Source organism: Mirounga leonina, unplaced genomic scaffold (assembly GCF_011800145.1).
Source record: "Mirounga leonina isolate KUSES-001 unplaced genomic scaffold, KU_Mleo_1.0 Mir_114, whole genome shotgun sequence".
Classification (NCBI taxonomy): domain Eukaryota; kingdom Metazoa; phylum Chordata; class Mammalia; order Carnivora; family Phocidae; genus Mirounga; species Mirounga leonina.
In genome coordinates, this window is record NW_023270265.1 from 28,541,147 (window position 1) to 28,671,784 (window position 130,638).

Sequence of the window (130,638 nt, forward strand, 5' to 3'; positions counted from 1 at the left end):
CCCCCCCCCCCCCCCCCCCCCCCGCCATCTCCATCTCCATCCTGACCTTCCTCCTAACCCTCATTCTTCCGCTTCAGCCTTTCTTGATGGACCGTTTCTTGATGGACTCTTCTGGAAGGGAGAGTGTCCTGTCCCCTCCTGTCCCCAGCACTGATGCAGCAGAGCCTTTCCAGTGTTTCTATCCGTGCTCATGGTGCCCGTCTTCTGGTCAATTGGAGCAAACTTCTGCCATGATTTGTGACTGCCCCTCTCCCCCTTACACTTCCTTCTCCCTTTTGCTTTCACCAAACTGGGTGGATCCCTTATCCACAGCTTCTCCCCTAGCCCCCTTCTTCCAGCCCTGTGGTTCCTCATCTTCCAGGAGCCGAGCCGCTGTGTGCGAGCACGGGCCCCACTGGTCCGTCCCCCCAGGAGCCCCGCAGTCTCCCCAGCTCTCCAGATGCTCTTCCAGCCGCTTCTCCCCCGCCTTCCCGCGCAAACCCAGAGAGCCTGGCTGTCTGCTGTCTCCCACCTCTGACCTGCCCTCCCTTCTCTTGGCTCAAATCCTCCTCCTTAGATTTTCCTTCCTGTACAAAATGTGTAGAAGAACAGGAAGTAATTTTTTTCTCTGACTCCCTTAGATTCTGGCCGTTTTTCCTCAGGGAGACTTTTTGTTGACCGCCCCGTCCCATAGGTCTTGCGCCTGCTCCCGTCTGTCGCGCCCGGTGGAAACTCACGGGTGGCAAGGGCGCCCTTCACCCGGACCCCACGGCCTCTCTGGGGCGCTGCGTGCTGTGCGCTCAGGGCTCCCGACCCCCGCTTGTTGGCAGGGCGGTTTTACGGGGGGGGGGGGTCAGCTCCTTTCTTAGAGCAAGAGAGTTGGTTGGGAAGTGATCATACTGCTATTTTGAGTGAAGGGAAACCTAAAAGAGAGACAGTAGATGATTTTCTGAGGAAATGATTGGAGGAAAGTCTTCCCTAACTGGGAATGTAGTATATGACAATAGGGAATGATGAAAATAATTGTTGTGTTAGTGGGCGGCGTAGCGAGCTTGTTGGCCAAGAGCTTGTTCTTCGCTTATTTAATCCTTCTGAGCCCCTATCCTGACTTGTAAGGGGGGGGAGTATTGTGTCTACTTCATGGAGTTATGAGCACTTAAGTGAATTAAGAAAGCACTGACTTGTTCGCACAGTTCCCCTTCAATGAGTGGTACTGTCATTTTTCTTTTCCTGTCGTAAAGGATGTACCACAAAGGTACCTTTCACTGGAGAGGCAGCTCTAGTATGGTGACCAGGAGCTGTCTGGCGCTCGGCTGGGGAATCCAGAAGTGGAGCTCACTGACTAGGATATTCCAGTTGCCTGGAAAACGCATGCTGGGCACCTCCCGTACGGGGATCGCGGTGGACCCTCAGGCTAGCAGGGTGAACGAGGCGTCTGCAGTCCCGCAGGAACTGATGTGTGAAGCTGTGGACAAGTTAGAGGAAGAGAAGGGGAGGGAGGACTTCAGGGAGAGGTTTTGTCCTGATGTAAGGAGACTTGCTAAGGTGCTTTTGCAAGATTGAGGAGGAAGTTCGGAGGTGTTGCGGTGCCCGTGGGGGGTCTGGGTGACAAGGGGCCCCGCCTGCAGACACAGGATGCTGTGTTAGCGAGACCAGAGTGAGTTCGGTCCCTGGAGCCCGTGTAGTCCATGGCCATGAACCGTGTTAACCCTTAACCCTGGTGCTGCTCCAGCTTGGCCTCCTGCAAGACCATGTCTTCCCGTGTTTGCCCCACTGATGGGGCGAGAGCACCATCTTTTTATCACTGGAGGGTTACCGAAGAATCCATGCACAAACTAGGGATGCTGGGAAAATACTAAGTGGACTCACAGAAATTAAACCTCACACGTTCACGGTCATCTCTGCATCTCCAGCCCAAATCCAGTTTCCATGTTTAAGATGAATTAACCCTCTCTGCTAAGTGGGAAAGAGCATGCGAGGCTTTCCTGCCCGGGGATGATTGGGAGAGGAATTTAGACAAAAATCTCAGGGAGGACAAATCTTGCACAGAGCTTGCTGAGGGATTGGTGTAACTAGACTGAAAATGCTCCCCTTTTCTTCTCACAGGGGAAAGTGGAAGTAGAAGCTGGGAAGGAAGGTATGAAATTCGAAGCCAGTGCTTTCTCCTACTACGGTGTGATGGCTCTCACAGCCTCTCCAGGTGAGCGTCCGTCCTCTGCCCGTCGGGGCAGGGCCGGGTTTTAGGACAGAGCGCCCTTCCACGGTCACCTTTCTGTACCGGCCAGCTAGCCCTGTTTATCTAGGTCTTGACCTTTTTATTGAAGCATATCATGTATACCAGAACCCCCCCACCCGCCCAAATCATAAGCCTGTGCCCCCATGAACTTTCACACAGCCAAGGCTCCCGTGTGAGGTGGCACCCAGTTCAAGAGACAGATGTCACCGACCCCACTGCCACCACACTCTGTCACTGTCCCCCAGACTGCTGCCTTGACTTCTAAGCGTAGACTAGTTTTGCCTGTTTTTGAACTTGGTATAAATGGGCTGACATGGGATGTATTCTCTCGAGTCTGGCTCCTCCCACCCAGTGTTGTCCTTGTCACATTCGTCACTATTGCTGTGTGTGCTCGGACCTTCTCGTTGCTGTGCAGTGTTGCATTGTGTGAATACACAGCAGTGTACTTTGTTCGCTGCTGGTGGACACGGGGGTCGTGTCCTGCTGGGGGCTGCCATGCGTTGTGTGGCTGCGCACGTCTTCGGCGAGCGTCTCTGCTGGGCGTGTGTGTGGAAGTGGTGCCCGGGGCTCCCGGCCCTGCCGCCTGCCTCGGTGGCCGGGGCGGTGCACCCTCCTGCCTCTGCTGACGGGCGTTACAGTGGCTCGACCCCCACCGCTAGATGTTGTCGAGTCTTTTAAGTGTCCACTGTCCTGGAGGTTTTTAAATTTGCATTGTCCTGAGGATGAACGAGGTTGCTAATAGATCTTTATTGCCGATAGCCAGCTCTTCCCGTCTAGGCAGCTGGTCAGGTGAGTCTGCCAGCTAAGGACGGCTGTGCCCTAGGTGTCCGCTCGCTGTTCTGAGCCCCAGATGCCGGCAGGTGGTATCTGGTAGGAACACGGAGCACAGATAGCTTGCTTTGCAGTGTGTTTGTGACCAGGGCCGACAGGTAAACAGAGGTGCTGCAGTGCCACCTTGTGGCCGCAGAGCCAAATGACATGCTGTGCTAGGAAACTTACAAACCCCAAACTTCAAAGTAGCCCATCCTAAAACAACCTAGGCCGCTTCTGGAAACCAGTCTCAAAAGGGGAGGGGATACCTCCAGACCCATCTGTTTTTGTGACCTTAGTCTTCATCTGCCGCGCCACACACTGTCCCGGGCACCCAAAGATGTTACTACAGTTAGGAAGCCAAGGAAATGTTCAGGATTCTCTTCACGCACCTCAGCCTCCCCTGCCCCAGACGCATCTTCTCAGTATCCTGCTGTGGGGTTTTCAGCCACGTCGGCCAGCCTCCCCATTGCCAATGCGGACTAACACCAGTGTGAACATGGGCCTGTCTAACCCCACTTAATTGTGACTGCTATAAACTTGAAGGTGGTCCGCTCTCAATCCTCCCGAGGAGGCAGGGAGGTTCCTAACTAGTCTGGGAGGCCCTGGGCCACAGCTGCAGTTTCACTGCATATGGTGGGCTGCCTTTGAGAAAGGTCTTGGTTTCCTCCTTATTAAAAGGACACAATAAGGTTACCTCGTGTGATTGTTAGAAGAATAGAATGTGATGATACTTATCCACGCGAGTGCTTTGTAAGCTTGAGAGCACAGAGGAAATGTCGGTGTGAGAGCTGGGTGTTGACCTTGTGACTGCTGTTGGGCAGCCAGCCTCGAATTAGCCCCAGGTTAGCAGAGTCAGATTCAGAAGGTGGCTTTGAAAAGAAAGTTACAAGAGTAAGGATACAATCGTACCAATCACTGATTCTTGAAACCTAAACATTAGCCCGATTTATATGAACTGTGGGTTCATGTAAAGGCAAATCCTATTCAGAAAAGGAGTTGAGGAGCAGGCCTCCCATAGAGCAATCCTGTGGGACTGCAGCGGCCTGGCCTCATTGGGAAATGCCAGGAAGGAAGGAAGGAAGATCTCATTAATAGCATCTTTTTTTTTTTTTTTTTTAAAGATTTTATTTATTTGACAAAGAGAGACACACTGAGAGAGGGAACACCAGCAGGGGGAGTGGGAGAGGGAGCTGAGCAGGGAGCCCGATGTGGGGCTCGATCCCAGGACCCTGAGATCATAACATGAGCCGAAGGCAGACGCTCAACGACTGAGCCACCCAGGCACCCGTCATTAATAGCATCTTACTTATTACAAAGCCCAGTACTTTACTTGACAAATAGGATTTGGGATTTTGTATATTCATTGAGAGATACAGTTAGTGTCCTAATCTCAAGATAATATTTCTATTTCTTAATATTGATTGCCTAGAAAAATCCTACAGTAATCAGTTTCAAGGCCTGCCCAATTACGTGTCAATTATACTGCAATTTAAAAACAAAAAACAGAGGGGCTCCTGGGTGGCTCAGTCAGTTAAGCATCTGCTTTCAGCTTGGGTCATGATCTCAGGGTCCTGGGATCGAGCCCAGAGTCGAGCCCAGAGTTGGGCTCCCTGCTCAGCGGGGAGCCTGCTTCTCCCTTTCCCTCTGCCCCCCAGCTCGTGCTTTCTCTCTTTCTCTCTCTCTCTCAAATCTTGTTTAAAAAAATAAGAAAAAATAAAAAATAACCAAAAAAAACCAAAAACAAAACCCTGCCCAAGAAATAGGACTCCTGCCAGGGAGAGCAGTGTTGATTGGACTTTTCAATCAGACGGACCTGTAGCTCTCTGGGTAGCAGTGATGAGGATGACTTTGGTCCGACATTCCCAGGAGACCTGTGCCTAATGTTCTTTATTTACTGTCCTTTAATACTTTGAACTTTCAGAGTATTCCAAAACAATTCAAAATATCAGGTCAAAATTACGAGACTAAGGATGTCTGTGAAGTGAATAACTAACTGCTTTGCCACAGGGAGGGACGCTATCGGCCCTGTTGGCGTGGGCAGCTTGGGTCATGCTCTTGGGTCAGTTGATTAATTGAGTCCCCCTTTTGTGTGGCTTGTTGTGATTTAAATCCTTAAGAAGAGCACGTTTTGAGCTATAAGCCCCAATAGAGTATTAATGGCTTAAGAGATTTCTAGGTTAGTAGAGAAGCATTTGAAGAGGATTTTTTTCTGATTTCAACCTCCCTGTATTACTCTTCCTGGAAAGCAGTGTGTGTTCCTTTTTAAATTTCCATAATATCATATAGGCTTTTGCGTTTCTGGAATTGAATGCTCATATTAGTAGAACCGGTATCCACTCCTGTCCCCTGAGTGCAGAGATCTCCTTTCTTGCCTTTTGATATGGTCTCACCCTGTTTTTCTCCATTTTTCAGTTCCTTTGTCCCTGTCTCGTACCTTTGTTGTCAGCAGAACAGAGTTGTTAGCAGCAGGTTCTCCAGGTAACTCTGCATGTTTCCTTTTCGTAATTCTTCCGGTTGCTTCCCTTGACACCCCGCCAAAGCCTGGCTGGCCAGATCGGTTCCCATTATGTGGTCGAAGCTGTTGGCAGTTTTTCTTGGAGGTCTCGAACTCTCCACGTGTCCAGACACGGTAGTGAGCTGTCCAGGAGCGGAGAAGCCCACAGCAGCCGTGGGAAGGGTTCGGGAGCCTGGCGGGCGGTGTGTGGGCGGGAGCACTGCTGACCGGCAGAAAGCGAGCGCGGTGCCGGCCTGGGTCATCACTGCTCCCTGCCTGGCCCACCCACACCACTGACCTTGGGCTTTCAGGGCAGCACAGGGGGGCTGCTCTTGGTTCTTTGACCTCAGCAAAGTCAGGGCGTGTGGAGTTTGCAGAGGCCCCAGCGTTCTCGGTTCTGTTGCTTTGGTCCTTGTCCCAGCAGCCACACGAACGGGGCACGTGCGTCCCCGCCTCCAACAGGCAGGTGGCCCTGCTTGTCCTGTCTCCTTCTCTGTTCTGAACGAGTGCTGTGCACATTTCTCCCCGGCTGCCTGCCCTGCAGGAGAGTTCGGTCATGCCTGCCTAATACGTCCAGCAGCTAAAAAGAAAGGCAGAGGTTTAATCTTTCTTTAATTAAAATTGCTGAGCTTTTGGGAGTATAGTTTTTCTGAATTTATTTCATTCCACACAGCTTATATCTTAAAATCCGATGAAATTGGCGTTTCCTAATCGAAGTTCAGCAAAACTCTCAAATGCTGATATTTAGTAAAGGAGGCAATACTTGTCCTAGAAAGAAGCTAATGTTCCCTCAGGTCTTTGCTCTGAAAAAGCTTGGGGTGTGTGGGGATAAGATCTTATTTATAGGACTGTTTGACTCAAACACCCGGCGGAATAAACATACCTGTGCACACAACATACATACATATGCACAGAAATATGTATTTGTGTGTCAGTATATATGTTTGTGTGTTTTCTCCCCATTTTGTTTGCCAGCATCTGCTACCTATTTAAAATACCACAAGTGCTGAACAAGAGTGACTTTAAAAAAAAAAAAAATGACTTTTGGATGAAGCTCACAAAATGTCATTTGTATTTTACTTTTCCCATGGAACTTAGAGATTTCTGAGCCGTGTTCACTCAGTCTGTTCCTGTAATAATTAAAAAACAAAACAAAACACCATTTTGTGGGTGCAGGCCTTCAGGATGCTGGCATTATAGTAATTTGATACCAAATAAGTGGAGGTTGAACTAAACCAGTGATTTCCAACCTATTCCAAAAGGTGCTTTGTGGCTCTGATGGAGGAGGCTGGGAGTGTTTCTTTATAGTACCTTTCTGGCTCACTCCTAAAAAGAAAGAATTCCTAGGTGAGATGACTGAAGAGCGGAAAAAAACAATGCTGAGAAGGCATAAGAGGAATTAATTAATTATCATAATTATTATAAAAATTTGGCACATAAATTTGGCCACAAAATGTGACCTGAACTGGGGGCTGGCCACTTAAAGTCTTTATTCTCCTTGGTGTGAATACTCCTGTCTCACTGCACGTCCACGAAAGGCTGGTCGTGCTGGGTCCCTGTCACACTCGCTGCTGCAGAAGGGGTTCCGGAAAACAGGGTCTGCTTTCCCACATGGCAGCCGGGACGCCAGGCAGTGGGTTCCTGGCAAAGGCAAGGGCTCATCTCACAAAAAGAGATGAGAGGAAATGGACTAGGGGTTTAGATACCTTGGGGAAACCAGAGAAATTGCCCTGTAATCCTCTTGAGGAGGAAAGGAGACTCAGAAGTAGGGCCTCTGACGTCTGCCTGCCGACGCACAGTCTGATCAGGAAGCAGAGTGAACGTTTTGGTTTTTTAACTTTTAAATTATAACACCGTCCAAAAAAAAAAAATTATAACACCGTCTATAGAAATGGTGATGTGATTTGGGGCTAAAGCTCAGGGATACAGTGGGATCCCTCGTTTCCAAAAGAACAATTCCATCTGTCAGCCCGGGTGATCCTCTCACAAGTACAGAAAGGCTCGGACCTGAGGTTGGGCACCTGGCGGACAGGTGGGGGACGAGGCAAACAGGAAATAGAATAATGTTAACTGGGCTTATTGCTGGGGTATTTATTAGGTGTCAGGTGCTATGCCAAGCACTTTGTACATTACCTCCTTTGGAATCCTCATCAGACTTTACGGGGCCGGGAACTATTACCCACCTTCTACAGGTAGACAGGGAATCTGAGACTTAGCAGAGTTGGGTCATCGGACCAAAGTTCCCTTCTGCTGAAGAGAAAAGGTGATAGATTACTCATTTGCCTTGTTCTGTCAGAAGAAAAGTAGAAGCAACCAGAGGAACGGCTACTCTGAGTTTAATTCTGAACAACAGAAAATCTGACAGAATTATAGGGGAAGTTGTGCTTGACAGTTTCAGGAGAAAGGGAACTGGCCATTTGAGGTTCACTGAGAACTTACCACGGTTTGTTCTGGTTGTCATATTTTAAGAGGGACATTTACTGAGTTGAAGGAATCTCAGAGGGTGGTCAGGACGGGGTAAGGGGTGACAAAACGTGATGCGAAGGATGTCGAAGCTGGACGAGAAGAGGCTGAAGGAGAACACAACTATCTTCAGACTTTTCAGGGCTCTTTCAAGTAGCAGAGGAGTGGCGGTCCCTCAGTGGAGCTCTACAGAGTGGAGGGAGAGACTGCCACGTCAGTCTGAGGGGGTGGATTTTGATGGGCGCGATGGCAGATGTGGATGAGTCGAAGGGCAGGACCAGCCGAGGGCCAGCCCCTCCGTGGAAGTATCTGTCCGGGGCATGCTGCAAAGACGGACCAGCCTGATCTCCATCAGAATTGGTCCCCTCCAGTCCCGTGACATTAACGCAGGTCAGGGCCTGTCCGGTGTGAACACCCACTTTAATATTTGTGGAGTAGATTTGATTGGAAAAGCAAAAATGGAGGAAGCTTTGGTGAGAGTGAGGGTGGGTTTTATTTTCAACAAAATGTACGTTAGAAGCTACAGTCACCTTGCTTTTGAGAGAAACAACACTAAACTCGCTGAATTTCCTTTCACTTTGTTTTAACGAACGAATACTGTCCGTCTCCTCAAAGACTCCCGCGGCACCTACGGTCCCTTAAGCCTTTTAAGAGTTTGGTGTCGTCTAGTGTTCCTGAAACACTGAGACACACTTTGGCTCCCTGATGGGGATTTTACTGGGGTCAGAGACAAAGATAATAGGTTCAGTTGGGGGATATGGTATGGTATGAGCAGACAGAACTCTTTGGATCCCTTTAAAACACATATTGAGAAAAAATAAAAAAGAGAAACAAACTGAAAAAAACACATATTGATTTACAAACATTCTCAAGAGTACTTTGCTTTTGCTTCTGGCAAAATAACAAAGTGCTGCCCTCCCACGCCCCATGTTTTCTCTCTGGGAGCTTCTGTGCATTTCACGGCACTCGGGGATGCTCCTGGCCCAGGTGCGGTCAGAACCCGGGGAAGGACTGTGTGCGCATGAACAGGGCCGAGCAGGGGAACTGAACGGACCCTTTGCTGACGCCGGGTTGGGGGGGGGGGGGGTCCTCTAGTTGGTGAGCTGTACGACGCTCAGGTATCCGAACTGGTCTATTACTACTTTTTATTATTTAGAAAATAAAGAGCTGACTCTGTTGGTTCTATGTACCTCACTTAAAAGGTTCTGGGGTTTGCTTTTCCTTTTCTAGGTGAAAACAAGTCGCCTCCTCGCCCCTGTGGCTTGAACCACTCAGACTCTCTGAGCCGAAGTGACCGGATTGACGCCGTGACGCCGACACTGGGGAGCAGCAATAATCAGCTCAACTCTTCGTTCCTTCAAGTCTACATCCCTGACTACTCAGTGCGAGCCCTTTCTGACCTTCAGTTTGTGAAGGTAAGAGAAGAGCGCGTGGTTTGGCTGGGCCCGGCCACTGGAGGTGACCTGCCATGGCAAGCTGTCCTGTGCCCCAGCCCTGGCCCTGGGCTTTCCCCTTGTCGTTTGGGTGCCCCACCTCCAGGTCCTGTGCCCGGCCGGGACACCGGCTCGGGGAGACCATCTCTCCCTGGCTCGGGCAAAAGAGCTGCTGAGCCAGAGGTGGCTCGCTCAAGGAGTGAGAGCTGGAGACAGAAAAAGAATAAACCTTTTCCAGCAAGTCCTCATGAGCTCGTGGCTCTAGTGAGTCTGGGTGGTCCCCGAAGGGCTGAGATTGGAGACCCTGAAGACTTGCTGAGATGGGGTGGGAAGAACTCTCTGCTTCTCCTTTGCCCTGAGACAGGGTTCTTTTCTTAGTCTGGAATAAAGACGTCTTTTGAACCGAAGAATGAGCCAGCTTCAGCTGATGGAAGCCTATCTCCATTTTCCAGTCTCTGTGAAATTTTGAGACGAAAACTTGGAAATGGCTTATATCAGTAAAAACTGACTTGTTTGCCAGAATCCACTTGAACTTGAAAAGTGGCTCAGTTTATATTCGAGGATGATATTTTCCTAGAAAAACCTATGCGGGCCTTTCGGGGGACTCTAACATGTAATGCAGTGTCGGGACAAGAACACCTAAAAATAAGCGTTCTCTTGGTTTGTCTTCTGTACCATCTTCTGGCCCCAGATCTCAAGACAGCAATACCAAAATGCCTTGATGGCATCCCGGATGGACAAAACTCCTCAGTCTTCAGACAGTGAAAACACTAAAATTGAATTGACTCTTACGGAGCTGCACGACGGGTTGCCAGACGAGACCGCCAACCTGCTCAATGAACAGAACTGTGTGACGCACAACAAGGCCAACCACAGCCTGCACAGTGAAGGGGCCATCTAGTGCGCCCCCCGCCGACCCTCACCCCCCACTCCCAAGGCCCCAGGCCAGCTGACCGTGAATCCCATTAGTGTGAGCTTGTGTGCCATGCTGCATCCTGCAACATCCCGAGACCAAAGACTTTGTCCCCTTCCCGGAAGCAGCGGCGGAGGATGGCGAGGGCAGGAGCAGAAACTAGAGGTGTGACATCAGCAGCTAGGGCATGGCATTCAAGATTTTGGAGATGAACTTCTTCCACCCAAATAGAATCATGTTTATTTTTTCAGTTGTACCTTTTATCTTTATTCACTCTCCTCCTCCCTCAATCTGCATGAAGTTGGAAATTGTTGCGGTTTTATTTTTTCCCCCAAGAGATCATGTTTTTAAATAGTGTCTTTTGCAGAGTTTCACGTTGTTCTGTGTGAACTCTGCCGTGACTCCCTGATGTGACCCGAACCGAATGGACTCGCTCCTCCTCCCTCGGCCTTCGCGGCCCTCCTCGGGCGGGGCGCGCCCCCTCCGTGCCCAGCCCAGCGGGTGTCGCTGTGGAACTTGAAGGATGAATGAAGAAAACTGCGTTGCGGACCTGCCAGGTCTGTCCCGCTGTGGGGCGGGGCCTGCGCGGGCCTGCAGTCGCCTCCGTGAGCTCAGTGTTGTTTTAAGTTAATGTTTAACCGTGTCCCTTTCCCTCAGAAAGGTTTAACATTTGCTTGGAATGTGATTTTTTGCTCCTACTCTAAGGAATTTTTATCACCAAAATGAATGTTAATGAATTTGAAGCCCATGGTTTATCATTGGCAAGAGGCAAGGTGACTTCATGGCGCCCTCCTCCAGCCCGGATTCTCCGGCCCAGCCCGGCCGCCTCCCCAGCCCAGCGCCCCGGCCTCCAGAGCGCCGCCACCCGCCACCCGCCACCCGCCTCCCGCCTCCCCGTCCTTGCCCTCTTAACCCAGGATGCTGCTACACAGATGCCAGACGGAAATCTTCCAGAGGGCCTTTGAGTAACCGCGTGGTGTGCAGTCGAAGCTCCTCCCTTCCCACCGGGAGGACGTGATTGTCCGGAGAGGCGCCGGGCGCCGGGCGCGCTGGGCGCTGTGCCCAGACCCAGGCGTTCAAAGGCGGGAGCTCTGGGCGCGGCCGGCCCCCGCCCCTCCTCCTCCCGGGGAGCTCCCTGCCCCGCTTCCCCTCTGTCCCTGGGCTCCTGGGGCCCGGCAGTGGCTGTGGTCCTCGCTCGGGGCCCTCGGCGCCCCCGCCTCGGATGCGGCCCACGCCGAGAGGCTGCCTGTCAGCCCCGGGCCGGTTTGGCCCCAAACAGGGAGTCAGAAGCCAAATGTGGGTCGTGGCCACTTCGCGTGTGTCTCCGCCTTGCTTTAATACCAAACTCGCCACGTGCAGTGAAAATGTCAGGAGGCACGTCTTGAGGGATCGAGTTCTCACCGATCTTCTCTGTTCTAAGTGTTAGCCAAGGGATAGCGCGTTCTGTCGGCGACGTCCGTTCGTCCGCGAGGACTGGGCCGCGCGCTGACCGCGGTGCGCGGGGAGGATCGCTACTCGGCGCTGCCGCTGGTCGCTGGGTCGCGCTGGTCGAAGGGCAGCCCCGGGCCAAGCGGCAGTTTCCTTCTCCCTCCTCAAGGTAGGAACGTGTCCCGCCTGGGCTCTGGCCGAGGGGAGCTGCGGTCGGGAGTCCCCGGCAACATGGAAAGCGGTTTGGTGGCTCCAGTGTCCCAGACACGTTTGCCACAGCATTTCCCCCGGGGTGTCCGTCCTGGAGGGTCTTCCTCGTCAGGTGCCATGCCCCTTAGTGAGGGTCACAGGGGCGCCCCCTACGCTGCTGCTGGCACCCAACCTGCCGCGAGCCCCGCGGCTCTGTAGCTTAATGTTAGTGGGACCCCGGCCCACGAGTATCCCCTTTTATAAACAGATCCGTCCAAGTTAAAAGGTCCCGGTTTCTAAGACGCATCGAGCTGAGCACAGCCCCCTTGTGGTGTGGGAACTGGGACTGTCCCCAGGGTGCGCAGAGACGAGTTCCCCCTAAGGAAACGAACCCCGGGTCTCGCGAGGGGCGTGCCCCCCCCCCCCCCCAAGCACACTCCTACTCCGGGCCCAGACAGCGCTGGCCTTCCTGGTGGTTTGGTGGAGCCCGGCCTGCCCCGCCGTGCTTCCTCGGACTTGCAGGATCTCTGCCGCCTCAGCCTCTCCCTGCCGATCCGCTTGTCCACACGTAGCCTGTCTCAGGGTGCCTTGCTTCTGGAAGGAGCGTCTAGAATCAGCGTTAATGTGTTGGGTCTTTGTCAGAGCCCCGCCGTTCCTTTATGAAATCCTAAAGCTCTGTGCGAGGCAGCTGCTGGCTCCTTGACTTCTCACCACGATCATACCCGCTCAGCGTGGCAGCTTTTGGGGACGTCCGCGGAGCATTGCTGGCCGGGGCGGCTTTGCCGTGCGGGCTCCTACTCCGAGAGGGTGAAATTTTAGCCTCCCGAGATTGTATTTGTTTTCTCCACATCAGTCTTTACCTTGGATTATTCATATTTTATAACAACAGGGAATCAAAAATAATTCCCGGCTGTAGTTACATCTGCTTTGGGGAAAGCTCGAGACCCTTCGGATCACACGCACTGTCTTGAGTGATCAGGTTCTTCTCCCAGGCCCTACTTTCCCTCTGGAAACTACCTGCAGGCTGTTGAAGGAGAAACGCTGGCTCGTGGCTTCACTGGGCAGCACAATGATTTTGGCTCAGAAGTTCTATGAAGTTAGATGTCTATAAAGGGAGTCCGCGGAGAAAGACCGTCAAACGTTTGAGATCTCCATGTGCAGCGGCCGGGTCCTAGACTTGCACGGCGGCTAGATCATCCTCCCCTGGAGCTGCTGGCTTCGTGAGTGTGGCAGGGAGTGGGCTGTGGCGCAGACCAGGTGCTGGGGTCTTGAATGCTGCGGGAGCCCTCGTTGTCAGACCCAGCGCCTGTCTGCGGTGGCTTCCAGCCCTGGCTCTGTGGAACTAGACAGGGCCGCCTCCTGCTTCTGGCCACTGTAGCATCCCAGAGGTTCCACCAGAAACTGGATCCCTAGTAGACAGATGTTCCCAGGACAGTCCGCTTTTGTCTTTATAAATGAGAGGGTTTTGTTTTTTGGGTTTTTTTTTTCCTACTGCCCTACAGGTTCTTTCCCTTTATTTCTCTCTGTTCCATAGTCATCAGGCAAGCCCAAAATCATATATTTAAACTTCTAGGAAAACAGACCATTAAGATGTGTATGTATGGTGGACACTGGGGTGCTAGTCCACTAGTTTAAGTCTTGGTTCTTACATGATTTGCATTTCAAAGGGCACACCACTGAACTCTGTTCTACCCTCCCTCCTCACCTCACTTAGGGAAGAGCTCAGTGCCCATGCTGACATGATTGGCTTCCCCATGTGGGAGGAAGGGGGGGGGCACCTTGCCATTTTCTAATGTTATTTTAAGGAACTTCTGTGCAAAGGTTGAATGCAGAACTCCACATGAATATGGAACATTAACTGTGAATAGATTTACCTGTGCTCTCCCAAGTACCATTTGACTAAAGGACCAGCTTTTCCAAGTCTACGAAAATAGTGGTAGACACAAGTAGAACTGCATTTTCACTAGGAATGGAAGTAATAGGAATTTGGGCTAAGCAGGGACCATGAACTTCTGCCCTGACATTCTCTCAGGTTGAGGAGAAGACCCTGGCCGATTGAGCCTTTGTCCTAGCTGGTCAGAAATAAGAAGAAACCCCAACCCTCTCATCTTCTGAAAACCAGCCAGCGATCTGTAGCTCTCTTCGCCTGTCCTGGGCCAGGATCCCAAGACTCCTCCAGGGTTCGCCAGGGGTGATCCCCAGCGAAAGAGTCACCCAGGCTGGGGCGGGAAGGGTGCTTAACAAAGTAGCAGCTGCCAGGGAGGGTTGGCTTGGCACCCACCACATGACCCAAGTTCTCTGATGGCCTGAGCAGCAGGAACAACTCCCTGTCGCTTTTGACCCCAGAGACAGGTTTTTCTTACAGGGGGGTGATTGAGCTGGCAATTCAGGGTGTGGAGGCTTCTGGGGCACCAGTGCCGTGTCTGAGGACACAGTTTCTGGGTTGGGTTTGGCTCCACTCTAAGCTCTGGGCTAGTACTGCTTCTGTCCAGCAAGGAAGGACTTTTGCGTGAGTTGTGGATTGATCCACAGTGAGGAGGGATTTAGAGAATTAAGTATGAAAGTGGTTTGGGGTGATTCAGAAACTTTCCGATGTAAATTTATCAATGAGCAACCTACTCAGTGGATTTTTATATCTCAGGGCCATTTACAGATCTTTATCTTTTCATATTTCTTTTGTATTCAAGTGGGCTGATAAGAGAGATGAGTTCAAAGAACTCTAAGATGAGGTTCATTTCCCTCCGTTTGAGGGTGAGTGGTGCACCCTTGCCAAGCTTGCTGAAGTCACTGTCCCTCAAGGCTGTGGCAGTGGGCCTTTTTCCTCTAACACTTGCAGGCATTCTTCCTGCAGTGAATGCCTACTTGCTGGTTTTCCTTCTGCCCTGTGCGAAGGGTCCCGAGTCCCTGGTCAGCCCGAGGGACAGGAGGTGGTGATGGCAGTTCACAGCAACTGCAGAGCTTGGAGCAGCTTCCCTCCTGCCATCTTGGCCTGGGGACTGTCTTGGCTTCTTAGCCCTTTGCGGTTGGCTCAGCGCAAGTAAGCTTTCTGTGTGTGCCAGAGCCACTGACCTCCTTTCACTAGAATTGTCGTAAATATCTTTTGATGGGAAATACCAGGCTGTACTTGAAGCAACATAGAAACAAAGGTTCTGGTAGCAACAGAGTCAAGTTCTAGGACTTTGTATGCCAAGGTTTTTATGTACACAGCTCCAACACGTACTAGGAGAAGGACTTTAGTACATGTGTCTTTGAGTTTGAATACCCACTTTATGTTGAGTTTAAACATGAACTGGAAGAATGGCTTGTCTCTCCTGGCAGGGTATCTTCTGGCATCTGCCCACATCTGACCAACACGGATTCACCTGGGAAGGGATTCCTTTGGGACCAGATTCTTGTTCAGGTTCACCTTGGAGAGAATTACTACATAGACCTGGTGGGACTTGGGTGCCTTCCCTTTTTCTGGGAGCCCAGGCCCCTTGGTATACAGAGCTGGTCTCAGGCTCCCAGAGCAGGAGGGAAGGAATAAGGCCTCAGGACTTTTATTCCCCAGAGAGCCCCAGCCTAGCTTCTGATTTGTTAGCCACCATGTCTGAAGTCTACTGTGAAGGTGGAGTGTATCAGTCCATTAACTTCTCTTATTTCTAGAGTCTTTTAAATCTACAAATGTATATGCTTTATTTTATATTATTATTTATTATGTACATAAGCCTCTACTGTTAGTACATTGTGACTGAGATATTTTCTAGAGCCCCTCGTCCATGGAGCCTAGGGTTCTCTTGTCCCTTAAAGTGGCTGAGAAGGCAGTGGTTTTCTTTGTTTTTTGTCATAAAGAGGTTGCTGCTCTTACATTGACCCTAGCATCCCTGCCCCTTCTTTTTGGGGCCCGCCACTATTCCTGATGGACTAGTGTTTGGGTTGAGGAGGGAGCCAGGTCTCCTATGTTAAGGCAGGGCTCTCAAGTACCTCTGCGAAATACTTTAGAGGTTGTTTCCTGGTGATGGGGTCTGTCCGCTGTGATGAGACCAGAGCCTTCTTCCCCAGGCCAGGTTGGCAAACTGGCCCCACAACAGTGATGGCCTCTAAATTCCCACCTTGGATTGCAGAATCCATCTCTCTGGACCATGGAAGCTGCCTCCCATCTGGGCTTCTAATAGGCCTTCTCATGGTTTTGAGGCCCAATGCCAGCATTGCGTTGGCCCTGAAATAAGACCCTGCTTTGTGTCTGATTTTCATCCTCCTCGGCCTTGACTGTGTCATAGTGTACATTTCATGCTTCTCAGCAGTGAAGTTTTCTGAACACAGTATTCAGAGCTGTGTACATAAACCTAAAGAAGCACAAATGACATGTATAGGTTTCCTGAGCTGATTGTCATAATGAATGCATTTTATAATTCAAACGATGTTGTAGATTTACAATCTCTCCTATTTATTTTGTACCAATTTATTTGTAAATTTTGTGATTGTTTTAAAAGGTTTTTGTTCATTTCTATTATTCTATTTAGATAAAGGATGATTTTCTGTTCACCCTTCCAGTGGATGTTGTGTTCCCTTCCTCCTCCATCTATACGCCACCGCCCTCGGTCCCCTTGCCTAATAGCACGGCTGTCCCGGTGAGAACGCTGGGGTCGTTTGTCAGCATGGCAACACAGCAGGGCATTTCTCTGGCCACACACAAGGTCTTCTGTGACCAGAGAGGGATGCTAGCACCGGGCCTCCACCTCTGCCATGGAGTCTGGTACCACCGGTTCCAGGGGGGTGTTCTCCTGGGCAAGGAGGATGGTCCCGTCGGAGCATTTTAGTTAAGGACCCTGAGGGCATCCACTCAAATTGTCCCACACTTGCCACTCAGTCCCTAACAGCACAGTTGAGCTGGGCAAACGTCCAAGCTGTTTTTTCCTAGGCAAGACCAGAGGCCTCGTTCAAGGCTCTCCGCTGGCTCTTGAAGAGATCGGCTCCGGAGGTCCTCTGCTCTGTGAAGCTTAGGAGCAACGTGTGATGGCGGCACAGGTGGTTCACTCTCAAGTCAAAAACGTCGGGCCTGAGCGTGGTGAGTCGTGTCCAGATGCTCTTGAGGATGCAGTGGGCATCCCCCTTCCCTGATAACCCAGTGTTGGGGCCCCCATCCTCTTCCATCACCACTGCCTTTTAGAGTCTTCTGGTTCCTTCTTACCTGCATCACTCAGGTGCTACCAGACCCTGCAGATCTTCTGGTGTAGCTTCCCAGCCCCTGGGTGATTTATCCCCAGATCACGTCTTTCTGGAATCCTTTTTCCCTCCACTCTGTCTCTATTTTAAATTCACAGAGGATCGTGCTCTTAGGGACTGGTCCCTTATTTTCCCCACAGTTAAACCATGGTTTAACCATGATACACTTGCCCTGTGGATGGAGACAGCTCAGTGAAGAACTGCTGGTGAGACTGGCTTGGAGACACGCCACCCTCCCCAGTCGTTACCCCCAATTTCTTCAAAGTAGAATGGGGGTAGATCTATATTCCAGTGAAGTGTTACCTTCTTGGGAGCCTGTCTGCTTTCCTTAGAAGCAGAGAAGAAAGCAACAAGCAGGGCCAGGGAAAGAATTCTCTGTCCAACACATCAAGTCCCAGCTAGCTATTTTGTTGTTTTTCCTGCCTTAGTCACTTTGTCTAGATGAGTCCTGAGTTCAAATTAGGGAATTCCCCAAGAAAAGTAGAGGTGATTTTTCCTGCTGTTTGAGATTTTCCTAAGCTTTGTCTCTGTATCCATGGGGTGCCCGTGTGTCCATTTGTCACGAAGCTTTATCATGAAAAAAAGCTCTGGGGTTCCTATTTCATACAAATTGTGCTCCCAGCACTTTTTGTCAACTCAGCACTTCTGAGGACACAGAGTGTGACCAGCCAGAGGGTCTTGTAGAAAAAAAATGACTGGTACGAACTGAATGACCTTTTCATAACCTGCAGTTGAATCCTGAAAACTTTATACTTTAGGAAAGTAATGCAAATTAATAGCAATAATTCTTTAGTAGAGCCAAAAACTTGAATTAGATTAGATGGCTAATAAACTCCTGGTTTTTCTGGGGTTTTTTTGTAAGGCTGTTTCATCATTTTCCCTTCAAGATCCTCACATCTGTGCTCATACTGTCACATCCCAAAACAAAGGAATGCTTTATGGGGCCCTTTCTCTGACATTCTAGTGGCATGCCGTCTCCCCCGGTGGAGGACTCTAAGGCCTAAGGATACAAGGAGGAAGTTGTGGGAGTTCGTCGTCAGAGTGCTTTTCCTGCTGGGAGATTCGGGATTGTGAAGTGCTCAAACAGTAGGCCAACGCAGGACGGGAATGTTTAGACTGAGCCGGCTTCCTTACTACAATTCTGCTACATCATTGACTTGAGGGCAGTGGGTCCAAAAATGAAGTTACTTGCTTCAAAATACCAATACCCACAAGTCAAAGATGAGAACCCTCAGAAAAGGACTGGATATTTAATAAACTTTTTTTTTTTTTACTTAAGTGTTGGAAAGGTTTTGCTTGGCATATACTTCCAAGTATCTCAGGAACTTGTGAGACTCAGAAGGCCTGTTGCTGTTCTCCATGGGAAGGATGTGCACTCGTCGCCTGGGCCAGTGCCTATGGTGAGGTTTATCTTGGCCCAGACTCTGCAGGCCTTCTCTGTAGCCCCGGCCAGACATGGCTTTGGGAAGAGCTTAGTGGGAGAGCAGACCATCTGGGGACCTATTTGTGCTTAATATGATTCATGAAATAATATCTAATCCACCTTTTTTCTAGTAATAAAATGAAACAAAGCAATCTTAGTTTGTAGGAAGGAACACAGACCAGACCAAAAACTGGTTTAAATTAGAAAATATAAAGTACTTAGACTTACAGTAACAGAGTCAGCAAGCTTGAGAAAAAATGCTGTGTTCCACTGGGAAGACTTTTTTGTGCTAGAGGTCTTCAGAGGAACTTTAAAATACTGCATGTATTTTATTTTTGAAATTGCCTATCTTTGTTGCAACAAGTCCGACTGCTGTGGCTTTGGGATGGAGCTATTGTCTGACAACAGGGAAATGGGTGAGTTGCCAGGTTACAGAAAAAAGATGCGTTGTTGATTCTGTGAACGAATGCATTCTTTTCCTAGAGGACTTGCTTTCTCTTTCTACCTACTCAGCAGTGAGAGAACAGTGTGAAATGCTTGGTCACGTTAGTGGAGGTGGAGGATGGGATGCTGTGGGTTTTACTGGAAGTCACCTGGCTCTGCTTCCTGGCTGCTGGGTATGGCCTCCCTGCTGTTTGCTGGTAGTGTGTGTGTCATTTTTCTTCTGTTTTTAAGGCTGCTTGGGTAGCTCCACGGTAGAGATTTCATTCTAAGGGCCTCCCAAAGTTGTGTATCATTTGAAATTGTTCCATTTAAGAAAAAAAATGTTGAGACGAGCCCTATTCTCTAGTCACCAAGATAAAAATGTCATGAGAAACCTAAGTATTGAGATATAAACTTCTAAACCAAGTGAGGAATTGAGCCATTGATGGTATGGCAATAGCTGGCCCATAGTTACCATTTTTCCCACCATCAAAGAAAGGTTAAATAGTTTCCATAACAGGGAATGTGTACAAGGCTCCCACCCTTAATGCAGACTTAGATACGCACTTACTTGTCTTGAGCTATTTGTGGTGAATAAGTATTTTTAAATGCTCTGGCAGCCTTGGAAAAACTGCAGGGCTTTAAAGTTGTTGACAAAATATTTCTTGAATAAATAAATCTGATTTAGAAATATCTAAACATGAACAAAGTACTTTTAAGTCTGACATGTCACTGCAAGTGGCTTTTTAAAGTAGCTGCTTAAAACCAGTAACATGACTAAAGGATTTGTAGCTCCAAGTTATTCTAGTTCTATTAAGAGCCACTTCTAAAAGCACCTTAGAAAGGGTAGCTCGAAGGGCTGCTTTCTTATTTTAGGTCTCAGCAGAGCTATGCTTATGGTAGGAGAAAATTGAAGGTCTAACAGAACACTAAACTTTCTTGGCTTTAATTTTTCGAAATATACTGACCATCTTTGTAGAGATGAATGGGGCAAGTCCTCTTACGAAGGGAACCCAGCAGCGCTGGGGTCTGCTGCACCTGTGACCAGCTGCTGGGTGTGGCAGGGTCCCTGTCAACCCTGTACATGCCCTAAGATTGGGAGTTCAGTCTAGCACCCCAGAAGGGGTGTCTGGTGCTTTTCAAATGCCCAGGGAAGAGATTTTAAAGAGTTGGGAAATCTGTGTTCTCATAGTCTAACATGCCTCAGTTGAAAACAAAAACATTAAGTTCAGCTTCCTTAACTGTTGGCAACAGAAAAACTCACTTTCATGTTTTAGCAAGCTCAACTACATCTGCCCCTGGACTGCCTAATTCCCTAGCACACTCTTCTAACAGTAATAATATGCAGAGAAGCAACACTCTGCTCTGGGTCGTAGATGCTTATGGAATCCTAGCTCTTTAAAATAATTTTGATGGTCCTGAAGAAAGCTCTGACCAGCAGTGGAATTCTTCTTCCAATTGTGTGCTTTTTACTCCTCGATCTTTGGATCCACTGTCAGACATCTGGAGAAAAAGAAACTCTTAAAAAGATAAGATCTTATGCAGATAACACAATACAAAAAAAAGTGTGGTAAATTAAAAGCGAAGTGTTCATGATGATCCTTGCTCTGAAAGGGAAAATATGTAAATGTACTATTAGAAGTTAGGCTCTATAGTTGTAATAAGTCCCTTCAAAATTATTTGGCTTTGAGCAAATTTAAGACTGTGTCAAACTGGGCAACATCTCCCATCTTGAGTGAGAGCTGGGGTGACCACAAACATACTCTCTAAAATGGGGACAGTATTTAAGTGCTATTTGCAATATTTGTAACCTGATTATTTTTATTTTTAGGATTTGAGGGAGCACATGCAAGTGGGGAGGAGGGGCAGAGGGAAAGACTCTCAAGTGGACTCCCCGCTGAGCATGCAGCTGGATATCATGATCTCAGCCGGAAAGAGGTAGCCACTCAACTGACTGAGCCACCCAGGTGCCCCAGTAACCTGATTACTTTTAAAGTAGCATATATTCCTAAGGGATACCAGTCTTAATGTAAAGCTCATATACTGAAAGTGATGAGGTAATATGGTCTTGGCTATGTTACTGAACTGTGTTCCCTTCCTATAAAATCATTTTTAAAAAGCCTTACCTCATAGTCCTGTACCAAAAAACGTCCCATGGAAAAGTTGTGAGACCTCTTTAAGTACTGGAACCATGAGTCATGCCAGACTGTATTTCCTTTAAGAGAATGTCAAACTGATGTCACTAGCCAAACTTAAACCCACCTGAAGACCAACAGTTAATTACAGTTAGGCTACAGGAAGGGGTCAGAGTCAGGATTAGAAATATTACACTTTATTGAATTCTAGAGCAGCTAATCTACCCTCCATGTTCACCAGTAGGCAGAACGGAAGGAAGGTACGGAGGGAGGGTCAAGTACCAGTCTCCACTACCACTGGAACTACCGCAGGCCATTCTGCACTGAGGCCGTCTAATAGCCTCAAGTACGCAGTAATGATCCATTCTTGTTCAAAACAACAAGAAGTGATTTCTCTTGGGATTCAGAATTTACTCCCATTGATTGTACCTAGAGTTCTAATAAGGTTCTGACTTACAGGGCCCTCTTCCCATCCTCTAAAGTTTGACTTTGAACTACAGCCGTCCACCCTAGAGGTTAGAGAAGGCTGGAACTCTGGATAGCATGAGCCACACTGGCCCACACTAAGGAATTCACTCAGTTATGCTCTAATGGAAGAAGGAGATTCCTCCTTTTCACGGGGCTTGCTCCTTTGCCCTCTTTCTATAGATTGATCCCAGATGAGAAAAAAAATTGTTTCTGATAAGAAACATTTCTGCTATCAAAAAAATGTAAGAAGAGATGAAGACTTGTACCTCAGAACAGAATCACTGCAGTGCATTCCAGACCAGCCCTATAGCAAACCAAATACTTGTGCAAGGCCGCTGAAGCCCCCAGTCTGCCCACAGGACACTTCAGAGCTTATAAAAGGAACCTTGACCTTAACAGAAGACTACATTTGATAATGGAAGCAATATATTTCTCCACTGATATACAATAATGTGTAATGCACTGAAAATTTCAGGATGGATTTTGGAGTAAGAGCACAATTTGTAACGTAACATTTTTGGATCACCTCTTCCCATCACCCTTGCTCCACTCTGGGACTCTGCCCCACCCGGGGTGTATCCAATACATACTGAGAATGAAACAAGACAAGGAAACAGTGTCACAAGCCACGACGGAGCCATCTGCATGCCGTTCAGCCCAGCTTTACCCTTACTTTCTTTCAGTACAGACTCTACTACAATTTGAACCATCTGCAAAGAGTGCAAACAAAACTTACAATATTTTAAAGTCTTCAGAAACTTTCCAGATGTACCTTTGCTGGAGCTCCCCCACCCACCGCTAGAACCCATCCTTTGCTCCTCTGAGTCCTGCCAGGCTTGTTTAATGGGTGCTCAGTTTTGGTTTTCCTCCTTATTCTTCTTCCTCTTCCTCCTCTTCATCATCATCTTCATCATGGCAGTGTGTAATTTCCTGGGGGGCCAGTGGGAAGAGGTTGGGGGGTTTAATCTCACTAATCGACCGGGTCAACTGGTGCCGCTTGTAGTCGGTATCTTTGAAATCAACTGAGGTGCGGTTCCGGGTGGCAAGAGGGGACTCCATCTCGTTGATATCTACATGTGTATGTTCCACTGTTGATTCATGAGGCATCTAGAACAAAGAGGTTCAGAAAAACAGTTTCCTAAATCCTAACCCCTTCTCCCGCTTGTTAGGTGGCTGTGCAGAGGCCCACCCAATTCAGATACTAAAGTGTCTTCCTAGAACTACCTAAAGCTGCCTATCTTTTTCCTCTCTTCTTCAACCCTTAAAACTGTCCAGATCATTACAGCTGGAAACTAGAAAAGATGAGGGAGAAAGATGCTTCACACCAAAAAAAAAAGTCCTGAACTATAGATCAGTATATACATCAGCACTACTAAGTAAGAAAAATACGGTTTTTATATAAACGCTAACAAAAGAGGAAAGTCTTCACTATTCAAACTTTTAATACGATACATTTCAGAGTAAAATTATACCCTGTAACATTCAATCTTGATCCTACTTTCTGAGAGATCCCTTTTGTGCAACCATGTAACCAGCTCATGGGCTTTTGCACAGTAGAAATGACAAACCCAGGAACGCCTGGGTGGCCCAGTCGGTGAAGCATCTGCCTTCGGCTCAGGTCATGATCCCGGGGTCCTGCTGCTCCCCCTGCTTGTGCTCTCCCTGACAAAATCTGAAAACATCCCCTGTGCCACCCACAAACCTGGTTGCAGATTTGAGCACTAAGAGTATATCTTAATTGTAACTACTAGCCTAAGACTATTAACTCACCAAGACGTGGGCAGCTCTAAAGAGGTAGCTGAAGGGATAGTAGAGCAGGTTGATGAAAGATGCTGCATAGAGATCGGCATACCGCATCACCTGACTGGCAAACAGGGTCTGCCGGGAGCCGCTGCGAAACAAGCTTCCCATCATCCCGTAGCACATGTCCATGTCATGAGTCACTTTCTAAAACAGACGAGAGACTGAATTCTAACACTGAGTGCTGGCTATGTGCCAAGCCCTATGTACTAGAAGAAATATAAAAAGCAAAACTTGATCTTCCAAGTTTCCTCCCCAATCCCACTTGGGTACCTTGATGCGTCTCTGGATGGAGCTAATGTCTGGGCGCTCATTGCTGCTGCTGTCAAGATGCCTGAAGACAAAGAAAACTCCACTGAAAATCTCCAGAAAAGACGTCTCCCCAACATAGGTGATTCCCGAAGAGGCAGAGGGTTGTTAGGGAAAACTTTTTTTTTTTGGAGGATGCAGAAACTTACTTGTAGAGTTCAGCCAAGAAAATATCCAAGCTCTGAAGCTCTTCAAAAAGTGCTAAAGTTTGAAGGGAAAAGAAAAGTGTTTTAAATGAAAAGCATTCAGCTTTTAATTGCTTGCCCGAACTCAATTAAGAGGCTGCTGATAGGACCAAAAAGTAAAGCTACAGGTGAGTGTACAAAATGACTTCCTTCTGCTTCAGGAAAACCCACTCCTGCCCTGGTTTCTTCTTTAACTGCCTGTCCTGCTAGTTCAACACCGCTGGCTACAACTCTCCTTTCCAAAAGGATGCTGACTCTGAGCTTACAAAGCGCTAATTCGCATCCCGTGTCAGGTGTGTCAGCAAACAACTGTTACCAGTTCCATTTTCAGATCCAAGAAGGAGGAGGAGGTGAGGTGTCCAGGGTCACAAGTCCAGGCAATAGAGCCAAATCAACTACATCTACAGAATTTCCTAGGTGGAAAGTTGAAAATGGGGATGAAAAGCTAGCCAGAAAGTCCCACTAAGGACAAGCAACAGCCAGTATCTGTTGCATGCTTTCGAGGTGTTCCAGTCCTTCTCAATCTGCCTTCCCCAAAGAGAATGAAGCCCTAATGGATCTACTGTATATGACAAATTTTCTTTATCTTTTTTGGGAGAACTGAAAATCATGCAAATCAATTTCTCTGTTCTGTGGCTCAGATGAGAAAGGCTGTTACTTGTATCTTCTTTATACACACATTACACCCCAGTTAAGTCTCAGTGAAGTAGGTATTATCCTCATTTTCACATTTGAGGAAACTAAAGCACAGGGTGTCCCAGTAACTTCGAAGGGCATGAAGATATTAAGTAGTAGAGCTGGGGTAAGCAGCTGAGGCAATACCTTTCCCCAAGCTGTGGGTGATGCTAGCAAGGCCTAGCTGGAGAACTACATGTCAAACATCTTTACATAACTAGATCTACAGGTCAATTCAGCATACAGTTCAGAGAATACAATTTGGCCTCATTCTCAGAAGAGCAGGAAAAGAAAAAAAAAAAAAAAAAAGACATTACCACTCAGAGCCATCAATGCCCCCAAATCACAGATACAGGCTCATGGCGGAGAGACTGGAACTAGTAGGTGTGGTTGGAAAATATGGGACTACAGAGGAAAGTGGAATTCACAGGTTAGTTGCTACAGTAATATAACTCAGGATAGCAACATTCTGTGCTTAACTGGGAAGGAATTCAAGAAGCCTGAACAAGATAACCTCCCCTATTTCCTCAAATTCTGGAGTTCTGTACCGTATACCTGGCTAGAGGGAAGTATCCAAATATCTCGGGACTACCTCTGTCCCTTTCTCCCCACACACAAAGTAATGAGTTCACAGCTGGCCCGTAGGATATAAAGTAAGAGTAATGGCTCCTTACCACTCTTATCAGTCCAGACATGCAGCTCCTGTGCAAGCTCAGGAATCACCAGGAAAGTTCGCCACCCTTGCCGTTTCTTTGATTTTAAAATGTCTCCAAAAATGTGATCTCCAATATACAAAATGTCCTTGCCCTTGGCTCCCAACAGATCACAGATTGTATCTGATGAACCTGAAATGATGGAATGAACAATGGGAAAACAAAAATGTCTCCACGTTAAAAACCAGCATTCTAGGTACCATAACCATTAAATACCGTTCTAATTTTATTCTTATGCAAGGAACAGACTAGGAAAAGGTCTCACCTTTCTTAAAGACCCACCACTGTTTTTCTTTCATCATTCCTTTCATTGCCTCTAAGGCAAGGCCTTCAGTTCCACTGTGCAAACCAGGGTTCTTGATTACCAACAAAAACCACATGTCTCAGCTTTAGTGAATATAACCCTCCAAAAGTACCACCGCCATGTCTCATCAGAGATCTGACAATGTGGCTTTGTTCAATTGTTTCTCACTGCAACAAAATCTGCATATCTTGTCCATAAGGGCTCCCTGAGGATCCCTTTGAGAACCTCCTCAAAAAGGTAAAAGGATGAGGAAAAACAGATCCTTTTAGGAAAATCAAAGATTCATTAAGTCGGGGCGCCTGGGTGGCTCAGCCGGTTAAGCATCTGCCTTTGGCTCAGGTCATGATCTCAGGGTCCTGGGATCGAGCCCCGCGTCAGGCTCCCTGCTGAGGGGGGAATCTGCTGCTCCCTCTGCCCCAGCCCCTGCACGCACATGCTCGCTCTCTCAAATAAATCTTTAAAAAAAAAAACAACCCACAAAATTAGGTCATACTAACAACTTCTCAAACCCATTCTCCTGACTCCTATTGCATTAGTAGGTGACTGAAGCATTTACCTCCAGTGGACAATATCTTCAGAATACTAAAGAGTTTGGGTGGCACTATGCCAGGAGGACACCAAAGCTTTCACAAGTCTGAACAAAGACTTAAACTAAATGGAAATCTGCGACTCACCTCCTGAGTAGACGATGCCATGCTGTAAGGGGCCTGTGTAGGTACCAATTTTCAGCTTGCCAGTCTTCTGTGAGGAGAGAAGATGGACTTTGTAATAATTTATTGTTCAATCACAATTGCCACCCAAGATGCGATTTGGATAGGCAGCTAAATGAACAGCACTTTTGAATTATATTCTTTTGGATTTATTTGGCTATCTCAACAAATAGGTTTAAAACTTAGATTAAATTCAAAAGAAAGGTATGGCTAATAAGTTAAAAATACCTGTTTCCTTAGGAAGAATAAGAGTAGGGAAAGGAGAAATACGAAGGACATGGGCTAGCAGACAGCTCATCCTCTCGACTTACAGTATCCACCTGACGTAGTACTGTGCCTTCTCCAAAGAAGAGTGGCTTCCGTGCATCCACCAAGATCAGGTCAAAGTAGGATTGCCATGGTCGATGGGAACTCCCAGGCTGATGAAGATGAGAAAGAGCAAAAGCCAAAACATCACTCCTAACCTTGAGGCACTAATATTTAATCTCACTCAGATACAAGGAATGTAGACATATTAAGTATATCCAGAAGATCCCACTATTTTGTTAAAAACGTGTTTTATTATAAGCCACATTCTTTTGGAAGCAGCCAAGGTAAAAACATAAATTAACACATTTTAAATCATTTTATCAATTATTTCACAGCAACTTAACAATATGAAGGAAGGTGTGCTCACACTCTGAAACGGGTTAACAGAGGCACAAAGGGGCCCGGAGAGATGCAAATCAATACTCAAGAGACAGATTAAGAAAGAGGCAGATCAGCATTAGAACTGAAGTATACAAACTTAGCATGGAACTATTACTAGCAAATTTTACTGGTTATGTTCTCAGAATAATGGCTCTAGGTTCACATTAGCCTTTGGCTCATATTGCAGGCTTATCACAGCACTAACCTAGAAGCTATGCCCATTAACATTATTTCCATCCTGAAATGGAACCATGCTATTAAACTTTTAAGATAAGCTGAAGGGCAATGCATACTGTGCTTCTGAGCGATCTCAAAACAGATTTACTGATATTTACTCAAGCCTAGTACTAAAATCCCACAAGTATGTGACTAAGTTGCAATGAGTATTCCTTAAATCTAAGTGTAGTCCTATTGCAGGAATGAAGACTTCTCTAAATATCAAAGCTAACTGTTCTCTTGGCACAGAACTCAGCAATAACTAAGAGCAATATCCAGATGTTGTCAAGAATATATATATATATACATATATACAGGGCGCCTGGGTGGCTCAGGTGGTTAAGCGACTGCCTTCGGCTCAGGTCATGATCCTGGAGTCCCTGGATCAAGTCCCGCATCGGGCTCTCTGCTCGGCAGCGAGTCAGCTTCTCCCTCTGACCCTCCCCCCGGTCATGTGCGCTCTCTCTCTCAAAAGAAAAAAAAAAAAGAATATATATACATTTTCTGTTTCTTTTAATCAGATATCTTCCTCAACCTGAAAATTCCTATCTTTGCCACACAAACTTAACAATTCTATGTAATATTATTCTGATCCCACCCCACTAAATAGCATGAATATCTCCCTTTTATTTCTACTTAGTTTTCAAAACTCTGACAATGTTATACTATACTAGCTCCTGCATTACTTCTAATGTTAATGAAGATTTCTAGATGAGTTCTGACAATTCCCTTAACTTTCAATATTCCAGAATGAGTAAATGCATTCATTATTACTAAAAGCAGTGGTCTATTAAGTTATATATAGTACCTTGGGGCCATGCGGGAAATCAAACAGGTAAGTCATAATTTTCTGGAAAAAAAAAAAATCCAACATAAGGTCCATATACTACTTTTGCAAAAGATATATAGCACCTAAAAACAAAACAAAACAAAAAAACCGAAGTTTTTCGTAACACACGTCTTTTTCAACATAGGATTCATCACATTCATGTTTCCTCTAAGTTTATGAAATAACAGCTGAAGCCAGAAATTAATGCTTCATCAAACAAACAAAAGCTGACATTCTCAGTAGGACACAGGCTTCTTCTGGGACATATTTTTGTACACGTCATCCATATACCCTTACCCAACTCTCCTAGAGGACTGGAACATATACATTTGGAATGGTATCTGAGGTAAGGGCATCGAGAAAACTAATGACTCACATGGGAATAATATACCTTGGCCTCCTAACTATTGTTCCTACATTAACCAAGCCAATGAACCATTAGATTTGTTGGCTTTGTAAGACTGCTTACTCCAGATCACATTTCTAAATCAAGATTTTACATAAAGAGAACTGGGCAGCACTGAGCTGCTTGCTAGTACTATAAATCTGTAACTGTCTTAGCAAAAGTAAGAGGAGGCCAAGGAGTTAAATCGGCTTTTCTACATGCTTTAACCATGGCAAAAAAAAAAATTTTTAAGTTATAAGGTAGGAAATTTTGATGGCTAAGAGTCAAAACATCCTTGCACCATCTATTGCTGTCTGGCTCCCAACAGCAGGGAGGGCATTTATAATAAATAAATGTGTGACTTCTCAAGTTTATATAAATGATGCACCAGAGAGATGCAGAAGCCATTTTAATCAGCACAAATGTTTTAAATAACCTCCAAATTAAAACCTTCAAGTAGCCAACTGTAATCAGGGAAAATAGTCAAATGAAATATTGAGAAAAATTTGAGAACCACTCTGAGGTAGCCCTTATGCTATATTTTTTCACTCTGCTCTCAAAATGAAATAGCAAAAAACTACCCTCACTTAACAAACTACTGTCCTCAATATGTTCACAGTTCTTTAGGCCAAAATTACTCCTCTGTATAGACAAATAGGAATATTAAGCACTTACATCTGTATATTTATAGTCACTGTTGGTGGCAAGGAACACTTTCCCTACTTCCTTCATTCGGCTCAGAAGCAAAGGCAGTTTTCCCTGCAATATAATATGATGATGAGTGAAACACTAAAACACAAATACATACTCACTTACACTTGGACTTTTGTCCACTGGAATAAGAATAGGGGATGCCCTTTAAGGGTTGGTTGGTTTCAGAATTTTACATTTAAAAGGCTACATTATCACTATACATGAATTAAGTATTAATATATGTAGTGTACATGGTATATATAATGTATAGGTTTATTTATAAAATTATACACATATGCTTATTAAATATGCTTATTAAAAACACCTCGGGGCACCTGGCTGGCTCAGTCAGTGGAGCATGCGACTCTTGATCTCAGGGTTGTGAGTCCGAGTCCCACATTGTGTGTAGAGATTACCAAATAAATAAATAACATCTCTACCTTCCTCATGTCTGCCTCAGGAAAGTGTTTAAATTACTTTGTAATCTCAAAGTATATGAATGAGGTATGTAAAGGGTCAGGAAAAGCTGATTTTAAATATTTTATTTATGTTAGAACACATGCACAATCGCATGCACGAGCAGGAGCAGAGGGAGAGGGACAAGTAGACTCCTCCGAGCTCCATCCCACAACCCTGAGATCATGACCTGAGCCAAAATCAAGAGTCAGCCACTTAACTGACTGAGCCACCCAGGCGCCCCAGGAGGAGCTGATTTTACTTTTTTTAAAAGATTTTATTTATTTATTTCACAGAGAGAGATGGCGAGAGCAGGAACACAAGCAGGGGCAGTGGAAGAAGGAGAAGCAGGCTTCCCGTGGAGCAGGGAGCCCGACATGGGGCTTGACCCCAGGACTCCGGGATCATGACCTGAGCCGAAGGCAGACACTTAAGCACTGAGCCACCCATGTGCCCCAAGGAGCTGATTTTAAACATCACCAGCAAAATACTCTACATGGAGAGTATAAGATATGGCTTCACCAAGTATACTTTTATAAAACACCTTGCAGAATGAAATGCCACGTGCAGGATGCAACCTAGAAATGCCCAGACCCATCTGCAGATACCTGAGGAAATTCTAACTCCTGACGTGACCAGAAAGAAAAGCAGCTTTTCCTTCTCTCACAGTAAATAGGTTCCTTCACTCAAATTCTCCTGGACCTCTCCTGAACCCCTCAGTGTTCTCTCTTGAAACAACAAGAGTGGAAGTGGGAGTAGAGGGGAAACAGGAGGTACAAAGACTGAAAACTAAGAAATCTGTACCAAAATACTTCGAAGAAATATTGCATTCTGTTCTTACTCTGTGAGAAAAGGAAGAAGTATCTAATCTTGGAGCTGTGTATGTTTCCTTTTTAATTTTAAAATAATTCCAGGGACGCTTGGGTGGCTCAGTCGCTTAAGCATCTCTGCCTTTGGCTCAGGTCATGATCCCAGGGGCCTGGGATGGAGCCCTGCATCGGGCTCCCTGCTCAACGGGGAGCCTGTTTCTCCCCCTGCCTGCCACTCCCCCTGCTTGTGCTCTCTCTGACAAATAAATAAGTAAAATATTTTAAAAACTATAAAATAAAATAATTCCAGACATGAGGCGCCTGGGTGGCTGAGTTGGTTAAGCGGCTGACTCTTGGTTTCAGCTCAGGTTGTGATCTCAGGGTTGTAGGATCGAGCCCCACATAGGGCTCCGTGCTCAGCACAGAGTCTGCTCGAGACTCTCTCACCCTCTCTCACCTCCTCTGCTCCTCCCCCAGCTTGTGGGCACACTCACTCACTCCCACATAGAAATAAACAAATAAATAAAATCTTCAGAAATAAAATAATTCCAGACTTACAGAAAAGTCGGGGAAATAGTACGTTCAATATATTCATCTAGCTTCCCTTAATCAGATCTTACATAACCATAGTACAATGATCAAAACTAAGAAATTAACATTGGTACAATTCTATTAACTAAACTATTAAATTCTATTAATTCTATTCTAAATTAAATTCTATTAACTAAACTACAGATTTTAAAAATCCTTCAAGGAATTTTAAAGCTTTCCTCATTATTCCCTGTTGATTTAATTTAAATAATCGTCACATATATGTACATTTTTTAGATTATCTAGTGCTCTGGTTATGATTTGGATCACATTCAGGTGTGACCTATGGCCTTACCCCTTACTAACTGTATAAACTTGGGCAAGTTATGTAACCTCTGTTCCTCAGTTTCTTTACCTATAAAACAGAGGTAACAATACCTACCCTCAGGGTTCTATGGAGATAAAATGGCATATAATCACTTAGTGATGTGCACACAGTAACTACTCTAGCTGCTATTATCATTAGAGCTAAAAGGACAAATGAAATACTGGATATTCTTGCCTATGAACAAACAGGAAAAACTGTACCAAGACCTAAGTTCTGGCTGAAAATTCCTGGTGATTATATTTGACATATACCAACACAAAGTCCATTGTCCTTGTCCATTTCATTATAAATAGGCTTGTTATTCATTTCCATGATTTGCAAACCTATTTTCCCCTTTCTTACTTACATCTTTGACTACATATTTCTCAAGATTTTCAACTGTCTTTTCCTTAAGGGAGCCCTAGAGGAAGAAAAAAAAAAAGAACAAAATCAGTTTTTTAACAGTTTATAAGAAAAATTATGTCTACTATCAACCCAAATGCATTTAAGTATTTACCAAAATGGAAAAGTAGATAAACTAGAGAGGGCCATGATAAAGCAGCAGATGAGATTTGCTGCGACTCTGCCTCCAAAATGTATTTAAAATATAAAACTATTTTTATTTTAAACTAGAAACCAAAAGGAATTTCATATTTTATTCAGTAAGTTTATAGTAAATGTAATATTAACTAGTTAGTGTTATTAGTCAAGCAGAAGGTATTTGGAAAAAAACAGACAGCCCATAATCATCCTCAAAGAGTAGGGTTAAGTATAATCTTAACACTAAAATCTCTTCTAAGTTTGGGAAATATAAACTGAAATAAAAGCTAGAAGCCAAGCACTATCACTAAGGAAAGATCAGCACTACTTCTGAAAGCAGGACAGCCAAAGACAGGAACACAAATATTTTAGAGAGCTGTCACTAGGGGGCAAATCCATTTTTTATTTTATTTTTTTAAATAGAGGAAAAGTTCTGCTCTATTTGCACTTGAAAAGTAAACGTCAGACCATAAAACACATGCCACAGAGTGAATAGGTGAAGCAGAGGCTCCTAGGTACCTTGTAATGAACCCAGTCGACAGCATCTCTTACATCCTGGAACATACTTCGGTAAGACATGAAGAGGTCCCCATCTTTAAATCCTGTTTCACAGCTATACAAAGATGAAAAGAACATGACAGGGAATCCAAAAGAGGGTAAATAAAATGAACATCAAACACTGCCCCGAGGACCCAAAGATTCCATTATCACATGGATAAACACTGTGGCTAATTAGGAAAATAATTACTCCCTAGTGAAAATCCATTTTGACCACCGGACAATTATAGTGTTCAATGGAATATAGTAATTGTGAACAAATATAAAGTGATAGAATAATATACTGAAGTGGAAGCTAAAAGGTCAGTTCCAAAAATATCATGTTCTTTTATTTATCACTTTTAAGAAACAGGTTCCCATCAAAGAAACATTTAAAACTTAAAATTGGTAATTTAGGTTCTCTTCATCCTGACTTTTCTGACGTTGTCTCTAGGTACAAAGGTTTGGCCTGTTTTCTATTTAGCTTAGTGACTTGGTGCTCCACCAGATTTAGTGCCTTGAAGTAGATAAGGCCTAGAGAGGATAAGAAATTAGCAAACTCTGACACACATGGCTGAACTTCCAGCAGTGGTTATGCAATTCCCCCTAAAAAAGGAGAGGATAACTTGTTCAAGACTTAAACACAATTTTACTTCAGGGAGGATAAACCATATTTACTCCTCAATCAAATCTCGCTGGGCCTGGGAGTAAAACTAAACTTCCACACCTGAATGGCTCCTGGGCAGCTGCTGTGAAATGAGTTGGGGGTTTCAGTGTAATTCTGCTTGGACAGATAATCATCACACAAACCTCCCACTCAGTTGTCACAATCAGCACCTCTGCTGGCCGTCTTCATTCCCAGGAGAAGCCAATCAGAAGTGGTCCCTTCCAAACATGGCTGCAGCACACTGGCAAGGAGAGTGGGAGGTGAGAGCCTGCATGGAGCTGCTGGTGCTGTCCCATCTCTCGGGCTGGCAATGTGGCATCTCTCACTAGCACTAAATTCACTTCAGAAAAGCAGAAAAGACCTACAATGGCCAGTTCTCTAAAACCCTGTACATTAATTTTAAAAAATCAATCGGAAAAAGAAAATTGTACCATATACATACCTGGTATATCTAGGACAATTAGTAAAAAAATCTACAAGGCAGGCCAACAGGTAGGTCTCTGAAAAATGAAGAATAGATATTCATAAGCTGTAAGTGAGATAATTAAACTTATTTCATTATCTCCCTTGAGCCAAAGATAAATGATCATGAAAAGAAGGGAAAGCATCCGTAATAAATAAGCACAGAATGAGTCTACCTGGTAGATTGAATAGTGTGTTCAGAATGTAAAATCTTTCAGTGTCATCTCGTTGAATAAATTTATTTGGATACTGCTCTCTAGTTTCTGGTCTGAAAGAAAAAACTTTAAATTAACTGATATTCAAGAAATGAACATTGTAATAGCTATCAGAAATTTCATCATTTAAAAATTCATTCAAATATGTTGGTGGCTACATTCAAGGAAGGGTTCTAAATATTACACATGAGTAGCTACGAAGATAAACAAGCTCAGGTTCCAGCCCTTAAAAAGTTCTCAGTCTGGTAAGGGAGGTAAGTCACATACACAAACAATTATCACCAGGTTAAAAAAAAATCACAACTGCCTAAAGAGAGGTGCAGAGAGCTATGAGAAAATGGAGGAAGAGGGGACCATTTCAACTAAAGGGGTAGAAAAAAAATGAATGTGGGAGTGAGGAAAGGGAAATCTAGCAAGGATTCATGAAAAAGGGGGCATAGGAGCTGGTCCTTAAAGGCTCGGTAGACCAATTCAAATACTAGTCCAACTGGAGAAGAGTGAGGGGAGCAGACGAAAATAAAGCTAGAAAGATGAATTGAGGCAGATCGTGCTATTGTTATTTTTCATTCAGGGGCAACGGGGTTTTTTTGGATTTTTTTGTTTGTGTTTGGTTGGTTTTTGCCACTGACGGTTTTTAAGCAAAGGGATAAAACCATCAGAGCTGAATTATAAAAATATGCAACTAGTAACAGTTTTAGGATAAAAAGAAGAAAGAAATGTGATTATGTTGCAAAAATGGCTACAAATTCTCCCTATGCATTGTAATGTGTGACTTTGTATTTCCTCTGATTAAGAGGCTCAGTCTATTTCTCCATCCTCAAATACAGGCTTGAGTAGCAGCAACTAGGTATCCAAGCAGAGGCTTGGAAAACACTTGCATATTGGGGCTTGCCTACTCTTGCTGCACTGCACCTCTGAGACTACTGAGTGAATGAGTGACATAACCTGCTGGAAGATAAAAGACTACATACAGAAATGAGGCCAGCCACAGGCTGCCAAATGCCAAACATGTGAGTGAGGCCATGCCAGACCAGCAGAACAACCCCAGAACTGCCCAGATGACTCTCAGAATTTGGAGCTAAATAAAATGGTCACTGTTTTAAGCCACTAAGTTTTGAAGTAATTTATTATGCAGTAAAAGCTAACTGACACAAAGGACTGGGAAATCAGTTAAGTGGTTACTGTAGTCTTCCAGATGAGAGCAGGTAGGGTCTGTCCTAGAGTGGTGGCACAGGAAATTAAAGGGAAGCGTTAATCATGAGAGACTGCCAAGGCCAAGACCAGGCAACTGACTGGCTGTGGCAGATGAGGGACATGAGAGTCAAAGATGATGATGCTCACATGAAGGTGTCCCTGAGAGGGTGGTGGTACCCTTAATAGCAATATGAAAACTGGATAAGACGTAGATCTAAGAGGAATTCTATTTTGGATACATTAAGTTCAAAGTAAACAGATTTTTATAGGCAATTAGTAATAAAGGTCAAGAACTTAAAACAGAGATTCAGACTTCAGAGAGAACTGGGGTCATCTACACACAGGTAACAGATGAAGTCATGAAGACTGTTACAGTAGATGAGGCCACTTGCAGTTCAGAGGAAAAAAAAGAAGACAGAACAGACCCATGGAGGACATTTAGGGTTAAAAGGAAAACCAGCAAAACAGATAAAAGTTGTTAGAGATGCCCAAGAACCCTGGAGAGTGAAATGAAACACTCCAAGAAGAGGAAGGGGATAGAATTAATAAAAATAGTACAGAGAAACCCAAAAGAAGAAAAACTAAAATATAAAAAGGCACAATTCTCAGGGCGCCTGGCTGGTTTAATAGGTGGAGCGTGTGACTCTGGATCTTGGGGTTGTGAGTTTGAGCCCCACACTGGGTGTAGAGCGTGCTTAAAAATAAAATATTTTAAAAATGCACAGTTCTCACAATGAATATACAGAGATTAAGTACTCTAAAGGACATCAAATTTAAAATTCATATCAGAGTAATCTGGGTAAATTCCTACTTGGGTCTGTTAACTACCAATGGCATAGACTCTAGTTAGGAATAGAAAATCATATTAGCTCCTGGTCTTAGTCACCTTCTGAAATAAGAGTTCCCAATAAGGAATAACTACGTAGAATATCTCATTTTCTAGCCTTCTAAGGTTTTCTGTAATGAAGATTAAGGTGGAAGGGAATAGTAATGATGTGCTTTCCTCAGTCAGGTTTAGTAAGATGACACTGTCTCCTTAGATAGACTTTCCTATTCCCTCATTGTTAAAGAGTAATTCTTTTACATAAGGATAGTTAACAGTTATTAGGCAATTAGAACCAAACTGACTTACAAATTTAGTTAGCAATGACATTTTGTTTAAATTAAGAGCCAAATAAGGCTAGGGGCGCCTGGGTAGCTCAGTCGTTGGGCGTCTGCCTTCAGCTCAGGTCATGATCTTGGGGTCCTGGGACTGAGCTCTGCATCGGGCTCCTTGCTCAGCAGGAGTCTGCTTCTCCCTCTCCTACTCCCCCTGCTTGTGTTCCCTCTCTCACTGTGTCTCTCTGTCAAATAAATAAATAAAATCTGAAAAAAAAGGTCAAATCAGGCTAGCATTTATTTAAAATAAAAATTAAGAAGGAAGGAATGCTAGACTTGGAAGTTGGGAGGAAAACAGTAACAGTACAGAATACTGCTAACTTTCTGTGACTTGCAGAATAAAGATTTGATCTCAATATTATCCTACTCTAAAACTTTAAAGGTCTTTGCCATTGTCCAAAAAAGAGGCCCCAACTCACTGGCAAGGCACGTAAGGTTATGCCTGATGTGGCCCTAACCTCCCTTCCAGCCTTGTCCACCAGTACTGCTTCAATAGCTCACTTTCCCTCTCCCTCCATCCTCAATCTCTCGTTTTCCACAGGCTTTTCCTTTTGACTCTTAACCAACTGAGCCACCCAGGCACCCTAAATAAATAAAATCTTAAAAAAAAAAAAGTGTGTTGTCTGAATGATTCTGCATTACCCGTAAATGGCTTATTTTTTAAACACTACTAAATGTACTTCCAAAGGAGCTATTTGGAAACTTTATTGGTTTATTTGAGGAAAGAAAGAAGGTCTGTGGATCCTGAGTTAGTAAATCTAATTGCAGTACTAATTTATAGAACTTCCCTTCCTTTTCTTCTAGAACTACCCCTTCCCCATAACACAAAAACCCCTTTTCAGACATTAATAAATAGAACCTCGGTTTATCTTCATTGGAATTTTGAGTTATGGTACAATATCCACATATAAAATAGCTTAGGTTGCTAGCATTATTTGCAATAGCTTTACATTCTAATCCTGTCTCCTGATATTCATGAATCTTGAACAAACCCCTCCCTCATGAGAGGAACAGTGAAAGAAAGGCAGATATAATCACAGGCCTGCCCAGATGTGTCAAGATGTGTCAAGATGGGGTATTTACTTCACACTGTTCTATGTATACTTGGAAATCTTCAAGCTGGAAAGTCTTATATCAGATGCTTCACTTCCAAATAGGGCATTGCTGTGACCTCAGATTTAAAGGATACTCTGGTACAGTTAGTTTGTGCTTATCACAAAAAGTATTTACCAAAAAGATACTGTCTCTTTAAAAGTTTCAATGTGGACCATGTGGTTTTCACTACTTTGCCTTTGAGAATAACATATAGAAGAGTTATGAGAGACTGACACATAATCTATTTTGGTTTTAAGAGTTGCTCCGTCCCTGGGGCTCCTGGGTGGCTCAGTCGTTAAGCATCTGCCTTCGGCTCAGGTCATGAACCCAGGGTCCTGGGATCGAGTCCCGCATCCTGCTCCGCGGGAAGCCTGCTGCTCCCTCTCCCAGTCCCCCTGCTTGTGTTCCCTCTCTCGCTGTGTCTCTCTCTCTGTCAAATAAATAAATAAAATCTTTAAGAAAAAAAAAAAAAAGAGTTGCTCCATCCCTAATGCAGTGTCAGTAGTAAATTAGGTAGTGACTAGTGGAGAAAATGTACAACTGTAAAGCCACGACGACAAAGTATCAAATTGTGGTATTGTGATTTTTAAAGAAAAAATTGGGATGTTTCACCAAAGCAGTAGACACTAAATTTTATCTGCTGTTTACTAGGGTGGAAAGTCCAAATTAGTGAGAATAGTGGAAATATTCTGATTATTAAAATAAAGCTTACTCTTACTTGTTTTAAATATTATCTCCCTTATTCATTTTTTAACCCATGTTTTTAAAAATTTTAATCACATGACCAAATATCTGAAGCTATTCATTAGATTAAAAAATAATATGTTAGCTATTAAAAATCTTAGCATTTACACTGTTGTAGTTTCAAATTTTTCAAAGCACTTTTATATACATACCTCTTCTGAGCAGCTACCTGAGAACTGTATTAAAAAGGAGAAAATAAAAATCTTAGAATTTCAAATAAGTCAAAGCTACTACAGTTCTTTTTGGGCAAGTTTCAAGATTAGCTTTGTTGGATGCTGTATAATTAGAAACCACTTAATTTACACAAAATACAAATGCTAACTATATTTATAAGTCAGTTTGGGTCCTAACTGCCTGATAAATAATTATTAAGTATCCTTATGCAAAGAATTGCTCTTTAATGATGAGGGAACAGGAAAGTATATTACATCTGGGGAGACAGGTGATCTTCATATTGTTTCACTATAGAAACACTAGAAAGAGGCTAAAGGTTCTATGTACTCACCCTCTTATGAAGTTAAATCCATGTGCACAGACCAAAAGGTTTCCATAGGCATCAACTTTCAAAAGATTTCCATATAGTGTATCAAAAACAAGTCCCCTATGTGAAAATGAAGACATCAACAGTAATATAAAAATAATACAGGCAACAATCTTATGTAGTATTATTACTTAGTCATGATAAACCAGTGCCATCTTATTCAAGCTTTATGACAACTCAAGCATATCCCCAAACAATATAATCCTGGAGGCTGGAGTGAATAAAATCTTAAAAACTAAACCCAGAGCAAATAAAAAGTATTTACTCTGTCTAAATAATCACAACTATTTTCTGTAAGGAGTAAGAGCTTAAACAAGGTATGAACTATAATTCCTCTTAATACAGTGGTTCCATTCTAAAAGAGTCTTTTAATTTCCTTGGACAAATGAGCTGGCTTATATTTTCCTCTAATAGATGCTATATATGGGACATATAATGATGGCATCTCAAATACCATTTTCTTACTCTTAAATCTTCCCTATCAAATCCAAAAATGCAAACTGCCAAGAGGGCTCCTGATGACCAAGTGAAGTGTATTAGTAAAGCAGGTAACTGCTCTCCAAGAGCAAAAGGTAGGAGTATCTGTGATTACTGCCCATCAGTTTTAATCATCTTTCTTCTTTCCCATAAATAGATCTTCAGTAACAATAACTAAGCTCAATTCAAGAAGAGAAAAGATACGGTATACGTGAAAAGTCCATGGTAATTTTACAATCAACATCAACCAAAAAAACAACCAGAAACAAACCAAAGAATCTTTTTTGGTTCTTTTCTTTGAGGGTGGGCATGGTCAGAGATACATTTGGAATTATTAATTTGGGGGATAGAGGGAAGGATTTTAATCCAAAAAAATCTTGAAAAATTACCTGGTAGGGAATGCAGAATCATAAGCAAAGCTGAGCAGTTCCTGAGGGTAGCCAATAGAAACTAATCTCTCCACAGTTAGCTCAAAGCCAAGGGACTCATACTCCGGGGACTTGTACACTGTACAAAGAAGAGGTTCTCATTATAATAACAGTCACTGAAAATAAGGACAAATGAGTGAATTTCTACTCTTTCCCAACTCTTCCCTCTTCCTAAATATGCCATTTTCTTCTCGTCCCTCAAACTCCATGTTTTGTAGTGCCCCAAATAGCCACAGAACTCAACTGTTAGTCTGTGGAAACAGGAGCAAGAGCAACAAGAATTATCAGACATTTCAGAATAATTCTTTCATTTCTAGGAAAACTTAACATTTTTCCCTTTATCTGTTCTTTCATGCCCACAATCTCAAGGCAGAAAAAGGAACTATGCACAGCTGTGATATTAACCAGGTAGAGAGGTCTATATATGTTGAAGGCTTCACTGATGTGTACAATTGGTGTAGGAATCCTTCAAAATGAGCTTTTAAAAAAAAACCAATTTTTACAATCCCTATTTGGCTTGGTAGTTGGTTTATACTCCTTCTCCAATCAGCATATAATTCTATTTATCAGGATTAACTTGTTTTCTTATCAGCACTAACAATAATATAAAGCCATCAAATTTGCATTTTAAGTTATTGCTGCAATATCAACCATAAAAAAACATGTCTGGGACAATTAGGAAAATCTGGATGTGTACCGGGAATTAGATATTAAAGAATTATGACTGGGGGTAGGGAGAGGGAGAATTGGAGGAAGGTGATCAAAAGGTACAAACTTCAGTTATAAGATAAATAAGTACTAGGGATGTAATGGACAATATGAGGACTTTAGCTAACACCACTCAGGAATGTTAAGAGAGTAAATCCTAAGAGTTCTCATCACAAGGAGAAAAAAAATTTTTTTCCCTTTATTCTTTCTTTTCTTTTTATTTTACGTATATCAAAAGATGGATGTTAGCCGAAGCTATTATGGTAATCATTTTCCAATATATGTAAATCAAACCACCATGCTGTATGCCTTATTTTTTTGTATGCCTTAAACTTATACAGTGATATATGTCAATTATTTCTGAATAAAACTGGAAATACACATTTAAAAAAGAATTAGGACTCATTTTATGAGATGTGATTATAGAAGGATGGGTATATGCAAGTGTATGTATAAAATATATATATCCTTACCTACCAAAAAAGCCTACTGAGTTTGTTACAGGTGAAATAAAATGGATTTTTTAATATGGGGGTTTCTTTCTACTATTATGTATCTTTGAAATATTCTGTAATAAAAAAACTTTTTAGAATCATCACTGCAGTTCAGCATAAAGAAAATGTTGCTCCTTTAAATAGGTTTCCTCCAAATGCAATATTTAGGTAAGCATCTTTCATTCAGTCTCTAGGAGTGGGTGAGCTGTATTAAAAAGACAAATAAAAAATAAAAAGACCTTCAATCTTGCTAAATGCCAAATGAGGCAAAAAAAATCTATTCATTTTTATCTCACAATAATGCAGTTGTTGTTGTTGTTATTATATTACTGTTCTTCTATCCACAATTAATAGTCTATGGCTCAAACTGATTTTTCACTGCAATTAGTCTGCCAACCCAAATTAGTGCTAATATGTTAATGAGTACTATTCAACTTTTCCTTGCCAAAAGCCATCTTTTAGAATATTTCTGGAACTACATAAAAGAAACCAATAATACTGGTCACCTCCACAGAAGGGACCTGAGTAGCTAAGAGATGGGGAAGGAAGTATACTTTCGTGTATCTTCTGTACTTTTACAACTTGTAACATATTAATGTATATATCTGTTATTTTTAAATTAAGTTGTAATGTTAAAAAAGCAGGGTGAGCTTTCAGAATCTTTTAATAAATATTTGTCGTATTTAAAAAGCCTAAAATTTTTAAGGCCCTTTAGGAGAATGAGGCGCTTGAGTCTCATCTCCTCAGAACAACGCCAAAAGTAGCTGTCATTTCTTTGTCATCTCAGGGGTAAAAATAATCTAATGCTAATGCTACACTAATATTCTCAAAACCAGCTATATATTTTCTCTGTTCAATTCCATACCCATCATCACCCTCTCCCACCAAAAAAAAAAACCCCAAACAAACAAACAAAAAAACCCCTTTTGGAATCCAAGAGTGTGGAATTCTTAAATCTAAATGATGTACACTGTGGTAAAGGAAGTGCTTGTATGTTCATACATACTAAAAGAATAAGAGCTGGTGTATTATAATAAAACCAGGAAAGTAGTATTGACTGGTGTTGATCTGAATTATTCTGAGAATATAAAATAATCTCTCTCACCCAACACTGTGCTTCCACTTCAACTGAGAGTAAATCTCTTTTAACAAAATTTCCATAAAACAAAAACTTTCTCAATCCTAACAAAGACCCACTTATTTCAAACAATATTTAATGAAATAAAATTCCAGTATAGTTAAACAGTTTGGATAATCCACTGACATTCATTCTTACAGGATTTGGCCCATACAAAATATTCTCAATTATTAATTTTTTTCAGAAGAATAATTTGCTGGATACACCTTAAGAATGGGAGTAAAAAAACCCAAACAAACCTTAATCAGCCCCACCCAAGCTCACCCCTAAATGAGCCATTTTCCCTAGTTAGAGATCAGGTAATTACAGTGATGGAGTAATGGTGATTAAAACCTGTGTTTTTGAGAAATTTTGGATTGAACCCCAAATCTAATCCCCATTTTGCCAGCACAAACCCTAAAACAGCAGAAAATAAAACACTATACACTTGCCACATTTATCTTTATTCCAGGACAGAACTTCCCAAGTGTTCAACTGAAGTGACTTTCTAAATTCCACCTACAGAAATAAATACTTTAAATTTCTTTTTACCCAAAGAGTTTAGGGTACTTTCTAAAAATACAATGTATTTTCCCCATTTGCTGACCTGAAGTTACATAGCAAGTACAAATGTAAACTTAAACCAGAATTTAGGGCTCCCTGAGTCTCATCCAAAGCTCTTTGTGGAGGGATATACTACCACTGTTAAAAATGAATGTCTAGATTACATAGGCCACCAAAACTTAAGCCTAGGTGTGGAAACACACTACCCTCCCTCCAGTTTCTTTCACCTAGTCCAAAATAAACTGCTCTAGTCACAGGTGGGAATGGATTTAGCAAAGAGAGCTCAAGTTCCACTTTGACAACACGATCTATTTCACTAAGCTCTATATTAATCAGTTAGACCTACAAGCTATTGACATTTTCTCATAAGCTTCCCGGATAATCATTTCAGTAACACGCATTCCCAGGTCATTAAGTCATCCGCTAGAGCACTATACAGTACAAGCAGGGCTGGAGAAGCAGAACCGTAGCTGCACAGATCACAAGTTTAGATGTTTTGTTCTAAGTGTCTCTTGGGAATAAACTGAATAGTCACACTTTGTTCTGACCTGGTAGCAAAAATGACTAGTCCCAAAGCCTACAAAGATCACCATTCCTTGAAAAATAAATAAATAAAAGCAAAATTCCTTTTTTTAATTACCAGGCCCTTCAAAGTCAGCCTTGATACCTGTGGGGAACCATATGCATCACCTCCGACTGTATGGCTCTAGGCCTCTCCACAGCTGCAAAGGCTCTAATTTCAATTTCTCTTGCAAAACTGGCAAGTAAATGATAACTTCAAGCTCAATTCTTACAACTGACTTTCCAAAACACAGCCAAAATAGGTTCAGAGTAAGCATAACCTCACACATTCACTGCTTATTTCTTCTTCAAAAAAGTCCTCAGGCCTAACCTAATTTACCCAATGTTCAAAGACAAAGGAAGAAGTTATTTCAGGGGCCAGAGTCCAAAAAAGAGGAGTGCTTCAGCCACCAGAGCAGTACACGGTGTTCTCGGGTTACGTAACTAGACTATAAAGAGAACCACCAAAGCTTTGAAAGCTGAAGCTACTGAGAGCACTTAAAGATATTCTTTACTCCATAATCTGTAAGGAAAACAGTTCTCCAAAAAATATCAACTATGTGTTGTGGGGATGAAAGTTACAGGCTCTGTTTTGAGAAATGTTGTGCATACAAGATAGAACCTATGTTAGAGGAGACCGTCTCTGAAATGAGCCAGAATCTTTCTGCAGGGAAGTCTAAAATTCTCATGCACTTGTTACCTTTGCCACCAAGACACACTGTGTATAGTAGTTTATAGATTTTAGAAAAAGGAAGGGCAAACCTCTACAGAGGTTCCAGCCTAGCAGAGTGTTGCTGCCAAAATGAGAACTCACATGAGGCAGATGCAGATGCAGAGTGTCACTCCAGTCTTGAAGGAGTTACACTGGCTCTCCTGTTAAAAAACAAAACAAAGCAACAAAACAAAACAAAAACAAAAACAAAAACTGGTTTTAAAACTGTTGCGATGGGCTGGAACAGAGAGACACCATTTGGATATTGGTATTTACAGGAGTTACTGCCCTCCTATTTAGAAGCCTCTGACCATCACTAAAATTCGTCTAAATGGCCATAACAAAACAAGGGTATTGAAGATAAGCCTAAGTGTTGTGCATTATTTAAATATTCTGACACCCTGAGCCTGGAATACAAGCCAAGTCTGATCCTGAAATATTAAGTTAAAAGATAAACAGAAAAATAAATTTATTTTGTCTTAGTTTATTTTCTCTAGCACATTTCAGGTTTATATGACAGAAACTGAATGTAGCTGGTAAACAATATTTAAAATTGAACTACAGTAAGTGAAACAGGCTAAATAAGGATACGAGAATAAACCAGAGCAGTCTCATCTTGCTGTTAAGCACCCATGTTCCTAACTACCTAATTTTCTACCCTTCCAACACCTAAATTTGTCATCTTGTTACAGACAAGAACCAACTTCACGCTGCTAAAAATCTAACCAGATGTCTAAATGTGGAATAGAAGCAAAACTTTATTTTGATTCTATCAGTGGTATTTGCCCTCAGTAAGCAGGGTCTTACTATTATAGTCAGAGAAACTACCTAGTCTAGTAAAATAACTGACTTGAAGATACATATAAGGTATTGACACTTTTAAGATATGCACTATGTTTAACTTTATAGGGAGTCATTTTCCCTAGAGACATTTAGGTTTTTAAAAACATATGGTTTGACTCCTCAAACTTTTTTGTGAAAGATGGCATTAAATAAAAGAGCAAAAATGATCAAATATAATATCTAAAAGTCCTAAAACATTACAACTAGGAAAAACCACCACCACCAATCATTATGAAAAACAAATATCCAACCCAACCACCCAAGAATAGCTTGTTTTTATGCTGTGAATGTGATTAACATCAACCTTCTCTATTTAGGTTATGCAATGTTGGTTCTCTGAGACTAGAACCAGAAAAGGCAAACTGATTCACATTTTCATTAAGGAGATTTTATTTATTTATTTATTTATTTATTTAAAGATTTTATTTATTTATTTGACAGAGAGAGACACAGCGAGAGAGGGAACACAAGCAGGGGGAGTGGGAGAGGGAGAAGCAGGCTCCCCGCAGAGCAGGGAGCCCGATGCGGGACTCGATCCCAGGACCCTGGGATCATGACCTGAGCCGAAGGCAGACACTTAACGACTGAGCCACCCAGGCGCCCTTCATTAAGGAGATTTTAAATAAAACTTTACAATTCTCATATAAGCAGCAGAGGACTTTTCCCACTTTTCAAAACTATTTGAAAACCCTAACACAATAACACATAGTAAAAACTTCTATCTCTAATCCAAGAGATCACAAATGATCCTAAAAAGATATTGAGGATTTCTAAAAATGATCTTAATTTTAATTTACTTAAAATACAAAAGCTAGATGCCATGCAACACTTTTAGTAATATAAAATAAAACCAACTCCCAAATAGTTTAAGAATGTAAATAAATAAATAAGGGGAATTTGGAAGACTGCCAATTTCAGTTCACTGCAAAAGCAAAATTAAATGGTAAGCAAGAGATTTGTTTAAAAAATTATTACTATTTTAAAATAAAATGAAAAAACATACAATGTTATATTAGTGTCAGGTGCACAACAGATATATTACGCAGTGCTCACCATGATACATGTAGTTTCCATTCAGAAAGTACGGTTTTCGATTCAAAACAGAAAAACTGAAAATTTGAGACAACTTTAAAAATCCTCCTTAACCAAAGGAGCTGCCTGTAATTTTAAAATTCAAACAGCTATTATGTAATTTTTTTCACCAAAATAAGAACAGATCATCACACTCAAATGCTTTTACTAAAACAAAAGCGCCTGTACTAAAGTTACAGTAAAGTAACAAACACTTGGATGCCTACTGTGTACCAGCTACTAGATGCTAAGAACAAAAAACAACCATGGTCAGTGGCTTGAAGGAGCTCAAAGGGTACTACAGGGATATACAATTAGATATTTATAATAAATTTTAGAGGATCAATTCCATAATGTGACTAGAGAGGTACAGAGGAACAGAAAAAGGGCCAATTAACCCAGCCCAGGAAATCTTCTTAAAAACTATGTATGATTTATTCAACCTTAAACAGATAGTTCATTTTTATAGCCAATATCTCAAGGTACTTTAAAGTTCACCAGACAGACTTTCTGAGATTCAGATTCAGGTAATATGTTCCAAACATCTCTATCAGTGTCCAATTATTATGCAAAATGGGCTAAGCATTGGTGCATGTCTTACCTAAAGGGGGAAGTAGCTACTTAGCTACTCATACTCAGCTACCCTATGGGAACTAGAGCCAAATGTTGCCAATTGTGTGGTAACAGCCAGCCTAAATTTTTACTTCTAGCTCTCAATTTTTTTTAATTAATTAATTTATTTTTTATTCTTATGTTAATCCCCATACATTACATCATTAGTTTTAGATGAAGTGTTCCATGATTCATTGTTTGTGCATAACACCCAGTGCTCCATGCACAATGTGCCCTCAATACCCACCACCAGGCCAACCCATCCTCCCACCCCCCTCCCCTCTAGAACCCTGTTTGTTTTTCAGAGTCCATCGTCTCTCACGGTTCGTCTACCCCTCCGATTTCCCCCCGCTTCATTCTTCCCCTCCCGCTACCTTCTTCTTCTTCTTTTTTTTTCTTAACATATATTGCATTATTTGTTTCAGAGGTACAGATCTGAGATTCAACAGTCTTGCACAATTCACAGCACTTACCAGAGCACATACCCTCCCCAGTGTCTATCACCCAGTCACCCCATCCCTCCCACCCCACCCCCCACTCCAGCAACCCTCAGTTTGTTTCCTGCGATTAAGAATTCCTCATATCAGTGAGATCATATGATACATGTCTTTCTCTGTTTGACTTATTTCACTCAACATAATACCCTCCAGTTCCATCCACGTCGTTGCAAATGGCAAGATCTCATTCCTTTTGATGGCTGCATAATATTCCATTGTATACATATACCACATCTTCTTTATCCATTCATCTGTCGATGGACATCTTGGCTCTTTCCACAGTTTGGCTATTGTGGACATTGCTGCTATAAACATCGGGGTGCACGTACCCCTTCGGATCCCTACTTTTGTATCTTTGGGGTAAATACCCAGTAGTCTAGCTCTCAATTTTTAACTCAATTTTAAAAACCAACAAACTCTATTTGAGCCAACTATCGTCTGTGGTCTGAACTGGGTCCGTGGGCCACCAGTGTGCAAAGTCTAGCGTAGACTTTAGGTCATATACTTCCACATAAGTTTTCCCACCTAATTAAAATGTTTTGACTATCCTCCTCAGAGTCTCAAAGTAAACAGAATTTACGTACTTACTGAATTGTTAATCCAGATGGAAGTAAATTAATTCTTCAATAACCACAGAGTATCCTAGATAATCCTGTTATTCTATTCATCTCAAAGAAAAATTGAGAAGGTGGATAAAAAAAAACTTAGGAAATAAAGGAATCTTTATGCACTTAATGTGGTCCCCTACCACAGTGCCATAACAATTAGGACAGAACAACTGTAATTACCTGAATTTGATTCCTTTGTATGACTGTCAAACCAAACAAATGTTCCCAAAGATTGAAAGAATAAGAATCACCTCATGATCTGCCTAGGTAACCCCCACTATTAGAGTTCCCTGACCTAGCAGGATTTTATACACAGGGTTTAACCTTAAATCTTCATTATACAGCTTGACTCCAGGATAAAGCAAACATTCAGAGAATGTATATGCAGAAAAAAGATGATGGATCAAAAGTAATTATTATGTTACTCTTTTTAAATTAAAAAAAATTTTTTAAAGATTTATTATTTGAGAGAGAGAAAGGGTGCCCGTGCACAAACAGGGGGAGGGGCAGAGGGAGAGAGAATCTCCAGCAGACTCCATGCTGAGCCCATTGTGGGGCTCAATCTCACCACCCTGAGATCAAGACCTGAGCCATAATCAAGAGTTGGATCTTAACCGACTGAGTCACCCAGGCGCCCCTTAAATTTTTAAAAAATTTTAATTCCAATGTAGTTGATGTTAAGACTTTTTTTTTTTTTAAGATTTTTATTTATTTATTTGACAGAGAGAGACACAGGTAGAGAGGGAACACAAGCAGGGGGAGTGGGAGAGGGAGAAGCAGGCTTCCCACAGAGCAGGGAGCCCGATGCGGGGCTCGATCCCAGGACCCTGGGATGATGACCTGAGCCAAAGGCAAATGCTTAACGACTGAGCCACCCAGGTACCCCTGATGTTAAGACTTTTTTTTTTTTTTTAAAGATTTATTTATTTATTTGAGAGAGCGAGAATGAGAGAGAGTACATGAGAGGGGGGAGGGTCAGAGGGAGAAGCAGGCTCCTCGCTGAGCAGGGAGCCCGATGCGGGACTCGATCCCGGGATTCCAGGATCATGACCTGAGCCGAAGGCAGTCGCTTAACCAACTGAGCCACCCAGGTGTCCCTGGGTGATCTTTTAACTACTGCTTAAATATCCTTCCCACTTAGAGGGCAATGCCATACTAGAACTGTCTTTTATCAGCAGTTATAATAAGAGCCTTCCAAATTAAGTATTGCTCAGAAATTTTTTAACTATATTAATGCTGTCAATTTTACAGTCTTTTTTTTTTTAAGATTTTATTTATTTGAGAGAGAGTTAGGGAGAGACAGCACAACCAGGGGGGTAGAAAGAGCACAAGCGGGGGGTGGAGAGAGGGAGAAGCAGGCTCCTCACTGAGCAGGGAGCCCAATGTGGGGCTCCATCCTAAGACCCCGGGATCATGACCTAAGCCGAAGGCAGACACTTAACCGACTGAGTCACCCAGGTGCCCCAATCTTACAGTCTTGATGAGAAAATCGTTCTGCCAAAAGCACTGCTCTTTTGGTATGAAAGTACTGATTAGTATTATCATATATTAATACTCGTAGGAAATCAAAGTTAACACGTAAGGTGATATGTTGGGCCAAAGAAAACAAGAGTGTAAACATGGGAGAAGAATTTTAAACTGGGCATGCCATCAACAATAGCTTTAAAAAAAATAGCTTAGTTCAGTTAAACAAAACAAACTAATAAAGAAGGCAAAGTATTTTTACCTAAGGCTCAGTAAATTTATTCCAAAATAACTTCTAAGTTCTCTCTCTCTAAAAGACAACTACACCAAAACAGAACAAACAAAAAAACAATTGTGAAATGAAAATAATCAAGCTACATTATGAGATGTGACATAAAATAATGCCTTTTATTTTCCCCACCCCCTCCCCAAATAATGTCTTTTAAAAGCAAACATAACAGAACTTACTCATCCAACTGAGCTTTCTCCCATTCAAAATAATCACTCCCCAAGTCAATATATATTTATTCCAATAATGCAAACATTACTCAGAACAAGTTTAAAATTCTTTCAAAATTACTTTCAGAGTCTATAGCACATTTTTCTAGATATCCTCCCTGGTAGCACATTTTTCGTGAACAGATGATGAATTTAATTTAAAGGGAAGAAAAACAAGGCACCTGGCTCACTCAGTCCGTAGAGCATGCAATTCTTAATCTTAGGGTTGTGAGTTCGAATCCCACACTGAGCATGGAGCCTACTTAAAAAAACAAACAAACAAAAATCATTCCAAAATAAAGGGGGGGAAAAGTTATTCAGAACAACGAGTTAATAAAAGGGCAAATCAAAGTGGATTAAAAAACAGGTGACTACTTAATGAAGCAGGTTTTCTTGTCTTTATAAACTGGTTATGAAAACAATTCCAAAAGAATTCCTAAAATGTCCAAGAAATGACAGCAAAAGGGCACCTGGCTAGCTCAGTCGGTACAGCATGAGAACTCTTGATCTCAGGGTTGTGAGTTCAAGTCCCACGCTAGGTGTAAAGATTACTTAAAAATAAAATCTTAAAAAAGAAAGAAAGAAGAGAAAGAGAAATGACAGCAATACTGGAGTAAGTTTTCCCTAATAAGGTGACTTTATGAAGGATATCTATTTGGAAGCATATTTTATTACAGGCTTTCTTTTATAAATAGTCTCTTGACCCATGTTATATGTGTTTAATTTTGCAAGGCACCTCAAATCCCTTTTGGAGATTTACATAAAAGTATATTTTATTGCTTTACAGTCAATACTATAAATAAAGAACCCTCCAGTTACGCAAACCCATTCAATCATAGGCTCTATAGAGTTCAGCTTATTCTGAATGGATCCTTGATACTAATCACTGATTGTACTCTAGTACTAAATTATCAATTTTCATCTTCACAATTCTTCTTTCTGAGTTGAGGACAAACATAGTGGAACTTACTCATCGAAATGAGCCTTCTCCCATTCAAAATAATCACTCCCTGAGGCATTATGCCTTGCACAATACATACTGGTTAGATTTTTATTTTGTTTGTGGGTGTTTTGTCATTTATTTTTATTAATAATTTTATCAACCACAATCCTAGTTTTTTCTTTTTGGAAAGGGATCATTTGTTTTGGGAGGTGTTTCTTCTTTTTATCGATTACCCTAGTTTCTCTGTTCAAACACTCAACTTATCCCCTTACTCTATTGTTTCAGAAAAACAAACAAAAACCCAGTTTAAAAGTCCCTTTAGAAAAAAAAAAGATCACTAAGAGGGATAATGAACACATTTACTTATCAAATGACAATTATTTTTATATTCTTTTAATCTTCTACTTCATACATTTGATCCATTCACAAAGTGATAAATCCCCCAAGAATAAGTCAGAGGATATAAACAGGTTAATAATTTTCAATGACTTAGAGGTGCTCATTCCCTAACACAAAAATCTCTTGTATAGAGACAATCTGGGAGAATGTAGAGTAAGGTAATGTACAAGTTCTACTACATTTTTCTAGAAGGATGCCCTGAGTACTCTCTCATAATGTGGGACAATGAGAATTTCTCTGGCTTTTCTGAGATAGGTTATCTTCCTTAGTTTATACCAAAAACTTTTCAGGAAACTTTAACAGACACTGTTGTCACACTAAGAACTTCAACAGATATATCCAGTTTATACACTAGCCACAGTTAAGTTCCATTCAGCTAATGTTCCATATTAAATTAATTCATTACTGTTACAAGGAGCCTCAACTTTCTTTAAAAAGAAATGCTGAAGCACAACACAAACGTTTACATTGTCATATATTTTATTTTTAAGAAGTGCCATCTGGTGCATATATGGTCAAATGATTTTTTACAAGGATGCCAAGACCATTCAGGGAGACCATTCTCAACACCACTGGCAAGACTGGATATCCACATGCAAGAGAATGAAGCTGGATCCTTACCTTACCCCACATATAAAAATTAACTCAAAATGGACCAAAGATCTAAACATAAGGGCTAAAACTATAAAACTCTTAGAAGAAAACGTAGGAGAAAATCTTTGTTATATTGGTTTTGATAATGATTTCTTGCAACAGCAAAATCACAGCCAACGAGAAAAAATAGATGGATTGGACTTCATAAAAATTAAAAACTTTTCTGCATCGGGGCGCCTGAGTGGCTCAGTCATTAAGCGTCTGCCTTCGGCTCAGGTCATGATCCCAGGGTTCTGGGATCGAGCCCCGCATCGGGCTCCCTGCTCTACAGGAAGCCTGCTTCTCCCTCTCCCATTCCCCCTGCTTGTGTTCCCTCTCTCGCTGTGTCTCTCCCTGTCAAATAAATAAATAAAATCTTTAAAAAAAAAAAAATTTTCTGCATCAAAAGACACTATCAAGAATGAAAAGGCAACCCACAGAATGATAAACAATATCTGCAAGTTATATATTTGATAAGAGATTAATATCCAAAATATTTAAAGAGCTCCTATAATTCAACAAACCAAACAATCCAATTAAGAAATGGACAAAGGACTAAGATAGACATTTCTCCAAATAAGATATACCACACAAATGGCTACTAAGCATATGAAGGTGCTCAACATCACCAGCCACGAGGGAAATGTAAATCAAAAGCACAATGAGATACAACCTCACACCGATTAAAATGACTATTATCAAAACAACAACAAAAATCTGAAAATAACAAGTGTTGTCAAGGATGTGGACAAATTGGAACCCTCATGCACTGCTAGTGGAAATGTAAAATGGTACAGCCACGATGGAAAACAGTTCAGGTTTTCTAAAAAAGTTAAACATATAATTACTATATGATTCACCAGTTCCATTCCAGGGTAAATACCCAGAAGAAATGAAAACAAAGACTCAAACAGATACTTGAATACCAATGTTCCCAGCAGCATTATTCAAAATAGCCAAAAGGTGGAAGCAACCCAAATATCCACAGATGGATGACATATACAAAATGTCATATGTACATATAACAGAATATTATTCAGCCTTAGTAAGGATTAAAATTCTGATACATGCTAGAACATGGACGAAACTTCAAACATTATACTAAGAGATATAAGCCAGAACCAAAAGGACAAATATTATGATTCCACTCATATGAAATATCTAGAATAGGTAAATTCACAGAAAAAAGTAAATTAGAAGTTATAGGGGCTGAGGTGAAGAGGTGATGGGAAGTTATTGCTGAATGGGTACAGTTTCTGTTTGGGATGATGAAAAAGTTGTGGAAATGGATAGTGGTGAGGGTTGCACAACATTGTCGATGTACTTAATGCCACTAATTATACATTTAAAATAAATAAAACAGTAAATTTTATGTATATTTACCACAATTTTAAAAAGGGAGGGGAAAAGATACTCTACCTGGTTTGAGAGGTCTTCGGTGACAGCATAATAATAATATACAATATATAATACTTCTTACTTTAGATTGTGTTTTCTCCTTTAAATGCTGTTAATGCCAGTAAGTTTCGTGAACATATACAATAGCTGACAGAAACATGATCCGAGTGCCCTGGACTTTCGTCCAAGTAAATACACCATGCAAAAAAGCATTCATTTAAATCTCGAGTTGACTCAATTCCAAAAACAGTAAAACAAGACCATCCAATGCATCTACTATGCATGACAGGATAAGATGACAGATCAAAGGTCCCGAGATACTCCTGCTAGTAGCAAGATAATCCTCTGATTTAGCAAGAACTAGTTTCTCTTAATTTCTTCCCTGGTACTATTTTAATAACTTTATTCTGTCTTCTCTCTCCACTTTAAGTTTATTAATGCAAAATGCTTAGGTTTGAGATAACTGGATTTCATCCCTGGTGGCTAGTGATATGGCCTGGAAGGAGAGGAGGGCAGAAAAATTCAAAAGGGGAGTCTAACATATATTTTCAATTCCTCCCAAGATTTAAAAAAAAACGTACAACTTTATAATTCTAACAACATCTGGAATAGAGTATTTACACAGTACTCTTGAGGCTTTATTCCCCTATGATTACGTCTAAAAAATAAACAAAAGAAAAACTGTGTTAAACTTTCTGTATTCTAAGGATAAGGATTATATTCAAATGCAAGACAAAGATGCATTTGCCCTAGAGAGGATTTCAATTTTTGAAAAAAACAAACAAAAAAACAACAAAGGATAATTTTGCTTATTTATGAGCTTTTTCTCTTGATTTCTCATTGAGAGGTTAACAAATAATTTCTGATCCTGTAACAGCTAGGAGAAGCGTAAGATTGGTCTGCATTCCAGCTATGATTCTTCAGTCAGTTGCTAGCTATGTACAAGTTTTTTTACCTCTTGACTTGGTGAACTATTTGTAAAATGGAGGTAGTAATCTCCACCTCAGTGGGCTACTGTGAGGATTAAATGGTACACTGTACATAAATACATTTTCTAGCACATATAGTACATGCTTAATAAATGTTCTTTTCCTCCTGACAATTTCTCAGAAAAATGAGAAGGACTGGACACTGACCATGACACCCACTGGTATTACTTGGTAACAGAAATAAGGAACTGATTGTTGGACTTACCAAAATGGCTCAGAACCTTAAAGGTGTTAAAGCCAGAAAAAAATTGGAATGTGTCTCTTTCTGGATCTTTGAGCTCAAGAGGGGGCAATAAAAAGAAAGAAAAAGGCAGGCATGATTGAAAAAAGAAAAGTCAAGGTGATTTAAATGAACCAAGTCATAGGGGCACCTGGCTGGCTCAGTCGTTAGAGCATGTGATCTCAGGATTGTGAGTCTGAGCCCCACATTGGGTGTAGAGCTTACAAAACAAAACAATAAATGAACCAATTTAGAAATAATACATTTTCGGGCGCCTGGGTGGCTCAGTTGGTTAAGCGACTGCCTTCGGCTCAGGTCATGATCCTGGAGTCCCGGGATCGAGTCCCGCATCGGGCTCCCTGCTCGGCCGGGGGGTCTGCTTCTCCCTCTGACCCTCTTCCCTCTTGTGCTGTCTCTCATTCTCTCTCTCAAATAAATAAATAGAATCTTTAAAAAAAAAAAAAAGAAAGAAAGAAAGAAATAATACATTTTCATAATCCTAAACCAAGAGTCACTCTATATCTGTGAAGGGCATTAAGTAAATATTAACAAACCCTCTCCCCACCCTACTCTCCCTTGGGGTAAAGACTTCTGAAAATTTAACAATTATACATATATAATTTTGATGTTAATTCCATGGAACTTACTGCATGTTTAAGTCTTTCATGCAACCGCAAAGGTCAACTACTTTTCACTTAAAAGAGTTCTTTATGGTTTCAAAAAAATAGTTCCCCTTGCACTTATTAGAAGCTTATCAGTGATACCATTGTCATAAAGAAAAAATTTTAAATTTATATAAGGACCATTTCTCAGAAATCCATTCCGTCACCATGATCCTGTTGAGAAATAACCCTTCACTAAAAACAGTAATTTCTATGGAAACATAATCTGATGCCAAATACCTTGACATTAAAAATCTATTCAGAAAAGAAGTTCAACTTTCTATTAAGTTCATGATCATCTGCAATACTTAAAAAAGAAAATTCAAAAACAAAAGAGTGATGAAAGATTCCACTGCCATCTGTCCAGCATTCCAGGTTTTTCTACAATATACAGGAACATAAATGAGTTTAAGGTTGACATTTTTTTCCTTATTCCTTGGATTTTCCCTTAACAACTCCAGTCCAGTATATCACTACTTGGTATCACCAGTTACAGCAAGAGAACTACTTTCATTGCATTCATCATTTTATATACATTATTTCATTTAAACCTTATACCAGTAGTTTATTGCCCACCCCACCACCCCCTGACATACATACCCTTTTTTTTATTATTATTAAATGAAGAAACTGAGACTCAGAGAGGTTAAGCAACATGCTGGTAGCCAAGAGCTAGTACCAGGTAGAGCTGGGATCCAAACCAAGGTCAATCACACTCAGAGGGTTCTGCTTTTTCTACAGCCTCACAGCCTCTAAGGTAAAGATAAAAATAAGACTGGGCCTAAAAAACTCAGAGTGTATGGGACTTAACCTTCAAAACAGAAATAGATTATTCTGGCTTTTTTCCTCTTAACTCACGTTTTACATCCAGATTACTCTTAGCAGCTATTGGCTAACATTTGCTTGTTAAAGAAACCACATTTTGAAGATTAGCAGTCTGTCAGATCCTGAACTACAATCATGAGGAGGTGATTTAAGTACTTTATATCACTCACTGAATCAGAAAAGAATTTCTCATTTGAAACCTCAGCAACAAATTTCTCGATATAATATTATAAAACTAACAATACGGAGAGCAATGGAAACCACAGGTCTGTTTACGCCTATTTGCCACTTGAAGAATGAACAAGCACTAAACCACCTAAAACATCAATTCTCCCTGTTTTTCATTTTCACTCTACTGTCCACTGTAACAATAAATTCAGCAATATAACATTTTTAGCAGTCCTCTATACAAACAAAACCGAAGAAACAAAATTAACAATTAGTACAGATTATTCCCTTCGTTTTTCAGAGAGGAAGTAGCTGGGTTAAAAACAACTTTCTTGCTCTTTCACAAGTCCAAAGACCTAATCTTAGGTGGACTTTCAAGATTTTTTTGGATTGATTTGTCCTGGGAAATACACTTATCAGTCTGATCCGTCTGCCCATGTAAGCAGAAAAAGGCTAAAGAGTGCTCTCAAGAATAAAGACCCACAAATTCAAAATTTGTTGTTTAGAAAGCACCTACATTCGGGCAACTTAATAAAACAGAAAACCAGAGCACCCAACAGGTCTAATTAAGGATAAAGAAGCCTCAGGAGAAGGGAAAAGAAAAACACGTATCTGCAGAGGAAGACAAAAATGCAAAGGACTCTGATATATATCATGTGCATGTTTTTTTTCACATGCGTTTTTTTACATACAACAGTCCACTGCTGGTCAGTGGCTCAGTATTACCTAGAATCTAAACACTGACTTTCATGCATATAACTCATCTATACTTGGTAGACAAACTGGTTAAAGCATAATTAATGTATATACTCCCATTAGAGAAATAAAACATTAATCTACAGCATTACAGAGATAAGGGGCTAAATACCAAAACTGACATTAATTTTATAGGCAGATTTGAGGATTAAAACTGATTTAGGTCCAAGACAATCAGGAAAAATTAGTTTATTTCAACAGGCAAGTTCTTTATTTTGGAATTTTAAGAATTTTATATAAAAACGTCAATCTTACACAGAAATCCTGCAAATAAACTAATAAAAACATAAAAAATACATAGTTCGCTTTAATTATAGGGATAGCTAATGATAAAGAGGATCTTCTCTGAAAAACTGTTAGAGGTATGCGGCTGGCATTCAGATGAGATGAAGATAATGAGGTTCCCATCAAAATGGATTATGTTACTGAACACTGCGACACACTTCATTCAGAGGAATGAATGTACCAAGCTGTAAGCAAAATCATAAAATTCTTTATAAAAGTAATACAAGTCATGCCAGGGGCGCCTGGGTGGCTCAGTTGGTTAAGCGACTGCCTTCGGCTCAGGTCATGATCCTGGAGTCCCTGGATCAAGTCCCGCATCGGGCTCCCTGCTCAGCGAGGAGCCTGCTTCTCTCTCTAACCCTCCCCCCGTCATGTGCTCTCTCGCTCTCTCTCTTATTCTCGCTCTCTCAAATAAATAAATAAATCTTTAAAAAAAAAAAATACAAGTCATGCCAGTAATTTCTCTTTTAACAAGCAAACAAACAAAAAACCCCAACAATCCCTCAACTTAACTTCATTCTACCAAAGATCTATATAGTTTAGTTTTGGAAAATTACAAGTTTAGAACTGTTATAAATACAGCCTAATATTCTTAGGGTCCATGTATGTATTCTTGCCTTAATTATCCTCTTCCTTATTTATTAGTGACAAATCAAAGTTTTAAATTATTTACCACTAAAGTCTATCAATCCCAACATTTGACATGAAGAACAGCTTTTTTTAACATCAGATTTGAAACAAATGTTATCAAAATGAATTATAAAAAAAAGATGAATAATCAAAACTAAACCATGACACCCTTCCCACCAAAGAAGGTCTGCTACAGCCATTTTCTAGAAAACCAAAGACAGAATTAAATCCCATCCCCCACACTTTCCATGAAAAAGTCATATACATTTCCCACATTTGAAAACAAGGGGGAAAAAAAAAACTTTACCTAGGTAGCTATTTTCTCAGAACAAATTTAGGCAAAGTTTACAGTATGATAAGGCAGGCCCTAAGCCAATAACCACCTTCTCTCAACAAATGTACAACTCCAAAACATGACTACCACTTGAAATGTGATGTCCTATCCAGACACTTCAGAAGCATCAATCCTAGCTTCGCTATCAATTTCACTATATTTGATGAAAACTAGTAATCGATCTATGATGTAAATGGTAACTCCGTATCACTCAAAATATTGTTTGCCAGATTAGCCAATTCACAGATTATGCTAGATATGCAGTTTTATAGCACATCTAATAATTTCACTTCAGATAAAATCAACATTTATTGGGTTATTCCTTCCCTCAATAAAAAAATCAAATGCTGATTAAATGTTTCCTCTACATTGAAAACAGTAGTATACAAAGAAGTTTAAACAACTACTACTTATTAAGCACCTAACATTTAACAAGCTAATTCTGAAAAAAATTAAGAAACCAATTCTCTGTATCCTCCAAATTCTGAAGTCAATATATACAGGGAGGAAAAAAATGAAAGAAAGTACACAGTGCCACATTTCATTCTGCACAGAAATTTGGCATTTTCCATAAACACTTGATGTTATGGAATGAAACAGATTGTGTTCCATAAACACAATAATGTTAATGATGCTAAGAGTTAGAACACAGAAGGAAAACAAACTTAAAAATTATAATCAGAGGGCACCTGGGTGGCTCAGTTCGTTAAGCAACTGCCTTCAGCTCAGGTCATGATCCTGGAATCCCTGGATCGAGTCCCGCATCGGGCTCTCTGCTCAGCAGGGAGCCTGCTTCTCCCTCTGACCCTCTCCACTCTCATGTGCTCTCTCTCTCTCTCTCATTCTCTCTGTCTCAAATAAATAAATAAATAAATCTTTAAAAAAAATTATAATCAGAAATAAAAGTGGTTACTGCCACTGCCTATATTAAAAAATATAAAGCAAATAAAGATAATGGTGCCTGGTGTATTTCGATAGTACTTTATTATATTAATTTTGTAAGAAGTTACTTTTTTTTGGTTGCAATTATCTTAAAAGCAGGTTGTAACTTCATACTTACATATATAATTACTTTAAAATCACCTTTAAATTTAAATCCCCCTTATTCTCATGCATTCACTGAAACCAAAAGCTGGCTCTTAGCAGGGGGGAAAAATGAAGAAAACTGATAAACCGCTTGCTAGACTGATAAGGGGAAAAAAAGACACAAATTACCAATTTCAGGAATGAAAAAGAGAACAGTACTACAGATCCTACAGACATCAAAAGAATAATAAAAATATCATGAAAATTATGCCAATAAATTTAAAACTCAGTGAAATGGACACAAATTATCAAAACTGATACAAGAAGAAACAGAAACTCTGACTAGCCCTATATTTAACAGTTGAATGCATAATTTAAAACCTTTCCACAAAAATAACTCCTGGCCCAGATAGCTTCACTAGTTAATTCTATCAAATACTTAAGGAAAAAATAATACCAATTCTACCCAAACTTTCAGAAAGTTCTCAACTCATTGTATGAGGTCAGCATTACCCTAAAACCGAAATTCAACAGACATTATAAAACAACTACAAACCTGATGAACATAATGCAAAAATCCTCAACAAAATATTGGCAAGTCAAATTTGTCAATATATACAAAGAATACTAACCAAGTGGGATTTACTCTAGGAATGCAAAGTTGGTTTAACATTCCGAAATCAATGTAATTCATCCTTTTAACAAACTAAAAAAGAAAAACCATATGGATCATCTCAATACAGGCAGGAAAACATTTGATGAAATCTAGCACTCCTTCATGTTAAAAAGAAAACTCCCAGAAAACTAAGAATAAAAGAGAACTTTCCAACCTGATAAAAAGCATTTATAAAAAACCTACAACTAACATCATACTCAACAGTGAAAAACTGAACATTCTCTCCCTAAGATCAAGAACACAGTACCTCTGAAACAAATAATACAATATATGTTTAGAAAAAAAAAAAAAAAAAGAAGAAGATAGCAGGAGGGAAAGAATGAAGGGGGGAAATCAGAGGGGGAGAAGAACCATGAGAGACAATGAACTCTGAAAAACAAACTGAGGGTTCTAGAGGGGAGGGGGATGGGAGGATGGGTTAGCCTGGTGATGGGTATTAAAGAGGGCACACTCTGCATGGAGCACTGGGTGTTATACACAAACAAAGACTCTTGGAACACTACATCAAAAACTAATGATGTAATGTATGGTGATTAACATAACAATAAAAAATTTTTTAAAAAACACAGCAAAGAGGTCCATTCTCAACACCTCTATTCAACAAAGTACTAAGGTTTTACTGTAATAAGGCAAAAAGAAAAAGTTTTTTCTAACAAGATATAAAGATAAACAGATTGGAAAAAAAAGAATACAGAGATTGGAAAGAAAAAAGTGATTTGCAGATGATCTGATCATATACGTACAAAATTCTAATAAGTCTACAAAAGAGCTAGTAGAATGAGTAAGTGAATTTAGAAAGTCACAGGATTCAAGAATATATAAAAATGAGCTATTTCTAAATGTCAGCGTTAAATAGAAAATGAAATTTCAAACAGCATTTACAACTACATAAAAAAATAGGAAATACTTAACAGATAAATGTAACAAAATATATGTAAAACTTTTACACCAAAAATGACAAAACACTGCTAAGAAATTCTAAAGAAGATTAGGTAAATGGTCCAATGTATCATATTCTGGGACTGGAAGATTCAGTGTAGTTAAGACGTCAATTCTCTACAAATTGATCTAGAAATCAAGGCAATCCTAATAAAAATCCCAGCAGGCATTTTTGAAAATTTGATAAGCTAATTTTAAAATTTATATAGAAATGTAAAGGATACAGAATATTAAAACAATTACAAAAAAGAAAGGACTTACACTACCTGACTTAAAGACTAACAAAAAACCTACAATAATCAATCAAGACCATGTGATATTTACTTCAATGAAACAGAATGTCAACATACAGACCAACACATATTGATCAATATATTCACAAGACATATATCTGACAAAGGACCAGTACTCAGAATACATAAAGTTAACTTCTACAACTCAAAAATAAAAAGACAACCCAATAAACATGGGCATTTGAACAGGCACATCACAAAAGAAATATAAATAGCCAATAACCACATAAAGATCTTCAACATCACTAGTTATGAGGGAAATACAAGATAAAATCACAATAACACTACACATTTACTAAAATGGCTAAAATTCAAAGGATTGATAATATCAAGCATAGGTGAGGACTGGATCAAGTAGAATTTTTATGTTTGCTGAGTGGGACTTTAAAATGGTATCACTACTTTGAAAAACCATTTGTCTATTTCCTATAAGGTAAACATATAATCTGGCAATTGTACTCCTATTTACCTAAGAGAAATAAAAATATACATCCACAGAAAGACTTGTAGTAGGTAGAACCAATGTTCATAGCAGTTTTACTCATAATAGCCCCAAAGGGAAACAACTCAAACATCCATCAACAGATAAACAGATAAACAAATTGTGATATATAGGTATCCCCCACTTTCTGAAAGTTCAAGTCATGCCACTTAACTTTGAATGAAAGACCTACATTAGTACTTGTTTTTGCTAACTGAAATAAATCTGAAGAGGATTTTTGCTTTTATGAAAAAAGTTGAAAAGCAAAAATGGCATTCAGCATTTGTTTTGCAAGCAGCCCTTATAAAGGTGGTATGCATCACAAGCAGCAAGAGTGGCTCTGCCACACTCCTTCCCTGGGACTTACACTCAACATGTCAGCATCAAGCCACCATAGCTCTGAATTACGTCTGTAACCAACTGTGCTTTACCTCAACTTATTTTGTGTATCCATTAGCAAGATGTGTTTTAAGGTATCAGAAAAGCCTAAGAAAAGTTATCTTGGGGGGTCTAGAAATCCTCAAAAATGTTTCCATATAAATTAATGGTAACTATTTCTTTGCTTTATGACATTTCAGCTTACAAACAGTTTCATAGGAACGCTCTACTTTCAGATAGCAGGAAAAACCTGTACCCATACAATGGACTACTACTTGACTCCCCCCTCCAAAAAGAATATAGTTTAAAGAAAAACATGATAATTGTATAATGCTTACTGGTTAACATCACTAGTAATAAGACTTACCAACATTATGTACCCCTGGTATTATACTGTGAGAAGGGTACACCATCTATGTAGTGTTCTTCACAAATATGCATAATACTTCAATTATGTGAAAAAACATCAGGCAGACCCAAACTGTGGAAGATTCTAAAAAAATATCTAACCAGCACTCTTCAAAAGTGTCAAAGCAATGAAAGACAGGACTGTCACAGAAGACACTAAGGAAATATGACAACTAAATGCAATGTGGGATCCTAGATTGGAATAAAGAACCTCAGTGGGAAAATTTGTAAAAACTGAGTAACGTCTGTAGTTCAGTTAGTAGTACTACACTAAGGTTAATTTCTTAGCTCTAAAATTGTACTGTGGTCAACTGTAGTCAAGTAAGAGGTCACCACTGGAAGAGAATAGAGGCCAACTATTATTTTTGCAGCTCTTCCACAGGTCTAAAATTATTTCAAACTTTTTATAGTTTAAAAATGTGAGGGGTAATAAAAAAATGAACTATTTACTGACAGACACAACATCAATAAATCACAAAAACATTATGCTGAGCAAAAGAGGCCAGACACAAGAGTACATACTGCATGATTCTATTTATATGAAATTCTGAAAAGGACAAAATTAATCTATAGTGACAAAAAGCCCTGAGGCAAAGAGCGGGAGGGCGAACTGACTTCAAAGAGGCAATGAGGGCACTTTTTGGAGTGATGGAAATATTCTTTATCTTAAGTGGTAGTTAAACACGTGTATACATTTTGTTGAACTAAATTTATATACTTAAAATGCATGTTTTATTATATGTAACTTACTCCTCAATAAAGTTTATTAAAATTTAAAAAATAAGTTCATATTTAAAAGTATTTCACTTGAATATTGCATATTTTATGCTGGGTAAACTCAAATACAGTGACTGATTCTTTTTTTTATATAGTTTTTAATTAATTTTTAAGTTTTTAATCACCTGATGCTCATCACAACAAGTACAATCCTTAGTCCCCCCCCCTCTATTTTACATTCCTTCACCCACCTCCCCTCTGGTAACCAGCAGTTTGTTCTCTATAGTTGAGTCTGTTTCTTGGTTTCTCTCTCTTTTCCCCTTTGCTCGTTTGTTTCTTAAATTCCACATATGAGTGAAATAATATGGCATTTGTCTTTTTCTGACTGACTTATTTCACTTAGCATTATACTCTCAAACTCCATCCTTCCATTGCAAATGCCAAGATTTCATTCTTTTTATGACTGAATAATATTCCATTGTGTGTATGTGTGTGTGTGTGTGTTTATCACATCTTCTTTGGGTAAATACCCAGTAGTGCAATTCCTGGATCATAGGGTAGTTCTATTTTTATTTTTTTAATTTTTTAATTTTTATTTATTTTTTATTTTTTTAAGATTTTATTTATTTGCGAGAGAGAGAATGAGAGACAGAGAGCATGAGAGGGAGGAGGGTCAGAGGGAGAAGCAGACTCCCTGCTGAGCAGGGAGCCCGATGCGGGACTCGATCCAGGGACTCCAGGATCATGACCTGAGCCGAAGGCAGTCGCTTAACCAACTGAGCCACCCAGGCGCCCAGGGTAGTTCTATTTTTAATTTTTTGAGGAAGCTCCATACTGTTTTCTACACTATCTGTACCAGTTTGCATTGCCACCAACAGTGCACAAGGGATCCTTTTTCTCCACATCCTCACCAACACCTGTTGCGTCTGTGTTTTTGATTTTAGCCATTCTGACAGGTGTGAGGTGATACCTCATTGTAATTTCGATTTGCATTTCCCTGATGATGAGTGATGTTGAGCATCTTTTCATGTGTCTGTTGGCCATCTTTTGTCTTCTTGGGAGAAATGGCTGTTCTTCTCCCCCATTTTTAATAAGATTATTGAGTTTTAGAAGTTCTTTATATATTTTGGATACTAACCCTTTCTTGGATGTCATTTGCAAAAACCTTCTCCTGTTCAGTAGGTTGTCTTTTAGTTTTGTTGACTGTTTTCTTCGCTGTGCATAAGCTTTTTATTTTGATGTAGTTTCCATAGTTTATTTGCTTTTGTTTCCCTTGCCTCAGGGGACCTATCTAGAAAAAAGTTGCTATGGCCGATGTAAGAGAAACCCCTGCCTCTACTCTCTTCTAAGATTTTTATGGTTTCAGGTCTCACATTAAAGTCTTCATTTTTCTTACAGTTTTTAATTAAGTTTTTATCTTAATAAAGTATAGTGATTAACTCTTAAACTGATTTATTAAAACTTATGTACCCAAACTGTTCATTCTATATTTACTGAGCACCTGCTACATGACAGGCTTTAGGAAACACATAGGATATAAAAGTGAAAAAGAAAGCCCTTGCCCTTGAAGAACTCACAGGCCAGTGGGGAAACAGGCAAGCAAACAAAAGCTGCAAATGATATATAAACTGCTCTTAGGAAATGATGTACCAAGGTGTCAGGACTGCAGAGAAGACAATGTCTCAGACAAGGCTTCAGAACAAATATAGACCCTTTCCAAGAACTTATCCCGTGAGGCTATTACACTTATTCCAGGGATGTTTATTCCAAATACTCAAAGCTTTCAAAAAAATCTTCTTTTAATCTTGTCTCTATACTTTATGGCACATTTTTCTGACGAAAAGTCCTTAGCACTTCATGGGTGTGGTTTTTTTGTTTTTTAAATAATAAAAGTTATTCTCAGATAAATTTAATGAATACTATTCTGGAAAACAGGAGAAGAGTACAAGCCAATAAACTTGTTTTCCTATGTGCTTTATGAAGTGAAGGTAGTACCATAAGAAGACTAGCAATGTTTTTCATCCAACACTGAGTTGTTGAAATAATGTACAGTTTCTCAAGGGGGACTCCTTTATTATTTATTTATTTATTTATTTTTAAAGATTTTATTTATTTGACAGAGAGAGCAAGACAGCACAAGCAGGGAGAGCAGCAGAGGGAGAGGGAGAAGCAGGCTCTCTGCCGAGCAGGGAGCCCAATGTGGGACTTGATCCCATGACCCTGGGATCATAACCTGAGCCAAAGGCAGACGCTTAACCATCTGAGCCACCCAGGTGCCCCAAGGGGGACTCCTTTAAAGGGCATTACCCGTTTGAGTGCTTAAGTCCTGGTTTGTTTGTTTAAGGGAGGGAGCCTAGTACTTTGAAATTATACCTCACTATAAATTGTCATTGTTCAAAATGATAATTTAAACTTACCATAATACATATATACATGTGTGTGTATACTCACACACACATTTAAATGTATACTTAGGTTTGAATCTCAGTTCAGCTATATCATAGCTAAACACCCTTGGACAAAGTCCTAGCATCATCTGTAAAATGAAGACAACAGTAATATCTGCCTCATAGAGTTTTTGTAAATATTAAATAAGTGACGTGAATGAGATAATCCATGTATTAAATGAGATAATCTATTATTAGAACAGGGCTTACTTAGCACATAATAAGCACTTAATAAGTGTTAATAATTAACTATTATATTTATATATAAGCAAAGTATATTAGTATCTTCACTAAGAATAAGCATTAAAATATGAAGTGGGATTAAAAAAACAAAAAAGCAAAAAGAAGAAATCATAAGGTATCTTTAATTTAAAGTTTAGAGACTTTTTTCAGTGACTTTTTCATTAAACAAGAGAATTCATTTTTTCATTATTCTGTGGGAACATGTAGTTATCGCAATGCTCAGTAACAAAATGTGCCTGAACAGTACAGGTTTTCAATAAACACTAACAACTATTTCAATACAATGAGATTGTCTTAATAACCAAGGGAAAAAAAATCTGTCACTTTTTGTTCCCATTAACTTCTACTTCTGCTTTAGATAGTATCTCTTTCAGCTGAATTATCTTACCATTCCTTTCCCTGGAGAGGTAAAATTCTAGAAAGGAGAGAGACTGTAGGATTTTCTCCCAATTTGGAAGATCTACCCTGAGAAAGTACAGTACTTCCAACTTGCTTTCTGAGAAGCGGTCCTAAAAGTGTCTGTGTCCAATCAGAAAAATATGTAAGGATAAAAATGCAGCAAAAACAACTTTAAGGCAATAGAAAATGAAATAAACAACAAAGAGTATGGAGGGAAGAAAGGGAAATTCAAACCAAGTCAGTGTATATTTTTAATATATAACTTGTTTGGTATATAGCATAGCTACATCTATGTGGCAACTACCTATAAACTGCATATGTTCATTTTTGCATTATTATATTACAATACATATTTACATATATTTATAATACATTTATGTGTTATAATGAATATTATTATATTAGCCTAAATTGAACATCAAATTGAGATCTAATTTGAGATGGAACTCAGTTTTCTAATACTGTTATAAGACGCTTCTGAAGAAAGTGAATTTATACATTTTAAGATTTTTGTGTAAAGACAGTATTTTTTAGAGAAAATTTCTGAAAGATTCTTTTTCAAGTGTCATGGCAATGCACACATGCATGCATATACATATATACACATGTACTCAACTCAGTCCTTCATCTCTACTACTTAAATGACATTTTCACATCAAAATCAAATGAATTTTTAATAAAAACTTCATAAGTTCTGAAGAGATCTTGCAACTATTAACTAATCCACTGATTATTTCAAATATATCTCAGAGATAGGAAGGGAAAAACAGTACAGCGCTGTGTTTAAAGTCTATTTGATAATGAGCAAACAGCTCTAATTTTTTAAAAGTCTTTACATAGTGCATTTGCAATCGTTTCAAAGGAAATAAACACATTTTCCATTTGTCTTAAGAATAACATTAAAATTTTTAACTGTTAAGTTTTCCTTGGGTAGAACAAGAGATACAAAATTCCGTCATTGAAGAATAGTTTTACAAAGTAAAAGCCAAGTGCCCTGATATACAAATTAATGTATAATTTCACCATACTATTTCTTACCAAGGACTCTAAAATAATTTAGCACTTGTTCTACATATCTATACCATGTAAATTTCAAGGATATCTGGTAATTTCAATATTCATAAATATCAATGGAAGGAGCTTTGATAACAAGAGCTTCTAGTAGCTAAATATATGATTAAATCAAGTGTTTACTGAATTGCCTCCTGTAGACCCACTCTGTTATATATAAAGCAGTTTTTAAGCAATCAAAAAGTGCTACTCACCAGCAAGTGTATAATCCATATCAAAACCAAAACACTTTATTTTTTCCATGGCTAAACTTCGGTTCACAAACACCCTAAAAAAAGAAGCAAAAAATGATCTCTCAATTAACACTGAAGCAAATCCGCCCCCCCAAAATTCCTAAATTTAATGTAATTATTTGGTTATCTTTCTAGATTTTTTTCATTTAAATACCAGTATTAAGATTCATAACAGGGGCACCTGGGTGGCTCAGTTGGTTAAGTGTCTGCCTTCGGCCCAGGTCATGATCTCAGGATTCTGGGATGGAGCTCCACTTCCGCATCAGGGCTCTGGCTGGCTCCCTGCTCAGTGGGGAGTCTGCCTCTCCCTCTCCCTTTGCCCCTCCCCCTGAAGCATCTGCCTTCAGCTCAGGTCATGATCCCAGGGTCCTGGGATAGGAGTCCTGCATCGGGATCTTACTCAGTGGGAAGCCTGCTTCTCTCTCTGCCTGCTGTTCCCCCTGCTTGTGCTCGCTCACTCTTCTCTCTGACAAATAAATAAAATCTTTAAAAAAAAAAAGATTCATAACAAAATTATTCAAGTCCTTCTTATACCATAAATGAAATCAGATAAATGAAAATATACGTATTTTCTTAACTGTGTCTTAGTATTAACAATGCCATGTGCTAAAGACTTCAGAGAATCAGCTCTCTTTTTCTAAGTTTGACTCCCTAAGATAAACTTATTTTTGAGATTTTATAATACATTCACTCATTCATTTATAATTTATTTAATAAACAGAGTTCATTTAAAGCCTACAACATGCCAGATACTAAAGACATAAACATAAATATATTTGTTCAAACGCTGAGTGCTTACTATATCCCAAACAAGGTACATGATACAGCAGTGAATGAACAAGAGTACCTGCCCTTATGGAACTTCTATTTTAATTTATAATCTCTATCCTTGAGGAATTCAGCCTAGCAGGAGAGACACTTATACACAAATAATTTCAGCAATTCGATAAATGCTATAAAGTAAGACAGAGGCAAGGATACCACTTCTTTAGAGACCAGAAGAGATGTCTGAGATGAATCTTAAGCAATCAGTAGAAGTTTTTCAATTGGACAAAGCAACAAAGGCAATCCAGGCAGAATAACTAAGCAAGGACAAGGTTTATAGTGAACTATAAAATATTTACTATGGCTGGAGCAGAGGAGTTTTGTTTGGTTTTGCTTTCCTATTTGTTTTTGCAAAAGGTTTTCCAGAAGGGTAGGGGTAGGAAGAAGGGGCAATAAAAGCTATGAAGCTAAAAAGGTTAGTAGTAGTCAAAATCATGAAGACTCTGTATGCCACATTAGAGTTTGGACTTGATTGTGCAAGCAAGGACAAATTACCAGATTTTGAAGAAATGAAATAATCAGAGTCAAATTTCAGAAAGATCACTTTTGAAGACATGGGGAAAACTAAACATATAATAGCATGGCAAATCATCACCATGATGATGTTTTGGGGTAAGTTTTAATCATCTCTGAAAACAAAAATATCCTTTCGGGGCACCCAGGTGTCTCAGTCAGTTAAGTGTCCGACTCTTGATTTTGTCTCAGGTCATGATCTCAGGGTTGTGAGATCAAGTCCCATGTCAGGGTCTGCGCTGGGCATGGAGCATGCTTGGGATTCTCTCTCTCCCTCCTCCTGCTCCCTCTGCCCCTCCCCACCGCTATCTTAAAACACACACACACACACACACACACACCCTTTCCATCTCATCCCGAGCCTGACAGCCAAAATTATTGAATGGTTTATCCTCTTATTACCAAACCTTTTCTTTGCCTTCATTTTAGAAGTAACTATGAGAAATGAGAATGCTACAAATAAAATAAAGATGCGTGGGCTGGGCTCCTATTCACGATGTAGGTCAATAATCTCCAAAAAGGAATGACTATACCAGGGGATGCAGAAGACTCCACTGGGTACAAAAAGAAGGTATCATAGGGCGCCTGGGTGGCTCAGATGGTTAAGCGTCTGCCTTCGGCTCAGGTCATGATCCCAGGGTCCTGGGATCGAGTCCTGCATCGGGCTCTCTGCTCCTTGGGAGCCTGCTTCTCCCTCTGCCTCTCTCTCTCTGTCTCTCATGAATAAATAAATAAAATCTTTAAAAAAAAAAAAAAAGAAGGTATCAGATCTTCTACTGATACTTATTTCATCATTTAAATATGCTTAATTTGTGTATGTTTTCTACTATATACAAATAAGGACAATAGTCCATGAAGGGATGAATGTTCTACATTTTAACTGATGGAATACTGGGGAGTTTGGGAACCACTAATCTAGGTAATGACTCTTCACCAACTCATATATTACTATTTCAAGTTTTAACAGAAAACTTCCTCTCATCTCAGAATGTATGCACCAATTTTAAATGCAGACCAAAAAAATCAAGTATTTGCTTAGAAATATTTTAATCAAGGACTTAAAATCAATAGGCCCTTGAATTAAGAACTATTAATCTTCTGAAAAATACGAAAATCATTACTTATCTTAGTGTGTTATGCACACTGGATTAGCTCTATAAAACCCTTAGTTCCTGAGAACTAAATCCTGAGAATTAATGCCAGTATTGGTATTTACCTCCTTATCTCTGTAATACTGTAGATTAACACTTTATTTTTCTAATGGGATTATGTACATCAATTATGCTTTACCCAGTTTATCTACTAAGTACAGATGAGTTATATATGAAAGTCAATGTTTAGAATCTAGGTAATACTGAGTCTTGTATATTAGTTTTGCCACTGACCAATGGTGGACTATATTTTATATACAAAGTACCTAAAAGGCCTATTTATAATTCTTCTTACCCCAAATTACTGTAGCAATATTCCTTTGGATTTTGGGCTTCCTCTGCAGATAGGTGTTTTTCTTTTCCCTTTTCTTGGGGCTTCTTTTCCCCTTAATTAGACCTGTTGGGCGCTTTGGTCTCCTATTTTAAGATGCCCTAATACAAGTCCTTTCTAATAGATGGGAGGGAGATAGAAGCCTAATGGATAGCCGAAAGATCCAAGGAACTACAAGATAAAAGACACCCACTCAAATCTTTTTTTAAACACCCACAAACCCAAATATATCACCATGATCTTTTTACCACTTCATCAAATTTCACCCTGCTTTTACTGATAAAAGTATCTACTTTATTATCACCTTTTCTCAGTTACATAAATCCTTTTGAAGGCACAAGAGGGGTAAGACACAAAGCAATGGTTCTAACTCTGGAAACCAAATGTTGCCACTGAAGATTAGGCTTTTCAAACACACTCTCAATTCAGGCTAGAGGCCAACTGGATCAAATCCTTGATCAGAGCCCAAACAGCTGACATGCCTAAAATATTCTATGGGAATTCAGGCAGGAACGACTGCAAAGATTCTTATGATACAACCCAGGAGGGATACATGTTGGGACCACATGATAAAAGAAACAGCTTGGTTTCTGATAGAATGATGTGAGCTGGTTTCAGCACAGCTCAAATCACAGGGTAAAAAACAGACTTTGCTACTATCAATCAATCAGTGCTAAAGGTAGAAAGAAACTATCAACAGACCCAGCAAGATAGCTTACCAGTTTATTTCTTGGTCAGAAGAAAGATTAAGCCTGTACTCCTTTATAACATTATTTTAAGGATATGAAGATTATAATGCACCTTAGGTATATTATCCATACAAACTCTTGGAATCACATATGTTGGGAATATGAAAATCTATTGTTTTTACCAAAATTATGACTGCTAAATATCCATCAAATCGCACTCTTTCCCCTTCGATTAACTTGTTACCTTATTCAATTAGCACATTTGTTGAAAGCCTACTACAAAGCCAGAACCACTTTGTTTCAGGGAGTAGACTGAGTGAGGAAAGACTTTTTAGATGCGTAACTTTAGGAAGTAAGATGTTGTCTTATGAAGACCTTCCACTAAATATCCTTCATCTTTTCACTTTCATTCAAAATAAGTAACCTCATCCACAGAAGAAATTCCTGAATTTAAGAAACAATCACTCCTGTCTCCCCTTCTCAATCCTATTATGAAACAAAAAGAAAAATCTCACATATGTTTTCATCTCTTCTTTCCCTATAAAACATGGAAGGAAAGGGCAATAAGGGAATTAAATCTAATTTGGGTGCGAATATCTAAAGTGTATTAAGTAAAGCTATAATGACAAAAGGGGACAGCTGGGTTATAGAGAATTGCAATAATACATACTCTTAAGATTTACAGAGATAATAAATACCCAAATGCTGAAAGTATGCACTGACTTCAGAAGACAGGCAGCCTGGGGCCAGAAATATCATGTCTCCAGGATACAGTCTTCAAGAGAAACAATCTCTTGGCCCCAAACTAATCACTATTCTTTACTGTTACAACAAAAGAGAATATTAGGCACTGTATCAGTTAAAAGACTGGCTCACTGTCCCACCATACATTTAAAACAAAAGACTGTATCTGCTTGGAGAATTCAAAAATTTCTATTGGTCCCAGGGCCTTGACTCTGGGCCAATGCCAATTTACTCGTGTCACTTTTCTAAATTATTAACCAGTGGAACACACTCTACTATAGACCTCCACTTCCGGAATGTGAATACATTTGTGAAATGAACTTTCCAAAGCTTATTTTAAATAAAGCACAAAGTCTCCACAAAGCATGACTGACCTAAGCATCCAACCTTAAAATGCAATTATCAGTCAGAAATTCCTACATACTAAGGCATATTTGCAAGATACAGATTTGAGCATTAACAAGAGAAACCATCTTTAGGAAACAACACATATAAAACCTGGCACTATAAAACCAGGCACAGATTTAGACAGAGATAAATTTAACAGCTTTTACTATCACATCCCTCCACAGTAAGGAATGAAATTTAAAGAAATTCTATCCAAGGAAATATAGATATTAACCATAAGAAATAAGACTATGTGCTTTAAGAGTAAGGATCTAGTATCTTCATACTTAAGGAACACGAACATGCAATTTACTAAATTTAGAATTTTGTCAATAGCAAACTCGTAGCAGTTTTGAGATTTAACTCATAATTCAAAGCAGCATTACCTCATCTGTCACTGGTTGCCGTTCTGCAATGCGTGAAACTGAGTCAGTAAGTTCTTGAAGTCACATAACAAAATTCTTCTTCAAGTCCCTAGTATAATTTATTTCTGTGTAAATTTAACCTAACTTCAAAAAGACTGTTTTAGTCTGAACCAAGCCCCTCAACAGCATGTATCTTCTGAGACTGTTGGAGAAAACACCTCTGTGTCTAATTTAACTTGTCATTGGATATCACTGTTGCTCCACACAAATCCATTTGGAAGAGTTTCTTTGGCGATGATGCACTTTATCCCTAGCTCCTCCCCCTGTCTAGAGTCACAATTTCCTGGCCAAGGGCCCAACAACAGTTACTGCAACAACAAATGAGACTAAAGATACAAGTATAAAATCTTCTTGGGCATGTTTTGGTTATGAGTTTGTGTAATAATATACTCAAAGCTTGTTGCAATCAAAGAAAAGTTACAAGTGCTTTTTCAAGATCAGATCGAGAGTATAAATTTAGATTATGAACCAAACAATGTCTCTTTGTGAGTATATATGTGTGTTTACTTAAAATATGCTATAATGTGGATTTCTGTTGAAAATCTAATTTAGTGGGCACCTGGGTGGCTCAGTTGGTTAAGCGACTGCCTTCGGCTCAGGTCATGATCCTGGAGTCCCAGGATCGAGTCCCGCATCGGGCTCCCTGCTCAGCGGGGGGTCTGCTTCTCCCTCTGACCCTCCCCCCTCTCATGCTCTCTCTATCTCATTCTCTCTCAAATAAATAAATAAAATATTAAAAAAAAAAAAAAAGAAAATCTAATTTAGTATCTTTCTCCCCAAACTAGTTTCTATTTCTGCTTTTGGCACTCTCCTTTTACCACTCAACCCTAAAATCTACTTAATATTGTTTCCTCTCCCTCAAATCCACATCATCTCATCTGCCTTCATTTAAATTTCCAAATGTCAGGGGGCGCCAGGGTGGCTCAGTCAGCTAAGCGTCTGCCTTTGGCTCAAGTCATGCATAATCCAAGGGTCCTGGGATCCTTGGGCTCCGTGCTCAGCAAGGAGCCTGCTTCTCCCTCTGCCCCTCCCCCTGCTCATGCTTTCTCTCACTCTCTCACAAATAAATAAAATCTTTAAAAAATAAATAAATAAAAATAAATACATTTCCAAATGTCTATGGAAACCAAATCTTCCATTCAATTCATACTGCTACCAACTTGTCCAGGTCCTTGTTAACTCATTAACTCTCCAGCAATCACCTTCCAATTGTTCTGCCTGCACACTAATAGCCAAATTGATTGTTTTGAAGTACTGCTACTCAAAGTGTGGTGTGTGGTCCACATACCAATGCTGGTCTGTGAATAGTCCTCACTAATCCATGACAAGATACATACAGAAATTGCAAGTATTTAGAAACTTTTATAGCAATTGTGAAATTTTATGTTTGTTGAATGTAATAATAAAAAATGCAGGGGTGCCTGGCTGGCTCAGTCCAAAGAGCATGCAACTCTTGATCTCGGGGTTTTGAGTTTGAGACCTATGTTGGGTGTAGAGATTACTTAAACTTAAAAAAATATACAGACTTACATGTCTTAATTTTCCTAGTAATTCATTTTTACTATACTTTATAAATGCATTGATTTGAAAAGATTGGGATGAAAACAAAGAAACAAAAAATGATCCCCCATCACTGATGGTTTGAGAAACATTGTCCTAAAGCCCAACTCTAACCATGTCACTCTCCTACTTAACCTTCAGACATTCCTCACTACCTACCCAAACTATGTAAGTTTTTATATCTTCAAGGAGTTCAAAGCTTTTCACCATCTTTCCAAAATCAGTTTTATCTCATATTGCTCCACATCATGCACCTTCTGCTCTAATAATCAAAATGAACTACTTGCTATTTCCTAAAGGTGCCCTGAAGCTTTGTTTATGCTGTTCCCCATACCTGAAAAATGTTCTCCTCAGTTATCTCTAATTTTTCAAGACACAGCAATCTCAGGTGATTTCTTCAAGAAACTATTCTGGCTGTGCCACAGAACTACTTGCAGTGACGCCTCTGGGTCTCAGATTACTTTTCTACTTAATGAAAGAGATTATAGAGTTGTGATCCATGTGAAAGATTTGAATATTCAAAATCCTTTATTTTAGCCTGTGGTATATTTTGTCACATACATAAAATATACAGGTAGTTCTCTTACTCTTTACTGGATTATAAACTTTGAGGCCAGGATTTACTGCCTTCCCAAAACCTAGCATAGGGCCTTTGTAAAGAGCAGACACAATATTTAACTGAGTACTGGGTTTCTTTTGGGGGTAGTAAAAATGTTCTAAAATTAGACAGTGGTACTGGTTATACAACTCTAATATACTAAAACCACTGAATTATACACTTTAAAAGAGTGAATTGGATGGTATGTGAACTATATTTCTGTAAAGTTGTTATTTAAAAAACATAACTGCAAGGCCTCATTCCGCCTTTATGTCCCTATCCTTCAGGAAAAAGTATGCTTGGCGATGTAAAAACATATAGGTAAGAACTTTCTAATTTATGAAATGGACTCCTAAAAATTGAAGTTCAAATATCATGGATCTACAGACACAACAAAAACATTCTGGACTAGATTTTATAAAAGAAAAAAATGATTGGGATGCCTGGGTGGCTCAGTCAGTTAAGCGTCTGCCTTCAGCTCGGGTCATGATCCCAGGGTCCTGGGATCGAGTCCCGCGTCTGGCTCCCTGCTCCGCGGGGAGCCTGCTTCTCCCTCTGCCTCTGCCTCTCTCTCTATCTCTCATGAATAAATAAATAAAATCTTAAAAAAAAAAAAAAGAAAAAAATGATTTAAATAACATTAGTTTTTGTTTTCATAAACTTCAGCCAATAATTTACTAATATGTCTGAGTATTTTCTCTGAGGAACACCCTCAGAAGGGATATATTTTGTCACATTGTGCCAAGAGAACAGCAGCCTGTGCTTTAAAAGCCTGAACAACAGGGGCACCTGAGTGGCTCAGTCGGTTAAGCGTCCGCCTTTGGCTCAGGTCATGATCTTGGGGTTCTGGGATCCAGCCCTGCATGGAGCCTGGCGTCAGGCTCCATGCTCCGCGGGGAGTTTGCTTCTCCCTCTCCCCCTGACCCTTCCCCCGCTCATGATTTCTCTCAAATAAATATTTTTAATAAATAATTAAAAGTCTGAATAAGCATATTATCATTTCTAAAGTAAAACATGAATTAATTATAATATTCACTTTTCTCACTCAATTATTCAATATAAAAATGTTATGGTGAAAAGAAGTGACTATGGTGGCATACACAGAACAAAATAAAAGATGATTAAAATTTAAGATGCCATTACTTGTAAAACTCACCGATTTTATATGCCACTAAAAGGGGGGGGATGACTAAGAAAATTTAGGGCCTCATAAAGCTAGGGTATCACAGGGCTACCCATAACATGATGAAAAAGAAGAAAGAAATCTGCAACATAGAAGAAACACACAACTTTGTACATCTCAGCCCTGACATAGTCTAGGGCAGGGGGAAAACCTCCCCTTGAGAATCTGAAGAGTCATGTAGTAGGTTTATGGTCTGAATTTACACTACTAGTATGGTTAATATTGCCAGTAGGTGACTAAAAGAAACACAGTTATCTGGAAGAACTCGACTTAATTCTAGGTGGTATACTGCTAAATGCAGCCCAATTTCAGAGATGTTTAAATGTTAAAAATGTGTATAAAATACTAAGAGTCCTGTTCATACTATCTTTCCACTGAAACTTTCAAAAAATACTTTAAGGAAGAGACATTAAAATTCCTTTCACCTCCTTTCCCAAATGAAGGAACTGCAGTAATGAGAGCAGGATGGCGGGGAATAAAAGAAAAAGCTAGCAAATGAAGAATACACAAATTAAGGGAGAAACTGAAGACAGTATCAGTATTCTGAATATAAATTTACTGTTCTAAAACCTTGGTCTAATTAAATACAGGTTTTTCAAATCCCTTTTTCCCTATTTTCCTCTAAGTTCTTTTTCATTTTTTTGTCCACAATTGTTTTAAAGATTTCATTTATTTATTCAGGGAGGAGGGGAACAGGACGGGAATGGAACGGACAGGGAAGGACAACAAGCAGACTCCCTGCTGAGCACAAGCCCTTGCAATGCAGGGCTAGATCTCAGGATCCTGAGACCATGACCTGAGCCAAAACCAAGAGTTGGAGGCTTAACCAACTGAGCCACCCAGGCACCCCTTCTCCTCAAATTTTTAAAGACCAATATACCAGTGTATAGAGGATAATTTATAAAATGCAGCAAAATACAAAAGTTGAATTTTGTGGAATAAAAATGAAAAGAAAGTATGATTATCCAATGTTATCATTAGGCCAACTTAAAAATTGTACTGATGGGGCGCCTTTGGCTCAGGTCATGATCCTGGAGTCCTGGGATCAAGTCCCGCCATCGGGCTCCCTGCTCGGCAGGGAGTCTGCTTCTCCGTCTGACCCTCCTCCCTCTCATGCTCTCTGTCTCTCATTCTCTCTCTCTCAAATAAATAAATAAAATCTTAAAAAAAAAAAAATTGTACTGATGGTGCCTATAATGGAAAAGAGAGGTCAATATCTAGAATTTAGGGGAGCCTGGGTGGCTCAGTTGGTTAAGCCTCCAACTCTTGGTTTTAGCTCAGCTCATGATCACAGGGATCCTAGGATCCAGCCCCGAGACAGACAGGCTCTGCACTCAGCAGGGAGTCAGCTTCTATGCCTCTCTCCTTCTCCCTCTGCTCCTCCCCTGGCTCGCGCATACTCTCTAGATATATAAAATAAAGAAAAATTTTTAAAAGATTTTATTTATTTGACAGAGAGAGAGCAAGTGAGCGTGCACAAGCAGGGGGAGCAGTAAAGGGAGAGGGAGAAGCAGGCTCCCCACTGAGCAGGGAGCCCGACGTGGGATCATGACCTAAGCTGAAGGCAAATGCTTAACGAACTGAGCCACCAAGGTGCCCCTAAAATAGAAATCTTAAAAAAAAAAAAATCTAGAATTTAAAATAAAAGCCAATGATAAAACTCATATCCTAAAGCATCTGTATTTCCCCAAGTACATTCCCTTGAATAAGGATAAACAGTAACATGGGCACCTGAGTGGCACAGTCAGTTAAGTCTCAGATTCTTGATTTCGGCTCAGGTCAGGATCTCAGGATCCTGAGATTGAGCCCTGTCTGGGGCTCCACACTGGGCATGGAACCTGCTTAAGATTCTTTCTCTCCCGCTGCTCCTCCACACAACCCCCAACCCCCCCGCCTCCGGTTCACACTCTCTCTCAAATAAATAAAATCTTAAAAAAAAAAAGCATACCCAAACTCTTTTCTCTTTTGCATTCTCATCAGCAATACATTGGAGTCTGTGTTTTTAATTTTAGTCATTCTAGTGGGTCTGCAATGGTATCTTATTGTGGTTTTAATTCATATTTCCCTAATGACTAAAGATGTAGAGCATCTTTTCAAGTACTTATTGGCCATATCTTTTTCTGTGTGAAACAGCCATTCAAATCTTTTGCCCACTTTTTTCTTAAAGATTTTATTTATTTGTGAGAGAGAGAAAGAGAAAGCACAAGCAGAGGGAGTGGTAGGCAGAGGAAGAAGCAGGCAGAGGGAGAAGCAGGCTCCCGGCTGAGCAAGGAGCCGGATGCGGGACGTGATCCCAGGACCCTGGGATTATGACCTGAGCTGAAGGCAGATGCTTACCCAAATGAGCCACGCAGGCGTCCCTTTTCGCCCGTTTTTAAACTGGGTTTGTTTGTCTTATTATTATGCTGTGAGAATTCTTCATACATTTTGGATGTAAGTCCTTTATTAGATATATATGTATTGAAAATATCTTCTCCAGTCTGTGGCTTGCCTTTTCATTTTCTTAATGGTGTCTTTCAAATAGCAGAGCAGTTTTGCTTTTATTGTAGTTGTTTTGATGAAACACAAGTGATCAATTTTGACTTTCATGTTATGTATTTTACCTAAGAAATTTTTAGCTAATTCAAGTTCACAAAGATTTTCACCTACACTTTACTTTTTACTTTTATATTTAGGTCTAAGATCCATTTGTGTTATTTTTTATATATGGTTTGAGGTAAAGGTCGAGGTTCACTTTTTTTCTATATGAATGTTCAGTTGTTCCATCCATTGAATCACCTTGGCCTCACTGCTGAAAATCAATTGACTATATATGCCTGGGTCTATGAATTTGCTATTAGGTTTCACGATCTGTATACGTCTATCCTTACACTAATACCATACTGTCTCCATTACCATAAGTTTACGTAAGACTCAAGTATAATTTCTGGTGATTTAACTGTAGTAACAATCTTTTCCTATTACTATTAGAAAAATATTTCATAGATATCAAATGAAAGACTATACTACATGTCCAAATATCACACATACATAAATTGTGAATATTAGAATTCTTTTCATACAAAGTACAAAATTTATCCATTTATTTCTAAAGATAGCAAAGGAAAATAAAATCTAACTGATTTCATTTATATGATCCATGCATCTCAACTGAACTTGCTCAGGGGTGCCTGGCTGGCTCAGTCAGTAGAGCGTGGAACTCTTGATCTCAGGGTTGTGAGTTCAAGCCCCACATTGGGGGTAGAGCTTACTTTTAAAAAATAAATACATGGGCAATTATAAAAGCAAATCTTAAAAAAAATGAACTTGTTCATGTATCTATTCAGACAGTATGGGAATTGCCCCAGTGGCTCCTAGAAATAAAGCTAAAAGAGTATCTTAGCCCTTACGGTATCCTTTGGTTTATACAGATCTCTTTCTAACTAACCAATTCTAACACATACTTTACCATAGGGGAAAAATTAGCACTAATTACTTTCTAAGAATTTTGACTACACCTAGAAATATAGTTCTTAAATCTACAAACCAGCTTTATAAACAATCATGTGGGGGTGCCTGGGTGGCTCAGTGGGTTAAGCAGCTGCCTTTGGCTCAGGTCATGGTCCCAGGGTCCTGGGATCAAGCCCCGCATCAGGCTCCCTGCTCAGCACCTGCTTCTCCCTCTCACTCTGCCACTCCCCCTGCTTGTGCTCCCTCGCTCTCTGTCAAATAAAATCTTTAAAAAAGAAATAAAGAAATAAAAATTAAAAAAACAATTATGTGTACAAGACTGACAAATATTACCAACGTGTGTGATCATCTTAATCATAAAAATTGTTTAACAACTACAGGTTTATAGCCAGTGCTTAAAGGAACGAAAAAATACAAACCCTAAAGAGGCAGTCCTTTCATAATTTTTACATTTAAGAAAGTTCAAAATTCTAGTGATAACATGAGAGGTCTAAAAATAATACAGAATTATTACGTCCATGGTTGTTCTCTTTATTCACTAATGAGGTTTAAAATAGCAGGAAAATGGGCCAATTTTGTCTTGCTCACAATCAATACATTATTAGATTAAAAGAAATTATAAAAATGGGGCTCTGAAACTACTTCAAAATTTCTAATAGAACCAAGAATTAGAAAAAGAATTAAGAGCTTCCAGAAAATCAAAATTAAAATTTTACTGATTTTTGAAAAATTTTTTTTAGATCTATGTCCTACTTAATCAAAGGGAATGTCTCTCTGAAATTAACCAGGTCTAGTTATGCTTGAACGTTAGGAATGAAATAGTATGCAATCATTAAACTTCATGTCACCTATTAGAGTGGTAACAAAAAGAATTTCCGTAACAATCCAGACTCAGGTATAAGGGACAATCATTAAAAAAAAAAAAAGGACAATAAAAACCTTAACACAAAACTATTTTATATTGCCAAGTAAAAAGAATAGTGGATTCTACTCAAAATTACTTTTTGCTTACACTTCCCAGAAAGAAACAAAATCACAAGCTGCTTTTCACTCAGTCTTTCACACCATTTTCCAAAGGTACAAATTATTTGAAAATGCCTTTGAGTTTTTAATTTCACTCATTTCTATGTAAAATTCTTTGGTAAGACACCACTGTTCCAATCTTCATAAATACTTTCTACAGAAAAACAAAATGAGTTTACCACAGAGTAAACAGGGTGCTTAAAGCTCACTAAATTTCTACTAGGAGCATCCATCCTCAATGCGGTCTTTCAAAACAGCAATAGTAACTTTACAGTAGATTACATATAAAACATTAACAATGTAAGCTTTCAGCTAAATTTCTTTTAATCTCTCCTTCTACCTTCCCTGTTGGACTGGTAAAACTGCTTATTAATCTTCCAATTCACAGATGACTAGAACATCTCTTTGCTGAGAAAAACGAAGGAAAAAGAATAATAAACTCACCCTTCCTTAGACATTCTCAAAGATCTACTTCCTCTGGATGAGAATACAGGATCAACAAACAAGCTTCACTGATCTCTTGAGAACTGTAGCTCATTTGTTAAAGCACAGAGAACTCAGGCCCTGAGAGGCCCAACAAATTCGGGCACAATGCCGAACCCTAACCAGGCAATATCTCAGTGACTAATAACCTCAGCTTTAAATACTTAAAAACCTAAGAATAATAGAAAAAAACTAGAGGGTAGAAAAAATAACTAATGGTCTGAAATGTTTAAGACTGCCCAGTTTAGAAAGGCGACAATCCAAATGGCAAGTTCCCCTAAGAGACAGGAATCGTTACTGGCAAACACACAGAAAAAGCAAATTTACCCCCTAATGAGGCCTGCCAACAGTACGCAAACAATGTGAGTTTCACAGAATGGAGCGGCCCTAGTCAGTCCAAATCATTTTTAGTTTACTCTGGGAGAGGGGGAAAAAAAAAATCAACAGGATAAATAATACTATGTTTTAATTCTCAATTAAGTTATTTCCTCCCTTAGAAAATGAACAATGTGAACTACAGAAGAAGGAAGTATTTATATACCGATCATATTACAGGAGGAACATAAAGTATTTCCACACTGAGGTCTTTTTTTCTGATCATTAACTGCTTTTAAAGAAAACATCTGTGTTCACAAATATTTTACTCAATTGCCTGAAAATTTCAGCTCATGTGGAAAGAAATTTACAGATCTCTGGCATATGCGGGATAAATCCAGAACATTCTAAAGGTTAATTCCAAATCTCAAAGCAAGTTGGAAGTTTGAAAGAAAAACATCTGCAACATTCTTACCTCCTGATCAATATAATGTATAGGGATTATGCAACAAGGGGAAAAATAAACAAGTGTGCTAAAGTCTAAGAACACTGAAATGACAAGTATATCCTGCTAATGGTGATTCAAATTAAAAATATACATACCTTAAAGAAATACTACACGAATTAAAACTTTGAATTAAAAAAATTCTTTAAATATCACCTAAATATTTTACTAATAAGGTTTCTATTAGCTATTAAAATGTGTAGTTACCATAACTAAAAGCAGTATATCTGAAACAAAAATAACACTGTACGTTAAGTATACTTGAATAAAAAATTTTTTTTAAATAAAGCACTATCTAAATACTATAAATTTCAAGCTAGAATTATTTTCAGTTTATTTAGAAAAGCAGTACTGTATAATGGAAGGAGAATGAGCCCTGGAGCAACTAGGTTTAAATTCTAGCTTCTCCACTTTCTGGCTCTGGAACCTTGAATAAGTTACTTACCCTAAACCTCATATTTTTTATCTACAGAAGACAGGTAACATCTGGTAGGGTTGTTGTCTGTCATTTTTGAGTACTCAAAGAACTATTATAACTTCAGATGTGGGGGTACAGGAAAGCAACTGGGTTGCTTGTCAAGCATTATCTCACCAAAACATCTCTTGGGAAATACTTTTTTAAAAATCCCGTTCTCGGGGTGCCTGGGTGGCTCAGTCATTAAGAGTCTGCCTTCGGCTCAGGTCATGATCCCAGGGTCCTGGGATCGAGCCCCGCATCGGGCTCCCTGCTCCGCGGGAAGCCTGCTTCTCCCTCTCCCAGTCCCCCTGCTTGTGTTCCCTCTCTCGCTGTGTCTCTCTCTGTCAAATAAATAAATAAAAATCTTTAAAAATAGAAAAAAAATAAATAAAAATCCCGTTTTCAAATTGTATATGAAGATGAAGGACTTTCACAGACTCTCCTTAACCCAAATTCCATAAATACAGAATACAAACAATATGGAAGAATAATGCTTAAAACTGCCAATTTCCCATGGCTTCCCGGGATTTTCAGTATGTGGCTCAGTGTGGTGGAAATAAATGTAATTACTAGTTTAAGGCTTTACTACTACTTGCAAAGAGAAAGGAAAACAACAAGTCTCACTTGAACAAATGGTATACACATTTACATGAGCTTCCTATGCAAACGATAAAGCACTGAGATGATTAGATCTTTCAAACTCCATTCATATAGTCAAGAAATATTCACTGAATCTCTATGTGCCTGGTACCTATAATACAAAGATGAACATGGCAGTCCTTGATTTTAAGGTATTCGAAGTCTAATGGAGGAGACCCACTCACAAAGCTTAAAAACAGTGTGTAATTATAGTATTAGAGATATGTACAACAGAGAGATGCATCTATATTCTCTTGGCTGAGTCTTACTGAAGAGCAAAATGCCCAAGTTGTTTTTTTAAACTGACAATGTGCGGGGCACCTGGGTGGCTCAGTCAGTTAAGCCTCTGCCTTCAGCTCAGGTCATGATCCCAGGGTCCTGGGATGGAGCCTCAGGACCATCTCCCTGCTCAACAGGGAGTCTGCTTCTCCCTCTCTCTTTGCCCCTCCCCCTGCTCTCTCTCTCTCCTGCTCTCTCTCAGATAAATAAATCTTAAAAAAAAAAAAAGAAAAAGAAGAAAACGAAATTAAATGGAATAATGCAAAATGTTAACCTAAGGCCCAGGCTCTTAACCACCATGCTAAAGGATTAGCAGGTATTAATCAGGCTAAAAGGAAAAGAGTGAGTGGATAACATTTCAACAGAAGAGTAACTATGAATGAAGAGCAGCATAGCAGACATTATGATGTATGAAAAAACCTAGACTCAGTTCAGAGTTAATGAAATACAGAGTTGAGGAAGTATCTAAATAAATAAATAATAAATAAATAAAATGTATTGAGAAGGGACTATAAAGATGATCTCCAAACTACTAATCACCTAAGAGAGAGGAGTGAGGGTGAAAAGGTAAATGAAGAGGAACTGAACAGACATTTCAGTCTGTATTTCTGTACTCCTGAATATTATACAGTAAGAATTTACTTGGATGTCACCTAAATATTTTTAAACACTGTTAAAAAATAATTAAGAGATTAAAATTTGGGATTATCATATTGAACTGAAATGGTTTAACTTCTGAATAGATGCATTAACAATTAAAATTCTCTTTTAAAAAGCCTTGAAAGGAGGGAGTTGGAAATAGAGCCAGGATGTACTTCAGGTCTTGACTCTCAAACCAAAGTTCTTTAAGATTTAAATGTTTCCTATAAAAACTGGAAACTATAAAAAGTAACACAGCATATTTAATAAAAGATTCCAAAATGAAACTCTGACCCAACTAAAAAGAGAATTAGTAAACTAAAAGGTAGGTCTGAAATACCTTCGAGAATGTAACACGGAGAGAAAAAAGGACGGAAAATACAAGAGAAAGAATGAGAGAAGAGAGGACATAGTGCTAACGTCTAACGTATGTTTATCAGAATTCAGAAGGAGAGGATAAAGACAATAGAGTAGGGACAATATATGAAAAGATAATGACTGAGAATTTAGGAAACCAATTAAAGACAAGCATAGTATCAAGAACTCAAATGAATCCCAAGCAAGATAAATAAAACAAATCCAAAGTTTATTAGTCTCCAACTCGAGAAGGAGTATGTATGAGAGTGACACTTTTGATATGCCTTTTGCATAATTTTTTGTTTAAGATTTTATTTATTTATTTGACAGAGAGAGACAGCAAGAGAGGGAACACAAGCAGGGGGAGTGGGAAAGGGAGAAGCAGGATCCCCGCGGAGCAGGGAGCCCGATGCGGGGCGATCCCAGCACTCTGGGACCATGACCTGAGCCAAAGGCAGACGCTTAACAACTGAGCCACCCAGGCGCCCCACCTTTTGCATAATTTTAACTTTAATAACAGATATAATGTGATGAAACAGGATGTATTATTAGGTAGTAATATATATTATATTAAATGATAATACAATTAAATCAGTAAGAATGGAAAGAAAAAAACAAAAACAAAAACAACAGGGGTGTCTGGGTGGTTCAGTTATTAAGCGTCTGCCTTAGGCTTGGGTCATGATCCCAGGGTCCTGGGATTGAGCCCTGCTTTGGGCTCCCTGCTCAGCGGGAAGCCTGCTTCTCCCTCTCCCACTCCCCCTGCTTGTGTTCCCTCTCTCGCGATGTCTCTGTCAAATAAATAAATAAAATCTTAAAAAAAAAAAAAACACAACTAAAAAACAAACTAACAAATGAACCTAATTATACTGCATACAACTACCCTAACCACACTGTATAGAAGAACAGCAGGAAATAACTAATCCAAATAACTTAAAACAAAAAAACAAAAAACAGCATTTGATTATATACCATTAGTCACTGGTAGGGTAAGTAAGAAAGTAGAAGTACCGCAAACAAATCCTAAACTATTTAAAAGTTTGTTATGGTATGAGCAAAGCAATTAAGAAACTACTGTAGATGTATTATTAGATTGAGCAAATGAGTAAATATGTTGATGTTGTGAAGAACCAGGGTTCTTGCTACAGAACAACAGATAATTTCATGGAATGAAAGTAAACAAGAAGGAACCTTCTTTGGAGAAACTGGAATTAGAAGCAATTAGAACTCATGATTTCAAAAATATGTGTAAGAATGTGTACTCAGTGAAAATAACAAATAAAGGTAAAGACATCTCTGTGGAGACAAATGCGTGGCTCAGTCAGTTAAGTGTCTGCCTTCAGCTCAGGTCATGATCCCAGTGTCCTGGGGTCGAGCCGCGCATTGGTTTCCTTGTCCAGCAGGGAGCCTGCTTCTCCCTCTGCCTGCCACTCCCCCTGCTTGTGCTCTCACTCTCACACTCTCTCTCTGGAAATAAATAAATAAAATCTTTAAAAAAAAAAAAAAAGACATCTCTATGATACTCCACCCAAAATAAGCAGAACATACTTTCTTGTCAAGTACATATAGAAGATTATACAAGATAGGCTACATGTTAGCCCATAAACCAAACCTCAATAAATTTAAGAGGACTGAATCATACAAAATATGTTCTCCAAATATGATGGAATTAGGCACAAATCAGCAGCAAAAAGCATCTGGGACATTCACAAATAGGTGAAAATTCAACAACACATTTCTAAATAACCAATGGGTCAAAAAGAAATCACAAGAGGAAACAGAAAATTCTTAGAGATCACTCAAAACAAAAACAAAACGTATCAAAATTTAGGGGATGCAGCAAAAGCTTATTGATAGGTAAATTTATAGCATTAAAATGCATTTATTAAAAAAGAAGAGGGGCACCTGGGTGGCTCAGTCAGTTAAGCAGCCAGCTCTTGATTTCAGTTCAGGTCATGATCACAGGGTCCTGGGATTGAGCCCCACATCAGGCTCTGTGCTCAAAGGGGAGTCTGCTTGAGGATTCTCTCTCTCCCTCTGCCTGTTCACACATGGCTCTCTCTCTAAAATAAGTAAATAAATCTAAAAAAAAAAAAAAAAGAAGAAGAAGAAGAAGAAGAAACATCTCAAAGCAATGACCCAACCTTAAACCTTAAGAAATTAGAAAGGAGCACATTAAACTCAAAACAAGCAGAAGGAAGGAAACAACAAAGATCAGAGCAAAGATAAACAAAAGAAAACAGAAAAACACTGGTGGAAAAAAATCAGTGAAACAAAGGTTGGTTTCAACAATATAACAACATTTGGCTATTACAATGAAGAAAAAAAAGACTCAAATTACTAAAATCAGAAATGAAAGCAGAGAATTACCAGTGACCTTAAAGAAATAAAAACAAATATAAGGGAATACTATAAACAATTGTATGCCCACATAATAGATAACAGAAATGAAATGGACAATTACCTAGAAACACACAAACTACCAACACTGACTCAAAAAAAAATAGAAAATCTGAATAGATCAATAATAAGTAAAGCGATTAAGTCAGTAATAAAAAAAATCTCCCAACAAATATGAAAACTGAGGGGCGCCTCGGTGGCTCAGTCGTTGGGCGTCTGCCTTCGGCTCGGGTCATGATCCCAGGGTCCTGGGATCGAGCCCTGCATTGGGCTTCCTGCTCTGCGGGAGGCCTGCTTCTCCCTCTCCTACTCCCCCTGCTTGTGTTCCCTCTCTTGCTGTGTCTCTGTCAAATAAATAAATAAAATCTTAAAAAAAAAAAAAAAAGAAAACTGACAGCTTCACTGGTGAATTCTATCAAATGTTTAAAGAATTAACAACAATCCTTATCAACCTCTTCCCAAAAATGGAAGAAGAGGGAGCACTTCCCAGATCATTCTATGAAGCCAGTATTACATCTTTTTTTTTTTTGAAGTAGGCTCCATGCCCAGCGTGGAGCCCAACATGGGGCTCAAACTCATGACCCTGAGATCAAGACCTAAGCTGAGACCAAGAGTCGTATACTGAACCAACTGAGCCACCCAGGCGCTCCAAGCCAGTATTGTATCTTCATACCAAAGCCAGATAGGACATTACAAGAAAAGAAAAATACAGAACAATATCCCTTATGTAGATACAAAAAATCCTCAACAAAATACTAGCAAACCAAATCCAACAAAGTACAAAATTACATGATCATTTCGATAGACACAAAAAGGCATGGGACAAAATCCAACACCCTTTCATGATAAAGACATTCGACAAACTAGGAATAGAAAGAAATCTCAAACAATAAAAAGGAACTTCCACAACCTAATGAAGGACAGCTATGAAAAACCTGCAGCTAACATCATACTTAATGATAAAAGACTGTAAGATTTCTTCCTAAGGTGAGGCAAAAGAAAAGGAGGTCTGTGACCGAGCAATTGCACTACTGGCTATTTACCCCAAAGATACAAATGTAGGGATCTGAAGGGGCACCTGCACCCCAATGTTTATAGCAGCAATGTCCACAATAGTCAAACTATGGAAAGAGCCCAGATGTCCACAGATGAATGGATAAAGAAGATGTGGTATATATATATACAATGAAATATTATTATGCAGTCATCAAAAAAATGAAATCTTGCTATTTGCAATGACGTGGATGGAACTAGAGGGTATTATGCTAAGCGAAATATGTCGATCAGAGAAAGACAATTATCATATTATTTCACTCATATGTGGAATTTAAGAAACAAACAAAGGATCATAGGGGAAGAGAGGAAAAAATGAAAAGACAAAACCAGAGGGGCTCCTGGGTGGCTCAGTTGTTGAGCGGCTGCCTTCGGTTCAGCTCATGATCCCAGGGGCCTGGGATCGAGCCCTGCATTGGGCTCCCAGCTCAGCAGGGAGTCTGCTTCTCCCTCTGCCCCTCCCCCTACTTGTGTTCCCTCTCCCACTATGTCTCTCTCTGTCAAATAAATAAATTAAAAAAAAAAAAAAAAAGATGAAACCAGAGAGGGAGACACACCATAAGAGACTCTTAATCTTAGGAAACAAACAGGGTTGCTGGAGGGGAGGTGGGTGGGGGATGGGTAACTGGGTGATGGACATTGGGGAGGGTATGTGTTGTAATGAGCACTGGGTATTACTTAAGACTGATGAATCACAGACCTGTACCCCTGAAACAAATAATACATTATATGTTAAATAATTGAACTTATATTTTTAAAAAATAAAATAAAATATGCAAAATCCTTAAAAAAAAAAAAAAAGAAAGAAAGAAAAGGATGTCTACTCTCACCAGTTCTATTCAGCACTGTACTGGACATTCTAGCCAGAATCAGGCAAGAAAAAAGGCCTCCAAACTGGTAAAGAAGTAAAACTATTCTTATTTGCAGATGACATGATCTTATATAGAGAATCACTAAAGAATTCATAAAACTATTAGAGGCAATAAACCAAGTTGAAGAATACAAAATCCGTATATAAAAACCAGTCATATTTCCATAAACTAGCAAAGAATAATCCAAAAACAAAATTAAGAAAACAATTCCATTTACTATAGCACCTGAAATCATAAAACACTTAGGAATAAATGTAACAAAAGAAATAGATTTATGCACTGAAAACTACAAATTACTGTTGAAAGTGTTTAAAGAAGATCTAAATAAATGGAAAGATATCCCATATGCATCAATCAGAAGACTTAATATTGCTGAGATGGCAATACTCCTCAAATTAATATACAGATTCAATATAATCCCTATCAAAATCCCAGTTGGCTTTTTTATAGAAATTAACAAGATAATCCTAAAATTCTTATGTACATAGGTGGACCACAGAAGAGCCAAAACAATCTTGAAAAGGAAGAACAAACCCAAAGGACTCACATCATCATTTCAAAACTCAACACAAAGTCATAACAATACTGTGTAGTACTGACCTGAGGAAAGACAAACAGATCAATAGGATAAAACTGGGAGTCCAGAAATAAACATACACATCTACGACCAACTGATTTTTGACAAGGGTATCAAGATCATTTAATGTGGAAAGAACAGTCTTTTCAATAAATAGTGCCAGAATAACTGGATATTCACATGCAAAAGAATGATTTTGGACCCCCATCTTGTACCATATAAAAAAATTGGATCGGGGCGCCTGGGTGGCTCAGTTGGTTAAGCGACTGCCTTCGGCTCAGATCATGATCCTGGAGTCCTGGGATCGAGTCCCACATTGGGCTCCCTGCTCAGCAGGGAGTCTGCTTCTCCCTCTGACCCTCCCCCATCTCATGCTCTTTCTATCTTATTCTCTCAATAAATAAATATCTTTAAAAAAAAAATTGGATCAAAATGGATCAAAAACCTAAATATAAAACATAAAACTATAAAACTTTTCAGGCACCTGGGTGGCTCAGTCAGTTAGGTGGTTGCCTTTGGCTTAGGTCATGATCTCAGGGTCATGGGATCAAGCCCCACGTCAGGCTCCTTGCTCAGCGGGGAGTCTGCTTCTCCCCTGCCTGCCGCTCTCCCTGCTTGTGCTTGCTCTCTCCCTCTCTCTCTCTGTCATATAAATAACATCTTAAAAAATGGTAAATTTTAAAAAACTATAAAACTCTCAAAAAAAAAACATTAAGTGTAAATCTCTGTGACTTAAGATTAAGCAATGGTTCTTAAATATAACACTAAAAGCACAAGCAACAAAAAATATAGATAAACTGGACTTCATCAATTTTTTTTAAAGATTTTATTTATTTATTTGACAGAGAGAGACACAGCAAGAGAGGGACCCCAAGCAGGGGGAGTGGGAGAGGGAGAAGCAGGCCTCCCGCAGAGCAGGGAGCCCGATGTGGGGCTCGATCCCAGGACCCTGGGATCATGACCTGAGCTGAAGGCAGACGCTTAATGACTGAGCCACCCAGGCGCCCCTGGACTTCATCAATATTAAAAAAAAAAATTGTGCTTCAAATGACACTACCAGGGAAGTGAAAAGACAATCCACAGAATGGGAGAAAATATTTGAAAATCGTGTAGCAGGCATAGGTTTGGTATCTAGAATATATAAAGAGCTTATACAACTCAACAATTAAAAAAAAAAAAACCTAAGAAATGGCCAAAAGATCTGAATAGACATTTCTCAAAAGAAGATAAGCAAATGACAAAAACATTAAAAATTGCTCAATATCATTGGGACGCCTGGGTGGCTCAGTTGGTTAAGCGACTGCCTTCGGCTCAGGTCATGATCCTGGAGTCCTGGGATCGAGTCCCGCATCGGGCTCCCTGCTGAGCAGGGAGTCTGCTTCTCCCTCTGACCCTCCCCTCTCTCATGTGTGCACTCTCTCTCACTCATTCTCTCTCTCTCAAATAAATAAAATCTTAAAAAAAAAAAAATTGCTCAACATCATTAATCATAAGGAAAATGGAAATCAAAATCACAATGAGATACCACTACTTGCATATGCTAAGACAGCTCTTAAAAATAACAAATAAGTGTTACTGTGAGGATGTGGAGAAATTAGAACCCTCATCAACTGCTGGCAGGAATGTAAAATGATGCACCTACATGGGAAAATAGTTTGACAATTCTTCAAAATAAGTTAAACATAAAGTTACTACATGATCCAGCAAATCCCACTGCTAGATATATAGCCTAAAAAACTGAAAACAGGTCCATGCAAAACTTGTACAACACCATGGTCATAGTAGCATTATTCATAACAACCAAAAGATGGAAACAATCCAAATACTAAGCAACAGATGAATAAACAAAATGTGCTTTATATCCATATAATGGAATATTACTCAGCCATTAAAGGAATTAAGTATCAAGTCCTGCAGCACATGGATGAATCTTGAAGACATTATATTAAGTAAAAAAGCCAGATACAAAAAATACCATATATGATTCCATTTATATGAAATGTACAGAACAGTCAATTCCATACAGACAGAAAGTAGATTAGTGGTTACCAAGGGCTGAAGGAGGAAGGAATGAAGAGTTATTTTTAGTGGGTAAGGGATTCCTTTTTGGATTGATGAAAATGTTCTGGAATTAGTGGTGATGACTGCACAATCTTGTGGATATACCAAAACCAATGAGTTGTATACAAGTGTAAATTTTATGGTATGTGAATTTTATCTCAATAAAAAATTACATTTTTATAGTTAAGAACATCTGTTATCAAAAGATTATTGAGAATAAAAGGCCAGACAAAAACTGGAAAAATCATAAATATCTCATGTCTACAAAGTATGTACAAATACATATACAAATGTTCACAGCAGTATTATTCATAAAAGCCAAAAAACAGAAACAACCCAAATGTCCACTAAGGAAACAAAATGTGATATATCCATACAATGGAATATTATTTAGCAATAAAAAGGAATGAAGTACTGATACATGCTACAACAAGGATGAACCTTGAAAATGTTATACTAAGTAAAAGAAGCTAGACACAAGAGGACCACACACTGTATGATTCCATTTACATAAATGTCCAGAATAGGCAATTCCATAGAGACAGGGTTGCCAGGGGTTGGAGAGAGAAGAGAATGGGGAGTGAGTAATAATGAGTACAGGGTTTCTTTCTGGGGTGATGAAAATGTTCTGGAATTAGACAGTGGTGATGGTTATTATACCACTCTATCAATATACTAAAACCCAGTGAATTGTAGGGGCGCCTGGGTGGCTCAGTTAGGCATCTGCCTTCGGCTCAGGTCATGATCCCAGGGTCTTGGGATTGAGCCCCATGTCGGGCTCCCTGCTCAGTGGGGAGCCTGCTTCTCTCTCTCCCTCTGCTGTTCCCCCAGCTTGTGCTCTCTCACTCTCTCTCTGTTAAATAAATAAATAAATAAAATCTTAAAAACAAAAAAACCACTGAATTGTATACTACCACTTTATGTTATATGAATTATAACATAAACTTTAAAAAGCTGGGTTTTTAAAAAAGAATATATATGGGGGGCACCTGGGTGGCTCAGTCGTTAAGCGTCTGCCTTCGGCTCGGGTCATGATCCCAGGGTCCTGGGATCGAGCCCCGCATCGGGCTCCCTGCTCAGCTGGAAGCCTGCTTCTCCCTTTCCCCCTGCTTGTGTTCCCTCTCTCGCTGTGTTTCTCTCTGTTAAATAAATAAATAAAAATCTTAAAAAAAAAAAAAAAAAAAGAATATATATGGGCGCCTGGGTGGCTCAGTCAGTTAAGCGACTGCCTTCGGCTCAGGTCATGATCCTGGAGTCCCGGGATCGAGTCCCGCATCGGGCTCCCTGCTCAGCGGGGAGTCTGCTTCTCCCTCTGACCCTCCCCCCTCTCATGTGCTCTCTCTCTCATTCTCTCTCTCTCAAATAAATAAAAAATCTTAAAAAAATATATATATATAAAGACAAATAAGAAGACAATCAAATTAGCAAATGACTTAAATAAGCACGTCACAAAAGACGATATCCAAATGGCTAGTTAATATATGAAGAGGTATTAACCTAATTATTCTTCAGAAAAATACACATTAAAATCAAAGTGAGATGCATTACATATCCACCAGAGTAACTTGTAAATTAAACATACAATCCAAAACATTAATATTACAGCATTGGTGACACTGCTCTCATGCATTATAGGTAGAACTGTAAATCAGAACAATCACTTGGGAAAATTATTTTTCAGTATCTACTAAAACTAAACAATAAACCTATGGCCTAGCAATTCCATTCTTGGTAGAAACCAAGAGCAAAGAGTGCATATATCCACCAAAGACATGTTCAAGAATGTATATAGCAGCATTATTCTTTTTCCCCAGATTAAAATACAATAAAATTGAACTTTTGGGGTGTATGTGTCTATGAAGTTTAATACATTTACAGATTCATGTAAGAACCACCACAATCTGAAATCAAAACAGTTCCATCAGCCCAAAAAACACACTTCCCCTCCTCTGGCAACTCCTAGAACCTACTGATCAGTTCTCCATCACTATATAGTTTTGTCTTTGAGAATGTAATATACTCCAACAGTATGCAACCTTTTGAGACTGCCTTCTTTTTTTGTCTTTTTTTTTTTTTTTAAGATATTATTTATTTGTCAGAGAGAGAACACAAGCAGAGGAAGGGACAGAGGGAGAGAGAGAAGCAGATTCCCCGCTGAGCAAGGAGCCCAATGCGGGACTGAATCCCAGGAGCCTGGGATCATGACCTGGGCCGAAGGCAGACGCTTAATTGACTGAGCCACCCAGGCGCCCCAGGACTGGCTTCTTAGACTCAGCATTATGTCCTTGAGAGTCATCCAGGTTGCTGTGTCATCAATAGTCTGTTCCTTTTTCCTGAGTTATATATATATTTTTTTAAGATTTTATTTATTTGACAGAGAGAGACACAGTGAGAGAGGGAACACAAGCAGGGGGAGTGGGAGAGGGAGAAAGCAGGCTTCACGCTGAGCAGGGAGCCCGATGCGGGGCTCAATCCCAGAACCCTGGGATCATGACATGAGCTGAAGGCAGACACTTAACGACTGAGCCACCCAGGCGCCCCTTCCTGAGTTATATTTCACTGTAGGTATACTGCATTTTACTGTTGAAGGATAATTGGGTTGGTTCTAGTTTGAAGCAATTATAAATAGAAATAGTATAAACATTACTCATGTAGTTTTTTGAGTGAACGTAAGTTTTCATTTATCTAGGGCAAATATCTAGAAGTAAGATTTTGGGTCACATGCTAAGGGTCTCTGACTTCATAATAAACTACCAAACTGTTTCTGCAGAATGGCTATACCATTTTGTCTTTCTACCAGCAATGTATGAGAGTTCTAGTTGCTCCATATCCTTGATAATATCAAGTATTGTTTTATTTTAACCACTGTAATAGGCATATGCACTGTAGTTTTAAGGCACTTCTCTAATGGCTACTGATGTTACACATGTGTTTTTATGCCATCCATATATCCTGTGTAGTGAAGAATCAGTCTTTTGCCCATTTCTTCATTGGGTTGAATTTAAACTTCTTTATACATTCTGGATACAAGTCTTTTATCAGATGGGTGACTTACAAATATTTTCTCAGTCTGTAGCAGCCTTATACTTAATAGCTAAAAACTGAAAAAAGCCCAAAGGCTCATAAACAGAAAATGGATGAATAAACTGTGGTATGCTGATACCACAGAATGCCACATAGTAATAAAAACGAACAAATTACTGATACACACAAAAAAATATGGATGAATCTATCTCTCAGACATTACTTTGAATAAAAGAAGCTCTACACAAAGAGTCTATGAAGGTGAAATATGCTATCTAAATAGGAGTAACATTTCCTCAAACTGTGTTTATTACACGATTTCATTAAATCAAAGATCTGCTATCTCTTCTCTCTCTCCCTTGTCACCACCATCCCTTTTCTACTTTACTTTAAGGCAGGTTTTTGGAAGAAGCATATAGGGAATGGTGGCAGAGAAACAAACAGAATGTTTTAGGAGCCACCATCTTCTTCTGAACAATAAAGTTTAGAGAATTTGTATTCCATAAATTTGTATCACCACGCATTATGAAAAGCACTTACATCTAGAAGACACAAAGAATACCTATGATGTAAAAAAAAAAAAAAAAGGGCATGTGACTGAATTTTTTAACTTTTTATAGTGAAATAATTACAGATTCATATCAGTAGTAAGAAATAATACAGAAAGATTCCCCCTTACCGTTCACCTAGTTTCCCCCAATGAAAATATCCTGCATAAATATAGTACATTATCACAACCGGGGATTGATATTGACACAATTCACCAACTTTATTCAGATTTCACCAGTTTTACAAGCTTTCATGTATGTAGAGCCTTTGTGTAATCATCACTAGAGTCAAGACACAAAACAGTTCCAGTCACAAGGATTCCTTGTGCCATTGTTCTACAGCTATGCCCACCACCCTGTACCCACCCCAATCCCTAAACCCTTGCCACCATTACTCTGCTCTCAATCTCCAGAATTTTCTCATTTCAAGAATGTTATAGAGGGCGCCTGGGTGGCTCAGTTGGTTAAGCGACTGCCTTCGGCTCAGGTCATGATCCTGGAGTCCCGGGATCGAGTCCCGCATCGGGCTCCCTGCTCAGCAGGGAGTCTGCTTCTCCCTCTGATCCTCCCCCATCTCATGCTCTCTCTCTCTGTCTCATTCTCTCTCTCAAATAAATAAATAAAATCTTAAAAAAAGAATGTTATAGAGATGGAATCATATACTAGGCAACCTTTTGAGATTGGCTTTATTAACTAAGCATAATTTTCTTGCTATAGCAAAGTTGTATTGATAGTTCAATCCTTTTTATTGTTGCATAGTATTCTATAGATCTAATGTTTTAGGCAAAATAAATAGGCTAAAAAAAAACCTTACCAGCCCCTGAATCTTCATCTGTCATTCCTTAGGAATGTGAAATACTAATCAAAACATTAGAATGATATAATAGGAAAAAAAGTTTAACAGTTCTGATAACTCTACCTCACTCTTCTTATTCTGACAAGATATATGCCATCTGTAGATTATTTAAGGAACACAGCTCCTTGACATTCCCGAGGACCTATATTTTCCATGTGATTTTGAATTTGTAAGATGGCTACTGAAATCTTAACTTATTTTTTTTTTAAAGATTTTATTTTATTTATTTGAGAGAGAGAGAATGAAAGAGAGAGTATGAGAAGGGGGAGGGCCAGAGGGAGAAGCAGACTCCCTGCTGAACAGGGAGCCCAATGCGGAACTCGATCCCGGGACTCCAGGATCATGACCTGAGCAAAAGGCAGTCGCTTAACCAACTGAGCCACCCAGGCACCCCTTAACTTATCCATTTGAATATGAGAATCCAAACTAAAATGACAGGTTAATTCAGCTTAATCAATGACACAACTAAAAACCTAAATGACATTCATGTGATATCCATAAGTAGTTAAGTGACAAAGAAATTAAACTTTATCAACCTGGCAGTCTCTCTCTGTATAAAACCTAATACCTGTTTTTTATTTGAAATTAAAAAAAAAATCATAACCACTTTTAATTCTATCAGTGTGCCAAGCTACAGGTACTACAGTTCCTTTTTATTAACTTTAAACATATATAATTTAAAATCTGATTAGAGAAGAAACTATTATTCAACAAATTTAAATAACCACTGGTATGGCTTTGGAAGTATAAATTTCAATTAAAAATTTGGGGTGGGGTAAATATATAAAGAACTTCAAAGACAAAGTGATTGCAATGTCTTTTAAAATAAGGCAAGAGACTGCTTAACCAAAAATTCACAAGCCCAATTACTTATCAAATTTCAGTTCAACATGATAAAAACCACTGCTGAATTCATAAGCTGCATTCATAAAGAAAGAACCAATTCCCTTACAGAAATTCTTCTACACTATAATCATCAAAATAAAGGAAAAAAACAAATACCTGACTTCAGCATCCTGGGTACAAACATGGAGAGCAGATGAAAAATCTAATTGTTCCATTGTTGGATATGGTAGATACAAATTCTGATCTATTTTGATCACTGTCAGATTCTAGGTGTTAAACAAGAAACTATTTAGGAGATAATTGTCTAACTTGCCTCCTTCAAGCCACTGTAACACCTGAGCAGCTCAGCCTATCTTCTGACCATACAGCAAAACTATTCCAATGAAGGGTTTGGCCCAATGATTATCCTCACCCTAGAAGACTCAACAACCATAATAAGGAAACGGAAGAAGATCAACAGTCATACCTTCTGAAAACCAGTTTCTTAATGACTCATGACCATCATTTTTAAAAGACTAATATTAGCAAGAAAAAAGCCGGAAGTTAGACGTTTATTTACTTAACTAAAAATATTTAGCTTCTTCTAAAAAGGGAATTCTAAAGCATCACATACAATGTAGTTTATGACAAGTGATCATCATAGTAACCAATGATAAATTACCAACTCCAATAAATGTCTTTAATAAAAAGCCCCAGAAACAGAATATTCTACAAATTGACTTAACTATAAAACTAAGATAATTTCCTTTTAAATGGTTTCTATTAAAAATTTTTAACTAACAGGGGCAACTGGGTGGCTCAGTCAGTTAAGCCTCTGTCTTCGGCTCAGGTCATGATCCCAGGGTCCTGGGATCGAGCCCCGCATCGGGCTCCCTGCTCCTCGGGAAGCCTGCTTTCTCCCTCTCCCACTCCCTCTGCTTGTGTTCCCTCTCTCGCTGCCTCTGTCAAATAAATAAAATCTTAAAAAAAAAATTTTTTTTAACTAACAAAAGCAAATTCCTGCAAGAATTCAAGAACCCAAATTTTACATTAAAAGGATATTCTGCAATATGCTACAACATGGATGAACCTTGAGAACATTATGCTAAGGTTGTCACAAAAAGACAAAATACTGTATGATTCCACTTATATGAAGTACTTAGAGTAGTCAAAATTATAAAGACAGACAGTATAATGGTGGTTGGTTGGCAGGGGCTGGAGGAGGGGAGAACGGAGACTTACTGTTTAATAGATATAGTATCAATTGTACAAAATGAAGTTATGGGGATGGATACTGGTGATGGCTGCACACAACAGTGTGAATATACTTACTACCACTAAAGTATACACTTAAAAACAGTTAAGATGACAAATTTATGTTATGTATATTTTACCACAATAAGAAAAAAGAAAAAAAAAGTTTTAAATGATCTAAAAATTTAAATCCTTGAAGCTGTTTTTCCTACTATTTCTATTATTTCAGATTGCACTCTACCATATGAAGAAAGTAGGGTGCAGAGTCTAAAATTTTCCAGGAAATATCATTCTAAATGAGTCAGAAGCATTCAGGCTATGACATATTAAATACAATTATGACACCTGATGTATACTAGATGATCTCTCTTCATTGCATAATTCTGGCCCTTGTTTCCACTGATAAATATCTTATATCATAGCCAAATGTATGTAACATAAAGACAAACAAATTGAGTAAGTATAAAATACCAAGTATTTCCTCTTTCCTTTAGCTTAGAAACAAATGAGTAATTACGAGTTGCTGTAGAGATGTTTTGAGGATTAAATAGACAGAATACTTACCGATGATAGGCTTCTCGCCGATACTTTTTCAGGGCATGCTTATCCATGTTAGCAGGCATATCAGCTGCATTCTGTAACCGATCACTCCAGGAGGTTGTCATTTTATTTCAATTGTATGCTGAATTCTAGAAAAGAAAATCAGTAATTTAGTGGCTTAAGGTTAGTATCTATTTACTGTTATAATTTTTTTTTTTTTATTAGAAAAACTCTAGGGGCACCAGGTGGCTCAGTTGGTTAAGTGTCTGATTGTTGATTTCAGCTCAGGTCATGATCTCGGGGTCATGAGATCGAGCCCTGTTATCAGGCTCTGTGCTGAGCAAGGAGCCTGCTTAAGATTCTCTCTCTCCTCCCTCAGCACCTACCCCCTCACATTTGAACACACTCTCTCTCACACACAAAAAAATAATGTGTATATATATATATATATATATGTATATACATGCAAAAGATCTGAACTGATGTTTCATCGATAAAGATATACAGATGGTAAGTAAGTACATGAAATGATGCTCAACATCATTTGCAAATTACCACCACAATAAGATTCTACTACATGGGGGCAGCTGGGTGGCTTAGTCGTTAAGCATCTGCCTTCACTTAAGGTCATGATCCCAGGGTCCTGGGATTGAGCCCCACATCAGGCTCCCTGCTCAGTGGGGAGTCTGCTTCTCCCTCTGCCTGCAGCTCCCCCTACTTGTGCTCAAATAAATAAATAAAATCTTTAAATATTAAAAAAAAAATATTCCACTACATGCTTGTTAGAATGTTTAAAATTTTAAGATTATTTTATTTATTTATTTGACAGAGATAGGGAGAGAGGGAACACAAGCAGGGGAATGGGAGAGGGAGAAGCAGGCTTCCAGAGGAGCAGGGAGCCCGATGCGGGACTTGATCCCAGGACCCCAGGACCATGACCTAGCCGAAGGCAGACACTTAACGACTGAGCCACCCAGGTGTCCCCTAGAATGTTCAAAAATTTTAAAAGACTGACGATGACAAACTTGGTGAAGAAATAGAGCAACTAGAACTTTAATACACTGCTGGTAAGACTATAAAAATGGTACAAGCACTTTGGAAGTTTCCTATTTCTTTAAAAGTTAAACCCATATCTACTTTATGTCCCAACCCTCCTACTCCTAAGAAATTATCCAAGAGAAATGAAAGCATATATTCATGTAAAGACTTATAAAGAAATATTCATAGCAGCTTTGTTTGTAATAGCCATAAACTAAAAACAACCCAAATGTCTATGAACAGGTGAATGGGTAAACTGTAGTACATCCATACAATGGAATACTACTTTGCAATAAAGAGTAATGAACTACTGATAACATGAATAAATCTCAAAATTATGCTGAGTGAAAGCAGAAAAACAAGACTGCATACTCTATGATCCTGTTTACATAAAATTCTAGAGAGTGCAAACTAATCTATAGTGACAGAAATAAGATCAGTGGTTGCCTAGGGGTAAGCAGTAAGGCAAAGAGGGACCCAGGGAAACTTTTGGGAGGGATATGTTCATTATCTTAATTATGGTGACTATTTCACGAGTGTATACATGTCAAAACTTATTGTACACTCTAAATTTCTGTAGTTTATCGTATGTATTTATTTTCTTAACAATTTTTTTTAAGGATTGTATTTATTTATTTGAGACCAAGAGATACAGAGAGAACATGAGCACGGGGAGAGGCAGAGAGAGGGAGAAGCAGACTCCCCACTGAGCCTGGAGCCACATGTGGGACTCAATCCCAGGACAATGGGACTTAACTAGAGCCGATGGCAGATGCCCAGCCATCTGAGCCACCCAGGCGCCCCTATTGTATGTATTTATACCTCAGTGAAACTTTTTTAAAAGTCATGCTTTTTTTTTTCTTTCCTTAAAAATTAGAGGTAGTAATTACTCCAAGAAAGATTTCCCCCATGTATTTTAACTTTTTTATTACTTTCTTCAAATTATTTGTAGGAAAAATTCAAAGCAGTTTCTTAGGTCATTCATGGACTAAACAAAATATATTTTATTTTAAAAATTCAAGTTATACACTCTCAGCAAAGGTAACATAAAACTTTAGGGGCACCTGGGTGGCTCAGTCTGTTCAGCCTCTGCCTTCAGCTCAGGTCATGATCTCAGGGTCCTGGGATTGAGCCCCACGTTGGGCTTCCCTGCTCAATGGGGAGTCTGCTTCTCCCTCTCCCTCTGCACCTCCCTCTGCTTGTGCGCACACACTCTCTCTCTCTAATAAATAAATAAAATCTTAAAAAAAAAATCTAAAATGTAAACATAAATGATTATCACTAATACAGGATAAAGCCTGCCATGTAGTCTATACAGTTATGTGAAAGTAAGGGGGTTAAGATTTTCTTAAATCATCATCTTCAAACAATTCCTCATGACAATTTTACTATGATCTTACCTAACACATCTTAACATTATATGACAGACTTTTGAACTCTATCCACAGAATCAATCTATCTAATGCTTAACTATTTTTCATAGTAATATTAAAAGTAAAGATGGGGCACCTGGGTGGCTCAGTCGTTAAGCGTCTGCCTTTGGCTCAGGTCATGTCCTGGGATCGAGCCCTGCATGGGGCTCCCTACTCAGTGGGGAGGCTGCTTCTCCCTTTCCCACTCCCCCTGCTTGTGTTCCCTCTCTCGCTGTCTCTCTCTCAATAAATAAAAAAAAATAAGTAAAATCTAAAAAAAAACCCCAAAACGTAAGGATGTAGATGCTTTATCATCTGGCCAAAAAAAAAGAGACAAATTTCTATTAAGTAGGTAAATATTTCATTTGTCACCTGTTTACAGTGTCAAGCTTAAGAGTAGTTTCTTTCAGTAAGGTACAGCAATTACTAATACTGAATAAAAAGCTCAAATTTTAATTTCTTTCAAATACGGTACAGTTAGAAAATTCTTTGTTTCAACATAAAATATACAGCCTGAAAAGTAACAAGTGAAATGAACTTCCAAACATTTGAAATACTGTAGTTTCACGCTTTAAAAATGTATCAGAGGCAAAACATACTCCGTTCCTTTCACCACTAACGTCACCCTCCCCACCCCAGAAAAGGAAACCAGTTGCCCCAACAGCTCCAGGCAACTGCTAAAAACAGGAAGCACAGAGTAACTGAAACTGCAGGATAAACCTGGTTAGCAAAACCATTTTAAATGTTTCAGGTCACATCAGTAATTCACTTAGAAAGGAGCCGCACTTAAGGGGCACCTGGGTGGCTCAGTCAGCTAAGCATCTGCCTTCGGCTCAGGTCATGATCTCAGAATCCTGGTATTAAGCCCCGCTTTGGGCTCCCTGCTCAGCAGGAGTTGGCTTCTCCCCCTCCATCTGCCCCTCCCCCCACTCATGCTCTCTCTCATGCTCTCTCTCTCTCAAATAAATAAAATCTCAAAAAAAAAAAAAAGGAGTAGCACTTAAACACATTATGTAGCACAAGTCTATCTGGCAAAGTGTTTTATACTGCATATTGAATCAAATATTCATTTTTCAATGGAATAAGTATGTCAATATAATAATAGGGTAATGATAACAGTACATAAATATGAACTCTCAGCGTTTTACTAAACTTCACTGGAGGGGTGCCTGGGTGGCTCAGTCAATGGTCGTCTGCCTTCAGCTCAAGTCATGATCCCACCTGGGATCAAACCCCGCATCAGGCTCCCACGGGAGGCCTGCCTCTCCTTCTCCCACTCCCCCCTGCTGGTGTTCCCTCTCTCACTGTCTCTCTGTGTCAAATAAATAAATAAAATCTTTTAAAAAATAAAAATAAAAAAAAATAAACTTCACTGGAATTTATTCTGTTTGAAATATAAAACTTGACATTGCTAAGTTTTATAATCAACCATTCTAAGAACACTGCTCTGAAACTTGAATAAGGATAATCTTGAATGGTTTCTTCAAATTTTCTCACCAGCTTGAAATTTATTCTAATCTTCATAAATACAACTTTAGTTGCATATTACACATATTAAGCTAGTTTACAGAAAAAGAAGAGTTAAAGCTACATTCTCCATTTGTAGGGCCTGGTGCTGAACTATGTAAGCACATTGTGTTTGTGTATGTGTGTGCACACGTGTGTAAAGTAATAAAATTACTTTATTATAGCTGACTTTTTAAAAACATTTCCAGGCGCCTGGGTGGCTCAGTTACTTAAGCGTTTGCCTTCGGCTCAGGTCATGATCCCAGGGGCCTGGGACTGAGTCCCATGTCAGGAGTCTGCTTCTCGTTCGCTATCTCATTCTCTCTCTCTCTCAAAAAAAAAAAAAAAAAAAAAATTAAATAAATAAATAAATAAATAAAGTAAATAAAAACATTTCCTTTGTGGGGTACCTGGGTGGCTCAGTCGGTTAAGCGTCTGCCTTGGGCTCAGGTCATGATTCCAGGGTCCTGGGACAGGGCCCTGGCATGGAGCTCCCTGCTCAGGAGGAGTCTGCTTTTCCCTCTCCCACTGCCCCTCCCCTCACTTGAGTGCACTCTCTCGCTCTCTTTCAAATAACTAAAAAAAAAAAATAAAAACATTTCCTTTGTTGTGATACAAAGGATACTTACAAAATAATTCATATGACCTTGTAACAATTTGGTAACAGTTTTAAATGTACAATCTACATAATTAACACAGGTTATATATGAACTATAAGGTATGCTGAACCAGAAAAATACTGATAATACTGACTATATGATAAGCCTTACCAGTTAGCGCTGTGGACCATTTCTACCAAAAGGAAAATGCACATATGTACAGTCAAGTTTACCAGCTGATGCTGACAGTAAGGGAGAGGCTTCTTCCCTACTATAACCCTTGATAAGTCTACACTGTGGGCATCTGTTTGGGAAGTAGGCACATTTTACACATAGCCCTTGATAACCCTATTCTTTGACCAATGAGCAAGTAAAACCAAGAAAGTATAGTGATCAGTTATTTTTAACAATATGTGTGGCTTAGGGTCCCCTCTGTAACATGACCACAAACAAACTACAAATACATTCCCTAGAAAACAAGGGAAGTCAGATCCAGGTTTAAATTAATTCATCTAACAATACTGCTGAAAATCTAAATCATAGTATCTGTAGTTAATAGCACAGGGGCCAAGGGCTGGCTGCCCCAAGATGGTCACTTTGGCATGAACATTATTTTGAATTAAAAGCAGTCAAAACCCAGCAGATTCAGGAAAAGTGCTTTACCTCCCCCTCATCTGCCTGCTTGTACCAAGAAGAGAGCTATTAACAGAGATTCCCCTACCCAAGACACTTACCTACATAAGGCAATCTTTGTTTTCCAACCATTTCCTCTCACCTTCCTGCTAAGGGTCTTTCTGCCCTTTGTATCCTCAGACCCCTACCCCTCTCCTCAGTTCACACAAGCATCATGTTGCCTGTCTCTGGAATTTCCCTGTCTGTACAGATTCCCCCTATGTATGCTATTAAATTTGATTTTCTCCTGTTAATCTGTCTCATGTCAATATGATTCTTAGTCCAGCTAGGACATTGAAGGACAGAGAAAATTCTTGCTTCCCGACAATAGTGTCATCTCTAATTCAAAGAACAGCACTTTGAAACAAACTATAGCTTTGAAAGTATTTCTGTAACTTTTGTTCCTTCTAATCATAAAAGTAATACATGGAAGAAAATAATCACATAAAGTATTTCAAGATGTAGTAGTCAATTTTCTCCAAAAGGGAGACTCCTTAAAACTGTTGTATGTAAACTGTGTTAAATGTTTCATTACCCTCTTGCCTTTTGAATAGTTCATGACAGTTTTTTGTTCATTTTTCATCCCATTAGTTTCATTCACAGTTCTATCATTTGCCCTGAGTTGGACTATATACATTCCTGTAAAAGGCCAACATTCATACTTTCCACACCAAGTGACAGACAGCTAACAAATTCCAACTAATAAACTCACACTTACCCATCCACACATATTATTTGCTATCCTGTTACCCTGCTTTTTCTTTTTTTTGCACATTAACACTTCCAGACATGATATATTTTGACAGTTAGAGTCAGACCCTTTCTCTAAAACGTAAGTTCCATAAGGGTGAGACTTATTTTGTTTGCTGCTGTAACCCCAGTTCCTTTAACAACAGACTTGATACAGACAGGCACAAACAAATGGAACTCCTAAACCTCTACACTTGGAGGTCTTTGCTTTTTAGAAGCTAATTCTTGTGTAAGCCTGAAAATGCAAGAATATTGCACAAGTTCCTTTTAATGCTCTAAATGAGTCTTTGTGAAATCTTACTTTTGGTTCAGAAACACAAGATTCTTGGCTTGATTAACGTAATATTTTGCTAACATTTCGACATCAGGCCTTGGAACAAAAGGTTCCTTGTTCTCTGATGGAAAATAACAAAACTGAGGAACGATCTTGTCAAGTGAGAAATGCAGTACCTGTTGCCTTGACAATTCTTCTTCAAGCAATAACATGCTCCAATCTCTAGTCTGAAACTAACTGGAAAATACAAATTTATTTCATATGTTCCTAAAGTTCCTAAATATCTACGAAAGAGACCTGAATTCTTTTTTTTTTTTTAAAGATTTTATTTATTTATTTGACAGAGAGATAGCGAGAGCAGGAACACAAGCAGGGGGAGTGGGAGAGGGAGAAGCAGGCTTCCTGCCGAGCAGGGAGCCCGATGTGGGACTCAATCCCAGGATCCTGGGATCATGACCTGAGCTGAAGGCAGACGCTTAACGACTGAGCCACCCAGGCGCCCCGAGACCTGAATTCTGTTATGTTCTCCTCAACATTCTACTGCTGCTACTCCTAGAATTGTTACCTCAGCCCTATCACACAGAATGCTATGTATTTGTTCTACATCAGCATATGAAGGTTGCTTCTAACTGAATGTTTTGAGTAATACAAGACCTTCAACAATAACATGGTCATTGACACAAAGAACAAGTATGTAAAGAAAACATTTTAAATTAATGGGCTTGAGGATATGTAGTATGCCATCTATTTCTTCAAAATATTGCTATAATTAACTATGGTCTTTCAAAAACATAAAGGTAACAAAGCCTAACAGTTTTTACAATCAGCCAATATAAAATACTTTGCACCTTCAGGAATGATTCTTGAATATTCTTTTAAAAAGGAGGTAAAAAAAAAATCTGATTTCAAAATGAACTAATTCTTTTACTGATGAGTTCCTGGCTCACCATTCAACTTTGTTTTACCTATTATCTTTCCTCTCACAAAATAAAAAAAAAATAATAAAAACAGAAAGTCAGAAATAATCACAGTATTTCCACTTTTTGGTTTATAAATTCACGTTTATGGATTAGTCTGCTTATTTGATAAAAATTCAGAGATATGTGTAAGTTCAATGCCTTAGTAAAGCTAATTTAACAGTTAACATTTACTAAGTGTTCACCTTTTTCATATATTATTTTAAGCACTATACGGATTTTATCCAACTTCTCACAACCATGTGAGTTAGGTGCTATTATCCTTGTTATACAAAGAAGAAAACAGTGTATTGAAGTTAAATAATTTGACCAAGGTCATAGAATTATACTTGTGATGAAGAGCATAGATTCTAGAGCCACACTGCCTGGGTTCAAAACCTGGCTCCAACACTAATTAGCTCTATGACTGAGCAAATTACACACTAACTTCAGTTTCTTCACTCCAAAATGGTCAGAGTTGGAACAAGGATTCAATAAATTGATAAGTGCAAGGTGCTAAGAACAATGGCTGATACACAGTGCTTAATAAATTATTATTTATAATGCTAGAGCCTACAATGTTTTAACACTTGGAGCCTCTGCACAATGTAGAACAGTAGCCCACCCCCACCCTCCACCCCCGCCCAATCTGTGGTTTCCCTTCCCATGGTTTCAGTTACCCATGGTCAATTGCAGTCCCCAGAAGCAGATGATCCTCCTTCTGCCATACAGTCAGAAGATCGATAGTCACAATGCCTATATCATTCACTTCACTTCATCTCATCATGTAGACATTTTTATCATCTCTTGTCATCACAAGAAGGGTGAGGATAATACAAGATAATTTGAAAGAGACTACATTCACCTAACTTTTATTACACTTTTGTTCCACAAAACAACTAGCCTGGGCTCTTCAAATATATCAATATTATGAAACCAAACAAAAAGCTGGACCTGCGGCAGATCAAAAGTAATTACGGGGACATGGCAACTAAATGCAATTCATGATCTTTGACTAGATCCAGGACCAAGGGTTAGATTGGAAAATAACTGTAAAGTTCATCCTGGGGGTGGGGGGGAGCTGGGTGGCTCAGTCAGTTAAGCGTCTGACTCATGATCTCAGGGTGGTCAGTTCAAGCCCTGCACTGAGCTCCTCCTCCAGCCTACTTAAAATAAAAAAAAGGTCATTATTGGGGGCAAATGTGAAACTTTTAATATGCACCAGATATTAGATAACAATGTTACCTCCATGTTAAACATGTAGTTTTGTAGGACATCTTTGTTTTTAGGATATTCAAGTAGATCTTTGGAGGAATGAAGTGTCATGATGTCTGCAACTTACTTTTAAATGGTGCAGGAAAAAAATGTATAAATGAAAGATAAATGTAGCAATGTTAAGTGGTGAATCCAGATGAAAGGTAAATTCATTGAACTATTATTGCACTTTTTTGTACTGAAATTTTGCAAATAGTTGAAATAAAAATGTAAAACTTCTGCACAACGAGAGACTAAACATTGAGAAGATATTTGCTACACCATAAATAAGAGGATTAGTAAATAAAGAGAGCTATGTACTAATAATGGAAAAGCAAACAAGCCAACACAAGTCTATAAACAGCAATTTACAGAAAAGGAAATCTTATAATAAACGAAGAAGCTCAACCTCACTTATGATCAGGGAAAAGCAAATTAAAATGAAATTTGATTTTGTTTTAAAATTTAGAAGTCTAGACAATATTAGTGTTTGTAAGGATATTGCAAAATAGGAACACTCACAACCTGCTGTTGATTAATCAGTATTTTGGAAAATAATTTGAAATTATCTAATAGAGGTGGAAGATCTTCATGCTCTACAATCTAAGATTTTCCTAAGCTAAGAATTCTCTCACACATGTAAACATGATAATCCAAGAATGTTTCAATAGCAAAAAAATCAGAAATACCTAAAAATCCATAAGCAAACGTTTATTCATATAATGCAACACTAGAGCAATTAAAATGAATGAATTAAAGACTATCTATCAACATGGACACATACTGTAAACAATGTTGGGGTGCCTAGGTGGCTCAAACACCTGACTCTTAGGTCATGATCTCAGGGTCCTGGGATTGAGCCCTGAGTTGGGCTTCGCGTTCAGCAGGGAATGTGCTTGAGGAGTCTCTCTCCCTCTGCCCCTCCCCCCCCACTTACACTCTCTCAAATAAATAAATCTTTAAAAAAAACTGTAGGGGTGCCTGGGTGGCTGTCAGTTAAGCACCTGCCTTTGGCTCAGGTCATGATCTCAGGGTCCTGGGATTAAGCCCTGTGTTGGGCTCCTCGAGAGTCTGCCTCTCCCTCTGTCCCTCCTCCCCCATGCTCTCTCTTGCTCACTCGCTCTCTAATAAATTAATAAAATCTTTTTAAAAATGTTCAACAAAAAAAATGTTGCAAAATCATATGTATAATGTACTAAATAAGAGTGTATGGGGGCGCCTGGGTGGCTCAGTTGGTTAAGCGACTGCCTTCGGCTCAGGTCATGATCCTGGAGTCCTGGGATCGAGTCCCACATCGGGCTCCATGCTCAGCGGGGAGTCTGCTTCTCCCTCTGACCCTCCCCCTTCTCATGCTCTCTCTCTCATTCTCTCTCTCAAATAAATAAATAAATAAATCTTTAAAAAAAAAAAAAAGAGTGTATGTACTAGGGGCGCCTGGGTGGCTCAGTTGGTTAAGTGTCCGACTCTTGATCTCGGCTCAGGTCTTGATCTCAGGGTTGTGAGTTCAAGCCCCACGTTGGGCTCCAAGCTGGGTGTGGAGCCTACTTTAAAAAAAAAAAAAGATACACACAAAAGGCAGGAACAAATAGTTCAACACTCTCCAAGTCAATTTAATCCTCCTGATTCTGTATTCCACCTAAAAAGAGGGCAGTTTTGCTGCTCTGCTGGCAATTTTGCTATATTTATTGGTTTCTATCGTCTTGTTGCTAAACTTGTTTTCCATTTAAGAAAGAACCAAAGACGCCTGGATGGCTCCATCAGTTAAGCGTCTGCCTTCGGCTCAGGTCGTGATCCCAGGGTCCCGGAATCGAGCCCCACATCGGGCTCCCTGTTCAGCGGGGAGTCTGCTTCTCCCTCTGCCCCTCCCCCCTGCTTTTGCGTGCATGCACACACTCTAAGAAATAAATAAAACCTTGAAAAAAAAATGAACAAACAAACAGCCACTGCAAACTCTGGTAACCAATCATAGAACACAATCAAATTTCAAATAAAAAGTCATATAAGATTTACTGTGTCAAATCACAAGAAATTTAGTAATCCATAACAATTTGCAATCAACTTCCTTAAAGAACTTTTGGGGGCATCTGGGTGGCTCAGTCCACTGAGCGTCTGACCCTTGGTTTCAGGTCAGGATCTCAGGGTCATGAGATTGAGCCGTGTGTTGGGCTACCCACTCAGGAGGGAGTCTGCTCAAGATTCTCTCTCACCCTCTCCCTTTGCCCCTCCCCCTACTCACACATTTTTCTAAAATAAATAAATCTTTAAAGCAAAGAACTTTTTTAGGTCTGAACCTAAAAAACAAAACAAATACTAACCACTCATTAAAAAAAGTTATCTGGGGGCAGCTGGGTGGCTCAGTGGGTTAAGCATCTGCCTTCAACTCAGATCATGATCCCGGGGTCCTAGGATAGAGCCCTATGTCAGGCTCCCTGCTCAGTGGGGAGCCTGCTCTTCCCTCTCCCCAACTCTCGCTCGTGCTCTCTCTTGCTATGTCTCTCAAATAAAACCTTTAAAAAAAAGATTATCTTATTTCATTAATTGTGCTCTATCTTCAAGAAATCCACATAGCCTATCTTGTAAACAGCTTACCAGAAATTCTGTCTCTAGCTTTATCTCAAACTATTACTCTATCACATACTTTTAGTGAGAGCAACCTATTCATTAAACCCTCAATATAACTACTTTTTCATCTTCTTACTCTCATGTCACCATCTCTTATGCTTTTCTGATCCCACCAACATGTAGTAATGTCCCCACTTTGAGCAAAAAACAGTAAGAATTAACATTTATAGAGAATTTAATGTATGCTAATATCGCTTCAATGGAATTATCACATTTAATCCACACAACCCTGTGAAATTTGTTCTATTTTCCCTTTTGTGGTGAGAGAAACCAAGTGAGGCCCTCCATGTTCTCCAACGTTGCATGGATGGTAAGTTGCAAGCTAGGTCTCAAACCCAAACTCCAAAAACCACACCCTCAAACATATGTGATGCTATCTCCTGGCTCAAAGTATTGACTGCCTTTATTGCTCAAATGTCACTGAACATATGCCCTGTGATTTAACATTTTGTGTTCAGAGATGTTGTTTAAGTGGCGCAAAATACTATTTCCTTCAACAAAAATTTACTGAGAGCCTGTATGCCAGGCATTGTTGACTACTGAGTCCTAAAGCATGTTACAAAGCCTCTACAAATGAAAAGTAGATAAATTCTTCAGATACATGGACATCCCAGAAAGTGGGTAAATGAAAATTTAAAATATGTACATAGCAATTGAAACTACATAAAAACTATGTTTAAATAGGAACTGGAAAAGAACATAGTCATAAATAGTATGATAAAGTTGGGGTTTGTTTCTTCTTCTTTTGCTATTTCATTGAATTAAGCTTTTTGTTAAGAGAGCTAAGCAATGAAAAGATGTATTAAAAAAAAAAAAAAAACACCAAACATGTCTTAAGTGCTTTCTTTCTCCCATAAAACAGCAAGAACAGCCTAGAGAAAGAGGAATGAACATCCCTCCTCTCAACACTCCACTGTAATTTGTCTTTCTTCAGGAAGATACACCTGATGTCAGCAGTAAGGCTTGCAGATACCATTAGTAAATATCTCTCTATATAAAATCTTCCTACAACTATAAACTTTCAGAAACTTGTAGCTAATTGTAAATTTTCATAGAATGGAATCTAATCTTAGAACTGAAAGAAACCCAGGCGCCTGGGTGGCTTAGTCCCTTAAACGTCTGCCTCCCGCTCAGATCATGATTCCAGAGTCCTGGGATCCAGCCCTCCCTCCATCGGGCTTCTTGCTCAGCGGGGAGCCTGCTTCTCGCTCTGCCTGCTATTCCCCCTGCTTGTGTGCTCTCTGACAAATAAATAAATAAAATCTTCAAAAAAAAAAGAACTGAAAGAAACCTTGCAGAACATCTCCTTCAACCTTCTCATTTTACACTGATTACTAAATTCTAAAATCTAAATTCTAGGTTAATGAGAGTAAATGCAGCAACAACCTATAAGAGCTGAAATTGTAGTGGCTTATATTGCAAAAGAAATGCATTTCAGAAGTAAAGTCTGTGTGTGCTAGCATCAGCCCATCATGTAGAGTTCGTTAATTACTAAGCTGCCTCTTACTGAACTTAACTTCTACAGGCCTGAACATCTTCATCTGGGTAAATTCTAACCACTGTTGAAAAGTGTCCCAGTAGGGGCTCCTAGCTGGCTCAGTGGTAGAGCATGCGACTCTTGATCTCAGGGTTGTGAGTTGGAGCCCCACGTTGGGCGTGAAGCCTACTAAAATAAAATAAAATTAAGGGGGAAAAAAGTGTCTAAAAAGACCTCAATCACATTAAGCTTCCATGGTAAACGGTACTGTTTCAACATTCTTCCTTTCAGGTTACAGTTAGAATTTGCATCCGCTGTCTTAAGAGGCACAATGAACAGTGCGCAGACACTACAAAACAAGTACAGTTCTATGAAGAACCTGTCTGCACCAGGACACGCATGGGCGCACGCACGCACACAACCCTATAAAGGTGACTAGTCACTGCAGAGCACTGTACTTTATAATACATCCCTCAAACATAATGGCCCTAAAGCCCACAACAGGGGAAAACAACAAATGACACCAAGCTCTACCTACTGCTTTTAAAAGGTGAGGCTTACTGGCGTCAAAACCTCCAAACATTATGCTTACAACTAATGGTTCAGGCCTCAGATCTGCATCTACGCCTCGGCTTTCACCAGCTTCAAGGGTCCCCAGAAAAAAAAGGAAGGGGCCGCCACCAGACAGCTGACGCCTGACTTGGGAGCCGTTTGGAAATAACGAGCATGGTTTTTGTGGCGGCTTGCGATTCGATGTGAGCTTTCCAGGAAGTGCTGCAAACGACATAACTGACATGGGCTACCAAGCTGGCAATTTCCTGCGGCTCTGGCGAAAACGCTGTCAGCCTCGCCTCCTACTACGGCGGTCCGCTAGTTCCCTGGGGGCCACCCGGAACGCGCAAGGGGTGAGGCCCTTGAAGAGGGGTGGAAAGGCTGGCCTCCGGCGCCGGCGTTGGCCGGAAAAAATAGGCAGACCTAAGAGGGGTCCGCCTCAGGAGGGATGAGGGCTGCCACCGGCGTGAGAAAAGCGGGGGGGGGGGGGGGCAAGACACGGCGAGGCTGGCTCTGAGGAGACGAAGGGCCGCGCTTCGAGGGTCAGACGGGTCCCCGCGAGCCGACGGCAGGGAAACAATGGCGCGAGCGTGACGTGGGGCCGGGGGCGTCGCCGCGGCGCGGAGGTAGGGGCCGCTCTGAGGCGGGGGCCGGCGGGGGCCAGCTGGGGACGGGGGGGCGCCGTGTGGGTACGCGGGTGCCAAGTCCGCGGGCGCGCAGGCGGACGCTGGGATGGAGGAGAGGGGCCGGAGGGGCTGGCGGCCCTAGTGGGGCCGGGGCAGGGGCTGGCGGCGGCCCCCGGTCCCAAGTCGCGCGCTCTGCCGCGCACCCTCCCTCCCTTGCTTGCTTGCTCGCTCTCTCCCTCGCCCGCTTCCTCCCCGCCCTCCCGCGACTCCCGCAGCACTCACCAGCCCGCCGCACGGCTGCAATCCCAGCGCGCAACTGCCGCAGCCGCCTCGGCGCGCTCCTTCCCCGCCCCCGCCGCCCCGGCACCGCCCCCGGCTCGCGCCCGGCCAGGGACCGGCGTGCTGTTCTTTCCCCAGCTCCGCCGCAGAATCCGGCCGCGGCGACGCTCCCTAGCAGCACTGCCTGAGAGGAGCCCCGATGCAGTCGTGCGCCTCTGGCCCTAGCGCGGGTTCTCGAGATCCACAAACAGCAGTTGTTGACGAGCTGTAGGATAAGGCACGTTGACAACCCTTACATGGCTTTTAGGTCTCCATCAATTGGCCTTGTGCCCGGCCCCTCAGCAAGGCCCCAGACCACCTTGCCTTGGTCTACACACCGATGCTTCTCCTTAGGGGGATGGGGCACCCTTTTTCCCAGTCACCGAATCTTCTGGTCAAACAGACCCCAGAGCCCTTCTGGTCCAGACCCCCATACCACGCTTGAATCCCACTGATGGTTAAAAGCACCAGCTTTGGAGTTTGTCAGAACGGGTTGGAATTGCAGTTCCACCACTTAAAAATTGTGTGACCTTGGGCAAGTTACCTGACCTCACTGTACCAAGTTCCCTCATCTATAATACAGGAACAGATAACAATAGTACCTATCTCATTGGGTATCACAGAATGAAATAATAGAGGGAAGGTTCTCAGCACAGTCCTGGCACAGGGCACTCAGTAAATGTTAGTTATAGCGACCCCCTACCACCAACAAGCCGAAAGACTCCCAGTGACAGAAAGCCCACCATTTCCAGAGCAAGGCATTCCTTGCTCTCTGCAGCTCTACACCGGTTAGAAAGTGTTTCTGAAACACCCACTCTCTGGCCCAAGTCCTATCCCTTGGGAGCCTCAGAGAACAAACACGTCTAATTTCTCTTTGTCCTTCTACTTATAGATATTTGAAGGTTTCTGCCCAGGTCTTCTGTTACTGGAGACCAGTATCTCCCATTACTGGGGAAGGGAAGGTCTTTGTCCTCATTCTCCTCATGCACCTAGTAGGTTTGAATGTGGCTCCTTCATAGTATATCACCCAAAACAGAAACAAATGTTTGCAGTACCATCACAACAAAGCAGTTACCCTAACTTCCTCCTTGTAGGACTTCCATTCAGGCAATAAAGTTCATGGCATCCACACTATTGACTCATTGAGTTGCCACCAACAAAACCTCCAAGACGTAAATAAGTGCTCTACTGGAGCATTTCTACCTCTCATGATTTTTGAGCCAACTTCAGTTCAGGTCAGCTGAGGACAGGCCTTGGACCTCTCACCTACTAGCTTGTTCAGGATATGTGAGGAAAAGGAATAGGAACTGGAATTTCGTCTAATACTACCTTCAACCAAGTACTTATGGAAAAAGTTCAGGGTTTGTGTCTAAAGACCAGGCCACTGAACAAATAACATATATATATATATATTTATAAAATCTCAACTGAGCAAAAAAAAAATGCATGCACACATGAAAGACTAAAAGGAAATATGTAATTGAATATGTTAGTAGTGTTTTTTTCTCAGTGATAAGATTCAGGGTAGTTTCTTTTCTTCTTTATACTTTTCCATAAATTTCCCAGATTTTCTACATTGTTTATACTACTTGTATAATCAAGAACTTTGTTTCCAAAAAAATCAGAAAAAATAATTTTAAAAATCAGGGACATGTAATAACTTTACAAGTTGGGGAACAACGGGCGCTTGGGTGGTTCAGTGGATTAGGTGACTGCCTTTGGCTGGGGTCATGATCTCGGGTCCCAGAATCAAGCTCCACATCAGGCTCCCTGCTCGCCGGGGAGTCTGCTTCTCTCTCGCCCTCTGACCCTCCTCCCCGCTTGTGCCCTCTCTCTCTCTCTCTGTTGAAAATAAATAAATAAAACCTTTTTAAAAAATTGGGAAACAAACTTAAGAAATAACAGACTAAGAGAAAACATTTGTAATACATAAAGATTTGTATCTGGAACATACAAAGGACTCTTAACAAATCAGTAAGAAAAAAATCTACTAAAAAAATGGGCAAATAATATAAATTGGCAGTTCACAGAAAAGGAAATACAAATTGCTAATAAGCACACACACAAAAAATGCAATCTCAGTAGTAACCAGGGAAATGGAAATTAAAACTGAGATTGGCAACAATTTTCAATCATCATAATATCAAAAGAGTATAAAATGGCACAGCCACTTTAGAGTGCAATAGGACAATATTTATTAAATCCATGTCTCAGCAATGCCACTTCTACTTATCTACCATACTCCATGTACATATGGAGGTGTGTACAAGGATAATTACTATGATATTGTTAATAAACTTTGGAATCAGCCTAAGTGCCCACCAATAGAGGAATGGCTAAATAAAATGCACAATACTCATAATGCAATTCTGTAGAGAATTTAAAAGAAGTGACCTTGATCTATACATTAATATAGATCTATCTCAAAATCATATAGTTGAGGGGCGTCTGGGTGGTTCAGTCGGTTAGGCGTCTGACTCTTGATTTCAGTTCAGGTCATGATCTCAGGGTCCTAAGATTGAGCCCTGCCGATCTAGTTACAATGTAGCTGTAAAGTGCTGCCTTGTCTTTGCCCCCTGCTCAAAATAAAGCTGTTACCTTTCTAGCCCTGTCCGCCATGGTGCTTAGCAGCCAGGGATGCATGGTCTCAAACATGTTTACCAAGTAAAACACTGACTTGAGGGGCGCCTGGGTGGCTCAGTCATTAAGCGTCTGCCTTCGGCTCAGGTCATGATCCCAGGGTCCTGGGACCGAGCCCCACATCGGGCTCCCTGCTCAGCGGGGAGTCTACTTCTCCCTCTCCCACTCCCCCTGCTTGTATTCCCTCTCTCGCTGTGTCTCTCTCTGTCATCTTTAAAAAAAAAAAAAAAAAGATTGAACCCTGCCTCAGGCTCCATGCTGGATGTGGAGCTGGCTTAAGATTCTCTCTCCCTCCCCTGCTCCCTCTGCCCCTCCCCCCTCACTTGCTCCCTCTCTAAAAAAAATAAATAATATAGTTGAATGTAAAAAGCAAATTGCAGTATAATATGTAAATTATATATATAATTGATATTTTTAAAAAAATCTTCCTCAAAATGCTTAACTTCGGTCTAACCATGAAAAATCATCAGACAAACCCCAATTAAGGGATATTCTACAAAATACCTGACCCGGACTCTTCAAAAGTGCTACGGTCGGGGTGCCTGGCTGGCTCAGTTGGGAGAACATGTGACTTTCAATCTTGGGGTGATGAGTTTGAGTTCCATGTTGGGTGTAGAGATTACTTAAAAATAAATAAACTATTAAAAAAAAAAAGAACTGGAAGCCTTTAAAAAAAAAGTGTTAAGGTCATGAAAGCCAAGGAAAAGACCAAGAACTGCGACAGACTGGAGGAGACTAAAGAGAATAGAAAACTAAATGCAACGGAGGATCCTGGATGGGATCCTAGAACAGTAAAAGCACATTAGTGGAAAAACTTGTAAAGTTCTAACAAAGTTTATAGTTTAATTAACAGTACATATACCAGTTTTAATTTCTTAGTTTTGATCATTGAACCAGAGTTATGAAACCCGTTAATATTAGGAGAGGCTGAGCTAGGGTATACTGGAACTTTCTATTACTATCTTTGCAACTCTTCTGTATATCTAAAATTATTTTCAAAATAAAATGTTAAAACACAGACATAAATAGCATTATTTCTTATCGACACTGCTATAGACAAATTCTAAATTCATATGTTGAAACCTAATGCCCAGCGTGATGGTATGTGGAGGTAGGGCCTTTGAATGGTAATTAGGTCATGAGGGTAGAGTCCTCATAAATGGAATGAGTGCCCTTATAAAAGAGACCCCAGAAAGCTTCCTACCCTTTCCACCCTGTAAGGATGCACAGCAAGAAGATAGCTGTCTCTGAACCAGGAAACAGGCCTTCACCAAATCTGCTGGTGCCTTGCCCTTGGACTTCCCAGCCTCTGGAACTGTAAGAAATTTCCTATAGGCTACCAAGTCTCTGGTATACTGTTATAGCTGCCAAAACTAAGACAATCTCACATTAAGTTTATAGAAGATTTTTAAAAAACATTGTAAGGCTACATGCCAAACTCTTATCAGAAGTTATCCAAAAAAAAAAAAAAAGCTATCTCTGAAGATGCAGTAAAGGCCAAGATTGGGGGTAAAAGGGAGTTTAGCTTACTGGGTTTTTTGTTCTTTTTTTTTTTTTTTTTAGAGAAAGAGAGAGCATGCATGTGTGGGGATGGGGTGGGGAGGCAGAGGAAGAAGGAGGGAGAGAATCTTAAGCAGGCTCCATGCCCAGTCCCCAGCCCAAGGCAGGGCTCTGGGGCTTGATCTCACGACCCTCCTGAGATCATGACCTGAGCCGAAATCAAAGAGTCGGATGCTTAACTGCTTAACCGACTGAGCCACCCAGACACCCCTAGTCTTACTGTTTCTGAAGATAAATGTATTCATGTATTGTTTTTGTAACCAGAAATTAATGTTTTAATTGCAAAAGAAAGGAAAAGGGCAGGACATTTGGCTTTATGACTTTCTGGAGAAAGACAAGCCATACCAACTACGAAAGAACCTTCTAAAAGAAGACTGGGGAGCCTGAGGAAGCAATGAGGAGTCTTAAGTGGCTTGCTTGGGGTTTCCAACTTGGCATTGGCTGAAAGGCCTGGGCAGTGAGTGCTTAGCAAGAGAGGCCATCTTACTGTGGCATAGGATGGCCTCTCACCAAACTTCCTGCCCAGCACCCACATGGCTGTCCTACCCCTCTGATTAACATGATTTTCCCCCAGAATACCATAAACTGTGAGTCACCCAGAATGTAAGCAGCGTTCACAGGTCACTCATCAGTTTTCTGCTCCTTGGCAGAAGCTCTCAGAGAAATGCAAACATTGCTCAACACCCTGGCCTAGGGCCTAGAAACAGCCTCTGCTGCCCAAAAATCTTTCTCCCAGGAAGTGTTCAGTCTTAGATCCAATCAGCCATCTCAGATGTCTCCTCTGTTTTTCATCCTTCTTTCTCTAAGAGCATAGGGTCAGCACTTACCGTGGTTAGTGCTAGCACAATCACCATGCAAGGAGACAATGAGACAATGTTGGGTCTAGCTAGAAATGGCCAGCGCAGCTTGAGACAGGATATATGTAAGACTCGGGAGCACCAACATTTCTTCAAAAATATGCAGTGAGCTCCTACTCTATTGATGAGCCTAACACTCATCAATAGAGACATGGGTTTCTGCCCTCTTGGAGGTTTCCAACTGCTTGGGAAGATGAGCTTTAAATAAACAATTATTTTACTACAATTTTAGGGAAGTGAAATGCAGGGAAAGTAAAAGATGCTATGAGGGAAAACAAAATAGGAGTTATGGAGAGGCTCAGGGAACATTTCTCTTAGGAAAGAACATCTCAGCTGAGCCCTGAAGGATGAGTAGGACTTAAGCTAAAGAGATGTGTTTGCTTGGATAGTTGGAGGATTCCTGAAAGAGGGACCAGTAGGTACAAAGGCCAGAAATGAGTCATTATCTGTTAGTGACTCAATACTGCATAAAGGATAAGAATAAGGTCCCCTGGATCCCTACTTCTGTTTCAACACAACTCCACTTTTATCTGTTTTAAAAAGAGATTCCAAAAAATATAAATAAATAAATAAATAAATAAATAAATAAATAAATAAATAAATAAATAGGGGCATCTGGGTGGCTCAGTTGGTTGGGCGTCTGCCTTTGGCTCAGGTCATGATCCCAGGGTCCTGATCCGGCTCAGCGGGGAGCCTGCTTCTCCCTCTCCCTCTTCCTGCCACTCCCCTTCTTTGTGCTTTCTCTCTCTCTGTCAAATAAATAAATTAAATTAAATCTTAAATAAATAAAATAATAAGATTCCATATAAGGATGTGTGTGTGTGTGTGTGTATTAACTGCCCATATGTCTATGTTTGAAAAAAGGGTTTGGTTGTTTTTAAAAAATGTGTTTGAGGGGTGCGTGGGTGGCTCAGTTGGTTAAGCATCTGACTCTTCATTTTGGCTCAGGTCATGGTCTTGGCGTCATGAGATTGAGCCCTGCATCAGCTCAGCAAGGAGTCTGCTTCTCTCAGTATCCCTCTGCCCCTCCCTGAACTGGTGTGCGTGCACTTTCTCTCTCTCTCTCACAAATAAATAAATAAATCTTTTTTTTTTTTTAAGTGTGTTTGAAAACTAACAGTCTAGGCTCTGGAGGACCTCTCAGAAGGCCTTTGCATGGACTCAGGTTCCAAGCTACAAGGGCTTGCTGATCTTAACCAAAGTTCATTGATTTTGCCGCTGTTGTCTTGCCAGGCTCTGCCAAAGGGCCATCTGCCCACTCTAATTCTCCCAGTGGTGTTGTGGAAAGGCCTCAGAAGAGATCATTGACAGCAGCTCAGTACAAATCAGGCAGCTTAGTCCACAGGCAGCTTCTGTCTATGGAATCAGAGGCTGAAAATAGATCATTACATGCCACAAAAGTCTTAAATTGCTTCTAACCAGGCAGCGAGCTGTAGGGATTAAGAAAATGGATTCCAGAGCCAGACTCTCTGGCTTCAACTTCTGGCTCTGCAGCTAACTAGTTGTGACCCTGAACAGGTTTCTCAAAGCCCTCATGTCTTAGTTTCCCCATCTTTAAAATGGATGTGAGGATAATAATAGTGTCTACTTCATAGGCTTGATGAGGATCAAATGAGAGATCACACTTGTACAGCATCTGAGATAGGGCCAGGCATCCAGTAAGCATCATATAAATAAATTTGTTAAATAAAACCTAAGTGGCAATAGTATGTTTCTTTCTGTATGAATTTATGGGTGGCAAAGCCCAAATTCAGGCATTTTAAATCTACTGTTTGATGTTTTACCACTGCTGTCAAGGTGAAGTTCTCTCTGTGGCTTCCCACACCTCTGAGGAATTGGGGTCACATGGCCCTCTGAAACGGTGAGTGGTTACCAGATTTGGGATTCCTTCACTCAGTAATATTGCAGAAGCACTTCTGGGCATTCATGTAGGGTGACCATCTTTGGACTGTGCCATTCAGGACATTCAAATAAACTGTCATCGGGGTGCCTTGGTGGCTCTGGTTGGGCGTCTGCCTTTGGCTCAGGTCATGATCCTGGGGTCCTGGGATCCAGCCCAGCATTGGGCTCCTTGCTCGGTGGGGGTCTGCTTGTCCCTCTCCTCTGCCCCTTCCCCCCATTTGTGCACACTTGCTCTCTCTCAAATAAATAAAATCTTTTTAAAAAATAAAAATAATAAAATAATAAAATAAACTGCCATCTACTGTCATTACTATTTCTTGAAAAGCAATTTTAACACCAAAAAAGTGGGAAAAACATAATCTCAGAATAAAAGGCAGGGCCTTAAATTGAGCTTAGTAAAAAATTGATACCCTTTTCTGCTCTTTTCCATTTCATCTTAAGCCAGCAACCAAGAGCCGACCCCTGTCTAAGACCCAGCATTTGGCTAACACTGCTCCACATGACCCTTCTGAGTGTTCCTGGACACACTGGACATTATAACTAAATACCTCTCCACCTCTCTGAATGTCCACACCTCAAAGCCAGTACCAAACACCCCACACTTTACAAAACTGAAGGCATTTGCTACTAATCCCAGAGAGTACTGCTATGCTCAGAGGTAGATGGGCCACAATTGGGAGGAGGTATTTTAGTTGTTCCCTGTAGGACTTAATGGGGCCATTTAGAACCTTGGCTCTAATTCCAAGGAGTCAGGAAGGACTCTGAGCTACCTGGGTGTTTTAGAAAAAACCTCCCCGTCCTCCTGTGTCTCCTTCATTCTCATATCACTCCCACACTACAACACTTCTGAAACCAGACGCGTGAGGGTTTTCCCACACCAAGCAATTCTCTGGGACAACTTAGTGTCAACAATCAATTTAACTTAATTCTGACACTAACTGCTTGGAGACAGTGTCAGATCCCCCAGGGTAGGGGCTCAGTCCCGTGAGACTGCCCCCCACTGCAGATGCCAGTCACAAGTAATAGGTCCCCAGGTTATCCACAACTTCTGTCTGACTTGGCTACAAATCAGAGGTTCCCATGACCTCCTCCCCCTTGGATTTGATTATTTGTTAACAGCCACTCACAGAACTCAGGGAAACACCCACTTGCATTTACCAGCTCATTAAAGGCTTTGATAAAGGTGAACAGCCAGATGAAGAGATACAGAGGGTGAGGTCTGGGAGGGTCCCAAGCACAGGAGTTTTCATCCCCACAGAGTTGGAGTGCCACCCTCCCAGGATGTGGATGGGTTCACCAACCTGGAAGCTCTCTGAACCCCACACATTTTTATGGGGGCTTCATCACACAGGCATTGATTGATCATTAACTCCATTTTCAGCCCCTTGCCCTTCTTAAGAGGAATGAAGGGAGTGGCTGAAAATGCTGAGCTTCTAATCACAGCTTGCTCTTTCCAGTGACCAGCCCTCATCCAGGAGCCATCTATGACTCAACGAGAATCACCTCATAAGAACAGAAGACATGCCTATCACCCAGGGAGTGACAAGGGTTTCAGGAGCTCTGTACCAAGAACCAGAGAAAAAGACCAATGTCTATTTTCTACTACCTCATGCTGAGTGTGCAGCTTGTCTTCCCAGACACAATGAGAGGTTCCACCAAGGAGAGTCAGGGTACAGGGCTGTCGTGCTGACTCTGCTGCGAATCTACTGTGTAATTTTGGTGATGCCCTCTACCATTCAGAGACCTAATTTACTCTTCTACAAAATGGAAGCAGTAATACCTGCTCTGCATTCCTCAAGGTTGTCTTGGGAATCAAATATATAATGGCTACAAATATGCTGTTAAAGCACTGTAAAGGAATGGGTATTTGTTAACTCTCAGCCCCCACTCCCTTCTGGTCAGGGCCCCAAGATTCCCTACTAAGTTTATACCAAGGATCCTCCCTTCCTTCCTCTCCTTTGGCCTGACTAGGACTCCACAGCCCAACACTCCAGGGGAGACTCCTCTAGGCCTTGGGTTAGAGCAGTGTGGTAGAGAAGAGCTGATTTGTTCTCTCCTTCTCAGAGCCCTGGTCTCCTAGGTCTCTCCAGGAGGGAGTAAACTCCTAAATATTAAACACTCAGGAGTCCACAAATACTCTTGGAGTTCCAGCTTAGTGAGCCTGTCCAAGAATGCTTCCTGCTAAACTAACAAAGGTGATAGCCGGAGAATGCCGGGAGACATTCCATTTCTCTGCCTCCAAGGAATCCTGGCAGCTGGACTTTCTAGTGTGTTATATCTGGGAGAAACTTTAGATCAGTGGTTCTCTATTCTGGCTGAACATTAGAATCACCAGGGGAGCTTTTAAAAAATACCTGTGCCAGGCTGTACCTCACACCAATTAAATCAGAATCTTTTGGACATCAGTATTTTTAAAGCTCCCCAGATGACTGAAATGTGCAGCCTAGTTTGAGAACCACTGCTATTGATAATCCAGGTCAAACAGCTCATTTTACAGAAAAAAAAGGGGGAGGGCCTGGGCATTTAAGAATTTTGTCCAAAGTCATACAACAGATTAGAGTTTGAAATAATTCAATAAGCTGATGAAAATAACAGCTAATTTTTGTTGAGCATTTACTGTCACTTTACAAACATAATCTCAGATAGTCATCACAATAATCTTATGAGAAAACTGAAGCCCAAAAGGTTTAGTTTGCTCAAGGCCAAAGCAACTAAAGTGGCGGAGATCCCTGTTCAACTGTTCAACCAAATTTGAGAGCAGATGACAAGACGGGGGGTAGAGCCTCTGCCTTTAAGGAACTTGTAGCCTATCTGGAGGGACAGGAAACAGGTAAGCCAACACTTAAAACAGTTTGATAAGTATGACAGTAAAAGTAAACAATGCAAGGCCAAGGAAGCCACCTAACTCTGGGAAAAGTCAAAGAAGTCTTCTCAGAGGAGGAGTTATTTGCAGAAATCTTAAAAGGTGAATGAAAAGTAGTTTAGTGAAAAGAAAGAAAGGAGAGGAAGTGGGACTAGCAAGTGCCAAGCCATGACATGTGAGAGAGCATGGTGCTCAGAGGATGCTCAGAGCTCCGTAGTAATTCAGAATGACCCGGTAGGTCCATTGGGTAGCAATATTAGTAAGTGGTGAGATTGAAGAAGTACAGAGACCAGATCATTAAGAAGTCTGAAAAAGGGAACCATCAAATGATTATAAACTAGACAATGAAAGGATATAAATTTGTTTAAAAAGTTACTGGAGGATAAGACATCAAAAGCCCAGGCAACAAAAGAAAAAAAGCGGCCTATATCAAAACTAAAAACTTCTGTGGGAAGATGGCAAGTAGGAGGTCCCTAAACTCACCTCGTCCCATGGATATAACTAGATAACATTCACATAAGGGCAAATAACCCAGAAAACCACCCGAAGACTGGCAGAACAAACTCCACAACTAATGTAGAGACAAGGGGCGCCTGGCTGGCCTAGTCAGTAGAGCATGGGACTCTTGATCTTGGGGTTGTGAGCGCGAGCCCCACACTGGGTATAGAGATTACTAAAAAAAAAAAAATTAATAAAAAAAAATGTAGAAATGAGGCCACACTGAAGAGGGTGGGAAAGGCAGAGACACAGTGGGGAGCTAAACCCAGCAAGGCCTGGCTGCCGGGGGAGGGAGCCACTGGGCGCTGAGAAGACTAAGAAACAGACTACCAAACCCAGGAGTCTGCATGGGGAAGATGAATCCCCGTAGCATTTGGCTTTAGAAATCAGAGGTGCTGAATTTTGTGAGTTCTCACAACCAGTGGGACTTAAAGCCTAGAACTTTATTTTATTTATTTATTTTTTTTTGCGGGGGGGTGTCTGGGTGGCTCAGTTGGTTTTAAGTGTCCAACTCTTGATCTCAGCTCAGGTCTTGATCTCTTGATCTCAAATCCATGCTGGGTGTGGAGCTTACTTAAAAAAAAAAGGTAAAACTATTATTATTTTTATAGTCATTCAGTAATACCCCATTGTGTTCAACCAGAAACATGAAAATGGAGGAAGAATAAAACTGATCTCTCAAGAGGCAATATAGTTCAGGGATGCCTGGGTGGCTCAGTCAGTTAAGCATCTGCCTTCAGCTCAGGTCATGATCCCAGGGTCCTGGAACTGAGCCCTGCATCGGGCTCCCTGCTCAGCAGAGAGTCTTCTTCTCCCTCTGCCCCTGCCCCCCAGCTCATGCTCTCTCTCTCTCACTCGCTCTCTCTCAAATAAATAAAATCTTAAAAAAAAGCAATATAGTTCAATTTTCTGCCATACAAAATTTAACACTTTGTGACATTATAGGTAAGTTTTATTTTCCTTATTACACCCTTCCATATTTTACAAACTTCCTATAATGAACATGTCTCATTTTTAACATTAGAAGTTTTAGGGAAAAAATAAAATAAAAATTTAAAAAAAATTTTAATTAAACTAAAAGAAGTTCTAGGAAAAAAGTGAATGTGATTTTATTTTATTTTTTATTTACTTATTTTTTTGTGAACATGATTTTAAAAATCATTTCTTCAGGGGCGCCTGGATGGCTCAGTCGGTTAAGCATATGCCTTCAGCTTGGGTCATGGTCTCAGGGTCCTGCTCAGCAGGGAGCCTGCTTCTCCCTCTCCCTCTGCCCCTATCCCCTGCTCATGCTCTCTCTCTCTCAAATAAATAAGTAAAATCTTAAAAAAAAAAAAAAAAAGATTCTCTCTCTCCCTCTCCTTCTGCCTCTCTCCCACCCCACCCCTGCTCAAACTCTCTCTCTCAAAATAAATAAATAAATAAAATCTTAAAAAAAAAACACAACTTCTTGAAATAGTTTCACGTGTCCTTACCCTTCTGTGAAGAGGGGTATCATCTTCCTCCCCACTGTACAAAGTGGGGAATCTTGACACAGATTGCAGAGCAAGTGCATGCAGACTCAGTGTCTGAGCTCCAGACCTTGTTCTCCAGGGCTGCACCTATGCAGGTTTATGTGCAAGAACGTGTCTCCTGGAGCCCACAACCTCAGGATTGGAGATGTTAAAGCCTGGAACTTTAGAAGCTGAATCCCTGTCCTTGAAAAGATAGCACAACAGTCTAGAGATACAGTTTAGAAGTTTGAAAAATGCCTAGGGCATGTGGGAGGGAGAGTTAGTTACTAATCTCAGAGTTCCCTGAGGGACTTCTCCAGGAACAAAAGAGCTAGCAGGTCCCATTTCCCTCCTCCTCTCCCTGCCCCCAGCATAATCACACGGCCACCTGCCAGGACCCGTGCAGCATCTGGCATTGACTTCCTAACTTGCTTACACCATACCCCGCCCCCTCCAGCTGGGCCTACCTCAGTCCCTGCACTGTGGGTGCCTCCCCCAGAAGAATGACACAAACATTGCCAACACTGCATCTCCCAGCCTCCTGTGGAGGAAACACGCACCCTGTTAAAACTGTACATGCTGCCAGTGTGTGCTTTGCAGACTAGCCCCAGCTGGCCCCGTCTCCAGAGTGGCTGCTGCACACGTCTATGGAAGAAAACCAGTTAAAAGTGTGTACCCTGCCCACTACTTTCAAGAGCAAGAGAGCAGCTGACTTTCCTAACACACAGAAACAGACCCAGACAGTTAGGCAAAATGAGGAGACAGAGGAATATGTCCCAAAGGAAAGCACAGAACAAAAATCACAGCAAGATACCCAAGCAAAACAGAGATGAGTAATATGCCTGGTAGAAAATTTAAAGTAATGATCACAAAGATGGTCACTGGACTGGAGAGGAGGACATCAGTGAGATCCCTAACACAGAGATAAAAAAGGACTAATCAGAAATGAAGAACATAATAATTGAAATTAAAAATTAACTTGATGGAATAAATAGCAGGCTAGAGGAAGCAGCGGAATGAATTAATGACCTGGATGACAGAGTTATGGAAAGTAATCAAGCTGAACAAAAGAGAGGAAAAGAATTATGCAAAATGAGAATAGACTTATGGAACTCTGTGACTCCATCAAATATAATAACAGGGATCCCAGAAGAAGAAGAAGGAGAGAGAAAGGAGAACAGATAATTTATTTGAAGAAATAGTAGCTGAAAACTTCCTACTCTGGGGAAGAAAACAGATATCCAAATCTAGGAGGCACAGAGATCACCCAACAAAATCAGCCCAAGGAGGTCCACACCAAGATATGAAGTAATTAAAATGGCAAGAAGTAGTGATAAAGAAAAAAATTTTTTTTAAATTTTATTTATTTGACAGAGAGAGACACAGCAAGGGAGGGAACACAAGCAGGGGGAGTGGGAGAGGGAGAAGCAGGCTTCCCGCTGAGCAGGGAGCCTGATGCGGGGCTCGATCCCAGGACCCTGGGATCATGACCTGAGCCAAAGGTAGACGCTTAACGACTGAGCCACCCAGGTGCCCCAATAAAGAAAAAATTTTAAAAGCAATAAGAGAGGAGCATCTGGCTGGCCCTGTTGATGTTGCATGTGACTCTTGATCCCGGGGTCATGAGTTCAAGCCCCATGATAGTATAGAGATTACTTAAAAAAAATAGAGGGGTGCCTGGATGGCTTAGTTGGTGGAGTATCCAACTCTTGATCTCAAGGCCGTGGGTTCAAGCCCCATGTTGGGTGTAGAGATTACTTTTTTTTAAGATTTATTTATTTATTTTAAAGAGAGAAAGGGAGGGAGGGAGACAGAGAGCGAGCATGGGGGAGGAGAGGCAAAGGGAAAGGGAGAGGGAGAATCCCTAAGCAGACTCCCCTCTGAGCATGGAGCCTGACATAGGGTTCAATGAGTTGGACGCTTAATCAACTGAGCCACCCAGGCACCCCTGTCCCCTTTATTATTATACAGTGTCCTTCTTTGTCTCTTGTTATAGTATTTAAAGTCTCTTTTGTCTGATACAAGTATTGTTACCCTGGCTTTCTTTTGATATCTGTTTGAATGATAAATGTTAATACCCTTTCTTCTCTTGCTCCCTTTCATGGTTTGCTGGCTTTCTTTAGTGATATACTTGGATTCCTTTTTCTTTATTCTTTGCATATCTATTATTTGTTTTTGATTTGTGGTTACTATTGGGTTTGTATATAATATCTTCTGCATATAGCAGTCTATGCTATATGGTTTGAACCTATTCTTTACTTCTCCCCATGTTTTAGGTATAGGGTGTCAAATTTTACATACTTTTTTTTGTGTGTGTGAATCCCTTGACTAGTTTTTATAGATATCCTGATTTTTACAGATTTTATGCTTCTACTTTGTATGTGTATATGTGTGTTTCCTAGTTTTCATACTCTCACTTGTGGTCTTTTTTTTTTCCTCTCAAAGAGTCCCCTTCAAGATTTCTTGTAGGGGGGGTGCCTGGGTGGCTCAGTCGTTAAGCGTCTGCCTTCGGCTCAGGTCATGGTCCCAGGGTCCTGGGATCAAGCCCCACATCGGGCTCCCTGCTTGGCAGGAAGCCTGCTTCTCCCTCTCAAAATCCCTCTGCTTGTGTTCCCTCTCTCACTGTGTCTCTCTCTGTCAAATAAATAAATAAAATCTTAAAGAAAAAAAAAAAAAAGATTTCTTGTAGGGCTGGTTTAGTGGTCATGAACTCTTTTAGTTTTTGTTTGTCTGAGAAACTCTGTATCTCTTCTTCTATTTTAAATGATAGCTTTGCTGGATAGAGTATTCTTGGCTGCAGAGTTTTCCCTTCCAGCACTGTGAATATATCATGCCACTTCTTCTGGACTGCAAAGTTTCTGCTGAAATATCTGCTGATAGCCTTATGAGGTTTCCCCTTGTGTGTAAATGTCTTCTTTTCTCTTGCTGCTTTAAACTCTTTTTTTTTAAATAAGATTTTATTTATTTATTTGACAGAGACAGCACAGCAAGAGAGGGAACACAAGCAGGGGAAGTGGGAGAGGGAGAAGCAAGCTTCCTGCTGAGCAGGGAGCCTGATGTGGGGCTCGATCCCAGGACCGTGGGATCATGACCTGAGCCGAAGGCAGACGCTTAATGACTGAGCCACCCAGGCGCCCCTTAAACTCTTTTTTTTTTTTAAAGTAATCTCTACACCCAGGGCGCCTGGGTGGCTCAGTTGTTTGAGTGTCTGACTCTTGATTTTGGCTCAGGTCGTGATCTCAGGTCATGAGATCAAACCCCACTTTAGACTCCGTGCTTGGCAGGGAGTCTACTTGGGATTCTTTCCCTCTTTCTCTGCCCCTCCCCACACTTACACTCGTGCACTCTCTCTCTCTCAAAAAATAAATAAATAAAATCTTTTAAAAAATAATAATAGGGACTCCCTGGGTAGCTCAGCTGGTTAAGTGTCTGCCTTCGGCTCAGGTCATGATCCCAGGTTCCTGGAATCAAGTCCCGCATTGGGCTCCTTGCTCAGCAGGGAACCTGCTTCTCCCTGCCTGCCACTCCCCCTGCTTGTGCTCTCTCTGACAAATAATAAAATCTTTTTAAAAAAATAATAAAGGAGATAATCTAAGAAGAAGATGTAACAATTGTAAATATTTATGCACCCAAAAAGGGAGCACCTAAATACATAAAACAGTTAACAACAAAAATAAAAGAACTAATTGGTAGGAGCGCCTGGGTGGCTCAGTCGGTTAAGCGATTGCCTTCAGCTCAGGTCATGATCCTGGAGTCCCTGGATCGAGTCCCGCATTGGGCTCCCTGCTCGGCAGGGACTCTGCTTCTCCCTCTGACCCTCCCCCCCTCATGTGCTCTCTCTCATTCTCTCTCTCTCAAATAAATAAATAAAATCTTAAAAAAAAAAAAAAGAACTAATTGGTAGTAATACAATAATAGTAGGGGATTTTAACACCCCAACTTCATCAATGGGCAGATCATCCAAACAGAAAATCAACAAGGGAGAAGTGCCTTTGAATGACACACTGGACAGAAGGATTTAACAGATATATTCAGAACATTCCTTCCTGAAACAGCAGAATACACATTCTTCTCACATGTACATGGAATATTCTCCAGAATAGATCACATATCAGGCCACAAAACAAATATCAACAAATTCAAAAAGATCAAAGTTACAGCATGGATCTTTTCTGACCACAATGCTATGAAACAAGAAATAAGCCACAAGAAAAAATCTGGAAAGAGCACAGATAGATGGAGGTTAAATAATATGCTATTAAACAATGAAGGATGACCACTCTCACCACTTTTATTCAACATTGTACTAGAAGTCCTAATCACAGCAGTCAGACAACAAAAAGAAATAAAAGGCACCCAGTTCGTAAGGAAGAAGTAAAACTTCCACTATTTGCAAATGACATGATACTATATATGGAAAACCAGAAGGACTCCACCAAAAAACTACTAGAACTGATAAATGACCTTTAGTAAGGTCATTGGATACAAAACCAATGCACAGAAATCTGTTGCATTTCTTTTTTTAATTTAATTTTTATTTCTTTTTTTTTATTTTTTAAAGATTTTTTATTTTATTTATTTGACAGAGAGAGAGATAGCGAGAGAGGGAACACAAGCAGGGGGAGTGGGAGAGGGAGAAGCAGGCCCCCCGCGGAGCAGGGAGCCTGATGTGGGACTCGATCCCAGGACCCTGGGACCATGACCCAAGCCGAAGGCAGACGCTTAACGACTGAGCCACCCAGGCGCCCCAAGATTTTAATTTTTTAAGCAATCTCTACATCCAACATGGGACTCAAACTCACAATCCTAACTCCACCAACTGAGCCAGCCAGGCACCCTGAAATCTGTTGCATTTCTATACACTAATAATGAAGCAGCAGAAAGAGAAATTAAGAAAACAATCCCTTTACAACTGCACCCAAAATAATAAAATACCTGGGAATAAATTTAACAAAGAGATGAAAGACCTGTACTCTGAAAACTATAAAACAGTAATGAAAGACACTGAAGATGACACAAAGAAATGGAAAGACATTCCCTGCTCATGGATTGGAAGAACAAATATTACTAAAATGTCCATGATACATTGCTGGAGTGGAGGCGGGTGGGAGGGATGGAGTGGCTGGGTGAAGGACACTGGGGAGGGTCTGTGCTATGGCTAGTACTGTGTATTGTGTAAGACTGATGAATCACAGACCTGTACCCCTGAAACAAATAATACATTATATGTTAATAAAAATAAATAAAATAAAATAAAATACCCATACTACATATTTAATGCAATCTACAGATTTAGTGCAATCCCTATCAAATACCAACAGCATTTTTCACAGAACTAGAACAATCCTAAAATTTGTATGGAACCATAAAAGACCCCGAACAGCCAAAGCAATCTTGAAAAAAGGAAAACAAAACTGGAGGTATCACAATTACAGATTTAAGCTATATTACAAAGCAGTACTAATCAAAACAGTATGGTACTGGCACAAAAATAGACACATAGATCAATGGAACAGAACAGAAAATCTAGAAATAAACCCACAATTATATGGTCAATTAATCTTTGACAAAGGAGGAAAGAATATGCAATGGGAAAAAGTCTTCAACAAATGGTGTTGGGAAAACTGGACAGCTACATTCAAAAGAATGGAACTGCACTACTTTCTTAGACCATAAATTCAAAGTGGATTAAAGACCTAAATGTGTACAATGCCTGGCTGACTCAGTCGGTAGGAAACGCAACTTTTGATCTCAGGGCTGTGAGTTTGAGCCCCACACTGGGCATAGAGCTTACTTAAAAAAAAAAAACACAAAAAAAAACCCCACCTAAATATGAGACCTAAAACCATAAAAAATCCTAGAAGAGAAGACAGGCAGTAATGTTTCTGACATTGGCTGTAGCAACATTTTTCTAGATAGGTCTTCTGAGGCAAGGGAAACAAAAGCAAAAAGAAACTTTGGAACTACATCAAAATAAAAAGTTTCTGCACAGTGAAGGAAATAATCAACAAAACTAAAAGACAACCCACTGAATGGGAGAAAATATTTGCAAATGACGTTCGATAAAGGGTTAGTATCTAAAATATATAAAGAACTGATACAACTCAACACCCAAAAAACAAATAATCCAATTAAAAAATGGGCAAAAGACATGAGAAGACATTTCTCCAAAGAAGACAAACAGATGGCCAATAGACACATGAAAAGATTCTCAACATCACTCATCATCAGGGAAATGCAAATCAAAACTACGAGGTATAACGTCACATGTGTCAGAATGGCTAAAATAAAAAAACACAAGAAGCAACAGGTACTGGCAAGGATGTGGAGAAAAAGGATCCCCTATGCACTGTTGGAGGCAATGCAAACTGGTGGAATCAGTGTGAAAAACAGTATGGAGCTTCCTCAAAGAGTTAAAAATAGAACTACCCTACAATCCAGCAATTGCACTACTGGGTATTTACCCAAAGAATACAAAAACACTAATTCAAAGGGATACATGCACCCTGATGCTTATATCATTATTTACAATAGCCAAATTAGGGAAGCAGCCCAAGTGTCCATCGACTGATGACTGGATAAAGAAGATGTGGTGTGTATATACACAATGGAGTATTATTCAATCATAATAAAGAATGAAGGGCGCCTGGGTGGCTCAGTTGGTTAAGCGACTGCCTTAGGCTCAGGTCATGATCCTGGAGTCCCGGGATCGAGTCCCGCATCGGACTCCCTGCTCAGCAGGGAGTCTGCTTCTCCCTCTGATCCTCCCCCGTTTCGTGCTCTCTCTCTGTCTCATTCTCTCTCTCAAATAAATAAATCAAATTAAAAAAAAAAGTTCTCATAATAAAGAATGAAATCTTGCCATTTGCAATGACATGGGCAGAGCTACAGAGATTATGCTAAGCAAAATAAGTCAAAGAAAGACAAATACCATATGATTTTTGGTGCAAAGGAAATGAGCAAAGGAAAAAACAAAAGACAAAGAGGGACACTTTGGTGGCTCAGTCAGTTAAGCGGCTGACTCTTGATTTTGGCTCAGGTCATGATCTCAGGGTCCTAGGACTGAGCCACACAGCAGGCTCCCCACTCAGCAGGAAGTCTGCTTCGGGATTCTCTCTCTACCTCTGCCCCTCCTCCCACCTATCTCTAAAATAAATAAATAAATCTTTAAAAAAAACAAAACAAAACAAAAGACAGAAAGACAAACCAAGAAACAGACCCTTAACTATAGAGAGCGAACTGATGGTTACCAGAGAGGAGCTGGGTGGGGGGAATGGGTAAAATAGGTGATGGGGATTAAGAGTACATTTATCATGATGAGCACTGAGTAATGTATAGAATTGTTGAATCAAGGCACCTGGAGGCTCAGTGTGTTAAGTGTCTGACTCTTGGTTTCAGCTTGGGTCATGATCTTAGGGTCGTGAGATTGAGCCCAATGTGGGGCTCTGCACCCAGCATGGAGTCTGCTTGAGATTCTCTCCCTCTCCCTCTGCTTCTCTCTCTGCTTACAAACTCTCTCTCTCTCTCAAAATAAATAAATAAATAAATAAATAAATAAATAAATAAATAAATAAA

The 130,638-nt window shown here is 40.2% G+C and overlaps 2 protein-coding genes across 11 annotated transcripts in view; one reads left to right on the forward strand and one right to left on the reverse strand.

The window, feature by feature from the left end:
• CNNM2 (cyclin and CBS domain divalent metal cation transport mediator 2) overlaps positions 1-11,074 on the forward strand; it is a 142,129-nt gene extending 131,055 nt beyond the window's left edge. Inside the window, exons 5-8 of one of the 4 annotated variants that reach the window (XM_035028276.1) lie at positions 2,086-2,179; positions 5,441-5,506; positions 9,216-9,400; positions 10,110-11,074. In XM_035028276.1, coding sequence (XP_034884167.1) covers positions 2,086-2,179; positions 5,441-5,506; positions 9,216-9,400; positions 10,110-10,319 — 555 coding nt within the window. In that variant the 3' untranslated portion in view covers positions 10,320-11,074. Of the gene's footprint in view, positions 1-2,085; positions 2,180-5,440; positions 5,507-9,215; positions 9,909-10,109 lie in introns of those variants that run through there. The other 3 variants (XM_035028287.1, XM_035028258.1, XM_035028265.1) reach the window with 3 other exon arrangements.
• Positions 11,075-18,920: 7,846 nt separating this feature from the next.
• Positions 18,921-112,162, reverse strand: NT5C2 (5'-nucleotidase, cytosolic II). Of its 7 annotated transcripts, none has more exons than XM_035028316.1 (19): positions 112,144-112,162; positions 97,222-97,346; positions 66,596-66,669; positions 39,294-39,411; positions 38,392-38,487; positions 38,039-38,062; positions 33,657-33,748; positions 33,461-33,518; positions 32,334-32,427; positions 31,642-31,695; positions 29,094-29,177; positions 28,013-28,054; positions 26,610-26,717; positions 26,263-26,329; positions 25,246-25,416; positions 23,861-23,912; positions 23,676-23,736; positions 23,373-23,549; positions 18,921-22,709 (listed from the first exon to the last, which is right to left on the reverse strand). In XM_035028316.1, exons 2-19 carry the CDS (start codon positions 97,320-97,322, stop codon positions 22,473-22,475), a joined length of 1,710 nt encoding a protein of 569 aa, XP_034884207.1. In that variant the 5' UTR covers positions 97,323-97,346; positions 112,144-112,162; the 3' UTR covers positions 18,921-22,472. The 7 variants fall into 7 exon arrangements, with proteins under 7 accessions (XP_034884207.1, XP_034884197.1, XP_034884214.1 ...); XM_035028306.1 differs by lacking the exon at positions 112,144-112,162 and adding an exon at positions 111,218-111,292; XM_035028323.1 differs by lacking the exons at positions 38,039-38,062; positions 112,144-112,162 and adding an exon at positions 111,218-111,292.
• Between the last annotated feature and the right edge of the window lie 18,476 nt (positions 112,163-130,638).

What these genes read in the sequence shown, in the direction of transcription:
- NT5C2 (XM_035028316.1), bottom strand. Translation starts at nt 97,322, where the DNA reads ATGACAACCTCCTGGAGTGATCGGTTACAGAATGCAGCTGATATGCCT. An exon ending in CGGCGAGAAGCCTATCATCG is followed by an intron (nt 66,670 to 97,221) that starts GTAAGTATTCTG and finishes TTCTTTTTTTAG; the next exon opens with GGTGTTTGTGAACCGAAGTT. An exon ending in TTAGAGCTGCCCACGTCTTG is followed by an intron (nt 22,710 to 23,372) that starts GTGAGTTAATAG and finishes TCTTTGTTCTAG; the next exon opens with ATGCCTCATGAATCAACAGT.